This window comes from Rhinoraja longicauda, chromosome 6 (genome assembly GCF_053455715.1).
Source record: "Rhinoraja longicauda isolate Sanriku21f chromosome 6, sRhiLon1.1, whole genome shotgun sequence".
Taxonomy (NCBI): Eukaryota; Metazoa; Chordata; class Chondrichthyes; order Rajiformes; family Arhynchobatidae; genus Rhinoraja; species Rhinoraja longicauda.
Window position 1 is genome coordinate 37,832,779 of NC_135958.1, and position 144,179 is coordinate 37,976,957.

The 144,179-nt window shown below is 43.5% G+C and overlaps 1 protein-coding gene across 1 annotated transcript; it reads left to right on the plus strand.

Annotated features, from left to right (window-relative positions):
* Window positions 1-4,325: 4,325 nt before the first annotated feature.
* On the plus strand, window positions 4,326-101,806 carry LOC144594714 (polycystin-1-like protein 2). The gene is made up of 32 exons (XM_078401556.1): window positions 4,326-4,371; window positions 13,986-14,372; window positions 16,221-16,328; window positions 19,794-19,834; window positions 24,915-25,037; window positions 32,950-33,081; window positions 34,680-34,850; window positions 39,529-39,656; window positions 39,974-40,094; window positions 43,047-43,175; window positions 43,424-43,652; window positions 46,211-46,404; window positions 49,511-49,741; window positions 51,373-51,474; window positions 54,169-54,347; window positions 54,534-54,680; window positions 63,276-63,475; window positions 67,730-67,926; window positions 69,880-70,060; window positions 73,966-74,293; window positions 75,168-75,387; window positions 77,395-77,491; window positions 79,217-79,360; window positions 82,378-82,563; window positions 83,543-83,861; window positions 85,373-85,506; window positions 85,742-85,869; window positions 88,431-88,591; window positions 91,983-92,193; window positions 93,228-93,329; window positions 95,259-95,390; window positions 101,572-101,806. The coding sequence occupies exons 1-32, from the start codon at window positions 4,326-4,328 to the stop codon at window positions 101,749-101,751; spliced, it is 5,388 nt and encodes a 1,795-aa protein (XP_078257682.1). The 3' UTR covers window positions 101,752-101,806.
* Window positions 101,807-144,179: the final 42,373 nt, after the last annotated feature.

Sequence of the window (144,179 nt, forward strand, 5' to 3'; positions counted from 1 at the left end):
CTTCTTAAGGGGTTGGGGCTGCACTTATCGAGACAGGTAGGGAGTGTCCTATCGCACTCCTGGCCTACTTTGTGGATTTTAGCAAGCTCTTGTGGTTTCAGAAGGTTAGACTCTCATACAAGATATTTATCTACCTGACTGGCACTTGGAGCCATAATGTTTATGTAGCTGGTCCAGTTGAATTTCTGGATAATGGTGGTCCCTGCAATGCCAGTGGTCGAAGACTTGGTGATGGAAATGCCAGTGAGTACCAAGGGTATGTGGTGAGATGTTTCTTGTTGGAAAACCTAATTGCCTGGCACCTTTATGATATAACTGTACTGGAAGAGCTTGGCTGGAGTTTCAGTTTGTTCCAGTGTACAGATCTTCGGTGTTGTAGCTAGAATGTTGCCCGGATTCATGGCCTTAGCTGTATCTACTGATCTCAATTGTGCCTTGATGTGCTGTAAATTGAATTGGTCGGAGATTGGCATCTATAAAGGCAGTCATCTTATGAGAAAGCCAAGATGGAACATCTATTGACAATTTTTGCTGAAGTAATGATATTGTGATGGTCATAGTGCAGAATTATTAAAAAAGATAGTGGGAACAGTGGGGGTTTCTGGGAAACGAGGCAGAGTGCGGAGTGGGGAGGGAATGCCCTTTCAACTATTAGGAAATCTCAGATGAGAAAGTAAATGAAGGATATAGGCGTGATAATTATGTTTATAGGAGAGTTTTTATGATTAATTAATGTTATATATATTTTAGCATTTTTGTTTAGCACATTAATCAATATTTCTTCTTGGATTATGCATACACAGTTCTTCTCTTCAATTACTTCCTATTCTTTTCTTACACAAGGCTGATCAGATGCTTTGCAGGATTTGGGAAAGTGCATGGGAGGGGAAATAAAAGCATGCAAATTGGCATTTTCTGGGAATAATATCCTGCCCAATCAACCAAGCCTAATTGTTAGACATTGAATAATGATTATGGAGGCTAGTTCATATCCTGGACTTCCTGCTGGAGCGACCGCAGGCAGTGAGAATGGGCCCGCACCTGTCCGCCACTATCACCCTGAGTACCGGCACACCACAGGGCTGTGTTCTGAGCCCCATGCTCTACTCCCTCTTCACACACGACTGTGTTCCTGCATTCGACACCAACACCATTGTCAAGTTTGCAGACGACACAACGGTGATCGGGCTTATCACCAGCGGTGATGAAACAAAATACAGAGCGGAGGTGCAGAACCTGGCGGACTGGTGCTCTGATAACAACCTGTCCCTAAATACCACCAAGACCAAGGAGCTGATCATCAACTTCCGTAGGTCACATAACGGGGAATACGCCCCGATCTCTATCAACGGGGACAGTGTGGAGAGAGTGTCCAGCTTCAAGTTTCTGGGCACTCACATTTCGGAGGACCTATCATGGTCCACTAACACTGCTGCGCTGGTCAAGAAGGCACAGCAACGACTGTTCTACACAAGAACACTGAAAAAGTCTGGTCTACCCCAACAGCTGCTGACAACATTCTACCGCTGCACCATAGAGAGCATCCTAACGCATGGCATCCCTGTGTGGTACCTCAGCTGCACAGAGGCAGAGAGGAAAGCTCTTCAGCGGGTAGTCCATAGAGCTCAGAGGACCATCGGAACACAGCTACCAGCCTTGGAGGGCATCTACAACACACGATGCCTCAGAAAAGCCACCAGCATCCACAAAGACTCTTCACACCCCTGCAACAGTCTGTTCGAACTCCTTCCATCGGGCAGACGATACAAGGCCTTCTATGCCCGCACCTCCAGACTCAGGAACAGCTTCATCCCCAGGGCCATAGCTGCTATGAACCGGTCCTGCTGAGCCGGATGGTCACATCGCACAGATCTACTTGCACTTTATTCTGTCTTAAAACTGTTACAATTTGTTTCGTTGGGTTGCTGTTGTTTAAATTAACTAAATTATTGCATCGTCTGGGAGGCGCATTCCCAGTCTCGTTGTACCCCTGTACAATGACAATAAAGATATATTGTATTGTATTGTATTGTATTGTATATTTAACAAGCTTTTCCAGCTGGAATAAGTAGTGAAGCAATATTCTTGCTTGTGCCATTGTCTTACTGCAATCTTGATCTTGCTTTTAGATCATTTTGAAATCATAGATAGTATAATCAATTAAATGTTTTTCACTATTGCAAACTGGAATTAGTTTAGCCTTTTCAACCATAGAACAAAAATCTGTTATTGCTAAATTGTAATCAATTATCTTTCATTTGGTTAATTCTTCATTACTGATGTTATACATCAACAACTATCTATATACCAAAACTCTTGTTTGTTTATTTGTTTGTTCTTGAACTACAGCCAAAGTGGTACACGATAGCACAACAATTTTAGGCCCACCTTACTCACCGCCGTCCCTTTGGTGCTAATGGAAGAAGTTTCATTGAAATTGGTGTTATATTTTTTAAGTTATTCACGTTTTAAAGTTTAAATCTGTCTCCAAGGGAGGGAGGGGGGTTGAGGGAGATGGAGAGGGGGGGGGGGGGAGGGGGGAGGGGGGAGGGGGGAGGGGAGGGTGGAGGAGGAAGGGAGGGGGAAGGAGAGGGTGCTGCACCAATGCAGGAGAGTTTTGGGCCCAAGTTTTGGGCCCAATTGAATGTTAAGATAACTTTAAGATATCAGATGACACGTTCCAAATTTTTGGGAAGGAAATTGACGATAAATTCAATGTTTGGTCATGAGCCAAGAGATGCAAATAGGAGATAACGGCTGGGAAATCATGCTAACTATGACTGAATTTAAAACATAAACTTTTCCATTGATACTGGAAAACTGAAACAACAACTAATTGCTGGAATTATCTCTCAGGTCAGGTAACATTTTGTAAATGTTTATACAGCACTATGAATTAATTTCTCATCCCAGAGCACCATCACCTGTTGTTGTCTCATGGAACAATGCCCAATTATTGTGTAAGGGCCGACGCATTCAAAAACTAAATGGGCAGCTTTCCAATTAAACCACAACTAAAATTATGTAGCCTTTGTCGCCGGATAGGATGTGCAAATGTATATTGTTTGGTTGAATAACGTAGATTTGATGAGGTGAAATGACTATATTAGTACATAATTAAGCTCTCACCCAGTAAGAAGCAGTTCTATAAAATTCTATAAATTTGGTTTTTTGTAATCAAACAGGCTGGACAAAATGCATTTTGGCCATTTCAGTGCAGTATATTCTCTGCTCGGGATAGCAAGGGGAAAAATAGCTTTGTCAACCGAAGACATGGAAAAATAGCTTTGTCAACCGAAGACATGGAAAAATAGCTTTGTAAACTGACAACATATAACCCAAAGAGCAGATGGTTCTCTATCAAAATGTATAAATTACTTGCTTGTAAATGGAGGAATTATGGTAATTGATTGGATTAAATTTTAAATCTAGTAGTTGTCGTAGCATGCCAACCAATTTTTAAATTACATCTTCCCAGTGCTTTTGATTTTACAATCATTCCAGATATTAATATGCTTCTTACTGTCTGCACTAAACGTACGTTTTACTCACTGAAGTAATGCCTCCTTGTTGTTTGATTGTATTTAAAGATTATTGGATGAAAATGGTGACTGCTTCTCTTTCCACATAAGTAGTCAAACATTAGCATTGTTTAAAGCAGTTTTTGATTTTATCTCTTTGCACATATTAGTTTGGGACTGATGGGGCAACTGGTAGAATAAGTGTAAATGACCATTAATGCAGCTGTAAATATGGTGAAAAGAAGGGACCGATAATATCTCTCTAGTAAGTGTCTAAATTCAAGCATTTTGGGTGAAATGAAGAAAATATTACAAACCAGATATAATTTGCATTGACTTGTGATTCTCTCACATATTTTGAATCACCAGAGCAGCTCATCTCAATGCACTGGATTTAAATATCAGAAACCTGATCTCAGATAATATAATGAGGGCATTATTTATGATATTCAGGAAGTGCCAATTCCTGTTTGCTAAAGAGGTGGAGACACACACCTTGTATATAACTAAATGGTGTGAGCTCACTTCAGATGCTCTGATTTTGCAGAGGTTTTAGAGATGGAATTCCAAATTGTTTTGGTCATTGCTTTTAGTGTTTATTATCAGGTTGATGCTGACCCCTGCCTCCAACATCAGATCCAATTTCAAAGTTCATGCTATGAATCTGTGCAAATGCAGCTGAACTTCTCGAGTGCACAGGGATGGTGCAGAGGGACTGGTGGGCATCTTGCTTTCATTAAAAGTGAAGGGGTTCACCAATTTCTGAAAAGCCACACTACAGATATCAACAACAGGTGGATTGGCATGGCTTATGCTACATACGACTTAATCCCTGAATCAGACACGAAAGGTAAGACATGGAACCATATAGAAAGTTTGAACCATATAGGTAATGTTGCTGCCATTGGTCATGTATGGCAAATGTTTTAGTTCCTTGTAAATTGCCGTTTTTACATGTTGATTTATTTGCGGTGAAATAAATTAAACTAACTAAAGTAACTATGTGTGCTACGCTAACAAAGCTTGACCCGAAACATCACCCATTCCCTCTCTCCTAGATGCTGCCTGACCTGCTGAGTTTCTCCAGCATTTTGTGACACCTACGCTAACAATGCTTGTCCATTTACGAGGCTTCTGTTGAGGAAAAGTCAGAGGAGAAGTAGGGTTTGCATTGATTTTCTCAGCTTGTTGCTCTCTTGGGGCCTTTGTGAACTTCACGACAATGTGGGCACCTGGGCCTCTGGTCCAACCCTGTCTGCTGCTCTTCTGATGGTGCCTGCACCAACATGGTCCTCTTACCTATTGACTATGGGCTCCTCATCTTGTCCATCCTGCAGGTCCACCTCACTGCTGTGCAATGTTGTGCAAAGTGCCACACACCACCATCGTATAGAGAGAGTTATGGTGGATTCCAGATGTGGTGCATCTTTACCATTGCACAGATACTTTTGGTCGTCACATGGATTTCATTGTAGTACGCTTGAAAGTCATCAGTTGTGGTCCTCGTAGTTGTTGTCAGCAGTGTTTTAAAGGATCCACTGGTTCTGAGCAATCATTTGATAAGCGTGGAGACACAGGAAACTGCAGGTGCTGGATACTTGAGCAAAAAAAGCAAACTGCTGGAGGAACTCAATGGATTAGGCAGCATCCAAAGAAGGTTCCTGACCGGAAACATTGTCTGTCCACTCTTCCACGGCTACTGTCTGACCCGGCTGAGTTCCTCCAGCACTTTTGTTTTGCATTTGGTAAATGTGTGTTTAGAGGCACAAGCAGAATAAAGCAATTGGACTCCTGGAGGATGGCTGCTGTGCTGGAGTTGTCCTGGAATCTTGGGCACGTAAATATGAAGATATTTAGATTTAGATTTAGATTTAGAGATACAGCGCGGAAACAGGCCCTTCGGCCCACCGAGTCCACGCCGCCCAGCGATCCCCGCACACCCACTAGGGACAATTTAAAAAAAACATTTACCCAGTCAATTAACCTACATACCTGCACGTCTTTGGAGTGTGGGAGGAAACCGAAGATCTCGGAGAAAACCCACGCAGGTCACGGGGAGAACGTACAAACTCCGTACGGACGGCACCCGTAGCCAGGATCGAACCTGAGTCTCCGGCGCTGCATTCGCTGTAAGGCAGCAACTCTACCGCTGCGCCACCGTGCCGCCGTACATATTCTTGTACTTGTACTTGAGTTGCACATTTATGAAGTGGAAGCTTTTGTGCTTGGCAAAGACAGAGTGAGCTGAGGAAACCTCAATTGCCATACGCTACTGTTAATTGACCAAAGATAGACGCAAAGTGCTGGAGTAACTCAGCGGGATAGGCAACATCTCTGGAGAGAAGGAATGGGTGCACATTCAGTCATCTGCCGCTTGGATTTGTTAGTAACAGCCTGCAGGAACTTGCTGAAGCATGGAAGGCCCCATGGCAGAAGGTTGAGTGTAATGATGTCCTTTGCAAACTCGGATCAAGGGTACATTAGGTCTGCTGAAAATTGAAATCAAAACTAAAACTCACACAACATTTGGTAAAAACCTCATTGAATTAGAATCAACTTTATTTAGAATCTATAGTTAATTGCTAATCTATAATTATTTGGTAACAGTGAGATGAATTAATTTAACAGAATTTGCCGTTCAACATACATTAATTATCAAGTCATGAAAGTGTTAGACATATATTGTTGCAATAAACTATTGTCAAAAATGAAATATCCAACTAGAATTATTTCATAGTTCTTTTACCAACATTCAGACACTTACATCAGCATCTGTCTCTTTCTTTTATATCTTGCATATATTATCTATATTGAATCTTAATGTACAAAAATGATGGAGGATAAGTTGAATCTTTTCGGAGATCTGTTTATTTTCTTCATGCCAACAAACATAATCATCACCAACATCAACCAAAATGGTGCCTGGCAAAAGAATGAAACAATGACACGTTTCCAGAAACCCCATGACCCCGGCTGGCATAGAGAACAACTAATGACGATGTACATTTAATTAGGAAAAAAACTGCAGATGCTGGTTTAAATCGAAGGTAGACACAAAATGCTAGAGTAACTCAGCAGGTCAGGCAGCACCTCGGGGGAGAAGGAATGGGTGACGTTTCGGGCCGAGACCCTTCTTCAGACTCGAAAGGTCACCCATTCCTTCTCTCCCGAGATGCTGCCTGAGCCGCTGAGTTACTCCAACATTTTGTTTCTACTTTTCATGTACATTTAATTATTCATGTGACTGCATAAGCTATATTGATCAGTACAACGCTTGTACAGTTTGTAACCATTTAAAAAAATTATTTCTGTTTTCAGCTCTTTCTTGGTTGGATGGATCTGCATTAAATTACAGTAACTGGGAATTTGCTCAGCCATCCACTTCTCCAGCAGATTGTACCTACGTTCACATTCAAGCTGGCTATTTAAAGTGGGCCATGATTAACTGCAACAACCTGCTTTCCTTCATTTGTGAATTTGGTATGATAGGTTTTTATTATTCCAGACTAATGGAAAATAAATTGGGGAGGGAAACTCAGCGACAGAATTATATCTGTTCAACAAGTGCCTTACAAAAGACTCTTGTGTCAGGTTTCTTCATTAAGTCCTGATGTGATTGGAATTCAAGCAGCGCCTGATTCATTTTGTGTAAAGGAAGCCATAGATTTGTATAGTACTTTTTACAATCTCATGAATCTCATACGGCAGTAGTGTACGTTTGAAATTTAGTCCCTGCTGTGATGTAGGAAAGGCAACGGTCAGTTTGCACCTAGTAAGATGAGCAAATGAGACAGGCCGGATAATCTGTGGTGAATCTGGGGTGTCAAAATCTGCAATCTTTACAAAAAAAGACAATAGGCCAGTGTGAGAAATAGTGGTAGCCACGTCACTATTATTTGAGATTAAATTTACCAAATATGCTTGAGGAACGAAAGAGTGAGCCTAACTGCATGCAGCTGGTTCTGGATAAACTGTACCTGATCAAAGAACATTTGGTCTTGATAATAAATCTGCCACAACAGTGCACTCCACTCCTAAACCACAAGCTTGCTAAAGTTAGAACTCAAAAATAGATGAGTAATAAAATTTGCAGATAAGATTTATCACGTTATCGACTCATTTTACAATACAATACAATACAATATATCTTTATTGTCATTGTACGAGATTGGGAATGCGCCTCCCATACGATGCAATAAATTAATTAGCTAGTCAGTATTAATTTAAACAACCCAATGAAACAAATTAGAACAGTTTTAAAACAGAATAAAGTGCAAGTAGATCTGTGCCGGTTCACTGTGCGATGTGACCATCCGGCTCAGCAGGACCGGTTCATAGCAGCTATGGCCCTGGGGATGAAGCTGTTCCTGAGTCTGGAGGTGCGGGCGTAGAAGGCCTTATATCGTCTGCCCGATGGTAGAAGTTCAAACAGACTGTTGCAGGGGTGTGAAGAGTCTTTGTGGATGCTGGTGGCTTTTCTGAGGCATCGTGTGTTGTAGATGCCCTCCAAGGCTGGTAGCTGTGTTCCGATGGTCCTCTGAGCTCTATGGACTACCCGCTGAAGAGCTTTCCTCTCTGCCTCCGTGCAGCTGAGATACCACACAGGGATGCCATGTGTTAGGATGTTCTCTATGGTGCAGCGGTAGAAGGTCGTCAGCAGCTGATGGGGTAGACCAGACTTTTTCAGTGTTCTTAGGTAGAACAGTCGTTGCTGTGCCTTCTTGACCAGCGCAGCAGTGTTATTGGACCATGTTAGGTCCTCCGAAATGTGAGTGCCCAGAAACTTGAAGCTGGACACTCTCTCCACACTGTCCCCGTTGATAAAGATTATTATTCATCATTATTAAAACAAGATTAATCATTATTAAAATTGCTATGGTGCAAACATATTTGAAGCAAATGGTGATGTTAGGGCCACATGAAAAGTACAGGACAGTGGTTTTAGTTTCGCAAAGAGCCACCAGGGATGTAATTATCTTAAATAGCAATCTTCTGTGCTTAAATATGCTGACTAGATTCCAGTTCAATACCTCTCCTTTACAAAATGTAACATAAATCCGTCATTGTAACAGCTTTATGTCATTTAAGTATCTTCACAACTATAAAGCCAACGTATAAGGTGTTATTGTTGTGCCTGTTGGATCTAGTGACTATCAACCATGGTAATTGGCACAAATTACTTTAGTGCAAATATGACAACTTTGGCTTTGGTGATTCATGTTTAATAGCGATGTGATACTTTGTCAAGACTTACAGATGTCACCTGCCAATAGCTATTCGGTCTTCCACATAATTATCCCTCTGGAATGGCAACTTAATCCATACTTGGGAAAATTCTCGTGCACATTTTCCACAGGAGATGGCAAAATGTATTACGTTGATCGCCAAGACCAGTGAGTAACTCTTTAAAATTTGCTTATCTTTATTTTCAATGGAATGATAATTGTGAATGGAGTATTGTAGAAACAAATAAATGAGATAACTTAGAATGAAATATGCAGCTGGTATTTATTAATAGATGGACTAAGAGACTATCTTTTTCTTCATAATTTTTATATTTCATTTCCCACATGGCAACTCCAATCTCGTGGGATTTGATGGAAAAACAATGTGCAAAGTCTAAAGGGGAAGAGCATGGAAAGACAAAGCAACAGCAGCAAGGGGAGAGTGTTACAATTTGAGAGGCAGAGATGAGAGGGAGGAATAAAGAGAAGTGAGAACATTATGAAGGGAAGAGAGAGATGTTAACAAGTGTGAGAATAACAAATGAAGATTGAAAAGAAGAGAATGTGTGAAATTTGTATTATCCCGACTGTGATTATCTTTTAAAAATTTTGACAAAACCACCTATAATGATTGAAAACGGACAAATAAAACTGGTGTATTTACTGATGCATAAAATTAATCTCCCGAGCAGTAAATATACATGAGGTGATAAAGCTGTAATAACACACGCTTATTAAGCTGTTCACACAAACGTGCCTTTATATGCTTATCCTTGCAATGAACTGAATGACTAAGTAAATGTGATATTGATCTTGATCTCATTTATTTTCTCTTTTGTTCCTTCTTGTGTTTTATTAAGGCCATTCACAGCTGCACATTTATATAAAGCCGCAGGTGTTTATACCATCTCCATTGAATGTCAGACCAGCAAAGGCCATTGGGCTGTTGCCAGGAGCGACATTGTACTTGAGCCAATTAATCAAATGGATGGTTTGCAGTGTTTCAGCCCCAGACAATTGGACACAACTCTTAACTGCGCTGTTCGTTATGGAGACACATTGTGGATTCAGACAAAAAATAACACTGGTATAGTTTATTTATGCTTAATGTCTGTATTACAAATGTAAACGATTCAATCTCTTAGATAGGAACTCTTTGGTTTAAGATTTTACATTAGGATTTTAATTAGTAGCAAAATAACTCTAGAAAGTCGAAAACAATATTTTATGGTTATATCATCATCATCATGGACCACAATTTAAAATGTGTTTTGAAATATAAAAAGTGAAAAAAACTTCAGATTACTTTTAAACAAACTTCTTATATTTAGAAAATAAAATCTAAAATGGTGGAAATCCTCAGCAGGAGAAACTGCTAAAAATACAGAAGTGATGTTTCAGGTTTATGATCTTTCATACAGAGATAGGAAAAGTAAGAAACCGACAAAATTGCAGAGAAGGAGGAGGGTGGAGGGAAGAAAGGGATTGTCTGAGATCGGGAAAATTCCAAGAGGGACTGAGTAACAAGTGGCGAATGGTGCTGGCTGAGAGAGGAGGGTGTGTATTGTTGATCACCACATTAACTGGAAGCAGAAGGAGCTGAGTGAAGGAGATAATGAGCGAGGAAGAGGCAAAAAATGCTGGAATTGTGAGATAGAAAAACTGCCAATGCTGGAAGGTGAAAATAAAAATAGGAAATATACAATGGGTCGTGCAACAAATGTGGAGGAGAGAAGCAGTGTTAACATAACAGGTTTATGACTCAACGTGATATAGGATGGAAAAGGTAATTATTGCCAATTGTTGAATTCAGTGCTAGGTCTGGAACTCTGTACTGTACCAAGTTGGTAGATGATGTCCTGCTATTCTAGGAGGCCAATGATGAAGAGGTAAAAGTGAGGTGGATGTGACAAGCAATTGGAAGATCAGTTTCGCCCTTGCAGACTAAATAAATGACTCTTTAGGAGGATCACCCAATCTACATTTGGTTACCCAGTGTGGAGGAGACCACATCGTGAGCACCAAGTGCAGTGCACTAAATGGGAAGGGATGCAAATATATCACTGTTTCTCCTGAAAGGGCCAAGTGGATCTCTGGATGGTCGGAAGGTAAAAGGACATGCTACAATTCCTGCAGTTGCATGAGAACCACTAGAAATGCAATTGCAAGAGAGGTAGAGTTGCTGCTTTACAGCGAATGCAGCGCCGGAGACTCAGGTTCGATCCTGACTACGGGTGCTGCACTGTAAGGAGTTTGTACGTTCTCCCCGTGACCTGCGTGGGTTTTCTCCGAGATCTTCGGTTTCCTCCCACACTCCAAAGACGTACAGGTATGTAGGTTAATGGTCTGGGTAAATGTAAAAATTGTTCCTAGTGGGTGTAGGATAGTGTTAATGTTACGGGGATCGCTGGGCGGCACGGACTTGGTGGGCCGAAAAGGCCTGTTTCCGGCTGTATATATATGATGATATGATTAACCCTTCACATGAAACTGCACATTATGCATCTTTTACCTCTTCTTCCAGAGTATCCAAATGTTTAGATATGTAATCCTCAGCAGAAATGTTGTAATGCACTAAGGTCAATGTCTGTGTCGTTTGGAAATAGACCAAAATGAGATGATTTTTTTAGAAATATATATCATATACATCACATACATCATATACATTATTTAAAAAAAAATCACATTTAGATGATAGTAAGTAATATTTAGACCCGGTTATTTATCAGTTTGTCATTTTGCCTCGTCCAGATTCTTTGAGAGTTTGCGAAAAATAAGAACTTTTGTGGTAAAGTTTTATATTTTTGTGAGAAAATCTGTTGAAATATTGTGGAAAGATATTCTGTCAACTCGAATCATGATGCAGAATACAAAAGTCGTTGGAATTTCTTTCTGTTAAAGTACACATCAAAGTGTCAGCTTGCTAACGACAGAAGTATCTTTACATGTCAGCATTGCAACTATTCTCTTTAAAATTTTATATATAGATGTTTCTTCACAATTTCTCCTCGTATATCTCCATTTGTTTTGGTGCTGAATACATGCCAACACTGTCCTGTAAATAGTTTGATAATATGTATTGCCAACTAATTGTTTATTGAGATGGATCATGTTGCTTTTCAATAAGTAATTAAAGATCAAAGTCATAGTCTTTACGCGAGAGTCATGATAGCTGCCATTCACACCTTGTGTTTAATTGGGCCATTGTTATAAAGCAAGAACAAGGGAAACTGCTGCTCACAAAACATCAAAAGCAAAGTGAAATAAAAACATAAAATGCAGGAAATGCTCTGCAGATCATGTGGCATCTTAGGAGAGAGAATAGAGTTAATATTGTCTTTGTGTTGTTTCATCTGAAATCATGTAAATACTGCACACGTCCATACAATGATTGAATGATACTTTATTGTCATATGTACCTAGGTCCAGTGAAAAGCTTTGTTTTCCATACGACCCAGTAAAATCATACAGCAGACGTCACCAAGGCAGTACACAAGTGTAAGAAAATAACTGCAGATGCTGGGACAAACTGAAGGTATTTATTCACAAAATGCTGGAGTAACTCAGCAGGTCAGGCAGCATCTCAGGAGAGAAGGAATGGGTGACGTTTCGACCTGAAACGTCACCCATTCCTTCTCTCCTGAGATGCTGCCTGACCTGCTGAGTTACTCCAGCATTTTGTGAATAAATACCTTCGAAGGCAGTACACAAGAGTCGCCACATTTCTGGCGCCAACAAAGTTACAAAAGTTCACCGAACAGTCCTATCTTCTGCGTGCCGCTGCACGTAGCAACAGGCGGTCCTCCGCCCCACCCACCATTCCCCCTTGGTCTCTACATCCCTCCCCACCCACTGGGACCCCCTCTATTCTCAGCACCTCCCCGCTGGGTCCCCATTCATTCTCGGCGGCCCCCCACCGGGTCCACTAGATGAACATATTTGCTAAAGTAGATATTCCACATATATGTTATGAAACTTTATGCCTATTGGTTTCCTTCATGCATCGTGCACATTTTTCTGAATTTCTTCTGTAGTATGTGAGCTACATGCTGGTTTCAAATAAAATGACTGCAATATAGGCAGTGATTATTATGTAAGTGAGGATTTGTATCCACTGGGAATCCAACCTTTAGGGCCTTGCAGCGTGAACACATTTCCCAAAGGCGTTCTTCACATCCAGCCTCTGTCTGATCTTGATGTTGATCTTGATCGTAGTTTGATCTTTTTAGTTTCTCCACGCATAAAACATATTTCAAATGTAATTTAAAACGGATTGTGCTGGAATTCTTGCAAAACAAAATTACCACAAAATATCACAAACTGAAGTTTTAGTGAATAACTAGACCAAGTGGACCCGTTGGGCCTAAACCTCTCTTGCATTGGTGCAACACCCTCTCTTCCCCCTTACTCTCTCCCCCCTCCCCCCTCCCCTCCCCCCTCCTCTCTCTCTCTCCCTCCCTCCCTCCCTCCCTCCCTCCCTCCCTCCCTCCCTCCCTCCCTCCCTCCCTCCCTCCCTCCCTCCCTCCCTCCCTCCCTCCCTCCCTCCCTCCCTCCCTCCCTCCCTCCCTCCCTCCCTCCCTCCCTCCCCTTCCCCACCCCTTCCCCTCCCCCCACCATCCCCCCCAACCCCCTTATCCTCCCTCCTCCCCCTCCCTCCCCCCCTCCCCCCTCCCTCCCTAGGAGATAGATTTAAACTTTAAAATGTGAATAACTTTAAAAATATAACACCGATTTCAATGAAACGTCTTCCATTAGCACCAACGGGACGACGGTGAGTAAGGTGGGCCTAAAATTGTCACGCTATCGTGAACCGTTTTGGCTGTAGTTCAGGAACAAACAAACAAACGAGAGTTTTAGTAAATAGATAGATATAAAATGACTAAAGGCTGTTTAATACAGAAGATTCACTAAGAGAAAATTGATTATTTTTGAGTTTCTAATAGTTTAGTTTGAACTGTTCCATACACTTTTGTGCATGACCTACATCACATAAACATTAAAAAAGATAAATTTTATTAGCTGCATCTGATTATAAGGTCATAAGTGATAGGAGCAGAATTCGGCCATTCGGCCCATCAAGTCTACTCCACCATTCAATCATGGCTGATCTATCTCTCCCTCCAAACCCCATTCTCCTGCCTTCTCCCCATAACCCCTGACACCCGTACTAATCAAAGCTATGTATTGGTTTTTTAAGTACTGTGTATATAAATTAAATGAAGATATTTTTCTCTTGCAGGTTTTGACATGATCTACACTGCATCAGTTGGAAATATTGTTCTTCAGGCATCCACTCTACTACCAGGAGTTATCCCTATTGACCAATCTTCTCAGCTGCTTATTGGACCAGGCCGGCATAATGTGACTGTAACCGCAACAAATAGTTCTGTGGAGATATCTCAGAATTTGACAATTTACCTTCTTGTGGAGATCAGTGGCTTGGAAGCAACGTTAGAGCCACCAGTCTTGAAACCTGGCGATAATGTGACCATACAGGTGTCTGTATCTGAGGGTGCACCAATAAACTTACAGTTTGATTTTATTAATTCTTATAATATTTCAACATATACAGTGGAGAGTTCAACCGGGATACTTCCAGTTTATAAATTTCCAATCAACCAGGAAGGTAAAATTTTCCACTGTCATTGTATTTCTCCAGATATCTGCTAAGTACCACTTCAGAGTAAATGAATTACATTAACTTACAGAGAACTTACCCGCGTTTTAGTTACCCGTCCATCGAATTATATTAATGTAAATGATAATGTCCAGTCAGAATCGCGATTGTTAACCATTTTGACTCCCCCTCCCATTCCTGTACCGACCTTTCTGTGCTTAACTTCCACCATTGCTAGAATGAGCACGCACGCAAACTCGTATTCCATTTGGGTAGCTTATAACCCAATGGCATGAATATTGAATTCTCCAGTTTCGAGTCACCACCCCACCACCTCTCTCTTCCTCCTGCCTCCCCCATCCCAACAGTACACATTTCTCCCATCCCCCAGTCACTCTGCTCCTTTACCCCCCATTTGTACACTCATCTCCAATCGCCAAGTCCCACATTTCCTTTTATCCAGTACTCTTGTCCCTAGTGCCTTTCCACCCACACCCCACCCTCCAGCTTTACATTTCACTCCTCGTCAATCCTTATCTTACATATTTCCCATTCACCTTTAGCCTTTGTCACCTAGTCTACCCATGCCAATCAACCCCCCCCCCACCTGTATCCACCTATCACTTGCCAGGCTCTCTCTCACCCTTGCCTCCCTTTTCTAACTTTCTCCCACCTACTTCAATCAGTCTGAAGGAAGGTTCCTCCCAAAACAACATCAATTCATTTCCTTCCACAGATGCTGCCTGACCCTTTGAGTTCTTAGAGCTCTCTGTTTTTTCTCATGATTCCAGCAACTGCAGTGCCTTGCATCTCCAAAATTATGCCAGAACACTTCTAATTAAAGACAAGAGAAAACCCCCACCCATCCGTTTGCTACCTCTGGAGCTAACTATCCCAATAAATTGTCAGCTGGACTCCCTTGTTCAAACCTTCAAAACCTGAGTATATCCATTACTTTGCTGTCTGTTAAGTCCCTTGCACATATTGTGCCTGCCTTGCTATCTGATCTATTTTAGTTTCTCGAAAAGCAATGTTTTTGTTTTACAATGCTCACTGTGTTCAAAGCTAATCATGGCCTTGAACCTTTCCATCTCTGTAATGTCCTTCAGCCCTGAAGTCTCAGAGATGTCCACAGTTGTCCATTTCTGGCTTTTTGAACATCCTTGATTACAATTGGTCCTTTATCAGCAGCCATGCCATAGCTGTCCATAATTCTGTCCGTTTCCCTTCCTGCTTTCTTCTTTTAAGCCCCTGACCAAAGATTTTTTCATCTGTGCGAAAATGGTCCTTCATGTTTGCTATCAAATTTTGTTTAAGTGAGTTGGGATGTTTTATAATTTAGTTGAAGTTGCGGCATCCAAACAAGTTATTGCTCTTCCCTTCTCCTAAATGTGATGCTAATTGAACTCTGGCTTTGTTTCCAACGGAAGAAAAAACTGAGCATCAGAAGAACGCAAATTGTATTTTGACTCCACAGATGCTGTTTGACATACTGAGTTCTTCCAGTGTTCTGTTTTGTTTTGTTCCAGATTCTAGCATCTGCAATCTCTTTTGTATTTTTTGTATCCAGTGTGTCTGCTTCAACAATGAATCATTCGTTAATGTAGCCCGCGTTCTGGCTCACGCAATGGTACAAAATGGGATGGACTTAAGAAAAAGCGATGAGGCTCCCCCATCCCAACATACCTTGGTCCAACTCGTTCCCAATACCATCTCTTGATATTCACCATCAATAATGAGAGTCAAAGTGATTAATATGGAATTAAATGAAATAACATCATTTAATGTTGAAGACAGAGTGAAATGCACTGATTTTCTTATGTTGCCATTTCAGTATTTTCCTTCTGCTGATTACAGGCACATTTCTTGTGACAGTCACTGCTTCAAACTTCATATCTGTTGACCAACATGTTGCTGGACATGTCATTGTCACAAATAATCTTTCCAAAAGGAGCATTGGAAAAGGTAAGGACAGCGATGGCTTCCTGATCAGTATTAACGTTTAAGATCTCATTTTTCAGCTTTGATGGTTTAGCAAGTGGTTACACTGCATATGCTGGTTTACACTGAAGATAGAGTCATAGAGTGATAGAGTGTGGAAACAGGTCCTTTGGTCCAAAGTGCCCACACCGGCCACCGTGTCCCTGCTACACTAGTCCCACCTGCCTGCGCTTGGTTCATATTCCTCCAAACCTGTCCTGTCCATGTACCTGTCCAACTGTTTCTTAAATGTTGGGATAGTCCCAGCCACAGCTACCTCCTCTGGCAGCTTGTTCCATACACCCACCACCCTTTGTGTGAAAACGTTACCCCTCAGGTTCCAATTAAATCTTTTCCCCTTCACCTTGAACCTATGTCCTCTGGTCCTCGATTCCCCTTCTCTGGGCAAGAGATTCTGTGCATCTACCTGATCTATTCCTCTCATGATTTTATAAGATCACCCCTCATCATCCTGCACTCCAAGGAATAGAGACCCAGCCTACTCAACCTCTCCCTATAGCTCACACCCTCTAGTCCTGGCAACATCCTCGGAAATCTTCTCTGAACCCTTTCAAACTTGACAATTTATTTCCTATAACATGGTGCCCAGAACTGAACACAATACTCTAAATGCGGTCTCACCAATGTCTTATACAACTGCAACATGACCTCCCAACTTCTATACTCAATACTCTGACTGAAGAAGGCCAACGTGCCAAAAGCCTTTTTGACCACCTTATCTACCTGCGACTCGACCTTCAAGGAACCATGCACCTGCACTCCTAGATCCCTCTGCTCTACAACATTCACCAGAGGCCTAACATTCACTGTGTAGGTCCTGACCTTGTTAGACATCCCAAAATGCAACACCTCACATTTCTCTGTATTAAATTCCATCAACCATTCCTCAGCCCACCTGGCCAATCGATCCAGATCCTGCTGCAATCTTTCACAACCATCTTCACTATCTGCAAAACCACTAACTTTTGTATCATCAGCAAACTTGCTAATCTTGCTCTGTATGTTCTCATCCAAATCATTGATGTAGATGACAAACAGTAACGGGCCCAGCACCGAACCCTGAGGCACACCACTAGTCACAGGCCTCCAGCCTGAGGAGCAACCTTCCACCATCACCCTCTGCTTCCTTCCATGAAGCCAATTTGCTATCCATTCAGCTATCTCTCCTTGGATCCCATGCGATCTAACCTTCCAGAGCGGCATACCATGCGGAACCTTATCGAATGCCTTATTGAAATCCATGTACACAACATCTACAATTCTGCCCTCGTTGACCTTTTTGGTCACGTCTTCAAAAAACTCAATCAAATTTCTGAGACATGACCTCCCACTTCAATACCATGCTGACTATCCCTAATCAGCCCTTGCCCATCCAAATGCCTATCTAACCTATCTCTCAGAATACTCTCTAGTAACTTTTCAACTTCAGATGTTAAGCTCACTGGCCTTTAGTTCCCAGCATTTTCCTTGCATCTCTTCTTGGATAGAGGCACAACATTTGCCACGCTCCAGGACGACTCGTAAATTTCAACCAGGGCTCCTGCAATTCCCTCTCTAGTTTCCCACAATGTCCTCGGATATATCTGATCAAGCACTGGAGATTTGTCTACCTTCTTGCACAATAGTACCTTCAGTACTTCTTCGATGGTAGATCAAAGATAGACATAAAATGCTGGAGTCACTCAGTGGGCTAGGCGGCATCTCTGGAGAGAAGGAATGGGTGACATTTCGCTTTGAGACCCTTATTCAGAAGAAGAGTCACAACCCGAAACATCACCCATCCCTTCTCTCCAGAGATGCTGCCTGTCCCACTGAGTTACTCCAGCATGTTGTGTTTATTTTCGGGAACACTGCATGCAACCTTGGGCAAAATCCATTTCCCCACCCGCCAGCCTGACTTGACCCAATCTAGACGTGTAGATGGCTGGGCGCACTAACCCCACCGAGACACATCGAGCCGTAACTGAGAGTTGCTGGGGTTAGAGCCCCAGAGGCTAATCCTTCAGGGCCTTTCATACGGCTGAGGAGAACATTATCTGTTGAAGCAGTCTAGCGTTTGTAACTGCCTTTAAATGTTATTCAGAAAATTCAACCTGTGATGATGACCCTAAATAATTATAACATAAAAATAAGTATGAGCATTTTGAAAAGAATTATTGAGCGCACAAGGAAATTATTGAGCGCACAAGAAAATAATAAAAAAATAATAAAAAAAGGTAAAATAAAGTACAAAAAGTACAAAAAGTTAAAAAAAACCCACACTTACCTGTTCCCATCCAATCTGCACAGCCACAAATCCCCTTTCAAACCTGCCAGTCTGTGCATGTGTAAGACTTACATGGGCACATCTGCCCACTGTCAATGCCCTGTGGAACCTTCAGTCACTGCAGTGTGTTTCAGTTTGTTTAATGCTCACAGACACTCATGGATTAGGACTGCTTCAAAATAGGATTGATTCCCAGCGTGAGATCATCTTCAAGGAACAATAAGTAAAACAAGAGACAAAGGGAATTGCAGATGCTGGAATCTTGAGCAAAACACAAAGTGCTGGAATAACTTAGTGGGTTAGGCAGCATCTGTGGAGGAAATGGACAGGTGGTTTTGGGTCGGAACCGTTCTTCAGACAGTTTCTTCTTCTGAAGAAGGGTCCCGATCCGAAATGCCTCAGTGACCACAGCTATCCTTTCACCTCTCCATTTCCTCCACAGAGGCTGCCTGACCCACTAGGCTACTCCAGCACTCTGTGTTTTGAATAAGTAACACAAATTTCTGATTAAGAATCATCAACCTGAAATAATAACTCTGCTTCTTTCTCCCTGATTGCTGCCAGACTTGATGAAAGTTGCCAGCATTTTCATCTCAAATTATAGGTTCTCGTTTGTTGTAGTTTACTTCCACTATTACAAAGTAAATATAATTGTTTCAAATAAAAGCTGAAAAAATAATGTGTGCAATCCCTCTAATTGCAAATGTGCAGAGACACAGTATATTGATATTTTAAGTGTGTATCTTCCTTAGATTAAAAATCCCATATGTTCACCTGTGTTGACTCTATACTGATTGACTTGCAATGCACTTCCTTGGTTTACACACAGTTAATTCATAGAGCCATTTCGACTTCATATTTTTTGAACAGTAAATATTTGTGCCTTCACAGTAGGGATTGTCAGGTTTTATCAATGCGATTATTAATATTTGTGGACATTCGGAACTATAACTGGTACTACATTCACATGAATCACATGAAGTCAAGCAAACGACAGGAATCCGAGCATCTTTTCACAAACAGAATCAGAAGTTCAAAGGTAGTGCAGATTGCTCAAAATACAGATCTGATGTGCATTTCAACAGTACCTTAATATATTACATTATTAAAATATGAAGGTTTTGAAATGGATGTTTAATTAAAGGGATTTACATCTTTTACAGATTCACAAAGAAGTGCCAGAAGGAAAAGATCTTTGCCAGAAGTAAGTGATTATTGTTGATCACATATTTAGTTTCACAAACAAACGCTTTGGTTTGTGGTTACTTGACTTAATCATTGTTGACATTCCATAGCTAATTACACATCTGTACAAACATGAGTCCATTGGAGTATTTGTAATACTTTAGAGATTGGCCATGACAAGTCATTGTGTTGGCTGTGTTCCATTTTCCATGAGAGTCTTTGAACTATTGCCACGGAGCAATGAAAGTTCACACAGGGTTCCAGGAGAGCCAACCCTCTGAGTTTATTTGGCCTTTTTCCTCAAAGGTTGAGAGCCGGTGCTGAGAATTACTGCCATTGACAGGCACGAGCATTAATGGTGGATTGGGACTGACAGCAACTTGTTTACCAGCAATACACCAGGTTGCTCTTTGGTTTGGGCTCTCAGAATAAAAGGTTTCCTCGGTCTTGCGGTGGTTCCTGATGCAGCATTACTGTTCCTGCCATTCCAATAGCACCCAAGAGGTTCATTATTGGTGTCAAGGGGAAGCACCATAATTTGGCCACATTAAACAAGATGTTTAGCTATTAAGAGTGAGGTTGTGCCTACTGATGTTGAATTTGTGAAGGTCTGAAAACTGTCTTCAGCTGATTAACTCTCTGTGTCGGGGCAAGATCTCCTCGTGCAGGGGTAAATGGAGGGCTGACGAGTCTCGTGTTGGATATTCTGAATAAAAGAGGCAGCAGGGTGTCGGACTGCAACTTGAGGTTGCATGAATTCTTGCTGGGCCCTTCCAAATGAGGTTGTTTCCTGCATGGTCAGCAAACTGGGCGAGACATGATTCCATTTAGCTGCTAATGCCACGATCCGTGGTCTTTCAGGGCAGGGATTATTATTGCGGTGGTCTTGTGTTGAAGCTAAGAGAAGAGCGGTGGCTACACTTCCTTTCCCCGTGATGATGAACTCTTCGTCTCCCACCTTCATTTTTGGCTTGCAGCTTCGGAGGAGTTCTGATCCCACGCAGGGATCCCTATCCCTTGCCTTCAGCATTCCCAAACCATGCCGACCTTTCCCTGCATCCGCCTCCCCTCTCTAGATCTTTCCAATGTGAATTACCAGCGTGACATAACCTCTGCTTTCCTCTCTACATGTCAGCATTATTCACTCAGGACCAATACCAGCTTCGTCATTTCACGTAATAATCCCTTTGATGAAAGGCCTTGATTCTGGAATGTTAAATGTTTCACTTTCCACACTTCCGAGCATTTTCTGTTCTTACTTATGATACCCATCAACTGCAGTGTTTTGAGTTTGTATTACTGACTCTTCTCCATTAAGTCTCTCCACAAGTAACCAGTAATAATTTACCCTCAGTAACTGTAGAGAATTCTACAATATCTATATATATTTTTGCGACCTTTGTCCATTTTCCTACTGCAGCCTCTCAGCTTCCATTATAAGACTTTTCACAAGGCAATACCACACAAAAGGGGTCTTTAAAAATGGACAGATGGACATGAAATAGTAACTACATCTTCAAGATAGAATCCAGGACTTCACCCGAGAGGGGTTAGAATGTGAATATTACTACTTTGGGGAGAAGGAGTGGGTGATGTTTCAGGTCGAGACCCTTCAATTTGAAGAAGGGTCTCGACCCGAAACATCACCCATTCCTTCTCTCCAGAGATGCTGCCCGTCCCGCTGAGTTACTCCAGCTTTTTGTGTCTCTCTTCGGTTTAAACCAGCATCTGCAGTTCCTTCCTACACATTACTACTTTGGGGAATAGTTGAGATGACTAAGTAGGTCCATAAGCGAGAAAGGAATAGAAGGAGAGACACAAAATGCTGGAGTAACTCAGCGGGCAAGCAACATTTCTGGAGAGAAGGAATGGGTGACGTTTGGGGTCGAGACCCTTCTTCAGACTGAGAGTCGGGGGAAAGAGAGACCAGAGGTATGTTGAAAGGGTGGGGGAGCGACAGAGAGAGAGAGAGAGGGAAAGCAGGGATTACCTGAAGTTAGAGAAATCAATATTCATACTGCTGGGTTGTAAGCTGCCCAAGGATATATTTTCACGTGTGGCATAATCATCAGCATTAACTGGTTGAGCTGGAAGTCCCGTTTCTTTGATGTAGTTTTTCTCTAATTTTATAGTCATAGAGAGATCATCACTGAAATGGGTCCTTCAACCCACTGAGTCCAGTTGGACATCAAGCACCAGGGATCCTATTCGAACCCATTTGATTCTCTCCACATTCCCGTCATCTTCCTCCTGGACTCAGCTACCCACTAAAGGGGAATTTACAATAGTCAATGAACTAACAATCTGTATGTTTTTTGGAACATGTGGGGAAATCTGGAGCAAACCCATGCAGTCACAGAGAAAACGTGTAAATTTTGACCAGACAGCACCGAAGATCAGGATTGCTGAGCTGTGAGGCAGCAGCTCCACAAGCTGCAACACCTTGCCATCCTTATGTGACGTGCATTAACATGCAGCATAATCTGCAAGGGTATTTTTTATATATGAAATGAGGTCACAGTAAGAACTGCTACATGAACAAATGCAGATGTCTGTGTATATTTGTGCACTGGACGTCTGGAATCCTGTCTCATCTCTGATCATGGAGAAGTCCCACTCTGATATCTTTTCTGGTAAATGCTCCATGCCCTCACTACTGCAGGCTTCTCAACATCTTCTTCTTCCTTCCACACTTACTCCAAGATGCTTTGGGTCACAGGACATCATTCTTGCTATTGAGGGAGTGCAGCGTAGGTTCACTAGGTTAATTCCCGGAATGGCGGGTCTGTCGTATTTTGAAAGACTGGAGCGACTAGGCTTGTATACACTGGAATTTAGAAGGATGAGAGGGGATCTTATTGAAACATATAAGATTATTAAGGGATTGGACACGTTAGAGGCAGAAAATGTTCCCAATGTTGGGGGGGGGGGGGGGGTCCAGAACCAGGGGCCATTGTTTAAGAATAAGGCATAGGCCATTTAGAACGGAGATGAGGAAAAACTTTTTCAGTCAGAGTTGTAAATCTGAGGAATTCTTTGCCTCAGAAGGCAGTGGAGGCCAATTCTCTGAATGCTTTCAAGAGAGAGCTAGATAGAGCTCTTAAGGATAGCGGAGCCAGGAGGAATGGGGAGAAGGCAGGAACGGGGTACTGATTGAGAATGATCAGCCATGATCACATTGAATGGTGGTGCTGGCTCGAAGGGCCGAATGGCCTCCTCCTGCACTTATTGTCTATTAGTGCTTCAAAAAGAAAGTATTTATGATGCTCCATTGTGGGCGGCTGCCAGGTGACGCTGCAATGCCTCCTGGGCAAGTGAAGGAATGTTAGTCGGGTTAGGCGGTATCTATGACAAGGTGTGGAGGCATACAGCAGCATCTGGCTTAGGCAGTATCAATGACATCCATTGCCAACTCAATTCACTCTCGATCTGCAAAATCAAAATGTCACCCGTTCCTGCTCTCCAGCGAAGCTGCCTGTCCCGCTGAGCTACTCCAGCATTTTGTGTCTATCTTCGGTGTAAACCAGCATCTGCCGTTCCTTCCCACACAATTCACACACCTCTCGGACCCTGCAAGACCTGCTAGGCAAGGTGTGCCCATTTACTTTTGACTGACTCTCCTGGAATGTTTAACAGGCCAGCTCTTGTTGATGACTTTAACAGCACCTTTAGTCTATCAACCGCAAGATATGGTGTTTGCAGTTAAGCTGCTACATTATTTGTTGACAGAGATTAGTTCCTGCTTTATATTTCCTGCTGAAATTTGCCTCCAACACAGAGGGTATCCTCAGGAAATGCCAGCAGCGGCAGTATCTCCTGAGGAAGCTCAACTCCTTTGGGGTCAGCAAGGACATCCTCATAACGTTTTACTACTATTTCATGGGGAGCGTCATCACGTTCTCCTTCACCTGCCGGTTCCACTCCATCAGCCTTCAGAACTGAAACCGCCTGCAGAGCACAGCCAAAGTCTGTTCCAAAATTATTGGACTCCCTGTCAGAGCCCTCTCCACCCTACGCGACCAGCAGATGCTAAGGTCAGCTGGCAGGATTTTACAGGACCCCTCACACGTCCTGTTCTCTGCGTTTGAGTGGCTCCCCTTTGGTGTCAATTGGTCTTTCTTTTTGTTACTTTTAATGTTTTATTGTTTTATGCTTTATTCTTAATTGTTTACTGTATGTTCGTGTTGTTACTTGCGAGCGGAGCACCAAGGCACATTCCTTGTATGTGTATAGACTTGGCCAATAATCTTATTCATTCATTCATTCATTCATTCATTCCTTCATTCATTCATTCATTCATTCATTCATTCATTCATTCATTCATTCATTCATTCAACCTTCAAAGTTGGCTTCAAAGTGTTAACAGAGGCAATCCTCACGTTGCAACTGTTTGAGTGACAGAAATTTGCCCTTACGAAATTCACAAATCACAATCCCAAAAAATGGAGGCATGGAGCAACATTTGTTGTCAAGTACTTTATGTAAGAAAAGGTAATGAAACAAACCCAAAATGTTATTTTTCAACGTGTGCATCTCGATGCGTGCACAGATGATGTGGCTTTGTATTATGGAAAGTCAAGATACAAACCATTTTCTAGAAAAGCATACCTCCTCCCCCCTATAACATGGGATCACCTGTAATGGGGAAAACAGAGAAACTCCATGCAAAATGCCTGTAGAAAAGAGGAACAGCAGAGGAATGTGCATGGAATGGATGGGTGGAGGTGGAGGGTGAAATCAGAATCGATTCACTTTTGCGAGGATTTGCTTTGCTGCAACTGCAGTAGGGTGCAAAATGCTTAATTTCGGCAGATATTGGTGGAGGCTATTCTCCACAATACCCTCTGTATTGAGAGTAAAACAGATAGCATTAATAAACCTGAAAGAACTATCTGTCTGTTAATGATGGCTATTTGCCCCATTATTCTTTTCTCAAATGCGGTAAGTTCAGGATATATACTAACAAACTTACAGAATAGCTATTGAACACACTGCATTGCTTCAAAATGCAAATTGCTCTTATAAAATATTATTTTTCTTTAAGCTTGCACTAATGTTAAACTATGATTACAAGACTACTGCCGTTATTTATTTTACAGAATTTACAAATTTGCAGTGCAAGATGCCCAATACCAGAATCAGATCCAACAGAAAGATTATTGAAAGATCTTCCAAACACTGAGGATTTTTTTACCGACGTTCCCGCCAATGAACTCACACAGGTACAGGTGGCAGAATTAGATCATTTGTTGCTGTTATCGGGACAGCAAGACATAGAAACATAGAAACATAGAAAATAGGTGCAGGAGTAGGCCATTCGGCCCTTTGAGCCTGCACCGCCATTCAATATGATCATGGCTGATCATCCAGCTCAGTAACCTGTACCTGCCTTCTCTCCATACCCTCTGATCCCTTTAGCCACAAGGGCCACATCTAACTCCCTCTTAAATATAGCCAATGAACTGGCCTCAACTACCTTCTGTGGCAGAGAATTCCACAGACTCACCACTCTCTGTGTGAAGAAATGTTTTCTCATCTCGGTCCTAAAAGACTTCCCCCTTATCCTTAAGCTGTGACCCCTGGTTCTGGACTCCCCCAACATCGGGAACAATCTTCCCGCATCTAGCCTCTCCAACCCCTTAAGAATTTTATATGTTTCTATAAGATCCTCCCTCAGTCTTCTAAATTCCAGCGAGTACAAGCCTAGGCTATCCAGTCTTTCTTCATATGAAAGTCCCGCCATCCCAGGGATCAATCTGGTGAACCTTCTCTGTACTCCCTCTAAGGCAAGAATGTCTTTCCGCAGATTAGGAGACTAAAACTGCACACAATACTCCAGGTGCGGTCTCACCAATGCCCTGTACAACTGCAGCAGAACCTCCCTGCTCCTAAACTCAAATCCTCTTGCTATGAATGCCAACATACCATTCGCTTTCTTCATTGCCTGCTGCACCTGCACGCTTGCTTTCAATGACTGGTGCACCATGACACCCAGGTCACGTTGCATCTCCCCCTCTCCTAATCGGTCACCATTCAGGTAATACTCTGCTTTCCTGTTCTTGCCGCCAAAGTGGATAACCTCACATTTTCGTGTCATCCGCAAACTTAGAGATGTTGCATTCAATTCCCTCGTCCAAATCATTAATATACACTGTAAATAACTGGGGTCCCAGCACTGAGCCTTGCGGTACCCCACTAGTCACTACCTGCCATTCCGAAAAGGACCCGTTTATTCCTACTCTTTGCTTCCTGTCCGCCAACCAATTTTCTATCCCAATATAGGTGGAGACAGGAAGATAGAGGGAGATCTGGGAAGGGGGAGGGGAAGAGAGGGACAGAGGAACTATCTAAGGTGGGAGAAGTCGATGTTCATACCACTGGGCTGCAAGCTGCCCAGGCGAAATATGAGGTGCTGTTCCTCCAATCTCCGGTGGGCCTCATTATGGCACTTTTGGAGGCCCATGACAGAAAGGTCAGACTGGGAATGGGAGGGGAAGTTGAAGTGCTCGGCCACCGGGAGACCAGTTTGGCCAACGCGGACCGAGCGCAGGTTTTGAGCGAAGCGATCGCCGAGTCTGCGCTTGGTTTCGCCAATGTAAATAAGTTGACATCTGGAGCAGCAGATGCAATAGATGAGGTTGGAGGAGGTGCAGGTGAACCTCTGTCTCACCTGGAAAGACTGTTTGGGTCCTTGGATGGAGTTGAGGGGGGAGGTAAAGGGACAGGTGTTGCATCTCGTGCGGTTGCAGGGGAAAGTGCCCGGGGATGGGGTGGTTTGGGTGGGAAGGGACGAGTGGACCAGGGAGTTACGGAGGGAACAGTCTCTGCGGAGACCCCTCCCCTCTCTGCATTCCGGCGATTGCTTCTCCCACTTTAGATAGTTCCTCTGTCCCTCTCTTCCCCTCCCCCTTCCCAGATCTCCCTCTATCTTCCTGTCTCCACCTATATCCTTCCTTTGTCCCGCCCCCCTGACATCAGTCTGAAGAAGGGTCTCGACCCGAAACGTCACCCATTCCTTCTCTCCTGAGATGCTGCCTGACCTGCTGAGTTACTCCAGCATTTTGTGAAAGAATGGTTGGTGAGTCGCTGCACAGCAACTAATTAGTGCCCCCTGCTGGAAGTGAGGAATCTATTCCAATAATTCTGGCCTCAGAATTTCCATTTCCCCTTGTTCTCTGAAGTCACCTTATCTTCAACAGTCTCAGCTCCAACCTCCATCATTCCTCTGTGAATTCCTCATCTTTTACATCTTCATTTCAAATCCTTCTTAAAGTTCCTCTAGGATCAAGCTTTTCGCCATCTTCCTTAAAATCATTTATTTGTTTGTTAATGTCTTTTTCCCCAATATACCACTCTGATATGCCCTGGGTATCTCTCTACACAAAGGGTGCTCTATAAATCAAAGTCCTTTTGGTCCTGTGGCCTAAATCAGCTGGATCAAAGTTGTCTGCAGTTTAATATGTGGCTATGTTTGAATTATATGGTTCTATAAGATCCCCCCTCAGTCTTCTAAATTCCAGCGAGTACAAGCCTAGTCTATCCAGTCTTTCTTCATATGAAAGTCCCGCCATCCCAGGGATCAATCTGGTGAACCTTCTCTGTACTCCCTCTAAGGCAAGAATGTCTTTCCTCAGATTAGGAGACTAAAACTGCACACAATACTCCAGGTGCGGTCTCACCAGTGCCCTGTACAACTGCAGCAGAACCTCCCTGCTCCTAAACTCAAATCCTCTTGCTATGAATGCCAACATGCCATTCGCTTTCTTCACTGCCTGCTGCACCTGCACACTTGCTTTCAATGACTGGTGCACCATGACACCCAGGTCACGTTGCATCTCCCCTTCTCCTAATCGGTCACCATTCAGGTAATACTCTGCTTTCCTGTTCTTGCCGCCAAAGTGGATAACCTCACATTTATCCACATTATATTGCATCTGCCATGCATTTGCCCACTCGCCTAATCTATCCAAGTCACTCTGCAGCCTCCTAGCATCCTCCTCGCAGCTAACACTGCCACCCAGCTTCGTGTCATCCGCAAACTTAGAGATGTTGCATTCAATTCCCTCGTCCAAATCATTAATATACACTGTAAATAACTGGGGTCCCAGCACTGAGCCTTGCCCCCACTAGTCACTACCTGCCATTCCGAAAAGGACCCGTTTATTCCTACTCTTTGCTTCCTGTCCGCCAACCAATTTTCAATCCACCTCAACACTGAACCCTCAATACCGTGTGCTTTAAGTTTGTACACCAATCTCCTATGTGGGACCTTGTCGAAGGCCTTCTGAAAGTCCAGATACAACACATCGACTGGTTCTCCCTTATCCACTCTACTAGTTACATCCTCGAAAAATTCTATAAGATTCGTCAGACATGATTTGCCTTTTGTAAATCCATGCTGACTTTATCCGATGATTTCACCACTCTCCAAATGTGATGCTATCACATCTTTAATAACTGACTAGCATTTTCCCCACTACCGATGTTAGGCTAACTGGTCTATAATTCCCCATTTTCTCTCTCCCTCCCTTTTTAAAAAGTGGGGTTACATTAGCTACCCTCCAGTCCTCAGGAATTACTCCGGAATCTAAAGAGTTTTGAAAAATTATCACTAATGCATCCACTATTTTAAAGGCTACTTCCTTAAGCACTCTGGGATGCAGCCTATCTGGCCCTGGGGATTTATCTGCCTTTAATCCATTTAATTTACCTAACACCACTTCCTGACTAACCTGGATTTCCCTCAGTTCCTCCATCTCATTAGACCCCCGGTCCCCCGCTATTTCTGGCAGACTGTTTATGTCTTCCTTAGTGAAGACAGAACCAAAGTATTTGTTCAATTGGTCTGCCATCTCCTTGTTCCCTATGATCAATTCACCTGTTTCCGACTGCAAGGGACCTACATTTGTCTTAACTAATCTTTTTCTCTTCACATATCTATAAAAGCTTTTGCAGTCAGTTTTTATGTTCCTTGCCAGTTTTCCCTCATAATCTATTTTCCCTTTCCTAATTAAGCCCTTTGTCCTCCTCTGCTGGACTCTGAATTTCTCCCAGTCCTCTGGTATGCTACTTTTTCTGGCTAATCTGTATGCTTCATCTTTTGTTTTAATACTATCCTTGATTTCCCTTGTTAGCCACGGATGCACTACCTTTCCTGGTTTGCTCTTTTGCCAAACTGGGATGAACACTTGCTGTGGTTCATCCATGCGACCTTTAAATGCCTTCCATTGCATGTCCACCGTCAACCCTTTCAGCATCAATTGCCAGTCTATCTTGGTCAATTCACGCCTCATACCCTCAAAGTTACCTTTCTTCAAGTTCAGAACACGTTTCTGTATTGACTTTGTCACTCTCCATCCTAATGAAGAACTCTACCATATTATGATCACTCTTGCCCAAGGGGCCTCGCACAACCAGACTGCTAACTAACAATTCCTCATTACTCAATACCCAGTCTAGAATGGCCTGCTCTCTCGTTGGTTCCTCGACATGTTGGTTTAGGAAACCATCTCGCAAACATTCCAAGAAATCCTCTTCCTCAGCACCCCTGCCAGTTTGGTTCACCCAATCTATATGTAGATTGAAGTCACCCATTATAACTGCTGCACCTTTGGTGCATGCATTTCTAATTTCCTGCTTGATGCCATCCCCAACCTCACTACTGCTGTTAGGTGGCCTGTACACATTTCCCACTAGCGTTTTCTGTCCCTTAGTGTTTCGTAGCTCTATCCATATCGATTCCACATCCTCCAAGCTAATGTCCTTCCTTTCCACTGCTTTAATCTCCTCTCTAACCAGTAACGCTACCCCACCTCCTTTTCCTTCCTGTCTATCCCGCCTGAATATAGAATATCCCTGGATGTTGAGCTCCCAGCCTTGGTCACCCTGGAGCCATGTCTCCGTAATCCCAACTATATCATAATCATTAATAACTATCTCCACATTTAATTCATCCACCTCATTCCGAATACTCCTTGCATTGAGACACAAAGCCTTCAGGCTTGTTTTTATAACACTCTTGCCCCTTATATAATTATGTTGCAAAGTGGTCCTTTTTGATCTTTGCCCTGGATCTGTCTGCCTGCCACTTTTACTTTTCACCTTGTTACCTATTGTTTCTACCCTCACTTTATACCCCTCTGTCTCTCTGCTCTTGTTCCCATCCCCCTGCCATATTAGTTTAAATCCTCCCCGACAGCACTAGCAAACACTCCCCCTAGGACATTGGTTCCATTCCAGCCCAGGTGCAGACCGTCCTGTTTGTACTGGTCCCACCTCTCCCAGAACTGGTTCCAATGTCCTAGAAATTTGAATCCCTCCCCCTTGCACCATTTTTCAAGCCACGTATTCATCTGTAATATCCTCCTATTCCTACTCTGACTAGCACGTGGCACTGGTAGTAATCCAGAGATTATTACCTTTGAGGTCCTACTTTTAAGTTTATTTCCTAGCTCCCTAAATTCATCTTGTAGGACCTCATCCCGTTTTGTACCTATATCGTTGGTGCCAATGTGCACCACGACAACTGGCTGTTCACCCTCCCCCTCCAGAATGTTCTGCAGCCGCTCTGAGACATCCCTGACCCTTGCACCAGGGAGGCAACATACCATCCTGGAGTCTCGTTTGCAGCCGCAGAAACGCCTATCTATTCCCCGTACAATTTAATCCCCTATCACTATAGCCCTTCCACTCTTTTTCCTTCCCTCCTTTGCCGCAGAGCCACCCACGGTGCCATGAACTTGGCTGCTGCTGCCTTCCCCTTATGAGCCATCTCCCCCAACAGTATCCAAAATGGCATATCTGTTTAGGAGGGAGATGACCGCAGGGGACTCCTGCACTACCTGCCTACTGCTACGCTGGCTAGTGGCCACCCGTTTCCTTTCTGTCCGCTTATCTTTTACCTGTGGTGTGGCCAACTCACTATACGTGCTATCCACGACCTTCTCAGCATCGTGGATGCTCCAGAATGAGTCCAACCATAGCTCCAACCGTTCAATGCGGTCTGCCAGGAGCTGCAGCTGGACACACTTCCTGCACATGTAGTCATCAGGGACACCAACAATATCCCTGATCTCCCACATGTTGCAGGATGAGCATTCCACGGGGCCGATCTCACCTGACATGTCTTACCCCCAAATTAAATCAAATCCCTCTTAATCCTTTAAACTGTACCTTTACTAAAAAGCACTGAACCCTTAACTCACTGAACCCTGAACTCACTGTACCCTTAATTCACTGAACCCTTAACTCACTGTACCCTTAACTCACCGAACCCTTAACTCACTGAACCCTTAACTCACTGAACCCTTAACTCACTGAACCCTTAACTCACTGGACCCTTAACTCACTGAACCCTTAACTCACTGAACCCTTAACTCACTGAATCCTTAACTCACCGAACCCTTAACTCACCGAACCCTTAACTCACTGTACCCTTAACTCACTGTACCCTTAACTCACTGTACCCTTAACTCACTGAACCCTTAACTCACTGAACCCTTAACTCACTGAACCCTTAACTCACTGAACCCTTAACTCACTGAATCCTTAACTCACCGAACCCTTAACTAAAAGTACGAACAAAAAGCAGAAATACAACCCCGGGGTTTCGACCAATCAGCTGCTTCCTCTAGTCCGCTTCCACCAATCAGCGGCTTCCTCCAGACCACTTCTTTTGAAGTGTGAGGGACCGTTTTTAAGCCGCTCCAACCACTCCTGGGCCTCTGTGAAAACAAAGCCCCGCGCTCGGTTTTTAAACCTACCACCCGGACGCTGCTCCAACCGCTCCTGGGCCTCTGTGAAAACAAAGCCCCGCGCTCGGTTTTTAAACCTACCGCCCGGACGCTGCTCCAACCGCTCCTGGGCCTCTGGGTGAACAAAGCCCCGCGCTCGGTTTTTCACAATGGCAAAAAGAATGAGTGGCAAAAACAATGAGAAATATCTAGACCATTGATGCAGAGAGAAACATCATTAACATTATTCTATAGCATCAATGTATTTAATTGGACTGCGTTTATGACATTTCTGTGTGTGGTGAGCAAGGAGTAACAGAGAAATGGGGTCAGAGAGAGTGAGAAGTAATGGAACCCCCCTACATACTCAAACATCCTGTATGTTAGTGTAAGAAGAGAGTGATCTTTGCTATTATATCTGCAAAATACAATTATACATAATGTGCAGTTTACAAATGATCAAGTTCATAAATTTAGTTTAATATATTCCCATATTACAATATAACACCACAATGTTTGATGTTCTCTTCCTGGCGTCATTTCAAGGAATTTAAATGTCTAGCCACCTTCCCATTTATAGTAAGCCTGCAGACTTGTAACTGATAAAGTACATTTGGACAGATAAACATTCCTCAGACTAAGAAAAACCTCTTAATGCTGTTGCCACAGAAAATGTTTTGATCCTGATATAATCCATCCACGTACGCCTGATAATGAAATCTAATTTTAATGTCCTCCAATTTATAAATGCTTACTGGCAGTTTGCACAAAAAGCTTTGATGAAATATAAAGCCAGCTTTTATTTGTAATCATGTGAATATCAATTTCACTATTCCAAACAAAACAAATGTCAGTCAAAGAAAAATCACAATTATTCCAAAAGATTACTTCATGCAAGGTAATTAATCTTGAAAGTAATATAACACTATGTCATTGGTTAAAATATTGGAAAATCCATTAAATATATTTTGGTATATCTGGAAGAAAATGATTGTAACTATTTCAGCATATATCCAATTATTTAAATACATTTGCAGTATCTTTTAAATATAGATGATATTTATTTTGATGTGAATATTTTGTTTTTCATATGAGAATTATTATCCCATGCTTGAGTAACCCTGATTCATCGAGATATTTCACACTGCATATAAAAACAAGCAAGACCCATAAAAGGTCCAAATGGAAAATTATATTTTATTTTTGTCAAAGTAACAAAAGGGTCTGTTTAATATATGTTTGGAGAGGGTGAAAGTTTTCACCATTGAGACTAGGGTTATCTCTATTACTTCCATCATATCTGCTCTATCGTAAACACTTCTCACCTAAGCTTTCATTAGCTTTGTGCATGTAACAGAATTTTCATCTTCTCAAATGTCTTTCCCTGTTTTATTTTTATAAGGCCATTGAGAATGTCCTACAGAACTTTTCTTCGATAGCAATGAATGCGTCCACCTCAAAGGGAATAACAAAAGCAAATACATATCTTAATTTTATTACTTCTCAACCAGACAAAATGACAGTGACATCGCAGGTAATATGAGTTTGTTTTGCTACTAACTCGAATTTTATCACTGTTTTATAAATGAGGAGTAACATTCTCTTGTGGCTGCAAGTCACATATTTCTTGTAACATTCTCACAGGCTAACTTTTTCTGATTGTTTTTCTCCCTGATCTGGACATTCCTGCGAGACCAGCATTTATTGTTCATTCCTGAATGTCCTTGTATTAACTGGCTTGGCCATGTCTGAAACACCACATTGCTGTGGGCCTGGGGTCATTTGCAGGATAGACAAGGTCCTTCCCTGAAGGATCAGGGAGGTTCTTTTGTGTAGGAAGGAATTGCACATGCTGGTTTACATTTAAGATGGACACCAAATGCTGGAGTAACTCAGCGGGACAGGCAGCACCCTGGAAAAAAGGAATGGGTGACATTTCTGGTGTGATCTTTTTCAGGTTATTAGTTCGAGGTCACAATACTAAGTATTTTTAAAAAATCCTAATTACTTGAACAACTGAATTGAAATTCTCCAGCTGCTGTGGTGGAACTCAAATTCCTTAGTCTAAGCCTCTTGTTGCTAGGCAGCGTAAGCCTCTGAAATACTGGTTTTAGCTTCTTTAGACAGTTGGGTTACTGAAAGAGAAATAGTTTTGCCACTAAGTTTCAGATCCTGCTTAGCGACAAGCTTCCTTTCTTAATTAGAAGTGTTTTTTATATTTGAAACGAGTATAAAAAGCATAATGCCTGATGTATGTTCATGTATAGAAGGTATCACAAAATGCTGGAGTAACTCAGCGGATCAGGCAGCATCTAGGAGAGAGGGAATGGGTGACGTTTCGGGTCGAGACCCTTCTTCAGACTGGTGGTCTGCTTCATGCTGAAGAAGGGTCTCAACCCGAAACGTCACCCATTCCCTTTCTCCTAGATGCTGCCTGACCTGCTGAGTTAGTCCAGCATTTTGTAATACCTCCGATTTGTACCAGTTATCTGCAGTTATTTTCCTACATATGTTCATGTATACAAGTATGATATGCTCCCGATGAGTTAGCTCATGTATTCATGTCGATCCATGGCACTGAAGAGGCTATTGTATCGCTGCTGGCAGAAAATTACTGGTCCACCTACTCTCGATTTGCAAATGTCTGTCTGCTCACTTTTAGGATACAACACAATCACTGCTTGTCTCCCACTACATATTAAACAGTCAGCTCGAGAATCCTGCCATCTTTCAGTAATTTTTCTTTCCCTTTAATCTTTCTACCTCTGTTGCCTCAAATCCCTTATCTCTGCTAAATGGAACTGAATGGAATACTTTGTAACTGTGTCGGCGCCCTATATGTGGTGACTCTTTGCATACCTTTAGTTTAGTTTAGTTTAGTTTAGTGATACAGCACGGAGAAAGGCTCACCTAGTCCGCACCGATCGGCGATCCCCGCTCATTCACACTGTCCTACACACACTAGGGACAACTGTTCAGTTGTTGAGATGCGTTGCAGCGGATGGCAATGTTACGCTATGAGTTCTTTTAAACATGAATTATTATAAGGGTCCTTTAAACAACCATTACGCTTGCCACATGTTGGGACGTGCCCGTAATCTGGTGATTTATCTATTCCATTTTTCCACTCAGGACACAGCCAGTAATTCACTCTTGACCCTGAGTGACACGTTGGACAAACTTCCTGTCCTGAAGCCAAGTGACATCATGTGGAAGTTGGCTGCAGCAAAGTCAGGTCTTTATGGAATTAGCAATCTGATAAATGCGTCAATGACAATAAATGATTTGGATGTGAAAGAAAAGGTAAACATCCTTATAAGCTTAGAATTGAATAGCTCAGAAACATTTGCTGAAAAGACTGCATTGTCCCCTTCCTTCCAGAGGCATCTGTAATGTTTTGGAACTTTGAACAAGTTTCGTATAAAACTTCATCTTCAAGAGAGCATGCACATGCTGTATTTATCCTATTCTTTTTGACTAAAGACACAGAAGTGCTGGAGTAACTCAACAGATCAGGCAGCATCTCTGGAGAACACTGATAGGTGTTCATGTTATCCTATCCATGTTCTCCAGAGATGCTGCCTGACCTGCTGAGTTACTCCAGCACGGTGTGTCTCTTTTTGTAAACTAGCATCTGCTGTTCCTTGTTTCGGTACTAATCATAATCATAATCATAATAGTACTTTATTAGCCAAGTATGTTTTGCAACATACGAGGAATTTGACTGTTTAATAAGTTGCCAACTAGTGGGAAAGATATTGAGGGAAAGCATCAAAATTACATGTGTGCAGAGCTCATGGAACGGTGATAATGTGGGACTTCAGCTGTGAATATGGGCTATCGTAGCTAAAACATGAGGGGAAAAAGTCTCCCCGGCTAAGTCCTTTCCCACTCCACTGAAAAACAAAACATCTTTAGTTTAGAGATACAGCGCGGAAACAGGCACTTCGGCCCATCGAGTCCGCACCGACCAGCGATCCCCGCACACTAACACTATCCTACACACACTAGGGACAATTTTTACACTTACACCAAGCCAATTAACCTACAAACCTGTACGTCTTTGGAGTGTGGGAGGAAGCCGAAGATCTCGGAGAAAACCCACGCGGTCACGGGGAGAACGTACAAACTCCGTACAGACAGCACCCGTAGTTGGGATGGAACCCAGATGTCTGGCGCTGTAAGGCAGCAACTCTACCGCTGTGCCACCGTGACGCCCTTTGAAGATTGTTTTTCCACCATTTAAATTCCATGCCATTAATCAATAATAACTACATAGACATATAATTATGTGTAGGAAGAAACTGCAGATGCTGGTTCAAAGTGAAGATCAACACAAAATGCTGGAGTAACTCGGGGACAGGCAGCATCTCTGGAGAAAAGGAATGGGTGACCTTTCGGGTCGAGACCCTTCTTTAGACTGATGTCAGGGGAGAGGGAGCTACATAGATAAGGAAGTGTCTCAGAGTACATTTTATCTCTGTTTTGCTTTGTTGTTACCTTCTCCCAGCTAACAATGATCTATTCTACATTTTCTTAGGCCTCCGTCCCCTTTGTCCTGGTTTCACACCTTACACTTCCTTATCTATGTATCACCCCCTCCCCTGACATCAGTCCGAAGAAGGGTCTCGACCCGAAACGTCACCCATTCCTTCTCTCCGGAGATGCTGCCTGACCCGCCGAGTTACTCTAGCATTTTGTGTCTATCGTAAATAGTTAAATTAATTCATTATGTTTTAAGAATGCCACATGTGGCAACTAAAATTCTCACAGCCTGCTAAGCAACCCCATTTGTGGAATTTGGCAGCATAGGCGTGGCAGTGGTGTATAGCTGCCTTTACCGGAAGAGTAAAAGCGTGGGCAGAAATAGTGTGAGACACCAGGTTGCCTCAGGGCATCTGACCTTTAATTTTGTGCAACTTACCAATTTTGTGCAGCACCCAAAATCCATCCAATTTACTAGATTTTTGCAGATGTAATAAAGAAAAGTAGGATTGTTATCGTTTTTATATTTGCAATAATGTCTTTGATATTTGTTTTTCATGGGTTTCTTGATTTTGATATTTTTAAAATATTTTTGTCAATGATTTTTGAATTGATTAATTCCTCATTTCATGTCTAATACGTTAAAGGAGAGCTCGTAGCTAAATGCAAAGCGCTCTTCTGAGGTGGCAATCCAGAAGTCGAGTCAATGCATGTTAATAAGGTCAAGAGAAGATCTAATGATAGGGAGACAGGCGTGTGGTAAGGCTGCATAGTGATGAGTGGGATTGTACTTTCCAGAACTGTATGATACTATACGGTAGAACTTTATTTATCCGAGGAGGGAAATTGAACTGCCAACAGTCATAAAACACAAGATACATGAAACAAGAAATTAAAGAGATGAGTGGAAAGGATTGGGGATGTGCAAAGATTGGGGGTGGGGTGGGGGGATAGGGGAGTCAGTCTACCCCACGACAGAAGGGGGAGGAGTTGTACAATTTGATAGCCACAGGGAAGAAGGATCTCCTGTGGCGTTCTCTACTGCATCTTGGTGGGACCAGTCTGTTGCTGAAGTTGCTCCTCAGGATGACCGGTGTGTCATGGAGGGGGTTAGTGCTTGGCAATAACAACATAGCATACACCAAGAGAATATTAAGGACATTCTTTGAAGGGAGCATTTGCAGTGCCGATCCATTTGGTCAACTTCCAGCAAGATTGGGAACGTCACTGGGCGGCCAGAAAGTAAAAACAAATATAGCATCATGACGGCAGCAAAATACCAGGGCGGGAGGAATCCACCCTGCACAGTGAAGACATGCACACGTCAAAGAATTACACCAGGGTGAGGTGTCCCGAGGTGAAGGAGAGCCCAGGGGAAGTAATTAGAGTTAAGAGTACACTGTGGATAATTATTTAGCATTTCCAGAACAATGGGACTGTTGGCAGCCTTTGGCAACAGGCAATTCACACAAGGAATGTGAAATTGTGAGGGTTGGGCGGATGTTTGTATTCAGAAGGAGCTGGAAATCCTTGCATTCCATAACAATACAGCAAGCAATTATGAAGACAAATGGTACGTTACTACAACCTCCATTTGGCTCTGAACCACATAGATTATTTATTGCACTATTATCATTTGTTTTTTATGTGTATATATGTATGCGTGTGTGTATATACCCCCCCCCCCCCACACACACACACATATATATATATTATATATATATGTGTGTGTTCAATGGGCGTGTGTATCTTAGGCCCCCTCGGTCATGGCTGACCATGGGTGATGCATCCTAGTTGGCTGCTTGCTCCACACCTCGGCTAGAGCAGTGTCGCCTGTGGCTGAAGAGACCAATGCGGGAGTGACAGTCTCTGTCACAAGGGTCACATTTGTGTGCGGTCTCTGGCCTGTTGAAGTTGCTGCCCTCCTTCCTGCGTGCCCGCTTGTCTGCCGCTGCGTTCATCAGTTTCTCTTCCCCCGTTTTGAGATGTTGGTTCAGGGTACCTCTCCACCTCATGCGGTCAGCTGCAAGGCTCTCCCAGGACTCCACATCGATGTCGAGTGCCTTCAAATCTCTCTTGCAGACATCCTTGTAACGTTGCTGGGGGCGGCCGATGGTTCTCCTCCCAGATGTTAGCTCTCCACAGAGGATGTCTTTTGGAATACGGCCATCCTCCATGCGGTGGACATGGCCCAGAAACCGCAGCCTGCGCTGCCTGAGTAGAGTGTACAGACTCGGAAGGCCAGCGCCAGACAGAATCTCGGCGTTGGACACTCTGTCTTGCCAGGATATACCCAGGATACGGCGGATGCTTCTAAGGTGGAAGGTGTTGAGTCTTCTCTCCAGTCTGGATGGGTGTGTGTGTATATATATATATATATATATATATATACATACTCACATACACATCCTCAATGCTTGTGTGTGTTGTATGTGAGTAGTGTATATGTATATATATTTACACACACACACACATATACACATAATGCTTGTGTATGTGAGTATGTATATATATATATATATATATATATACTCACTGATTTTTTTTTTCTCCCATTTATTATATTGTTTACAGTGTACTATGTTTACATATTCTGTTGTGCTGCGGATAGTAAGAATTTCATTGTTCTATCTGGGACCTATGACAATAAAACGCTATTGACTCTTGATGTTGACTCTTGCACTAAAAAGAGATCTTGAGCACAAGAATGAAGAGGTAATACTATTGGAATTTGGTGGGCGCACTCCGGAATATTCTGTGGAGATCTGGCCTCCCCACCTAAGGAAGGCTACGCATACAATTGGGGGAGTGCAACAATATATTTCCCGGTTGTTGCATTTGTTCTCCCAGGAACTATTACGCACACTGGGACTATGCTGTCGTGAATTCAGAAGAATGAGAGATTAAACTGAAATTTGTTCAGGACATGTTGTGGCAGACGCAAGGAAACATTTTCCTTGAGTCTCTAGAACAATGAATAATTTCTCAAAGTAGGAGTTGGCCATTTAGGGCTGATTTGAGGAGATGTTTCTTCATCCAGAGGATGGTGAATACTTGGAATTCCCCACTCAAGAGGGCAGGAGTGTCAGTATCTTGGTTTGTTCAAGACCACCCACAACATTTTTTGGATTAAGGCACTACAAGCTGTATTGTTTAAAACTGAATTAAAGGCAAGAACTGTAAATGTATTTTGGTGAAGAACTGTGGAGTTTGTTACCTTCTGGTCAATATTTAACTTCAAGTTATCACAGATCACACAGAGCAGATTTTAGGAATATGTTTTGTGTAAAATGGTTGCCTTGTTTCCTACACCTCAAATGTATGTCATCGAATGCCATGAACTACATTTAAATAAATGGATGTTCTACTCTATTCCATCAGTTTATGATCTTGACTGAAATCATGGCTTTCCAAAACGAAATAGTTGGCGACAATATACTTTGAAGATTTTTGAGTAAATCTGAATGATAAAGTAAATCGATCATTTTGTATCTAGATGGCAAACGTATCTGAGCTTCTCCTGAAATCCATGGATAAACTACATTCTTCTCTTGAGAGTCTGATGCATGAGGAGGACCCGACACTGGTTTTCCATACAGATTCCTTCAGCATGATCTTAAACAGGTAAAGAACTCAGAGAAAACTATTTCATGTAACTGCAAAAAATATTTTATGAGTGTATGCGTCAGTGATTTAAGAGAATTGAAAGGGACAGATTGATCTTGAGTTTTGAAAAATTGCTGTAAGTGGAGTGGGCCTCCTAACTTTTTTTCTGATTGTATAATTAAACCATATTTGCCACCACGGACGATATCTTACTGAAGAGTGCAATTGCAGTTACAAATCAGATAATAGCCTTTCTTCCAAAAGTATTATTCTTTCATAAGAACACAGATATACTAACACCGAACAAAAGCAATATAGCTTTTTTATGCCTTCAGGTACAACTCAAGTGAATTGAAAACGAGCAATGTTAACACTTCAGAAGAAAACCCGTTTAGTTGCACTTTTCCAGATTCTGCAGACTTCCAGGATATTTCAGATAAATATATTCAAATTAGGGTAAGTATCGCGTTATAGCCTCTGATGCATCAAACGTCTCACTGAGAATTTTCTGTTTTGGTTTTACTTAGACATAATTGTACTAGCACGGTATTTTGATTAGTGAATTTGACTCAATATTACATTGGTGATGATAAACATTGACCACAGGTCAGGCAGCATCTCGGGAGAGAAGGAATGGGCAACGTTTCGGGTCGAGACCCTTCTTCAGACTGAAGAAGGGTCTCGACCCGAAATGTCGCCCATTCCTTCTCTCCCGAGATGCTGCCTGACCTGCTGAGTTACTCCAGCATTTTGTGAATAAATACCTTCGATTTGTACCATCATCTGCAGTTATTTTCTTATAAACATTGACCATATGAGTGTTTCTAATTTTGTCCCTGGATCCTCCCCTCTTAATTAATCATAAATGGCAATGTGCAGCATTCTTATAATGTAATTCAAATGCTACCAGTGTGTGGCACTGTGTGAGACTAGAGATTAAGGGGGCGGAAACTGTAGGCATTCTGACCCCAATAATGCCCTTATCGAAAAACACCATCGGCACGTTTTTAAGGAGGTGTCTGGATAATGATCAGGACTACATAAGCTCCAAACCGAAACCAAAAGCAAACTTGTGGAGCGGTCAGGAGTATTTCTGATCTTCTCCTTTTCGGGTACAAATCCGAGATAAAGTTACTAATAAGGTGGGTAAAAAGACACCGCTTGGCAAACTGAAAAATAACGCCCTCCCAAATCTAGAGATCGTCATCATATGACATTTCTGCTCGTCTTTTAGTTTCAGTAAGTCATCCATCATTGTTCTCTATAATGTTGGCTGATGCTTTTTCTGCATTATATTCTGTATTCTTAATTTATGTTCCCACCGTTCATTTATCATTTTCTTCTCTGATTACCAAACAATCATGTTCAACGCAATTTGCTCCTAAAAAAACAACCGTCCATTAATCAGCATGTAATTTTATGAGTTTGTTTGTTCTCTATGCTTTAATTAATGTCTTGCTCCTGGTGTTAGTAAATGTTACAAACCTGGGCGGTTTCATTTTTGCCTTTGGTTTCTAATCTTTTTTTACATGTTGCAGGTGGCAGTAACCACAACCATATCCCTTTCCACGAATAGAGCATCACAGACTAAATCACAGGGTAATTAAATGTTAATAACCCTGTGAATTAGTCTGCTTATTCTCAAAGAGAGGAGTGAAACAGTAGCAGAGCTGGCTTCTCATGCTCCTGGCTGGTCTGTGGATTTGGCAAGAAGTCCATTGATACAGGATACAGTCCACTGATACAGGATGCTGATTGTATGTGTAAAGGTGCACAACCAGCAGAAGGGACAGTCCTGAGATCATTAGTATTGAATATTTTCTCTTCATTCTGGAATCTAAATTGTATTTTTGTTTAGACATGTGTTTTTTGTTGTTGTGGAAAGCACTTTGGGCTGCATTCAATTGCATGAAAAGTGCTATATAAATGGTTATTATTATTGTAAGTTAAATCCTCACTCTCTTCAATGCTCTGGAATAAGGCAGGTGGTAATTAAGAGAATCAGAGCTGCGTAGTTGTAATTGGGAGTTCAATTTACTCTTTCCTGTTTCATCAGTTCTAATGTGAAAATATTGACTTCCAATTTAAAAGTTTAGCATCCCTGCTGTGAAGTCCTGTACCTTGGGACTTGAACAAGTGTGCGGTAATGCATTTTGGGACATCAAATGCACGAGGGAAGTTTACAGTAAATGGCAGAACTCTTTGGAGCATTGATGTACAGAGGGACAATGGGGTGCAAGTCCTTAGCACCCTGAAAGTAGCTGTAAGGATAGATAGGGTGGTAAAGAAGGCACATGGCTTGCTTGCTTTCATTGGTTGGGACTTTAAGTATAAAAGTTATGAAGTCATGTTGCATCTGTACAAAAATTTGGTTGGGCCATATTTGGAGCATTGTCTGCATTTCTGGTCACCACACTATAGGAAGGATGTGCAGTTTACCAGGATGTTGCCTGGATTGTAGTATATTAGCTATAAGGAGAGCTTGGACAAACTTGGATTGTTTCCTCTGGATCTTCAGAGGCTGAGGAGTGACTTGATACAAGTATCTTACAGTATGAGAGGCATAGATTAGGTAGGTAGTCAGAATTGTATCCCAAAATAGCAGAGAGCATTGGGTTAAGATGAGAGGGGGACAGTTAAAAGGATAAATGCAGAGCAAAACGTTTGCACAGAGAGTGGTGAGATGGAATGCACTGCCAGGTGAGATGGAATGCACTGCCAGGTGAGATGGAATGCACTGCCAGGTGAGATGGAAGTAGCAGATATACAAGCAATTTTTAAAAAGCATCTGGCCAGACTCATGAACAGGTAGGGAATAGAGGAATACTCAGCAGCAACCAGAGCCTCGGCGGTGATGGAGCTTCGGCGACAACGGAAGCCTCGGCAGCAGCGGGAGCCTTGGTGGCAATGGGAACTTTGGTGGCGGTGGGGCCCCATAATTGACCCACGATCAGCGATTGATGAGCGTGAGGGAGGGAGGGAAAGACAATGGGGACCCGGTGTGAGGGACGGTGGGAGAACAAAGGGGGGCCCGGTGTGGGGGAGGGGGAGGGGCACTCTAGTTTTAGAATCCAGTGGATAAGCCTGCTTTGTTTGTTTGTTTGTTCGTTCGTTCCGGTTAAGGCGCTGTGCACATGTCAGCCAGCCAACAGTCACTTGTCTTTTTATTTTTGATTTCACTTTTAATTCCAGGTTTTCGTGTACCTTGTTGTGTGCTCTTATTGTTGGCAGAACAATTTCTCTCCAGGGATGAATATTGTTCTATCATATCATATCGTTTCTATGATTTGTCTTAGCTCAATCTGTTTATAGCTCACATATAAAGATAGTAATTATGTTGGTGAAATAATATACGAACAAGGAATTTCTTTCTTTGGTTTTCATCCCTTTTTTACCTGCATCTTTTAGATGGTGAATTATAGAGAGAATCCTCTAATCTGGCTTGAGCAGAGTAATGTCAGTGGACCAATGACCAATATATCTTTGTCTTCAAATGGAACTGAAGTAAAGGTTGAGAATTTGTCAGAAACCTTTGAGGTAAATATGCCATATCTCTCAGTTCTGCCTCCCCTGACTCTCAATCTGAAGAAGGGTCTCGACCTAACACGTCACCTATTCTTTTTCTCCAGAGACGCTGTCTGACTCCAGCTTTTTGTGTCTATCTTAATCAATAAGGAAGATGTGTTTGGGCAAACTGTCTCCCCTTGCTTGCATGTGAAAAAAATCTTCACTATTTTGAGATTAATTGCTTCAAATTTAATGCCAATTTTCCTTTTTCTCCTCAGATTATACTTCCCAGACCTAATGCAACGGAATCTTTCTCAGATACTTCGACCACATTTACAAACCCGATCTATCAAGGGTTCCATGTAACAGATACTGAATCAGCTTTAGTTATCTCTGTAGTGACTGAGCCAGTTATTTCAGTGCAACTATATCTTGGGTATGAATACAATCCCAATGAGACCCTATACGAGTTTGAAATGAGCTTCATTCCAGGAAATGACAGTGAAGGTAACGTGATGCTATTTTACTTTGTTACTCTGAAAACCGAATATGAATATCGCCAGGTTGTGACTGAGGGTTTCATTGGTAATTGAGACTAAGTACAGTATTTATGTCTAGCAAATGTAAGTAAATAAATAACTGAACCATGAATGGGGAAGATGAGGAGAGAAAACATAATAGAGGGGGGTGGAGGGAAGGGGGGGAGGAATAGGGGAACAAGGGAAGAGGCAGGGGCTGGAATAGGAATAGAAGAAAGCCAAAGTCACACAAAGAAACGGTAGGTGCAAGAAACAGGAATGTTGAGAGGGATATCATGGTCTTATGAAAATTGAGAACTGGGATTGGGGTTAGAGAAATGGAGGGAGGAGATGATGAAGAGGCCTTGAGGAGGTGGATGTGGATAAAGAGATGGTAAGGCAGAAGGACGGAGGGTCTGTGTAGGATAACTACTGAGGGGTAAGCTGTTGTCAAGGTGTGTATTCAATCACTGTTGATTAGAGGACAGCCTCCCTGTTGCTTTCTTTCTGTGAGGTTACAGAGGCCCTGCAGCAATCTATGTGCTCAGTCTGGGGAGGAATGGCATCTGCCTGGGGTGATATCCCTGCCTTTAATACAATCTGACATGGACCTGCCATCTGCGGTTGTCTTGATTCTGCTCATGGGAAGTGAATCGGAGAAGTTGATCGTGACTGGAGGCAATCGGGATGGGCCTTGGAGACTGACTTGTTGTCACAGAAAGGACTGATATTCATTCATGGTGATAGAATAGGGCTGAAGCAACAGGCAAGGTTGTGGATCTGCACGTGGGCTGACGGCAAGGCGGGGTGTGGAATATTAATTAACACATCGGAAATAGGAGGCAGCTTGTTCTCAGCACGATATATAAATTACATGGTTGATAATCCCCCAATAATCAGTGAACGTTTGTCACTTCATCCTGTGATTCACAATAAAACCTCCGTATCATTCCCATTCCCCCACTGACCGTCCTGTCCTGGGCCTCCTCCATTGTCAGAGTGAGGCCAAACGCAAATTGGAGGAACAGCACCTCATATTTTGTTTGGGCAGTTTACAACTCAGTGGTATGAATATTGAGTTCTCCAACTTCAAGTAACCCTTGCATCCCCTCTCTCTCCATCCCTCCCCCACCCAGGTCGTACTAGCATCAAAACCTTGTTGAGTCTCATTGTCTGTACTCGTTCTCACCTAACAAACAGCTAACAATGGCCCGTTTCCTTTATCATCGTTACTTTTTTGCAAATCTTTCATTCATTTGTTCTATATCTCTCTGTATATGTATATCTCACGTTTCCAGTTCCCCTGACTCTCAGTCTGAAGGAGGGTGTTGACCCGAAACGTCACCGATTCCTTTTCTTCAGAGATGCTGTCTGATCCGCCGAATTACTCCAGCTTTTTGTGTCTTTCTTCGGTTTAAACCAGCATCTGCAGTTCCTTCCTGCACACTCCGTACAGCTTCCACAGGCAGGTCAGAAAACATTACCACTCCTCAATGTTTGAGATGTTCATTATAAAGGCAAAACAACCCAAAATCAAGTTCTGAAAGGGACGAGGAACTCTGGCTGAAATGTATCAAGTATAAGAATGGAATGCAATTGCAAACGTTTGAACAAAAGCAGAGACATTATTAACTTTTTATTTCAAATATCATGTATATACTCACAGAGATTCAACATAAACTGTCACAAACCGACTGAAACATTTTTTTTGTAAAGAATGAACAGAAAGTTTGAGATTGCTCTCCTCACAAACATAGAAAATGTTAACAGGAGATTTAGCAGAGACCGTCAAAATCATGGGTGATTTTATTCCCGTTGAGAGGCTGAAAATGTTTATGTTGGTGGGGCTTTTGATAATCAAAGAAGTTAGATTTAAGATTATTGGGGAAAAAAATCAACAGGAAGATGAAATCGTCACTTTAAGAACAATTTTTTTTTGCCTTTCTTACATCTCAAGCATTGAGATATGACATTGGGATCATTTTATAAATAGTGAGTCGTGATAATCTTGAATAGATTGCCTCGAAGTGTAGTGCAAACGGATTAAATTGTAACGGCCAAAACAAATGGGATGAATGCAGTTTTACACAGAAGGGGGACTGGGTTTCTGGTCAGTTCAGTCTAGTTTATTGTCACATGTCCTGAGGTACAGTGAAAAGCTTTTGTTGTGTGCTAACCAGCCAGCGGAAAGACAATACATGATTACAAGGATGGTTTAATTGGGAAAGCTCTGTGAAAGCGTTAGAACAGGTACAAAGGCTGCTGCCAGTGGGGTTCTAAAGGGCCCAGTACCCAGTCCTTTTGAAATATCTATAAATGATTTATATTGAAGAGTATGGGGCATACTAAAGGAGTTGCAGATGATGTCAAAGTAGGTTCATTGATTTTCAGGGAGGATCTGTTTCTAAATTGTAAGATTCTATGAAACCTTCAGTTGAATTATATGTAAATTTCTCTGCTGGCCCTCTTCTCAATTGAGTTTGTATATTGTAATTTTACCAATTAACAAGAAGTGGAGTATTGTCACTTTATTTTATCTCTTTCCAGCCAACATCTACAGTTGGGTCATTCATCCTGAAATGTTAATGGACAGGAATGGAACTTATTACCTGACAGCCAAGCCTCTCCTGAAGGCAAATGAGTCTGAGGTCAACGCTACAACTTTTACCATAACCACCTTCAATGTCAAGTGCTTGTATTGGGATGAAGTGCAGCATTTTTGGTCGTCGCAAGGATGTAAGGTGAGATGAGTGGCAGATGGCTAACCAGTGGGAGCTTTTTAAAAGAGAGCTAGTAAGAGTAGGCCAACATGTTCCAGGAGGTGAAAGGAAAAGGCAGTGAGATTAAGGAACCTTGGATGACAAAGGATATTGGGAAAAAGAGAAAACGTATGGCAGATCTCGAAAACTGAGATCAAGGAACAATCCCTGTTCCAGGCGTACACTGGCCTTATCCAGGAACTCTATCCCCGCTAAACATTCTACATTTCCCTTGAGCCTCGTCCACTTTGATCTCTCGTTTTCACACCTTACCCTTCCATATCTCTGGGTCTCAGACTCCCCAGACTCTCCGTCTGGAGAAGGGTCTCGATCCGAAATGTTACCCATTCCTTCTCTCCAGAGATGCTGCCTGTCCCGCTGAATTTCTCCAGCATTTTGTGTCCATCTTCGATGTAAACTAGCATCGGCAGTACCTTCCCACACATGAGTACGAAGAAGTTTCTTGAAGAATATTGCGTGTGTAGGAGAGAACTTAAAGAAATTAGGAGAATAAAATGGGGCCACAAAATACTCTGGGCAAGTAAACGAAGGAGAAACACAAGATATTCTGTAAATATATCAGGAGCAGGACATTAGTCAGGGAAAGAGCAGTCACCACAGGGAACAATAATGTAAATTATATATATAGCATTATGAAAGGCATTGATAGGGTAGACAGTCAGAACTTTTTTCCCTGGGTGAAAATTTCCAATTCTAGAGGCCATGACTATAAGGCGAGAGGGGAAAAGTTTAATGGAGATGAGCGGGGCAAGTTTTTTCGCAGAGAGTGGTGGGGGCTGGGAAAGCATTGCCTGGGGCAAAACATTCCTACATCAAAAATCTTCTAACCCCCCCTCTAACTCCAGGTCCCTCAGGTCGGCCGACTTGGGGCTACTCACTATCCCGCGGTCTAGGCTTAAGCTCAGGGGTGACCGCGCTTTTGCGGTTGCAGCTCCTAGACTGTGGAACAGCATCCCTCTCCCCATCAGTACTGCCCCCTCCATCGACTCCTTTAAGTCCAGGCTCAAAACCTATTTCTACTCCCTAGCGTTTGAGGCTCATTGAGGAGGCGCTGTGAACTGTTTGCGTGCTACTGTATGTTTCTTTTTTTTTTCCTTAGTACCTAATCAGATGTACAGCACTTTGGTCAACGTGGGTTGTTTTTAAATGTGCTATACAAATAAAATTGACTTGACTTGACTTGACTTGGGGTGGCGGCAGAGGCAGATACCATAGTGGGGGTTAACAGACTTTCAGATAGGCACACGGAAGTGCAGAGAATAGAGGGATATGGATCATGTACAGGCAGAGGGGATTAGTTCAACTCGGCATCATGTTCGGCACAATTGTTGTGTGCTGAAGGGCTGTACTGCTCCACGTGTAAGCGTGGAGCCAGGTAATGTGGGTGAGGTCCCACAAATGAATGCTTTCCATCTGCGTTCACCAAGGAAAAGGATGTGAAAGATAGTGCGCTCAGGGAGGGATACGTGAATAATCTGGAACTGGTCAGTATTAAGGAGGAGGATTTGTTGGACGTTACAGGACACATAAGGGTTGATCAGACCAAAGGGCCGGATACGAGAAGGCGGCCGTGGGAAGTAAGGGAGGTGATAACCGGAACCATGACCGAGATTTTTGCACCTTCGTTTGCCTCAGGCGGGATACCAAAAGATTGGAGGATAGCTAATGTTGTTCCATTATTTTCGAAGAGTGTCAGGAATAAGCCACTTAACAACAGGCCAATGTTTCTGACATTGATGATAAGGAAACTATTGGACTAAATCCTAAGGGGAAGGATTTATGTATTTTGGAGAGGTCGGGGCTGGTCAGGGCAGGCCAGTGTGGCTTTGTGCAGGGGAAGTTCTACCATAGTTGGTAGTTTTTGGGGAGTTGGAATGCTAGCTCAGAAGATCGATGTCTGGTAACCGGGCTTCATTCCCCACATGGACTTTAGTGCAGCATTTGAAAAGCTCTTGCATGGGGTCGCAAGTTCTATTGAAAGCGACTCAGGCTGGGTAATTATAGTTCTTCAGAAAATGACCCACAATGCTGGACTAACTCAACAGGTCAGGCAGCATCTCTGGAGAACATGGATAAGTGACGTTTCGGTTGGGACTGTCCTTCAGAGTTGGAAACGCCACCATGTTCTCCAGAGATGCTGCGTGACCCGGTTAGTTACTCCAGCACTTTGTGTCTTTGTTTGTAAACCAGCATCGGCAGTTCCTCGTGTTTTCACTTATGCTTCTTTACCTTGCGATTTACTCACGTTTCCTTTGGACTCTCTCTGGCGTCCTTCCTGTAGTTTGCTGACCAGAACTGTAAATGTGCTCTAACTAATTTTTAAACCATTGTTTCATGTTCCTTTTTGCTTGCAAATGTGTGCCTTCCTCACCCCCTTTTCTACCCTCACAGATTTGTGGAGATGCCTTGAAAATCCTTTGTTCCCTACAACTTCTCAATATATTCCTATTACCATGTATTCCTTAGCTTGATTGCCTTCCTTAATTACATTACTTCACACTTTACTGGATGGGATGACATTTGCCACTTCTCTGATGAGCTAACTGGTCAAATTATGTTTTCTAGCAGCCTAGAACTCCCTTCCTCACGATGAACTATACTGCCAATTTAATATCATCCACAAACTTCCTAATTAGAGTCAATCAAGTCCAAACCATTTATACATTCTATGGAAAGCCTTCTCCTAGTTCACCTTTTATGGGTACCCATCATAATTCGCCCATTTACGGATGTTGGCATTCCATCACCAACTGGGCCATTCTCATTTACCGTTCACCATTCATCGCATTTCCAAGCCTACTTTAAAGCCATTCCCTTCAGCTCACTCCTCTCCCTTAGAACTGTGCTCTAATGGGGATCTGTTTATGAGATAGTCCTCATTAATGGGTTAGGACTGAGTGAGACATTATTCACCATCGGACCAATGACAGAAAATTCAGAATGGTGTATTTCACGTAGTTGTTGAATTTGCCACTCGGGGTTTGTTTGAGAAATTTCTACTGCTCTTCGTCTTTCATATTGAACATAGAATAAATGGTTCACATTCGAATTGATTTCATCCCTGCAGGTGGGCCCAAGGACAAACCCAGAAAGGATCCAGTGCCTTTGCAATCACTTCAGTTTATTTGCTACCTCTTTCATTGTTTTGCCCAATACAGTGGATATCACAGAAACAGTAGAATTGTTTTCCAAGGTCAAAAACAACTCTGTGGTGGTCTCATTACTGGCTGCAGTAGTTGGATTGTACATCCTCCTGGTCATATGGGCTCGGGCAAAGGACAGACAGGATTTAGTGAAGGTAAGGAAATTGTCCAGAAGGTGTTGTAACTCCAACACCCTGTATGTTATTTACAACTGAGCTGAAGTGAAAAATTACAATTGCAAAACATCTTCATGAACTTGTACCGACATTTTTCAAAATACATTGAATTCAAATAATATGAGAAAGCTGAAGGACTTAAATGGAAGAGATGTCATATTGTTGAAAAAATGCAAATGTTAAATTTCATATTAAGTTGGCATTGCAGAATAGTTTGATGTTAACAGGAATTAAACATCATATTACAAACATAGACATAGAAACCTAGAAAATGGGTGCGGGAGGAGGCCATTTGGCCCTGCGAGCCAGCACCGCCATTCATTGTGATCAAGGCTAATCATCTACAATCAGTAATACAAGCCTGCCTTCTCCTCATAACCCTTGATTCCACTAGCCCCTAGCGCTCTCTCTAATTCTCTTTTAAATTCATCCAGTGAATTGGCCTCTACGGCCTAATCTGACTCCAACTATATTGATCTGAACGTGAATATTTACAAATCAGAACAATTTTGTACAAGAACGTAACATTGAACAGAATCTTGGATAGAAGACCTGTGCTTCATTTGGTGGTTACATTCTAGTGTCCTGTTCAGTTCCCCCAAGGCATGCAAGAACTATGATTATATGGGATGGATTCTACCTTGCGTTGAACATTTGGAAATTCTTATTGACTTGTTACCTTGAACTTGCCTTGTTCATGCCTATTGTTCCTTTCAATCACCTGATGGATCTTGTTCTTGGTTCACCTGGTGCAGGATCCAAGAGCAGATTCATCAAAACATAAGTGCTGGGGAAATTCAGCAATGATCCTCCCTGCAGACTATATGAGGAATCCTGTCGTGGAAGGGATCAGCCATGATCACAATGAATGGTGGAGCTGGCTCAAAGGCCCGAATGGCCTCCTCCTGCACCTATTTTCTATGTTTCTTTGTTTTTAATGAAACTAGGCATTTCCCAACAGAACTCAGTCATTAGGACTTCTGCATTTGAACAGCAGATAAGAAACTATCAGACACTAGTTAAGGTGAAAACATGGAAAAGTCCAAATCTCTGATGTGCCAACACTTATTTGATATCAAGGCTGAGGTAAAAAAATAATCTTTGAAGATTTGTAAACCACCACTAATTTTTATAAATCTTCAATGGTGATGCTAATGTCTAAAAGTGCGACATTTCTCTTTCTACTAACTAAACTTCTGAAAAATGTATTACTTAATTCTTTATGAGCCGGAGTTCATTTCAATGTGCCTTTCCAGTACTGCACACCAGAATTGAGCTGAGTGTCACTGAAACTTCTGAGCTTCCAGAAGTTCCCACATTTCCTTCATTTCCCTTTTAGTGATGTTTTGCACATTCATTTTCTCAGGGAGACGTGTACGGGCAAGGTATTACAATTTTAATGAATATGGGTCATCGATGAACTCGTATCTTAATTATAGTGATAAGAAATGGTCCTGAACAATAATCCTGCAGAATTAATGCTCCTGCAGAATCTTAAAATAAATTGCTGCATAAAAAGGTATAATTTTATCTCTGTGAATCTACACCTCAACGTTGAAGTTCGGAAACATTCAATAGCCTTTCCTTCATTTTTTGTTTCTTCCATAAAGGTGAAAAAAACTCTTCTTGCAGATAATGACCCATTTGCCAAATACTTTTACTTGGTGAAAGTCTTCACTGGGCATCGAAGAGGAGCAGGAACTACATCTAAGGTTGGGAAAAATATTTCAAATGGTGTGAAAATAAAACTAAATTGAAATGTTAAAATAGCATTGTTCCAAAAAAACTACAAATATAGAAAGGATAAAGTCATTAAGAGTTGCAGGTAAGAACAGGAGAATAATATATTTTTCATAAATTACAATTATTAGTGTGATCAGATGAAGTTTTTAATTACTGTCCGGATATTGTTATGGGAAATAAGATTACACTTATTGACCATCTTCACCTGCCCCAGAAAGTGATTGTAGCCTTACTATTGAATTACTCATATCATATCATATCATATATATACAGCGCGGAAACAGGCCTTTTCGGCCCACCAAGTCCGCGCCGCCCAGCGATTCCCGCACATTAACACTATTAACACTATCCTACACCCACTAGGGACAATTTTTACATTTACCCAGCCAATTTACCTACATACCTGTACGTCTTTGGAGTGTGGGAGGAAACCGAAGAGCTTGGAGAAAACCCACGCAGGTCACGGGGAGAACGTACAAACTCCTTACAGTGCAGCACCCGTAGTCAGGATCGAACCTGAGTCTCCGGCGCTGCATTCGCTGTAAAGCAGCAACTCTACCGCTGCGCTACCGTGCCACCCTGCTGTTCATTCATCAAATTCTTTGATTCTGACCAAGTGACAATAAGATACCAGCAATGCATAACCTTGATGGAATAACCTTTAAAGGGGATTGTGTTCCATAATATTGCTGATCTTGACAATTGTGTCTTAGAAATGCTATTAGAAAGTTTGTTGAGTCACTCCAGTGCATTTTGTATTTATTGAAAGGTGGGGAATCTACTGTGTTAATAACAGTATTAAGACTAAATTGGATCTTTTGCCCTGGTTTGGGTCCAGCTTCTCCAGTGTTCACTTTTTTGTGTGTTTCACTTGCACATCTTACTCCTGGCCCGAGCAGACTGACTTCTCTTCCCCACACTCTTTGGCTCCACACTTGATGTAGGTAACTTGGAGAGACTGGAAGAAATGTAAGGGCCCTCCACACAAATGTTAAGATGCACCTCAACTCAAGCCATTCTGATTTGGTGCGTTGGGAAGTGCGTTTGCAAAACAGATGCTGAAAAAAATCTGTCAAGCCACAGGCATTAGTCTGAGAGGGAGGGAAAATTAGAGAATGGTAAGATCCAACGATGTTGACTTTGATAACATTTAGTGGGAAAACTTTACAGATTGAAATGTAGTTGATGGGAATATGACTTAAACAAGGTCACAGATGGATGTGTGCAATAACATTCAGTAGTGCTTGAAGAAGATTAGAGATATCGGGGAAAAACCCCCAAGATTAAGTGAAGTTTAACATCCAGTGGCCTCAAAGATAGGAGTTTCACCATCAACATAGGCAGTTATTCCTCTGCTCCAGCTAGCCTCTCCTGCGGAGTTCCACAAGGCTCCATCCTAGGCCCCATTCTCTTCTCTCTATACATGCTCCCCCTTGGCCAAATTATTCAAAGGCACGGCATTTCTTTCCACTGCTATGCCGATGACACTCAGCTTTACCTCCCCCTGAAACCCAACAACCAATCAAATTTAAACAGCCTCTTACACTGCCTTGAGGACATAAAATGTTGGATGGCACAGAACTTCCTCCAATTAAACGAGAGCAAGTCTGAGGTCATCCTATTCGGCCCCCCCGACTCCATCAAATCGATAACAGGCAGTCTTGGAAGCCTATCCTGCCTAGTCAAACCGCATGTCAAAAACCTCGACGTGATATTTGACTCTGCATTAAAATTTGACAAGCAAGTCAACGCTGTGGTAAAAGCCAGCTTCTTCCAACTTCGAACCATAGCTAAAATCAAACCATTCCTCCAATTCGACGACACTGAAAAAATCATTCACGCTTTCATTTCCTCCCGCCTAGACTACTGCAACTCCCTATACACTGGAATCAGTCAATCTTCCCTGTCCCGCCTGCAACTGGTCCAAAATGCCGCAGCGAGACTCCTGACGGGTACCCGTAAAAGGGACCACATCACGCCGATTCTGGCCTCTCTCCACTGGCTCCCTGTTCGGTACAGAATCAACTTCAAGCTCCTCCTATTCACATATAAAGCCCTAAATGGACATTCCCCTCCCCCACATCAAAAATCTTCTAACCCACCTCTCTAACTCCAGGTCCCTCAGGTCGGCCGACTTGGGGCTACTCACTATCCCGCGGTCTAGGCTCAAGCTCAGGGGTGACTGCGCTTTTGCGGTTGCAGCTCCTAGACTGTGGAACAGCATCCCTCTCCCCATCAGAACTGCCCCCTCCATCGACTCCTTTAAGTCCATGCTCAAAACCTATTTCTACTCCCTAGCGTTTGAGGCTCATTGAGGAGACGCTGTGAACTGTTTTGTATGTGCTGTTATGTTTGCGTGCTACTGTATGTTTCATTTTTTTCCTTCGTACCTAATCAGATGTACAGCACTTTGGTCAACGTGGGTTGTTTTTAAATGTGCTTTACAAATATAATTGACTTGGCTTGACTTGACTTAATTGCCCAGATTACATAATTGTTCTTCTGACAACATTGCTACATTAATTGTTTGCATGGCCTTGTCACCAAATTCAAACAATCCTATCTGAATATCATCTGAACTTTAAGACCCACATGTAAAGTCAGCCTTTGCTGAGTCAACAGATGGGGATTGAGTAGTAATAAATATTTTTATACTTTCACAGGTAGTAATAACACTGTATGGTTCAGCCGGCATCAGTGACTCCCATCATTTATTTGACCCAAAGAAACCAGTATTTCAGCAAAGTTCAGAAGACGAATTCGTTCTTGCTACCCCCTTCCCACTGGGAGACCTCTCCAGCATCAGACTGTGGCATAACAATTCAGGATCCAGCCCATCCTGGTAAGTCCCATTCATTGAAACTTGCTTTAGTGCTTTCACTATCCCGAAGAGCACACGTTTCACATATGATCAATGCCTATTGACAGCATTTAATCTGACAAAGCATAACTTGCAAAATAACTCTAGAATGTAGAATAAACTCTAAGTCTCCAGAATGTGCTGCTTTTAACATCTCTGTAATTACAGGTACATTAATCATGTCATTGTACAAGATCCAGAAACAGGGCAGCAATGGCTCTTCTTCTGCAATTGCTGGTTGGCGGCTGACTTTGGAGAGTTTGTTCTTGACAAAGTTTTCCCTATTGCTTCCGAGGCAGAAATGAAAGACTTCCGGTAAACTTCTCTATGAATAATTGGGCTCATTTTATTCTTTATTCCGTTTATTTTGTTTACTCTGTTGTAACAGTGGCAATATATGAGAGTTTGAGACTGTTGCCCAGTAATAATGAATGTGATTCACCTCATACTTGTGAGCAAATAACATTTGATTTCAACTAGAGTAGTTTTGACAGGTTATTTTTCATTAATGAAGTGCATGAAATCTCAGCATGAAATGTTAAATATTTAGCTGTTAAATTTAAATCAACCAATATTCTGATGCCTATTCCCCATCCTGAACTAAATCCTGTTTACCCTCCATCCCAATCATCATTGGTCTACAATGATACTTCCAATTTTGAAATTTCATGTTGAATTCCTGCAGGATTTAGACTTTTGCTCTCTTCATAAATTCCTCCAGCCCTTTAAATTCCATAATCTCTCCTGAGGAAATTTGACAAGAGTGTAGAAGTTGATATCTCCCTGTGTTCAAGACAACATTTTGCTTTTCCTGGTTAAATCGCAAGTCCGGACCAGAAACTATTCATGACTTCCCATTCCCAAATACTGATAAACTGTTTTCCACATGGGATGCACCAATAACAAAGCCACTTCTCGTCTTGCTTAGGATGATTGCTGGAAAAATTAGGTCGAATGTTTGTCACAAGCGAACCAGCTCTCTTAGTAGCACCTGTTCAGCACTGCACGATGTAAAAGGGCCTTGGAGCTCAGATCCTAACTGAGTGTGGAAATTCCACACAGCCCGGTTCTAAGTTGATCACTTACTACCTTTACAAGAGGTACACCATCTCTTCTCACCCCAGCATCCCACCAAATTCCCCAGCTCTCTAACAAGATGGCAGCTTCGTTCCCTCATCCTTATGAGCCAGGCTGCACCCCGTTTACAAATCAAAGGCCCCGCCGTCTGATCACCTGGCAACCTTCCCACATCCACACAATGCAGAGGTGGTTGCTTTATCTAAACCCCCCCACACCACACACAGCTACCAGTTACCCTACATGAGCTCCACAATCACCAATTACAAAGCCTCACCCACCACCACTTAAACCCTCCAACTTCACCCACGATTAGCAATGACATGGCCCACCACCATCGATCAATGGTAGTGGGCCCTTCTGACCAACAACGACATTCCTCCCCAATGACCCTCAGAATCAGATCCTGTCTTACATGATATCCTTTGCATCAGGGCACGTAAGGAAGAGCAATTCCTTGTGTCAGGCTGATTCAGTAGTGTCAGGCTCAATGGTACTACATTTCCTCACAAACTCATCAGGAAAGCTGGCTCCGTCCTGGGCGTGGAGTTGGATTCATGGGAGGTGGTCTTGGAGGGGAGGATGCTCCTCAAACTGCAGAGCATCTTGGACCATACAGCTCACCCCCTCCATGACACACTGGTCAACCTGAGGAGCACCTTCAGCAACAGACTGGTTCCACCAAGATGCAGCACAGAACGCCACAGGAGATCCTTCTTCCCTGTGGCTATGAAACTGTACAACTCCTCCCCCTTCTGTCGTGGGGTAGACTGACTCCCCTCCCCAATCTTTGCACATCCCCAATCAATTCCACTCATCACTTTAATTTCATATATCATGTATCTTGTGTTTTATGACTGTTGGCAGATCAATTTTCCTCCTGGGATAAACAAAGTTATATTGTATCGTGTCGTAAGAAACCAATGACCAAGAATGGTTGGTATAAGACAATAACTGCAGATACTGGTACAAATGGAAGGTATTTATTCACAAAATGCTGGAGTAACTTAGCAGGTCAGGCAGCATCTCAGGAGAGAAGGAATGGGTAACGTTTTGGGTCAAGACCCTTCTTCAGACTGATATCAGGGGGGTGGGACAAAGGAAGGATATAGGTGGAGACAGGAAGATAGAGGGAGATCTGGGAAGGGGGAGGGGAAGAGAGGGACAGAGGAACTATCTAAAGTTGGAGAAGTCAATGTTCATACCACTGGGCTGCAAGCTGCCCAGGCGAAATATGAGGAGCTGTTCCTCCAATTTCCGGTGGGCCTCACTATGGCACTGGAGGAGGCCCATGACAGAAAGGTCAGACTGGGAATGGGAGGGGAAGTTGAAGTGCTCGGCCACCGGGAGACCAGTTTGGCCAACGCGGACCGAACGCAGGTGTTGAGCGAAGCGATCGCCGAGCCTGCGCTTGGTTTCGCCGATGTAAATATGTTGACATCTGGAGTAGCGGATGCAATAGATGAGGTTGGAGGAGGTGCAGGTGAACCTCTGTCTCACCTGGAAAGACTGTTTGGGTCTTTGGATGGAGTTGAGGGGGGAGGTAAAGGGACAGGTGTTGCATCTCTTGCGGTTGCAGGGGAAAGTTCCCGGGGATGGGGTGGTTTGGGTAGGAAGGGACGAGTGGACCAGGGAGTTACGGAGGGAACGGTCTCTGCGGAGACCCCTCCCCTCTCTGCGTTCCGGCGATTGCTTCTCCCACTTTAGATAGTTCCTCTGTCCCTCTCTTCCCCTCCCCCTTCCCAGATCTCCCTCTATCTTCCTGTCTCCACCTATATCCTTCCTTTGTCCCGCCCCCCTGACATCAGTCTGAAGAAGGGTCTCGACCCGAAACGTCACCCATTCCTTCTCTCCTGAGATGCTGCCTGACCTGCTGAGTTACTCCAGCATTTTGTGAAAGAATGGTTGGTGAGTCGCTGCACAGCAACTAATTAGTGCCCCCTGCTGGAAGTGAGGAATCTATTCCAATAATTCTGGCCTCAGAATTTCCATTTCCCCTTGTTCTCTGAAGTCACCTTATCTTCAACAGTCTCAGCTCCAACCTCCATCATTCCTCTGTGAATCCCTCATCTTTTACATCTTCATTTCAAATCCTTCTTAAAGTTCCTCTAGGATCAAGCTTTTAATATTTTTTTGTTACTGTCTTTTTCCCCAATATACCACTCTGATATGCCCTGGGTATCTCTCTACACAAAGGGTGCTCTATAAATCAAGGTCCTAAATCAGCTGGATCAAAGTTGTCTGCAGTTTAATGTGTGGCTATGTTTGAATTACTTCAAGTTCACTAGATATGGAACTATACTGAGTCTCATTTACTGCATTATCCTAAGCGTGCTTAGAAAGGCGTCCAGATTTCAGGTTCTCATTCCAACGTGGTTTTATCAAATATGTTTTCTATTCCTCAAAATCCTATCAATACCTTCTTAAAAGGACACTTCAGTTCAGAAGCACTGACAAAGTCATTTTACCGAGCCATCTCATTTAAAATCTGTGGAATTCTCTGCCTCAGAAGGCAGTGGAGGCCAATTCTCTGTATGCTTTCAAGATAGAGCTAGATAAAGCTCTTAAAGGTAGCAGAGTCAGGGGGTATGGGGAGAAGGCATTGAATGGCGGTGCTGGCTCGAAGGGCTGAATGGCCTACTCCTGCACCTATTGTCTATTGTCTAAAATGCTATGTAGTTTCAGACAGAAGAGAACTTTCCATTAATGTGATTAAACTGTCACAGAAAGGTGTGCCAAAGTAATGTAATGTGAGAGTACCAAAAATGTGCTTGTTGGAAGTACAGAGCAGAGTAATAGAAAAGAGTGGTTAACGCTCTGAGTTGCTAAACTTGCCTGATGAAATAGTAAACCATTTGGGAAGAAAGCCTCGCATCAGTAAGGCCTTTCATCATCTCTGGATGTCTGAAGGTGCTGTGCATTAGATTCATCTTTGTTCGAATGTGAGATTATTTAGAATGATAAATTATACCCTGATGGTTAAGTACTTCCAACCTTTTATGGAATATTTGCTCCCTATCATGTTTCTATTAATTTAGACGAGTCAATCCACAATAATAATCATAATGGTATGGCGAGTCCGGAAACTTGTTGGTTGTAGAAGAAGTTTATTGCAGCAGCAATATTCGAATACAAAGTTAAACAACAAGGTAAAGGACAACCATCAAAAACTCACTGTCTTCTTCGAAGACTTCTCCGAACTGAACATTTCGGGCGCCAAAAGCGCACATGACAACGCTGGCCAATCAGCGATGTCGCTCTCTGGACCAATCCCTACCGTCGCGCTCACACGTGACCTCGCTGGCCAATCTGAGGGTTCGACGACCCGGACCATTCTCTATGGTCGCTACATGACCCCCCCAGAACCCGAGGTACGGAACCTAGCAGGGAGCCGGATTTCGCGACCATAACGAGTAAGGAGAGGGGCAGCCTGAACCACAGGAGCAGGGGATTCCGGACTTGGAGGAACTGCCAGAACGGGGGGTCCTGGACTGAGCGGAACAGACGGAGGCCGGCCTCTCCTAGGGGTTTGGCCGACCAGGACTGGTTGATCCGGATCCAAGTGTGCAGGTTTGAGCCGGGACACCGAGACGAGCTCACTCCTGCCGCACATGTCTAAGGTGAAGGTAGCCGTTCCCTTACGCAAAACCCGGAACGGCCCTTGATAGACCCTCTGCAACGGGGCACGATGGGAATCTTTTCGCAGAAACACAAACTCACAGTCCTTCAGGGAAGGCGGTTCATGTACCATGGGACACCCATGACGTGAAGTCGGAACTGGAGCCAGGGAACCCACCCGTGCCCGGAGAGATGCTAAGACTGATGGGACTGGAGGCAGCTGGTCTGAGGGGTCCGGAAACAAATCCCCGGGTACTCGAAGTGTCAAGCCATATACTAGCTCCGCGGACGACGCACCGAGATCTTGCTTAGGAGCAGTCCGGATGCCCAGAAGAACCCAGGGGAGTTGGTCTACCCAGTCCGGGCCTTCAAGCCTTGCACTGAGGGACGCCTTAAGTTGACGGTGGGACCTTTCTACAAGTCCATTTGCCTGGGGGTGGTATGCAGTAGTGGGTTGTAACTTGGAACCGTACAGTTCTGTGAGCGCGGCCCAGAGGGACGAAGTGAACTGCAGCCCCCTGTCAGTGGTAATAACTGCCGGGACCCCGAAACGAGCTACCCAATGGAGGGCCAAAGTCCTGGCACAAGAGGCTGCCGAGATATCAGACAATGGAAAAGCCTCTGGCCACCGGTTGAACCGATCCACCACCGTGAGGAGGTGGGTGTAGCCCCGGGAGGAAGGCAAAGGCCCGACTAAATCCACGTGGATGTGGAAAAAACGAACTGCTGGGACCTCGAACTCCTGTACGGGGGGCTGGACATGGCGCTGGACTTTAGCGGTCTGACAGGGAACGCAGGAACGTGCCCAACCCGCTACCTGTTTCCGTAGGCCATGCCAGACAAACCGAGCTGCTACTAAAGCAGAGTTGGAGCGGATGGACGGGTGCGCCAGCCCGTGAATGGCATCAAAAACCCGGCGCTGAAGGGAGGGCGGTACTACCGGCCTGGGACGGGGAAGGGAAACATCACACCAGACCTTTGTGCCTTCCGACCCGCAGGCTACCTGAGCCAACTTCAATCCCGAAGTGGTGGACTGGTATGCCGAGGCGGTATCCGCTAGAAGCTGTGCCTCCGCAAGCTCCTGGGGATCCACCTCGCAGTCCACCGCCGAAATAGGGGAAAAAGCAGGTCTAGACAGGGCGTCAGCAACGGCATTAAGCTTACCCGCGACATGACGGACATCGGTGGTAAATTCGGAGATAGCAGTCAGGTGCCGCTGCTGGCGGGCCGACCATGGGTCAGACAATTTGAAAAATGCAAATGTTAATGGTTTGTGGTCCGTAAAGGCCACAAATGGGCGGCACTCAAGGAAATACCTGAAATGACGAACAGCTAAATAGAGGGCCAGAAGCTCTCGGTCAAATGCGCTATACTTCAGCTCAGCCGAATTTAGTTGCCGGCTGAAAAACGCCAAGGGCTGCCAACGGCCACCGACCTGCTGCTCCAAGACCCCGCCCACCGCCACATCAGAGACGTCAACCGTCAGGGCCGTGGGGGCGGAGGGGCTCGGGTGGACCAACATGGTGGCGTCTGCCAAGGCTGCCTTAGCTGCTGTAAAAGCCGACTCTGCGGCCGGGGACCATATCAACTCTACCGGTTTTCCCGCAAGGCACTGGAAGAGCGGGCGCATGACCCGCGCAGCTGCCGGAACGAACCTATGGTAGAAGTTAACCATACCTACGAACTCCTGTAGTCCTTTTACTGTGGTGGGCCTGGGAAATGCCCGGATAGCCTCCACCTTCTCGGGCAAAGGGGAGGCGCCGGCAGGGGTAATTCTGTGCCCTAATAAATCAAGAGAAGGGAGGCCGAATTGACACTTGGAGGGTTGGATAATGAGCCCGTGGTCTTGGAGCCGCTGGAACACAGTCCGCAAGTGGACCTGGTGTTCCTGCACTGAGGGGCTGGCGACCAGGATGTCGTCTAAATAAATAAACAAAAAGGGTAAACCCCGACCCACACGGTCCATCAGTCGTTGGAAAGCCTGTGCCGCGTTCTTTAAACCGAAAGGCATACGCAACCATTCGAACAACCCGAACGGAGTAATCGTGGCAGTTTTCTGTATGTCCTCCGGCCGCACCGGAATCTGGTGGTATCCTCGCACCAAATCGATTTTGGAGAACACCACCACTCCTTCCAGCCCAGACGAAAAGTCCTGTAGGTGCGGTATGGGGTAGCGATCAGCCGTGGTGACAGCATTGAGACGCCGATAATCGCCACATGGTCTCCACCCCCCAGATGCCTTGGAGACCATATGCAACGGCGAGGCCCACGGGCTGTCGGACTGACGGACAATGCCCATTTCCTCCATCTTCCTAAATTCCGCCCGTGCCACCACCAGTTTGTCTGGTGGTAGTCTCCTGGCCCGAGCGAAAACGGGAGGGCCCTCGGTGCGGATGTGATGGACCACGCCGTGCTTGGCCGAAGGCGTGTCAAAACGTTGGATGAGCAGCTCTGGAAACTCCGCCAGGATCTCAGCATACGAGTCAGGGGCCGCGACGACGGCCTGGACAGTAGGGCTGGGCGGGGAGGCGATTGTCGGAGCGACGGGCTCCTCGCCGGCGGAGGGTCGGAGGTCGTTACCGCGGACATCAGGGACCAGTGAAAAAGCCCAGAGAAAATCTGCGCCTAGGATCGCTTGTCTGACGTCTGCTATGATGAATGGCCATTCGTACGTGCGGAGGCCTAACACAAGGGACATCTTCCGTATACCGAAAGTGCGAATGGGGCTGCCATTAACCGCGATGAGGGTGGGACCTGTCTTACCCGTTCTGGTTTCGAGGTCGGTCGGCGGCACTATACTGACGATGGCTCCCGTGTCCACCAAAAATTCTGTGTCCGTGAATCGATCGTGGACGTAGAGGCGTCGGTTCTGGCCAATCGCAACTGCCCCTATGTACGATCGGCCGAGGAATTTCCCGCGAAGGTACAAGGTGAGCGGCAGTTGCGGGATTCTCTACCCCATCATAGGTGATAATAGCACCAGCCGCGCTTGTGCGGATCTTTTTGGCGGGCTTTCGGAGAACTGGCGGGAGACGCGGCGCCATCTTGATGTCGCTGTGGCGTGGCCACCGATGTCGAGACCTTGTTGATCGAACCGCTTGCCTTCGATTTAGCCGCTATGAGCGCGTCCGCTTTCTCTGCAAATGCTTCGGGGTCCTTAAAAGAACAATCTGTGAGCAGCAGTCGGACATCCTCGGGAAGCTTCTCTCGGAATGCCTGTTCGAACATGAGGCAATCCGTATGCTCACCGGCTAGCATCATCATCTCGGCCATGAGAACGGACGGCCGTCGATCTCCGAGGTCCGGTAGGTGCAGAAGTTTTTCAGCGCAATCATGCCTATTAAACCCGAAGGTTCGCAGTAACAATTTCTTCATTGCCTCGTACTTGCTTTCCGCAGGCGGATTAACGATGAACCGCATCACGCGTGTGGTCGTCTCCGGTGATAGAGCGCTGACGAGATAGTAATACTTCGTCGAGTCGGCCGATATGTTCTTTATATGAAATTGGGCTTCGGTGTGGACAAACCAAGATTGTGGTGAATGTGTCCAAAACAACGGAAGGTGAACGCTTACCGCGCTTAACTCCGGTGTGCCAGGCGCGGCATTCAACAACGAGGCGTCGTGTTCCTGCATAGTCGGTGATCGTCCAGATCACGTCGGGGTCACCAATATGGCGAGTCCGGAAACTTGTTGGTTGTAGAAGAAGTTTATTGCAGCAGCAATATTCGAATACAAAGTTAAACAACAAGGTAAAGGACAACCATCAAAAACTCACTGTCTTCTTCGAAGACTTCTCCGAACTGAACATTTCGGGCGCCAAAAGCGCACATGACAACGCTGGCCAATCAGCGATGTCGCTTTCTGGACCAATCCCTACGGTCGCGCTCACACGTGACCTTGCTGGCCAATCTGAGGGTTCGACGACCCGGACCATTCTCTATGGTCGCTACAATGGCAACTTTATAATGGAATCTAGAAATGAATTTGAATTGTGGTTTAATATTCAATTCACGATGTTTCCATTTTTTGTTTTCCACGGGAGAATGTTATTAACTGCAAACTTGTGGCCCATAAATCACCTGCTGACATTATGCCATGATTCACATGTTCTTTGCTCCATTATTAACGTGCATCAATTGCTTGTTCAATATTTATTCAGGACGGATGTTCTCAAAGAATTGATTAATCACGTTGATTGAATTTGACATGTTGCAGCAACTTGTTCTTCATGAAGACAGCTGAAAGCTTCACGGATCAACATATCTGGTTTTCTGTGATTGCTCGTCCCCCAAGGAGTTCCTTCACCAGAGTCCAGCGAGTTTCCTGCTGCCTCTCCCTCCTGCTCTGCACGATGCTGACCAACATCATGTTCTGGAACACAGCTGCCAATGGAGATGGCCAGAACGAGGAACTAGGTACATGTTAATGATACAAAATGAAAATTTAAAAAAAAAGGAAAATGCACAATAGACTGACCAAAGGTTAACCTATCCTAGTCTTTCATATATTTATCAACTATATATACACGATATAATGTATATATACACGCACACTGAACTTTTTATTCTCGTATTGTTATATTGTTGACAGTGTACTGTGTTTACATATTCTGTTGTGCTGCTGCAAGTAAGGATGTCATTGTTCGATCTGGGACGTATGACAATAAAACCCTCTTGACTTTTGACTCTCAAACTAACTTCACATTTCCAGTTGGCTCTGGTTTAGATTTAGATTTAGAGATGCAGTGCGGAAACAGGCCCTTCGGCCCACCAAGTCCGCGCCGCCCAGCGATCCCCGCACATTAACACTATCCTACACACACACTAGGGACAATGTTTACATTTACCCAGTCAATTACTCTGCAAATGGAAAGGCAGAAGGGAAAATCGGAAGTGTCGGTATTACAGTATAGCAAAGGGGATTACAGAGGCATGAGGCGGGAGCTGGCCAAAATTGATTGGAAGGAGGCCCTAGCAGGGAAGACGGTAGAACAGCAATGGCAGGTATTCCTGGGAATAATGCAGAGGTTGCAGGATCAATTTATTCCAAAGAGGTGGAAAGACTCTAAGGGGAGTAAGAGACACCTGTGGCTGACAAAGGAAGTCAGGGACAGCATAAAAATTAAGGAGAGGAAGTATAACATAGCAAAGAAGAGTGGGAAGACAGAGGATTGGGACTCTTTTAAAGAGCAACAAAAGTTAACTAAAAAGGCAATACGAGGAGAAAAGATGAGGTACGAGGGTAAACTAGCCAATAATATAAAGGAGGATAGCAAAAGTTTTTTTAGGTACGTGAAGAGGAAAAAAATAGTCAAGGCAAATGTGGGTCCCTTGAAGACAGAAGCAGGGCAATTTATTATGGGGAACAAAGAAATGGCAGACGAGTTAAACCGTTACTTTGGATCTGTCTTCACTGAGGAAGATACACACAATCTCCCAAATGTTCTAGGGGCTGGAGAACCTAGGGTGATGGAGGAACTGAAGGAAATCCACATTAGGCAGGAAATGGTTTTGGGTAGACTGATGGGACTGAAGGCTGATAAATCCCCAGGGCCTGATGGTCTGCATCCCAGAGTACTTAAGGAGGTGGCTCTAGAAATAGTGGAAGCATTGGAGATCATTTTTCAATGTTCTATAGATTCAGGATCAGTTCCTGTGGATTGGAGAATAGCAAATGTTATCCCACTTTTTAAGAAAGGAGGGAGAGAGAAAACGGGTAATTATAGACCAGTTAGTCTGACATCAGTGGTGGGGAAAATGCTGGAGTCAATTATAAAAGACGAAATTGCTGAGCATTTGGATAGCAGTAACGGGATCGTTCCGAGTCAGCATGGATTTACGAAGGGGAAATCATGCTTGACAAATCTACTGGAATTTTTTGAGGATGTAACTAGGAAAATTGACAAGGGAGAGTCAGTGGATGTGGTGTACCTCGACTTTCAGAAAGCCTTCGACAAGGTCCCACATAGGAGATTAGTGGGCAAAATTAGGGCACATGGTATTGGGGGTAGGGTACTGACATGGATAGAAAATTGGTTAACAGACAGAAAGCAAAGAGTGGGGATAAATGGGTCCCTTTCGGAATGGCAGGCAGTGACCAGTGGGGTACCGCAAGGTTCGGTGCTGGGACCCCAGCTATTTACGATATACATTAATGACTTAGACGAAGGGATTAAAAGTACCATTAGCAAATTTGCAGATGATACTAAGTTGGGGGGTAGTGTGAATTGTGAGGAAGATGCAATAAGGCTGCAGGGTGACCTGGACAGGTTGTGTGAGTGGGCGGATACATGGCAGATGCAGTTTAATGTAGATAAGTGTGAGGTTATTCACTTTGGAAGTAAGAATAGAAAGGCAGATTATTATCTGAATGGTGTCAAGTTAGGAGGAGGGGGAGTTCAACGAGATCTGGGTGTCCTAGTGCATCAGTCAATGAAAGGAAGCATGCAGGTTCAGCAGGCAGTGAAGAAAGCCAATGGAATGTTGGCCTTCGTAACAAGAGGAGTTGAGTATAGGAGCAAAGAGGTCCTTCTACAGTTGTACCGGGCCCTGGTGAGACCGCACCTGGAGTACTGTGTGCAGTTTTGGTCTCCAAATTTGAGGAAGGATATTCTTGCTATGGAGGGCGTGCAGCGTAGGTTCACTAGATTAATTCCCGGAATGGCGGGACTGTCGTATGTTGAAAGGCTGGAGCGATTGGGCTTGTATACACTGGAATTTAGAAGGATGAGGGGGGATCTTATTGAAACATATAAGATAATTAGGGGATTGGACACATTAGAGGCAGATAACATGTTCCCAATGTTGGGGGAGTCCAGAACAAGGGGCCACAGTTTGAGAATAAGGGGTAGGCCATTTAGAACGGAGATGAGGAAGAACTTTTTCAGTCAGAGGGTGGTGAAGGTGTGGAATTCTCTGCCTCAGAAGGCAGTGGAGGCCAGTTCGTTGGATGCTTTCAAGAGAGAGCTGGATAGAGCTCTTAAGGATAGCGGAGTGAGGGGGTATGGGGAGAAGGCAGGAACGGGGTACTGATTGATAGTGATCAGCCATGATCGCATTGAATGGCGGTGCTGGCTCGAAGGGCTGAATGGCCTACTCCTGCACCTATTGTCTATTGTCTATTGTCTATTGTCTATTGTCTATTAACCTACATACCTGTACGTCTTTGGAGTGTGGGAGGAAACCGAAGATCTGGGAGAAAACCCACGCAGGTCACGGGGAGAACGTACAAATTTCGTACAGACGGTGCCCGTAGTCAGGATCGAACCTGAGTCTCCGGCGCTGCATTCGCTATAAGGCAGCAACTCTACTGCTGCGCCACTGTGCCACCACGTTTCTTTTAACTTGCTTTCTTTGGGAGGTGATTGCCCTCCTTGAGGTAAAAGTCCTTCTCTCCTGGTCGCACATGGAAGTCAGCATCGTCTTGGCAGGTTGTGGAAGACATGAAATTGAAATTATCCTGTTTATTCCTATTGTCCACACGAATGTTTTTATCAGCAGGGTTCATTTAGCAATGAGCTGTTTTGCCCACTTATGAATCAAGAGGATACTTCTTTACACATAACATCTCGGCCACCGGACTGCTGAGATTAGTATCTCATCAGTGACTAAGAATTAAATCCCGGTTCTTTAGACCTGTTGATGTAAGGAGTAGTGTTTTCTCTTCATTTAGTAGTATTCCATATTGGTGTGCAAGAGACAGAAGTGTGCACGGGCTTTTGAACTTTGTTGCCTTTGGAGGGGTGCAGACACACATGCTGGGTATTAACAGACATGTGCACACAAATCCATAATCTCACCATGCTATTTGGGTAGTTGGAAGATTCCCTTACCATCCACCATTCCCCCAACCCCCCCCCCCCCCACCTGCACCCCACCACTGATCCACCACTGATCACTGATTTACACATTTCACTGTAAACACCCACTGGAATACTTGCTAAAGACTGATAAGTATATTGCTTCTTTAATCCCACCACCTGACTTGGTGAAAATGGTCCCATCTCTGGGTTAAACTTACATTCCACGTCCACCTGTACTCTGCCATCAAAGATAACTTGTGGAAAGGATTTAAATGTATGAATGCACACAATTATTTGTTTTTACTACTATCACAATTTGTTATTTGTTGGAATCAAATGCAGCATTGAAAGTCAACACAACCTATTTGGTTAAAATATGGGAAATTAAACTAAAATCCTTTTTTTTTTTAATGAACAGGTATGCAATGACAATTGCCATTAGTAACTTAATGGGATTTTAAAAGTTGGGCCCATTGATTGCATTGAGTTGATTTGTGTCTAATGCCTCCTTTACAAGTTCATTACAAACACAAAATGGGGACATGCTGTCATAAATAAATTATTTAATTAGTGTGGGTTTTATTCTTCAAGGAATAAAGAGGAGACTAGCCTGTCGCTGACATGTTGTTTGTAGGAAGGAACTGCAGATGTGGGTTTAAACCAGAGATAGACCACAAAATACTGGAGTAACTCAACAGGTCAGACAGCATCTCTGGAGATGGCATTTCAGATCTGAAGGGTATCGACCCGAAAGGTCACCTATTCCTTTTCTCCAGAGATGCTGCCTGACCCGCTGAGTTACTCCAGCGTTCTGTGTCTATCTTTGCTGACATGTTGTTTATCAGGTTGTATGTTTTATTTCTTGCAGATGGCAGTACTATCACCTGGCGGGAGCTAATTATCGGAATCGAAAGTGCCTTCATTATTTTTCCTGTGAATCTTGCAATTGTACAAATTTTTCGCAACGTCCGTCACAAACCAATTAAGATGAAGAAAATGTTGAAAAAGTCAGGCGGTATCTGTGACCCATCAGGGCGTCAACGGACACCTGAGGATTTAATGATAGTGAGATCCTCTTCTTACGTTTGACGGCATGCCTTACGACTAATCTCATATCTTTGTATCAGGGTCTTAAAGTTCAGATGATTGATCTCATATTGGTGTTAACAGTGCATTATAAATCTACACATGCCCAGAAACAATATTCAGTTTCTAAATTGCAGCAAAAGTTATTTTCCCTTATTACAATTAATTACTCAATTAAGGACTCTGGCCTTACAGCGCCAGAGAGCCGGGTTCGATCCTGACTACGGTGCTTGTCTGTACGGAGTTTGTACGTTCTCCCCGTGACCTGCGTGGGTTTTCTCCCAGATCTTCGGTTTCCTCCCACACTCCAAAGACGTACAGGTTTGTAGCTTAATTGGCTTGGTATAAATGTAAAAAACTTGTCCCTAGTGTGTGTAGGGTAGTGTCAATGTGCGGGGATCGCTGGGCGGTGCGGACTCGGTGGGCCGAAGGGCCTGTTTCCACTCTGTTTCTCTAAACTAAACTAAACTAAACTAAACTAAACTAAACTAAATAATAAATTTATATCTGCTTTTCAGATATTACACATTGTTTGCATGAAGTTGACAAATGTGAGACCCTTCTATCCATCTCCAGTACAAATTTATTACAAAGGTCGGAATACTTTTGATCAAAAATAATTGGTTTCATTCTTGCCTCATCTCTTTTCTGTATTCATAGCAACGTGTCAATATTTTCTGCTAGCGTGTCATGACAGGAAATTTAATTCTATGAAAGAACATCTTTAATATCCTAAAGAAAACAGTGTCACCACAGCAATCAGAAATTCCAATAATCAAAAGTAGAGAACAATTACAAAATTACAAAACCTGATGACTTGAGAGCAAACATAAAAACTATTACTGACAGTATATGTATTGTAAACACAAAGGAGATTTTTGGCAACAAGTGTATTGACATTTCATGATGTATTGACATTTCTTTGCTTGTCTCGCACTGTAAACTCTGAGTGAAATGACTTTGATGGGCGCTTACAATGCCAACCTTGCCAAAGTACAGTGCAGGTTAGTAACAAGGAAGTGGAAGAGAGAGCATTGAGATAAAAAAAGAAAGAGCAGAGTGCGGCAAAGAATTAAGGTAGAAGAGAACATACAATTAGAGAAGTAAGAGACAGGCGATTAAAACTATTTGAACTGGTTTTGATTTCTAGGAAATAGATTTGGGCCAAATAGAGTTGGAGGGAACATGCTGAATTTTAGGAATATCCTCTTTATCTTTCAGGGAATGAAAAGATCCTCGCAACTTATTAGCCATGTCTCAGCACCATCCAGCTGCCACTTGTCAGACAGTATATATCTCACACAGTCATTTATTACTCTTTCACCTCTTACACTTTGGTGTTCCTCCTGCATAACTCATTAGCATGAACACATGTCTGTCCTTGACAAACATATGTGATCTAATCAGTGAGAGCGAAGTGAGTTTACAGATTATATGGTGTACATAATTGGCCTATAAAATTCAAAAGCAGACTGTGCTGGTGGGAGGAAGGCACCTCTAAGACTGAGGCCAGGTAAATGTTATGCCCGGAGATAGATACAAAATGCTGGAGTAACTCAACGGGACAGGCAACATCTCTGGAGAGAAGGAATGGGTGACATTTCAGCTCGAGTCCCTTCTTCAGACTGAGAGTCAGGGGAGAAGGAAACTACAGATATGGAAAGGTAAGGTGTGAAAATGATAGATCAAAGCAGATGTTGATCAAGGAAATGTAGAATGGTTCGTTGTTGGCTGAGGGGCATTGTGCCCAATCTGTAGTGCTCAATATTGCCATTAGATTTGAAATGCAAAATATTATTCCCTTCCCAACAATAACATTGCCCACCAAGAACCATATATTTATACATCAGTGTTAACACACCGTAAAATTATTAAAAAAATAATCTGTGAGCTATATCTCGAGGGAGTTACTTTTATTTTCTGAATCTTTAGGACATCAAAAGGATTGCGAGTTGTTTGCCAGGAAAACTGAAAGATGCCATGCCCTCACTGGAAGAAGATATTAGAAACACTGATGACATGAATAAATTGTTGGTTTTAATAGCAGACATTATTCAGCACTATAATGAAATTGAAGATTCCGAGACTCAGGGGACTACTGTTCCAGATACGGGTGAGTATATCTGCCTATCTTTTGCAATCTTCACAAGGCCACTTTAGACAGCAATAATGAAGCACTTACTCACACAGCAGCTAGTGCTGACCTGGAACACCCTTGGCCAAAAATGCTATAAGGCATGGACAACGGAAACTTCAAAACCTCTGCACGTTAGGTGTGAGTATTAAATATGCAGACCCAAGAGTGCTGAGGGAGGCAAGATCCACTTGACCGTGATTGAATTGACCAGCAGGACAGGCTGAAGGGACTTAAAAGCCTCCTCGTATTCCGGTTTCCAAATCAAAACTTCCACTTTGCCTTGTGGGGTTAGGAAGAACATGGAATTCTTCTGCAAGCCCTTTAATAAATTTTTAATCTTCATGCGCTGCCTGGCAGTGCAGCAGTTTCTGCTGCTGTCTCACAGTTTCAGGGCCTCAGGTTCAATCCCCATCCCCAATGCTGCATGGCTGTGTGGCTTTTTGCTGCATGGATGTGTGGCTTTTTTGCTGCATGGTTGCGTGGGTTTTTGTCGTTTGCTCCAGCTTCCTCACACAACTCGAAGAAAGTCTGGTAGATTTATTGTCCGCTGCAGAGTTTGCTGGTAAGTAACAAAAGTGGCCTGTGAGAGGGAATAAGTTGTGGGGCTGGAAGGAAAATAACGAGAAGCGGAGGAAGGAAGTATTGGTGCCATTTCGAACTGATTGTGTTCTGATGATGAGGAAGTCGAGGATCCAGTTGCAGTTGGATGTGGAGAGACCCTGTTTCCATGAACTTGGTAACGTGCTTGGAGGGGATCTTGGAGTTAAATGCTGAGCTGTAGTCTATGAACAACTGTGTCGGATAAACACAAAAAGCTGGAGTAACTCAGGGGGACAGGCAGCATCTCTGGAGAGAAGGAATGGATGATGTTTCGGATCGAGACCCTTCTTCAGACTGAAAGTAGAGGGGTGGGACCATTCTTTAGACTCTGAAGAAGAGTCGTAACACGAAACGTTACCCATTCCTTCTCTCCAGATATGCGGCCTGTCCCGCAGAGTTACTCCAGCTTTTTGTGTCTGTCTATCAACAACTGCCTGTGTATGTGCTTTTATGTGTAGGAAGGAACTGCAGATGCTGGTTTGTACCGAAGATAGACACAAAGTGCTGGAGTAACTGAGTGGGTTAGGCAGCACTCTGGAGGAAGAGGATGGGTGACATTTGGCTGGAGACGAGGCAATAACGGAGGACAACAAGGATGCAAACAGTGGAACTAACAGGATGACAAGGGTGGGGTGGGGGGAAGAGAGGGGATGCAGGGGTTACTTGAAGTTAGAGAGGTCAATGTTCGTACCGCTGGAGTGTAAGCTGCCCAAGCGAAATATGAGGTGCTGTTCCTCCAATTTGCTTGTGGCCTCACTCTGTCAGTGGAGGAGGCCCAGGACAGAAAGGTCAGTATTGGGAATGGGAGCTGAAGTGCTTGGCAACTGGGAGATTACGCAGGCTAAGGCGAACTGAGTGTAAGTGTTCAACCAAACTATCGCCCAGTCTGTGCTTGGGTCTCACTGGTATATAGGAGCCCACACCGAGATAACAGAAACAGGAAATGAGGTTGGAGGAGGTGCAAGTGAACCTCTGCCTCACCTGAAAGGAATGTCAGGGTCCCTGGATGGAGTCAAGGGGGGAGGGGTATAGGGACAGGTGTTGCATCTCCTGCGGTTCCAGAGGAAGGTACCTGGGGAGGGGGTGGTTTGCTTGGGAAGGGATGAGTGAACCATGGAGTTGCGGAGGGAACGTTACCTCCGGAAAGCAAAAAGGGGTGGAGATGTTGGAGGTGGCAAAAATGTCGGAGGATGATGTGTTGTATGCGAGGGCTGAAGGTGAAAGCTGAGGACTAGGGGGACTCCAACCCTGTTGTGACTGGGGGGAGGAGGAGTAAGAGTGGCACTATGGGATACAGAGGGGACACGTGTGAGGGCCTCATCTGTGATGGAGGAGTGGAACCCCTCCATGAGGACATTTCGGATCGCATCAGCTGTTAGAAATTTTCCAACAAATGACTATTACAAAAACTGAGGTACAACTGAATGAACTTTATTGAGAGAGAGAGAGAGAGTCATACAGAGTCATACAGAGCACAGGAGTCTGTACGAGCCCCCCCCCCCCCCCCCGTGCTAATGCTGCAACACACCTCTTTTATACATTAATTGAAAACCAAAAAGCGTCGAGACAGTGGCAACTGATAAGTCCCTCGGGGTAAAAGGAATCAACAGATAGCTGACTGAGACCTGTTAATTACTTGTGCCCTAGGCAGTTTCAGTAAGCGATCTTTCAAAACAACTTCTGGTCGCGCCAGTAATTATCTTATAGGTACAGACACAGACAGAATACACAAGGTAACAAATACATAAATTTTCCATCATCAACCGCCGCATTTAACATCCTCTTGAGCTGGGTCAGCACGATCCTGGAGCTATCAACTTAATGATGGACAGCAACCCTCTGCCCTTGAAGAACAGCATTTTGCAATGGAAGCACCAGCAGAGCTGTGAGACCACACTGAGGCACAAACTATGCTTCCTCCACTGCCTCAATGAGAGCAGTGACCTACTCCATCTGCCAAGGTACTGTGGGGGCAGCAGCATCACTTGGCTCTGCCGCTTCTCCATCTCTAGACTGGGAAGGAAGGACAGGGTGGACTGAGGAGGACTGGAGATGAACTCCCCTATGTTTCCTAAGTTGTTGTCAGCCAGGTTGAACAATTCACCAGGGAAAAAGCAGGAACGGGGGTACTGATTTTGGAGGATCGGCCATGATCGTATTGAATGGTGGTGCTGGCTCGAAGGGCAGAATGGCCTACTCCTGCACCAATTTTCCATGTTTCTTTGTTCTTACAAAGTGGTTTTCCTGTGAATTTCACTCGCTCTATTCCTCACCAGAGGGTGCAATGCGGCAGAACTGACTTACAGCTCTTCCCTGCAGAGCTGGCACGATCTTCACCAACCCCATGAACTGACGTACAGCTCTACCCTGCAGAGCTGGCATGATCTTCACCAACCCCATGAACTGACGTACAGCTCTACCCTGCAGAGCTGGCACGATCTTCACCAACCCCATGAACTGACGTACAGCTCTACCCTGCAGAGCTGGCATGATCTTCACCAACCCCATGGCCTTGATGTTAATTTATATGTTTGCACAAGTGCAACCTTATAATTAAGTTCCACAGCAGGATCGGTGTGATTATTTGTGGGCTGTGTCCATATTGTTGGTCTTGAGATTTGAAGAGTATGGGTGCTGTAGCCGTATCTATTTCGAGGCTACATTTGTAAGCTACATATCCACCACAATGATATGAAAATCGTCCTCCCTCCAACATAGTTCTCTTGCATCCATTTCATCAGAGAACAATAATATAACTAGATGCTGGTTTACACCGAAGATGGACACAAAATTCTGGAGTAACTCAACAGAACAGGCAGCATCTCTGGATAGTTACTCCAGCATTTTGTGTCCATCTAACAATAATAACTGAATTTCCAACTGCGATGTAACTTAGCGTTGAGATGCCCCTTAAGATCCTTGCCCTGATGTTAATTGATGCATGGTTAGAATGTGGTGTTGAAAAACAAAACAATATCTCGCTTAGGGAAAAGAGGTTTTGTGAGTGATGATTTTAATAATAATGAAATATGATGTCCAGCTTACACCAGAATGATCGGACGTGTTAACCCAAACACCTGGAGTATAGAATTCTATTTGGGAGGAATCTAATTCCTACCACTCCTCTCCAGAGCTAGCATCTAATGTGCTGTAACCCATTCTCAATAATCAGAAATTTTGAAAGTATATGGAAATATTTTCATTCTGGGTGAAAGCCAGATAAACTGAAGGACTGTGTAAGACACATATCCCTAAAGTAATGGAAATGGTTGTGTTTTCAGAAAATGATTCTTCCGCTGACTCTTGCCCTGATCGCCAAAATGTGGATGGAGATTCAATGGCCCGTAACCCTGAAGAAAATGAAGACACTGACAGCAATTCTGAGAAGCAGAAGGACCAGATTATGCAGCACTTCTATCACTATGTGAATCTTTTGCTTCAATTTGTGGAGACTGAGCTGCAACTGATGGGTGTGAAGAAATTTCCGAACCCGTACACTCAGATTCACGCCACGGATCAAGTGCAGAAGTTGATTCACTTTATCAAAGCTGCAGTGAAGGCTGAAGATGGTGATAACAGTGATGAAGATGACAACAGCAGTACTCAGGGGTAGAGTTCACCTTTTCAAGTACTTAATGTTTCATGTTCATAGTTCAAAGCAATTTTTAAAGGTGACAACGAGTTGGTTCAGTAATTCTGAATAATTGGTTTGTGAGTAACGGAAATTGTGGGACATCGTGGTGGCACAGCTGGTGGAGCTGCTGCCTCACGGCACCCAGCTTCGATCCTGACCTCAGGCGCTGTCTTTGTGGAGTTTGCACGTTCTCCGTGTGACAGCGTGGGTTTGCTCTGGGTGCTCCAATTTCCTCCCACATCCCCAAAACATGGTTTGTTGGCCGCTGGTAAATTGCCCCTAATGTGTTCGGGGTGGATGAGAAAATAGATTAATATGGAATAACTGTGAACGGGTGATGGATGTTTGGTGTGGACATGGTGGGAGAAGGGCCTGTTTGCAAGCGGAGTCTCTAAACTAAAATTGTGGGCGGCACAGTGGTGCAGCACTGCCTTACAGCACAAGAGACCCAGGTTCGATCCTTACTACAGGTGCTGTCTGTATCGAGTTTGAACATTTTCCCTGTGACCGTGTGGGTTTTCTCTGGGTGCACCAGTTTTCCTCCACATTCCAAAGACGTGCAAGTTTGTAGGTTAATTGGCTTCTGTAAATTGTCCCGAGTGTGTCGGATTGTAGTGTATGGGGGATTGTTGGTCAGGGTGGGCTTGGCTGTCCAAAAGGCCCGTTTCTACGCTGTATCTCGAAAGTAAACGAAACTATACTCTTGTGTCCACGTTCAACATTTAAAGTTAACCTAATTTTCAGAACCCTTGAGTCAAATATTTACATTTATAAACTGTGCTTTGTAATTTCTATTCCTTGTCTTGGCTGTTGATTCCATTCATGAGTAGTTTGTATACTATTGAACAGGGAAGCCGTGCCTGGAAGTGAAAGGAAAGGCTCTCATTTGGAAGGACTGCCTTGGTGGTTCGTTTACATTGGCTGGCTCCTGGTGTTTGTGACAAGTGGTGTCTCTGCATTTTTTACCATGCTCTACAGTTTTGATTATGGCAAAGAACAGTCCATTCGATGGCTTGTGTCCATGATCATCAGCTTCCTCGAGAGTATTTTGATCATACAACCAGTAAAGGTAAAGAATTAACCGATGAAGGAAACTAATCTGTCAATGTAATGAATGTTGAACACAGCCAGAATCGTAGTGCTTTTGGAGCCAGGCGAACCACTAGCTAATATTGCCAAGTTCAGCGAGGCTAGCTAGAATTACAATAAACTCCCTATGCAGAGAGGAACTGCAGATGCTGGTTTACACCGAGGATAGGCACAAAATGCTGGAGTAACTCAGCGGGACAGGCAGCATCTCTGGAGAGAAGGAATGGATGAGGCTTTGGGTCGAGACTCTTCTCCAGACTGAGAGTCAGGGGAGAGGGAGACAAAAAGATTTGGAAGAGTAAGTTGTGAAAACGACAGTCACAGAGGGGGATCGGCGAGAGAGGGCGTTGCAGGATTCTCATCAGAGAGAGGAGGAGAACTTCTTCAAAGTAGGCCAACCCTGAAGAGATTTCATATTGGAGCAGTCAAAATATGTAGGAAGGAACTACAGATGCTAGTTTAAACCGAATATAGACACAAAATTCTGGAGTAACTCAGCAGAGACGGGCAGCATCTCTGGTGAGAAGGTGATGTTTTGGGTCAAGACCCTTCTAGACAAGGAATGTCATGAGTCCATTTCTCTTTGTCTCCCTCTCTCCTGACTCTCAGTCTGAAGAAGCATCTTGATTCGAAAAGTCACCCATTCCTTCTCTCCAGAAATGCTGCCTGTCCCACTGAGTTACTCCAGCATTTTGTGTCTATCTTCCATATGCAGAGAGCTTGATGATTGGTGGGAGGCAGACTACCGATGATATGTTGATATTAAAGGACGGAAGCTCCTCCTTAATGTTAGAATTTTTGGTTGCCAAAATTCTGCGAAGCCTGATTTGAATGTAACTTTGAGAAGATGAGCAGATTTCGTGCTAATGATGGGGAAAGCCAAAAGATGATCCTCCCTGGAACCTTTCCCGCCACACCAAAAAATCCACAGAGATATGGAAGCAGTATAATGTATACATGTCAAATCAAGTGGAGTTTATTGTTCTACGCACAGGTAGGGTTGCCAACTTCCACTCTCCCAAATACGGGACAAGGTGACGTCACCGCCCCGCGCCCCACATGACCTCACCCACCCGGGCCAGGCGGCCGCCATTGGTGGAGCGGGAGCTCGTGGCCGCTAGCTTGGTGAGGTCATGTGGGGCGCGGGGCGGTGATGTCACCCTTTGTCCCTTATTTGGGAGTGAGGAAGTTGGCAACCCTACTAATATGGGACAAGGGCGGTCCTGTACGGGACAAACTAATTTAGCCTAAAATACAGGAAGTCCCGGCTAATACGGGACAGTTGGCACCCTAGGGCACAGGTGCAGTGAGGTTCAAGTACAATGAAAATCTTGGGCAGTGCACTGGTAATTAGAATTGAAGAGTGTTTATAAAAGTACTGCCATGTTTGGTCAAGCTTTGGGCTCTTTTTCTTGTATTAAAGTGCCCTTCGAGTGCTGCAGTAACATACTGTACATAGTGTCCTGACATATTTGTGGTGTCATTCATGCAAACAAACGAGTATACGTAACAGGAGCAGGAGTAGGCCATTCAGCCCATCAAGCCTGCTCTGTCACTAATAAGATCAATTATTCTGGTAAATGCTATGATTCTATAAACTGGTTATGCTTTCTGCAGTGGTTTCAATTTGCAAAGACCTACAGGGAATGGTGACAATGTTACTGAATAGCTTTTCATTTACTTTAGGTGGCAAGTGCTGATTGATGGAGATAATTGATGGAGATAAGTCAGCCTTCACTGTAGAGGTCCTCTCTGCACTTGCTCCAACAGTGCAGAACAGCCAGAGGTGACACTGATAATCAGCAGTGTAGTTAGCACTGGCTATATTCTTTGATAAATACAATAAGCAGACATAAAGCAATGAGAATGCGGGCTCTGTTTTAGTGAACAGATGCAGGTTTGTTGTGCTTCATAGTCTGTGCATTGTTCAGGATAATCACGTTGAGGCCTGTTGTAACTAACCAGCGTTAATGGTCTCTTCTTTAAGGTTTTGCTTGTGGCTGTTTTTGTTGCCCTCATTATCAAAAAAATTGAAAGAAATGACACTGAGCAAAATTTCAATAAACATCTTCTATCTTCCGAAGGTAAGTCTTAGTACTGTAAAGAATATGACATGAAACAAAGGGATGGTTCTGGTATTTATTTGTATTAAATTATAATAATAATATAATTAACACAATGAAACTGCTGATAACTCGGCGGGTCAGGCAGCATCTCTAGAGGAAAGGAATAGGTGACGTTTCGGATCGAGAACCCGAAACGTCACCTATTCCTCTTCTCCGGAGATGCTGACTGACCCGCTGAGTTACTCCAGCTTTTTGTGTCTATCTTCGTTTTAAACCAGCATCTGCAGTTCCTTCCTACACAATGAAACTGGTTGTATGTTTAGCATGACCAATCAACTTGGTCGGCCAACAAGCCACAGCGGGAGATGTCCAAAGGGAGCCGCTGGTTTGGTTGAGTCAGTCTATTTCATTGGCCAAGCCACCTCTTGGGAGCGGCCATGTTGGGAGTGAACCTGTCTGGACAGGAAGTGCTGTGTGGAGGGCAAGTGCAAGGTTTTGGCTCAAGAGGCTTTGGTGAGAAGGCTGAAAGAGTAGAGGTTGACAGGAGATCAAGGTACCGTCAACTGTGTCGTGTGTGTGTTTGTTGTGTTTCTCCCCCTTGGTTTTAGTGCAGCCTAGTGAGGGCAGGTGGAAAGGTACAATGTTCCTCCTGCAAAATGCGGGAAGTCAGGGAAACTGTTGCTGTCCCTGCTGACTACACCTGTGGAAATTGTGTCCACAAGATGCTCCTGAGCAGAGTTGGCAGGCTCTGGGCATCCTGGATCTGCAGGGAATGGAGGGATATGGATTATGTGCAGGCAGACAACGGTTGGTAGAAACAGGGAACAGCAGTGGCTAGTTTACAAAAAAAGACAAAGGGTTCAGAAAAGATTTACGAGGATGTTGCCAGGACTAGAGGGTGTGAGCTATAGGGAGAGGTTGAGTAGGCTGGGTCTCTATTCCTTGGAGCGCAGGAGGATGAGGGGTGATATTATAGAGGTGTCCAAAATCATGAGAGGCATAGATCAGATAGATGTGCTGAATCTCTTGCCCAGAGTAGGGGATTCGAGGACCATAGGTTCAAGGTGAAGAGGAAAAGATTTAATAGGAATCCAGGGGGGTAACATTTTTCATCTCAAGGATGGTGGGTGTATGGAACAAGCTGCCAGAGGAGGTAGTTGAGGCTGGGACTATCCCATCGTTTAAGAAACAGTTAGACAGGTACATGGATAGGACAGGTTTGGAGGGATATGGACTGAGCGCAGGCAGCTGGGACTAGTGTAGCTGGAACATGTTGGCCGGTGTGAGCAAGTTGGACCGAAGGACCTGTTTCCACACTGTATCACCCCACGTATGACTCTATGGCAGAAGATGTGAGACAACGGATTGAAGAGTTGCGAATTGTGAAGCTAGAGGATGAAATGTAGGTGGAAGGGTAGGGGGAGAGGAGAAATAGGTATGAGTCCAAGCGGAGCACGGGGAGGGGGGGCGGGAGGGGGATGGGGACAAGGGGGTTGGGGCAAGAAGAGAGAGGGGGAAGGTTGGTCTTGGCATGATGTTTGGCCAGGCACTGGGCTGAATGGCCTGTCCCCGTTCTGTACCATTCTATGTTCTATGCCATGTACACATTCCTAGCGCACAAAAGATGTAAGAATAAACTGAAATGAATATCATATTTATGTCAATTCCCGTATCTATGTCTCAGTATGAAATATGTATCATTGGCAACTTTGAAGCCTGTTTACATGTGAAATGTTTTATTAGATGATACACATGACACGTTGACTCCCAGTCCCAACAGAAGTGATAGTACTATTTACCAACCACCATCATTGAAAAATGTGGAGGAACTGAAAGCACTGCACATGAAAGAAAAGAAATTGTATTGCTTGTTGAAAAACATAATTGGTATGTATATTTATTTTTATATATTGCTGTCTAAAAACAGAGTGTTGTTCTATACACACAATGCTCTAATCAGTGGCAGGATGAAAGTAAACTGGTACAGGCCAATAGTGGTAAGAAATTGATGTTATTTTCATCTCTGATTATTGGTCTATTTAAACCTGTTCCACAAACCTGTCCCACATTGCAACATATATCATTTTCAACATATCCTTACATCTCTGAAGGTACCACAGAAGAAGCCATTTGTGGACATATAAGATAAGATGAAAGAATGGGATGACTGGGCTTGTATTCACTGGAATTTAGAAGGATGAGAGGGGATCTTATGGAAACATAAAATTCTTAAGGGATTGGACCGGCTAGATACAGGAAAAATGTTCCTGATGTTGGGGGATTCCAGAACCAGGAGTCACAGTTTAAGAATAAGGGGCAGGCCATTTAGGACTGAGATGAGGAAAAACTTTTTCACCCAGAGAGTTGTGAATCTGTGGAATTCTCTGCCACAGAAGGCAGTGGAGGCCAAATCACGGGTTATTTTCTAGAGAGAGTTAGATTTAGCTCTTAGGGCTAAAGGAATCAAGGGATATGGGGAAAAAGCCGGAACAGGATACTGGTTTTGGATGATCAGCCATGATCATATTGAATGGCGGTGCTGGCTCAAAGGGCTGAATGGCCTACTCCTTCTGTATTCAATGTTTCCATGTTTCTAATTTATTCCTCATTGTTCAAGGCATAGAATGTAAGAGCAAGGCATTTATTTTGGAACTGTATAAAACTAATTAGACCACAGCCAACATACTATGTATATTTCAGAAAAGCACATCACATGAAGGGTGTCAGAGCACTGTAGAGTTCACGAACATTTCAGCACCTGGGAATTTTTATAATGAGGAGAGATTGGTTAGACTGGAGGAAGGCAGACAGATTAAAGATTTAATTGAGGTGTGTAAAATTATGAGCTGTTTAGACTAATTAACCTTACCATTGAGGTCAGTGACTAAGGGACATAGATCAGAAAATTGGTAGAAAGATCCAAGGGGAGTTCTTTGAGAAGTTCAATTACGTCAACATATTCAATGAAAAAAGACAGACATGAACTGGAAATTGTAGGCCAATAGTGACATTAATAATTTAGTAGCCAATAAGATGAAAGATTTTCCATTTCATATTGTACATTCAATGACATGTGGTGTTCCAAATCCATTTACCAATTTAGACCTTTAAAGTATAGTTAACATTGCAAAACAAAAAAAGACATCAATTTGTACAACAACCAAATGATTTTTTTGTTTATTGATAGATAAATATTGGCCTGGACAATGTCCTTCAAACAATATAATATTTTGGAAAACATACCAATTTTCAGAATGAATGATGAATACTTTATTTGATATTAGTCGCAGATAAAATGTCCTGGCCATGGGATGATCTTGGTGCTTTTTCTTTGCAATGTTCTCTGATGTTTCACATCCAACTGAGTGGAAAGGACATTAGTTTAAGATTAATCGGAAAGACAGCACCTTCTAAAATCCAAATTTCCATTACCACTGAATTGAGGTTGCCACCATTGTACGTATCCACAAATGTAATGATTTAAAAAATATATAATACGTGTGTCAGCCCCTTAGGTGTTCTACTTCCTGATTAAGCTAGAGTGTATGTTTGATACCTGGAGCAATCAGGGAGTACATAGGAGTAGATGAATATTGAAAGGTAGGTGATGAATATACAAAATGGCTTACAGTAAAAGAAAGAAGGAAAAAATGAGGATGTAGGAAAGAGGCATCTATGATATTGTGAAAAACATGTGAGGAGAGCAAAGATGGTCAGATAGAAACATTTGACAGAGAGAGAGAGCAAGGGGGGAGGGGAGCAGGAGAGAGAGAGAGAGGGAAGCAACTTCAACCTACAGAGCCTGATGCATACAATGTTAACAGCAGCTTGTAGCTCCTGAAACTCAGCATCAGCTATTTTTCAAATTTAGTGAGAACAAAGTTTTCCTTTAGAGACTGGTTGTAGAAAAAAATCAGGAAAAAAGTAAAAGTATAATTGTATTTTTTAAATTTTATAAATTCTGAAATGTATTATTCTTATAAATTAGAACTGTGTAAATTGTATGAAAATAGTTCTTATTCATAAAGTACTATAGTAGCTAATTCTTAATGATATATATATAGTGCAGAAAGGCTTTGCACATCGCACTTCAAAAACTTTATGATGCTGTGACCCAACTTTTGCTACTTCCACCAGCTGTTTTGCCATTGTTTCACTCTTTGTTATGAAGATCCAATGAGTAAAATAGATTTAGTGAGTTATACAGAGTGAGGGCCCAGCGCAAATTGGAGGAACAGCATCTCATATTTCGCTTGGGCAGCTTGCAGCCCAGCGGTATGAACATTGACTTCTCTAACTTCAGATAGTTCCTCTGTTTCTCTCTTTCCCCTCCCCCTTCCCAGTTCTCCCACTGTCTTCCTGTCTCCAACTACATCCTATCTTTGTCCCGCCCCCTCCCCTGACATCAGTCTGAAGAAGGGTCTTGACCCGAAACGTCACCCATTCCTTCTCTCCCGAGATGCTGCCTGACCCGCTGAGTTACTCCAGCATTTTGTGTCTATCTGAGATACAGCTGATACCTGAGTAAAAAAAAAACAACACAAGCGACCCTTGCTTGTGGGAGGAAAAGTTGTATTCCTAGAAAACTGACCATATCGTGATTTTCTGTAATGGGAAGTCGTGTCATCTGCACCAATATCAGGAAACGTGAGAGGAAAAACATTTTTACTTTCGATTGCATAAATTCCATGAGTTCAAATTTTATTCTGGGATGATTTATAAATTTTGTAAGGGCAAGTTCCCATGACCTTAAAAGCTGTAACATGAAGTCGGGCTGCCTTGCTTTATTTTGGTACTTTAGCGTGCAAGCCACAGATACATGTGGCTTATTTATCGTTGTGGCCAATGTGGCAAAAATAGGGCAGAGGTAAAACTATTTCTTATGCATTTCTTCTTTATTTTAGCACATGTGCTATTTCTGGTATCATTGTCGATTATTGCCTATGGAGAACGAAGTCCTCATTCGTTTTATTTAAACAAAGCTCTCAATGATAGTTTTACCAAGAAGTTCAATGGTTCAGTAACTGTCAATGACTTTTACGATTGGTCTGAAGAAATCTTATTACCGAATCTATATGGAGCTTATGAAGGTAAGTGTTAAAATAATATTTCACGTGTGATAAAGAAAAGAATTGTTACCTTAGATAGACACAAAAAGCTGGAGTAACTCAGCTGTAGTGACTCTCAGACTGAAGAAGGGTCTTAACCCAAAACGTCACCTATTCCTTTTCTCCAGAGTCGCTGTCTGACCCGTTGTATTACTCCAGCTCTTTGTGTCTATCTTCGGTTTCTGCAGTTTCTCCCTACAGAACTTTTACCTTGGTCCTTTGATTTCCAAAGATGGTTTGTGAACGAGATTCTGTATTGCCTTCTACAAGGACTTTATTTATTTCTATGTTGAGTAATGCGCAAATATTTTTGGGGGAGTGTATGGGTTCTAGAAACTTTGAAAATGTTCTCTGGTATTTCTTCATGATACTTAAAAAGTTACTTTAATATGTACCCTGCAAATCCCAAAATGGCAATGGATGCATCTGAAAAATGTTCAGTCCAGTCACAGACTATCAGGTGGCAATCTATATACTAAACCTCTTGTTTGTTTGTTTGTTCCTGAACTACAGCCAAAATGGTACATGATAGTGCGAACATTTTGGGCCCACCTTACTCACCGTCGTTCCTTTGGGAGGGGGAGGGAGGGGGGTGGAGGGAGGGAGGGGGGTGGAGGGAGGGAGGGGGTGGAGGGAGGGAGGATGATAAGGGGGTTTGAGGGGGATGGAGTAGGGGGGAGGGGAAAGGGGGAGGGGAGGGAGAGGGAGGGGGGAGGGAGGGGGAGGGGAGTGGAGGAGGGAGGGGGAGGAGAGGGGGTAGGGAGGAGGGGAGTAGGGGGGAGGGGGGGTTGGAGGAGGGTTGGAGGGGGGGTTGGAGGGGGGGGAGGGGGGTTGATGGGGGGGGAGGGGAGGAGAAGTTGTTGCACCAATGCAGGAGAGGTTTGGCCTAAAGGGTCCACTTGGTCTAGTTGTAAATAAATGTTGTGACTGACCTGAAAATGACTGTGTACTTTTGAACCAGGATTTATAACAGATGGGAATTCAAAGCTGATCGGTAGTCCTCGCCTACGTCAGCTGAGAGTGAAACCAGCTCCTTGTCCTAAGCCAACTCGATTGCTGGATAGTATTAAGGAATGCCGCGCTCCCTACTCCTACAGCGATGAATACATGTTGGACTTTGGAAACCTTAGTGTGTATACTGACCCCTCAGGCCTCGGCTCCTCCTGGCGATATCAGAGTGAAGTGCGGTTGAATGGATATCCTGTCTGGGGAAAGCTGGCAGTTTATCGAGGAGGTGGCTATGTAGCTGAGCTGGGAACAGAATTCAAAACTGCATCCAGGTAATTAAAAATAGTAAGGATAATAATGGGATTTTGTCTTTAAGACCTCAGTGATGGAAATTATGTCATATCTGTAAACATCAGGTAATCATTTGCTTACCTTATTGTCATCAAAGATTGGGGGATTTTCAAATTCTAGTTGATAGCAGTCCAAAAAATTATTTTTTCAACAAAAAAACCAACTGCTGGAGAATCTCAGTTGGTCAGGCAACATCTGTGGACTGATGACTGATGAAGTGTCTCCACCTGAAATGTCAACTATCCATGTTCTTCAGAGATGCTGCCTGACCTGCTGGGTTACTCCAGCACTTTGTGTCCTTTTGTGTATTAACCAACATCTGCAAACATCATTGTTTCTACAAAACCTTTCTGTTTTTGGTTGCTAAACTGAAACCATTTCATGACCTCTTTCTCTGTCTCAAGTTTTATAGTTTTAGTTACTATTCCTTTGTGAGGTAAGATTTTCAGTAAAGGTCTTTAAACATTCATTTATTCATTTATAATCCTTCCACCTTGAATATGCTCATTTCGGATGGAATCTGCTGCATTTAAATATCTTCACCACATAATTAGTCATGAAGAAGACTAGACAAGTTGCCCTAAGGCGTGCAGCGTAGGTCTTGCTATTGAGGGCGTGCAGCGTAGGTTCACTAAGTTAATTCCCGGAATGGCGGGACTGTCAAATGTTGAAAGACTGGAGCGACTAGGCTTGTATACACTGGAATTTAGAAGGATGAGAGGGGATCTTATTTATTTATTTATTTATTTTATTTTCATATTTCAGATACAGCGCGGAAACAGGCCTTTTCGGCCCACCAATTCCGCACCGCCCAGCGATCCCCGCACATTAACACTATCCTACACACACTTATCAAAACGTATAAGATTATTAAGGGGTTGGACACGTTAGAGGCAGGAAACATGTTCCCAATGTTGGGGGAGTCCAGAACAAGGGGCCACAGTTTAAGAATAAGGGGTAGGCCATTTAGAACTGAGATGAGGAAAAATTCAGTCAGAGAGTTGAGGAAAAATTCAGTCAGAGAGTTGTGAATCTGTGGAATTCTCTGCCTCAGAAGGCAGTGGAGGCCAATTCTCTGAATGCATTCAAGAGAGAGCTTGATAGAGCTCTTAAGGATAGCGGAGTAAGGGGGTATGGGGAGAAGGCAGGAACGGGGTACTGATTGAGAATGATCAGCCATGATCACATTGAATGGCGGTGCTGGCTCGAAGGGCCGAATGGCCTCCTCCTGCACCTATTGTCTATTGTCTATTGTAAGACTGTTCATTTATGGATAATGTTAGAACCAGAACTGATTCTGTTGGTACACACCTTGCAGAAAGCATCTCCACAGCTACAGCAGCCATCTTCTTAAAAGAACCACAGGCGTCATTTGTATCAGGAACTTTGTATTTTGATGTATATTTGCAGACTTTTCCATTAGAGTGTTTGTTTCCTCCTCTTATCTAAAAATCAAGATGAAATCTAGTGTTTTACTTTCTTTTTCCTGCAGAGTTATTGCGTATCTGAAAGACAATGGCTGGGTTGATATGTACACCAGAGCCATCTTTATAGAGTTTACGGTCTACAATGCCAATGTAAATCTGTTTTGCGTAGTCACGCTGATGCTGGAGATGAAAGCTATTGGTAAGGGACAAATATATTTTGCTTTGATGCAGTTGTTAAGATGACACCAGAGGGAGAACTGAGCATATCAAGTGGTGGGAGAATATAAAGCTGTGCATGTAATTAAAACTACTGCACATGAGAGTAGACAACAGCACAGCCTGGTGTCTGTACTGCGATCTCAATGTGAACTACTGTATATGGTCATGTTTTGTTCTGTGGTAAATCCTCAGCAGTTGTAAACGTCTCTCCTCAGGTGTCTTTTTTGGCAATATGGAGAAGGAGATCATCCGGTTGTACCACTACGTTGACAGAAATTATCCTTCCGTTATAGGGGCACAAATTGTCTTTATGCTTGTGGTTATTTATTATATGGTCATGCAGGTAGGTGGAATGATTAGCAAAACATTTTAAAATTGAATTGAGATAATCTTCTGGAAATTACACACTGTAATATTATTGTCTAAATGCGCCAAGCATTAATATTGAAAAATTATACAAACCTATGATACGTTTCTATATTAACAGAGAGGGTAACTTCCAGCTCTTAATGTTAGTTTCCATTATACCATAACGTTTGCATGGTGGGTCCTGAGACCTTTCAAGTTGAGCGACCAGCTGGAAGCATTGGTCCTTGTCAGCCTGGGGTCAGAGAGGGGAAAGGGCAGATGAATTACTGGCAGAGTCCAAAGTGCAATGATCTGCAAATTACTCCAACGTTTGCACAACCCTGATCATTTTCAATCATTCAAAAAACTTTTGAAAACAAGGAATTAATGGTTTCAAAGGTTTTGGGTTCTATTCAATGAATTTTATGTGTTGTTTAATGGCAATTACTGGGACTCCGTGGACTTTGAGTGACCGGGCAAACCATTTTCTAGATGCCTGGCAGTGTGGGACAGGCTGGTTCCTGGGCTGTTGCTGCCACTAACTCAGTCCTGTATTGAATTAAAAGAACTGCTGTGAACAATGTGTCTGAGCCTTGACAGAAACATAGAAACATAGAAAATAGGTGCAGGAGGAGGCCATTTGGCCCTTTGCGGAGCGGGGGCATGTGGCTGCTGGCTGGGTGAGGTCACGTGGGGCGTGGGGCGGTGACGTCACCTTGTCCCGTATTTGGGAGTGAGGAAGTTGGCAACCCTAGTGCTATGACTTGAAAATTGTCGCTTCTTATGTTTACAACATGAGAAGTATTTTTTGCCAAGTGCCAATGTGGTGAAGGGGAGACTACTTTACTTTAAAACTGCACATCACAGCAGGTAAATCCCTGAGCTTCCCTGTAAGAAACTAAAATAAATGAACATTGCACTCGGATCATAATTCCTTTAACCCATATCTAAAATTAATTACAGGCTATCCTGGATAACAAATGGGTTCCATTTTTACAAAAGTCAATTTTGTCCATGTCAGAAAATATACAAACTATATCCCTCCAAAATGAATTACATTATAAGCACACGCAATGGATAAAAAAGAACAATGACTAGAAGTGGAGAGGGGAAACTAGTCCTGTTGTTGATAGGAACAAAGATATGAACATACATTCGACGTTTGAATGTAATGATGTTACGGGAGCTCCCTTGTATGTACAGTGCATTTACCGCTCTCTAGTTAGAGAGGAGTTGAGTATAGGAGCAAAGAGGTCCTTCTGCAGTTGTACAGGGCCCTAGTGAGACCGCACCTACTGTGTGCAGTTTTGGTCTCCAAATTTGAGGAAGGATATTCTTGCTATTGAGGGCGTGCAGCATAGGTTTACTAGGTTAATTCCCGGAATGGCGGGACTGTCATATGTTGAAAGACTGGAGCGACTAGGTTTGTATACACTGGAATTTAGAAGGATGAGAGGGGATCTTATCGAAACGTATAAAATTATTAAGGGGTTGGACACGTTAGAGGCAGGAAACATGTTCCCAATGTTGGGGGAGTCCAGAACCAGAGGCCACAGTTTAAGAATAAGGGGTAGGCCATTTAGAACAGAGATGAGGAAAAACTTTTTTAGTCAGAGAGTTGTGAATCTGTGGAATTCTCTGCCTCAGAGGGCAGTGGAGGCCAATTCTCTGAAGACATTCAAGAGAGAGCTAGATAGAGCTCTTAAGGATAGCAGAGTCAGGGGGTATGGGGAGAAGGCAGGAACGGGGTACTGATTGAGAATGATCAGCCATGATGACATTGAATGGCGGTGCTGACTCGAAGGGCCGAATGGCCTTCTCCTGCACCTATTGTCTATTAACGAGGCAAATTAGTACCTGGACAATTTCTGCAGAGCTTTGCAACCTTGTGCACCTGTCCAGTTTAGTAAAATGTTTCATTGATCAACCGAACAAACAGAAGGTTTATCACATTGACAAACAAAGGCACTGGAATGAGATTAATTCTGATCAATTAAACTCAGATCAATTATAACTGATGAAGGCAACTGAAGTGTGTAGCGTTAGAAGATAGACACAAAATGTTTGAGTAACTTAGTGGGACAGGCTGCATCTCTGGAGGGAAGGAATGGGTGATGTGTTGGGTCGTGAGCCTTGTTGAGACTCTTCAATTTTGACCCGTAGCATCACCCATTCCTTCTCTCCAGCGATGCTGCCTGTTACTCCTGCATTTTGTGTCTATCTTCGGTGTAAACAGGCATTTGCAGTTCTTTCCTACACATTGTGTATACAGGTGCTCCTTGACTTTACAATGGGGTTACGTCCCGATAAACCCATCGTAAATCAAAAATATCGTAAGTCAAAAACACATATTGCTAGCCCGGGAAAAGATCAAAATTCAAAATTGGAAGTACTGTTTCTACTGAATGTGTATCGCTTTTGCACCATCGTAAAGTCGAAATATCGTAAGTCGAAGCATCGTAAGTCGAGGAGCATCTGTAGTTAGAAATGGAGTATACTAAAACAAAGATAAAATACAACGTTGCCTTTAACCTCACATCTTATCTCCGTTCTCAGGGAAAACAGCTGAAACAAAAAAGGCTGAAGTATTTCTGGAACAAATGGAACCTGATTGACGTGGCCATTATACTGTGCAGCTGGAGTGCATTTGGACTATATATAAAACGAGCAGTGATTGGAGCTAGAGTTATTGGGGACTACCTCCAGAATCGGGACAGGTGACTGGGTTATTTATCAAGTTCCTGTAAATACTGGAGCATACTTCCCGTGTTGTCGAAGTTGAAAGCCTTGTAGTGTGATTGTTGGCCATGAAAGTTTTGAATTTGAGTCCTGAATCTAATCTAGCATTACCTTCTGTTTGGTGATGTGACTATTGGTGCCATTTAATTTTAAAATTGCTGTTGGCAGCGATAATGCCTTTTACACATTGTCTCTCATGGAAGTTAGGTGAGAATAAGCACTTGGTCAAGAACAAAATACCTGATTATATTTATTTTAAAAAAGAGAAATCTCATTCCTGATTGACGAAGGATAGAACACCTATTACCTTGCTCCTCTGAGAACAAATGGTTGTAAAATAATCCTTGAAGTAATATTTTCTCCTGCATCAAGGCTCTCATGTTATTCAACACTGAAATGTGTATGGCAGTTGCAAAACAGTGACTTCCAATTCAACCCAATTGATAAAAATGTTTGATCGTCATGTGGAGAATGAGATTTGCAGATAATAAATGTTTAATCATCCACATTAACTTCCAGCTGCTTCTGGTTTTACATTTATTTGTTAGTCAGGTGTCTGAATAACTTCTGTTTTAAATATCAACCCACTTTATTGAGCCAGTTAAAACACTTTGTCAAAATCATGAGAGAAACTCTGTACAATTAATTTGATATACCATGCCCCAACATCGGGAACAATTTTCTTGCATTTAGCCTGTCCAATACCTTAAGAACTTTTTATGTTTCTATAAGATCCCCTCTCACCCTTCTAAATTCCAGTGAATACAAGCCCAGTCGACCCATTCTTTCATCATATGTCAGTCCCGCCATCCCGGTAATTAACCTGCTGCACTCCCTCAATAGCAATAATGTCCTTCCTCAAATTAGGAAGGTGCGGTCTCACCAGGGCCCTGTACAACTGCAGTAGGACCTCCTTGCTTCTAAATTCAAATCCTCTCGCAGTGAAGTCCAACATGCTATTAGCTTTCTTCACTGCCTGCTGTGCCTGCAGTGACTGATGTACAAGCACACCCAGGTCTTGTTGCACCTCCCCTTTTCCTAATCTGACACCATTCAGATGATAATCTGCCTTCCTGTTCTTGCCACCAGTGGATAACCTCACATTTATCCACATTATACTGCAACTGTCATGCATCAGCCCACTCACCCGACCTATCCAAGTCACCCTGCAGCCTCATAGCATCCTCATCGCAGCTTACACTGCCACCCATGCGCAAACTTGGAGATGTTGAGGAGGATTTCCTGGAATGTATATGGGATGGTTTTTTAAACCAATATGTACGGGTGCTGTCTGTACGGAGTTTGTACGTTCTCCCCATGACCGCTTTGGTTTTCTCCGAGATCTTTGGTTTCATCCTACACTCCAACGACTTGCAGGTTTGTAGGTTAATTGGCTTGGTATAAGTGTAAATTGTCCCTAGTGCGTGTAGGGTAGAGCTAGTGTGTGGGGATCGCTGGTCAGCGTGGACCCGTTGGGCCGAAGGGCCTGTTTCTGCACTGTATCTCTAAACTAAACTCTGCCAACTTTAATTTATAAACTGCAGGTGTTTCATCATGGTGATATCTCTTAATACAGTAAACCTTTAACTTTCACAGGGAATACATTCCAGGAATGGCAGTGAATCTTAAGACCACAAATACCATTTAATCCCCACCAGCTCAGGAGCTGATTTTGTGGCAGGGTTTCCAGAGCTGAATGAGTTTTTCAGTCAATATTAGACCAAGTGGACCCATTGGGCTGAAACCTCTCCTGCATTAGTGCAGCACCCTCTCCTGCCCCCTCTCCTCTCCCCTCCCCCCTCTCCATCCCTCCACCTGCCTTCCTCCCTCCCCTCCCCTCCTCCCTCCCCTCCTCCCTCCCCCTCCCCTTCCCCTCCCCCCACTCCATCCCCCTCAACCCCCCCCTTATCCTCCCTCCTCCCCCGTCCCCCTCCCTCCCTAGGAGATAGATTTAAACTTTAAAATGTGAATAACTTAAAAAATATAACACCGATTTCAATGAAACTTCTTCCATTTGCACCAAAGGGACGACGGTGAGTAAGGTGGACCAAAACTGTCGCGCTATCATGTACCGTTTTGGCTTTAGTTCAGGAACAATCAAACAAACAAACAAGAGTTTTAGTATATAGATGAGATTTCTCCTGGATCTTCACAAAGTGATCATTTGATCGGCACGTGTTGAGGCCACAGCCCCAGTGGCAGAGTAACTGGGCATGGTGCTTTCTGCAATATCTCTCAAAAATGTCAGGCTTTTTTTTTGGGAAAGGAAACATCTCCCCTGGAATCTTTATCAATCAAATTCAATGCATTGTGTTTAACTATGGTCTGTACCTGGGCAGCCTACAACCCAGTTGTCCGATCGTTGAATTTTCACATTTTCGGTAACCCTCTCCCCACACCCCTCATTCCAACCCTCCTCCTGTCCTTCCACATTGTCCCTTTCCCCATACCACCATCCTGCCCCAATCTCTCCCTCTCCTCTTTATACTGGCGGTCTCCGCTTTCCACTCTCAGAATTTCAACTGGAAACGTGGAGCCATCCTTTCCACCCACTGATGCTGCTTGACCTGCTGAGTTCCTCCAGCAGTTCGTTGTTGCTCCAGATTCCAGCGTCTGCAGGCTCATCAGCTCATTAGCTGGAGAATGGATTTACTCATTAGCAGTGAAAAAAAAGTATAGAGCTAAATAGCATGGGAAGTAGCTCTTTGGTCCAACCCATCTACTCTAAACAAGTTGCTTGACCAAACTAGTTCCACTTGCCTGCACCTTCATCTTTGTCCTTACAAACTTTTCCCATCCATGTCCTAAAAGTGTCCACCCTCACTGCCTCCTCTAGCAGCTCATATTCTCATAATCCTACCCAACTCACTGTCTCTGCAGACAGACACAGAATGCTGGAGTAACTCAGCAGGACAGGCAGCATCTCTGGAGAGAAGGAATGGGTGTCCCGCTGAGTTACTCCAGTATTTTGTGTCTTTCTTTGATGTAAACCAGCATCTGCAGTTCCTTCCTATCACTTTCTCTGCAGCTCGTTCCACTTAGCCACCACGCTCTTTGAGGAAATAGCTGCCCCTTTAAGTACCTTTGAAATCATTCCTCTCACCTTAAACCTATTCCCTTTAGCTTTAGACTCCCTACCTATTCTCACCCCTCATGGTTTTATACACTTCCATAGGCTATGAAATGGTGGTTTAAAAATGTCCTAAAACTGTAACATGGGTTACAAAACCTTTGGATGCAGGTGTACCAATTTGATCATGAATTCACATAACTGCAAAAAGATAAAGGTTTACTGTTGATTTAATGATAAAACATTTGTCTTCATAATCATTATATCGGTAAACTGATGGTGTACGTGGTTACTTCCAGGTTCATCAACTTCTATGAGACTGCAATTACTGACGCTGCCCTTGGCTACGTGATTGCTTTCCTGGTCTTACTCGCGACCGTCAAATTCTGGAGTCTGCTGCATTTGAATCCTAAGATGCACTTAATTACTTCTTCCCTGGAGAGAGCCTGGGGTAATCTTCTGGGACTTCTGCTCATCATGCTGGTGTTGCTCGTGAGCTACTCTTCCATAGTAAGCAAACTGGTATCTCCACCGTTCTCCCTTGCCTCCATGCCCTTGCCTCCACCCCCCGGCCCCGCCCCCGGGCCCCGCCCCCTGGCCTCCATCCCCCTGGCCCCCATCCCCTTGTCTCCATGCCCTGTCTCCATGCCCTGTCTCCATGCCCTGTCTCCACCCGCTGTCTCCACCCCCTGTCTCCACCCCCTGTCTCCACCCCCTGTCTCCACCCCCTTGCCCCATCCCCTTGCCTCCATGCCCTTGCCTCCACCCCCCGGCCCCGCCCCCGGGCCCCGCCCCCTGGCCTCCATCCCCCTGGCCCCCATCCCCTTGTCTCCATGCCCTGTCTCCATGCCCTGTCTCCATGCCCTGTCTCCACCCGCTGTCTCCACCCCCTGTCTCCACCCCCTGTCTCCACCCCCTGTCTCCACCCCCTTGCCCCATCCCCTTGCCTCCATGCCCTTGCCTCCACCCCCTGGCCCCGCCCCCGGGCCCCGCCCCCTGGCCTCCATCCCCCTGGCCTCCATCCCCTTGCCCCCATCCCCTTGTCTCCATCCACTGCCTCCATGCCCTGCCTCCATGCCCTGTCTCCACCCGCTGTCTCCACCCCCTGTCTCCACCCCCTGTCTCCACCCCCTGTCTCCAACCCCTCCTGCCATCCTACATCCCTTTGAGATATCTTAATATTTTATTTGCATCACCATCTGTGCCATAAACACAGAGACCTAAAGCCTGGAAAGTCCTCCCTATGTCTCTCTCAAGTTGCTCTTCAAATTATTTCTTTGTTTAAGCTTCTGATCACATGTGAAACTTTGCTTGGTTGCACTCCTGTGCAGTATAAATGGGGGATGCTTTTGCTGCCTAAAGGAGCCATATACATTCAAGTTGTTAATACTGTAGAAAAATATTTTATTACAATTACCCTTACCAAAAAAAGTTATCAGAACATACGAGTGAATTCACAACTCAAATGGTCTATCTGTCCCTTCTTTGTTATGTCACTAACATTATTACAGAATAAAACCAAGGCTGTTCCTTCTCTTCCTCAGTGTAACCTAGTCCTGGGTTTGAACCTGTCCGCCTACAGAACCTTCACGAGTGCAGTTGTAACAATGGTTCGTCTACAGCTCGGAGTCTTCAACTATGATGAGGTGAAACAGTTGCCATATCACTAAAGCAATTGAAAATCACTCTAATCCTGTGGATGTGTTCGAAATGTGATTTAATTACTGTTTGTAAATGTTTAACTAGGGATAATTTTGGCACAGCATAAAATGTACACTAGGTCCGGCATGGTGGCATGGCAGTAGAGCTACTGTCTTACAGCGCCAGAGACCCGGGTTCCATCTGTACGGAGTTTGTACGTTCTCCCCGTGACCTGTGTGGGTTTTCTCCGAGATCTTCGGTTTCCTCCCACGCTCCAAAGATGTACATGTTTGTAGGTTAATTGGCTTGATATGGATGTAAAATTGTCCCTAGTGTGTGTAGGGTAGGGTAGGTGTGTGGGGATCGCTGGTCAGTGTGGACTCGGTGGGTCAAAGGACCTGTTTCTGTGCTGTATCTTTAAACTAAACCAAAGTAAACTAGATGTCCCACCTGTCTTTAAGCTTATCCAGTAATCCTACTTCCTAACTCGAAAACCTATTTTAATTTGTCTTCCACCTTAATACTATTCATTAGATTTATAGTATTCATATAAATGTTTACATCTTTCTGAAGAAAAAAGCTCTGGGTAGTGAAAAGGTTGTTAAGGCGTAGAAAAGAGGTTAGTCTTCAGTTGGTGAATTAGTTATTACTCCGGTGTGGGACGAATAAAGGAATATATTATTAAATCTGTTATTACGAAGTGTAGAGAGCAAAAACAACAATGAATCACCTGTATTCATACAGCACACTTAACACAGTAAAACACATTTGTATTATCGCTACAATTGATGCTGAATCACAACTGAAGAAGTGCTAGATTTAACTAAGCGGACTAGGGAAGTTTTGGTGAAACTCCACTCTTCAAGTTGTTGGCAGGTGGTGCCATAGTGACAATTGGAAAAGGTGCTCCAGAAGCAGGAATTGAAAGAGCACAGATATCTCGGGCAGTAGGGATGAAGGATGTTATAAAGGCCATAGCCTTTGTCAATCAGGATAGACTCTGTTAGTTTTCAATGAACGTCAGTGGTTTCAAAAACTCGTCTCCATTTGTCCAGCCGTGGGTCATAGCCATCTCCTCGGAATGCCAGCCTTGCTGCTGGTGCCCACATTCTGTGAATAAATAAAGAAAGGATTCCGCACATATATGTGTGCATGCTGTTGAAGGACAGGCAACACAGATCCTGATGCAGAGTTTTTGACAGCAGGTTTAGTTTAGTTTAATTTAGAGATGCAGCGCGGAAACGGGCCCTTCAGCCCACCAGGTCCACGCCGACCAGCGATCCCCACTTTTATTAACACTACCCATTAGGGACAATTTTTACATTTGCCCAGCCAATTAACCTACAAACCTGTACGTCTTTTGAGTGTGGGAGGAAACCGAAGATCTCGGAGAAAACCCACGCAGGTCATGGGGAGAACGTACAAACTCCGTACAGGCAGCACCCGTAGTCGGGATCGAACCCGGGCCTCCGGCGCTGCATTCGCTGTAAGGCAGCAACTCTACCGCTGTGCCACTGTGCCGCCCGTGCCGGTGAAATGGGTCAGACTGTCCAGCACCCGGCATCTGTTGAAACCCTGAGCTGATGGGCACCAAGAGGGGGTGTCTGACCACTGGGCTGGATCCACTGGTCTGGATCCACTGGTCTGGATCCACTGGTCTGGCCACTGGTCTGGATCCACTGGTCTGAATCCACTGGTCTGGATCCACTGGGCTGGATCCATGGTGGCAACTTCATGGGTTTCCCCCATTCTGCCAGCATCACCTTGTCAGTGGAGTTTCTCCCAAACCAATTCTGAGGAATTCAGCCCTTAAATTATAGTATGTAATACAACATTTAATCATCCCTACATACCATAAGTGTTGGGGCCTGAATACTGTGAGATTTGATGCTAATTTCTGAACTATGCATGACATTCTGTTTGATTTTGTTCAGGTGCTGAGAACTAATCCAGTCTTGGGTGCATTCATCATCAGTACCTGTGTGATCTTCATGACATTCATCCTCATAAACGTCTTTATTTCTGCCCTACTCGTGTCCTTCAGTGAGGAGCGACATAATCCTATGGTGTGTACCTAAAGTGGGGGGACTCCTTGTTGCTTTTGCCAACTGCTGTTGTAGCTTTACAGTCTGAAATGATCATATAGTAAACATACGTTACACACATGCGCGCACACACACTCACAGAAGGGTGATAGACAATAGGTGCAGGAGGAGGTCATTCGGCCCTTCAAGACAGCACCGCCATTCAATGTGATCATGGCTGATTATTCTCAATCAGTACCCCGTTCCTGCCTTCTCCCCATATCCCCTGACTCCGCTATCCTTAAGAGCTCTATCCAGCTCTCTCTTGAATGCATTCAGAGAATTGGCCTCCATTGCCTTCTGAGGCAGAGAATTCCACAGATTCACATCTCTCTGACTGAAAAGGTTTTTCCTCATCTCAGTTCTAAATGGCCTACCCCTTATTCTTAAACTGTGGCCCCTTGTTCTGGACTCCCCCAACATTGGGAACATGTTTCCTGCCTCTAACGTGTCCAACCCCTTAATAATCTTATATGTTTTGATAAGATCTCCTCTCATCCTTCTAAATTCCCGTGTATACAAGCCTAGTCGCTCCAGTCTTTCAACATATGATATTCCCACCATTCCGGGAATTAACCTAGTAAACCTTCGCTGCACGCTCTCAACAGCAACAATATCCTTCCTCAAATTTGGAGACCAAAACTGCACACAGTACTCCAGGTGCGGTCTCCCTAGGGCCCTGTACAACTGCAGAAGGACCTCTTTGCTCCTATACTCAACTCCTCTTGTTATGAAGGCCAACATTCCATTGGCTTTCTTCACTGCCTGCTGTACCTGCATGCTTCCTTTCAGTGACTGATGCACTAGGACACCCAGATCTCGTTGTACGTCCCCTGTTCCTAACTTGACACCATTCAGATAATACTCTGCCTTCCTATTCTTACCACCAAAGTGGATAACCTCACACTTATCCACATTAAACTGCATCTGCCATGCATCCGCCCACTCACACAACCTGTCCATGTCACCCTGCAACCTCATAGCATCTTCCTCACAGTTCACACTACCACCCAGCTTTGTATCATCTGCAAATTTGCTAATGGTACTTTTAATCCCTTCGTCCAAGTCATTAATGTATATTGTAAATAGCTGCGGTCCCAGCACCGAGCCTTGCGGTACCCCACTAGTTACTGCCTGCCATTCTGAAAGGGACCCATTTATCCCCACTCTTTGCTTTCTGCCTGTCAACCAAATTTCTATCCATGTCAGTACCCTACCTCAAATACTATGTGCTCTAATTTTGCCCACTAATCTCCTATGTGGAACCTTGTCAAAGGCTTTCTGAAAGTCAAGGTACACCACATCCACCGGCTCTCCCCTGTCAATTTTCCTGGTTACATCCTCAAAGAATTCCAGAAGATTAGTCAAGCATGATTTCCCCTTCGTAAACCCATGCTGACTCGGAACAATCCTGTTACTGCTATCCAAATGCTCCGCAATTTCGTCTTTTAGAATTGACTCCAGCATCTTCCCCACCACTGATGTCAGACTAACTGGTCTATAATTTCCCGTTTTCTCTCTCCCTTCTTTCTTAAAAAGTGGGACAACATTAGCTACCCTCCAATCCACAGGAACTGATCCTGAATCTATAGAACATTGGAAAATGATCACCAATGCGTCCACAATTTCTAGTGCCACCTCCTTAAGTACTCTGGGATGCAGACCATCAGGCCCTGGGGATTTATCAGCCTTCAGTCCCATCAGTCTACCCAACACCATTTCCTGCCTAATGTGGATTTCCTTCAGTTCCTCCGTCACCCTAGGATCTCTGCCCACTAGAACATCTGGGAGATTGCTTGTATCTTCCTTAGTAAAGACAGATCCGAAGTACCGATTCAACTCCTCTGCCATTTCCTTGTTTCCCATAATAAATTCCCCCGCTTCTGTCTTCAAGGGACCCACATTTGCCTTGACTATTTTTTCCTCTTTACCTAAAAAAGCTTTTACTATCCTCCTTTATATTATTGGCTAGTTTACCCTCGTACCTCATCTTTTCTCCCCGTATTGCCTTCTTAGTCATCTTTAAAAGAGTCCCAATCCTCTGGCTTCCTACTCTTCTTTGCTTTGTTGTACTTCTGCTCTTTTATTTTTATGCTGTCCTTGACTTCCCTTGTCAGCCACATGTGTCTCTTACTCCCCTTGGAATCTTTCCACCTCTTTGGGATAAATTGATCCTGCAACTTCTGCATTATTCCCAGGAATACCTGCCATTGCTGTTCCACCGTCTTCCCTGCGAGGGCCTCCTTCCAGTCAATTCTGGCCAGCTCCTGCCTCATGCCTCTGTAATCCCCTTTGCTATATGAGGGAGTGATCTTTCTCTCCCTCACCCAATTACCATTCCGAAACAAAACTCGGGACCAAGTTACAAACACAAATTTATACATATTGATTCCCCAGCTGCATCTCATTTCTTCAGAAGATTTTATCCTTGGTTCCCTTATAAAAATAACATAGAAATAATCTTTTGCTCAAACTTACTCCACAAAGATACTACAGAAGATTATGATGCTACTATTCAAAGGTGTGATTTTTAATGCATTTGCCGTCTGATTTCATGATATTTGGTGCCGCACATTTGTTTCTTTAACTGTCTTGTGTCTGTTTTACTTCAGTTTTGCGGTTTATTCTGAAAATACTTACCTTAATTATATATGATGGCTTAATTTAAATTTCCCATACACAATGGTGAGAAACGTAATGTTTTTATACGTTCCAATAACACTGCCTGATAACTGTGGTAGCCAAATTAAAGGATCGGTAAATGCAACAGCAAACGCACCTTGAATGTGGTGTCTACATCAGCCAGTAAACCATGACCCAGGGCGATTCATTTGTTAGAGATGTGTGGACGCATCTATTTGGGTGACTTTTACAAATGACAGCCGTTTGTGGCTTGGGACACTGCAGGTATATGGTTTAAAATGAACAGCTTTTCCAGTTACCAAGTGGCAGGTTCCTTTGAGTGTGGAGAATGGAAGTTCTGTGGAGATGGTTGTGAGAAAATGATGGGGTGGGATACTGGGGGGATGGTTGCCCCATCTTCCTCAATCCCGAGATCCAGGTGAAAATCGAACACTGAACCACAGATGATGTCAGATTACAGGAGGAGACTCACTGTGATGGATGTTTCTTGCTTATTTTTATTGCTTATTTTTATTGGTCTTATTGTTGGACTGTGGGTAATCTTTCATTTCACTGCACATTTATGTGTATGTGACAAATAAATTGACTATTGGCCTATATTTGCTGCGTTATCTCAAAGCTGATGGACGTCGATGTGAGAATAAACTAAGGCCTGTGGCCTTTGGTGTTTCATCATTCCCCTTATTTTGGCTTCATTCTGGGCAATTGTACAGCTATCCTGTGTGCACAGTTATTGATGCTTTAATAATACAACATGGTACGATAGAACTTTATTCATCCCAGAAGGGAAATTGATCTGCCAACAGTCATACAAACACAGTGATGAGTGGAAAGGATTGGGGATGTGCAAGGACTTTTGGAGGCAGTGTTCAGTCTACCCCACGACAGAAGGGGGAGGAGTTGTACTGTTTGATAGCCACAGGGAAGAAGGACCTCCAGTGGTGTTCTGTGGTGGAACCAGTCTGTTGCTGAAGGTGCTCCTCAGGTTGACCAGTGTGGGGTGAGCTATATTGTCCAAGATGCTCTGCAGTTTGAGGAGCATCCTCCCCTCTAAGACCACCTCCCATGAATCCAACTCCCCCCCCTCCCCCCCTCCAGGACGGAGCCAGCCCTCCTGATGAGTTTGTTGATCCTATTGGCATTTGCGGCCTTCGCCCTGCTGTCCCAGCACACGCAGCGAAGAAGATGGCACTGGCTACCACCGATTGGTAGAACATGGTGGCAGTCTAGCTGGATATTCACTTCACCATTACCTCACCTCCCTTTCTCATTCTACTGCTTGTTTCTCCACCAGCCCCCCCCCCCCCCCCCCCCAAAATCCTGCTTCAATCCAGTTATTCAACTGGATCTTGTGTCTGCTGGGAATGCAGTGTCAGGAGATAGGAACTGAACCTGTAACATACAGATTAATCTGCCACCCCAAGCTGTCATCATTAACACAGCTGCGTCTTGGATCAGCTCAATCCTGATCTTACTGCTAGTATTAAAACCGGATCTTTAGACTGTAGTCTCTACTTTAGACTTCAGAGATACAGCGTGGAAACAGGCCCTTTGGCCCACCGAGTCTGCACCTACCAGCAATAGTACACTAGCACTATCCTACACACTAGGGACAATTTACAATTTTATTTACCGAAGCCAATTAACCTACAAACTGTCTTTGTACATCTTTGGAGTGTGGGAAGAAACCAGAGCACCCGGAGAAAACCCACGCGGTCATGGGGAGAACGTACAAACTCCGTGCAGACAGCACCCCGTAGTCAGGATCGAACCTGGGTCTCCGGCGCTGTAAGGCAGCAACTCTACTACTGGCAGGGAGTTGTAAAATTACAATATGTTAACTGGAGGAGCCACTTTTCCACTGCCTAATTGCAGAGCAAATTGTAGTATCTAACCTCCTGATGATAACTCCTGGAATAGCTGGTCCGTTCTAAGTGGACAGATTGAGTAGAATAGTCCTGCATGCCTGGAAAATCTCATTCAAATACAAACATATTTTTGGAGACCTTGAAAGAAGGGCGGCACGGTGGCGCAGCGGTAGAGTTCAATCCCGAACTCAGGTTCGATCCTGACTACGGGCGCCGTCTGTACGGAATTTGTACGTTCTCCCCGTGACTCCGTGGGTTTTCTCCGAGATCTTCGGTTTCCTCCCACACTCCAAAGACGTACAGGTTTGTAGGTTAATTGACTGGGTAAATGTAAAAATTGTCCCTAGTGGGTGTAGGATAGTGTTAATATGCGGGGATCGCTGGGCGGCGCGGACTCGGTGGGCCGATGGTCCTGTTTCCACGCTGTATCTCTAAATCTAAATCTAAATCAGTTGTTGTTTCCTTCGTCTGGAACCTTCATCGTTCAGATTAAGATCTGGGAAAGCACAGGCTGAGATGTTTAGCAATTTTCTCATCATTGCAAATCCATGGAATTCTCCACCAAGGGAACAGCACGGTGGCGCAGCGGTAGAGTTGCTGCCTTACAGTGCTTGCAGCACCAGAGACCCGGGTTCCATCCCGACTACGGGTTCTGTCTGTACGGAGTTTGTACGTCCTCCCCGTGACCTGCGTGGGTTTTCTCCAAGATCTTCGGTTTCCTCCCACACTCCAAAGACGTACAGGTTTGTAGGTCAATTGGCTTTGGTTTGTACACTTGGTGTAAAGTGTAAATTGTCCCTAGTGTGCGTCGGCTTGTGTTAATGTGCGGGGACCGCTGGTCGATGCGGACTCGGTGGGCCGAAGGGACTGTTTCTCTGAGCTAAATTAAACTAAACTGAAAAACTGTGTTTAGTCAAGACGAGATCGATAAATTGCTGGAAACTAAGGGAATAGAGGAAATTGGGGATCGGGTGAGGATGCAGAAAGTGTGCAGGGCCTCATTAAACAGCAAGGCACACTTAACGAGGAAAGTAGAATACTGAACATTTTATGCATCACCTAACCTTGAGCATTACAGTGGAGTTGGCTTTAGATAGACTTTCAATAACTACAGGCCAGGACTGGTGACCCAGTGATTTCTGAAATACATATATTTTGTCCCTTTTCATTTTATTTACCTGGATTTATTTTCTTTAACTTAATCTGCTGCAGCTTTACTGTGGGCAAGGGGTGGGAGCTGCTTTAAGTCCTCATCGTCCACCCTGCAGCAAAGCGTCAACTACGGTACTCTGAAGCACCAATTGCCATACGTAGTTGACATACGAAAGAAGAAGACTGTGGGAAATGGAAAAATTCTCATTTTCTTTAAGTAAATCTCCCTCTGGGTGAAGCACGTTGCCTATCGATGAATTCTATTTCCACGATGCTGTTAGCTGAAAATATTGTAAAGTTTATGTGTATTGGGAATTTTTTTAATAAACTCCAGGTAAAAGCAAAGTCACAGGAAGTGAAAGATGAGATGTCGGAAGTACAGCCTTTATATTGGCTAATTCTACAGTCATTACTGGGAAATGTAAACGCAGGTGGACAGTGTTATAAGAATCGAATACCTGGAACGTTTCTGATATCTGATTGATCCATTTACTTTTCAGCCTTCGGGAAATGAAGAAATAGTTGACTTATTTTTGACAAGATTATGTGGCATCATTGGAGTTGAAAGGAAGAAGAAAAGTACGCCTCGGTCAAATGCTGAAGTAATGGAATCTTTGCTCCAAGGGGAAAAGGCAAATCAGCAAAAGGAACCAAATGGAGAAAACCAGAAACCCTATTGAAGGGTTGCATAGTTCTGCAAGGCAGAGAGACAATGAGATATAAGAGTTAAGGAAGAGTGCAGATTATTTCACAACAAAAATGGAGTGCTTTTTTGAATAATGTCTTCATTATCTTTTTTTTTTTGGCCTTCCATCACAGTGAGGAATGTGGAGGAGTCACTGTGGGGGATGTTTATGTTAAAATGTATTTTGTGTGTTCTGTTACTTTTTATTGGTATGACTGTATGGCTAATCAGATTCCTCGTATGTTGCAAAACATACTTGGCTAATAAGGTATGATTATGATTAGTGTTTTAGGTAATTATTAGACATCTCAGAATTTATATAAAGTTGATAAATTGCTAGGAAATATTCAATTTAGAAACATGGAAGCAGGGAAGAAGAAACAAGAAAAAATTGGATGCTGAAGGAACTCAGCAGGTCAAGTAGGCAAATGAGACAAAAGGTGTGCGGTTGCTAAACACTTTAACTCCCCCTCCTATTCCCACACTGACCTTCTTGTCCTGGGCCACCTCCACTGTCAGAGTGAGGCCCAATGCAAATTGGAGGAACAGCTGCTCATATTTTGCCTTGGCAGCTTAGGGCGGCACGGTAGCGCAGCGGTAGAGTTGCTGCTTTACAGCGAATGCAGCGCCGGAGACTCAGGTTCGATCCTGACTACGGGTGCTGCACTGTAAGGAGTTTGTACGTTCTCCCCGTGACCTGCGTGGTTTTACTCCGAGATCTTCGGTTTCCTCCCACACTCCAAAGACGTACAGGTATGTAGGTTAATTGGCTGGGTAAATGTAAAAATTGTCCCTAATGGGTGTAGGATAGTGTTAATGTACGGGGATCACTGGGCGGCACGGACTTGGAGGGCCGAAAAGGCCTGTTTCCGGCTGTATGTATATGATATGATATGATATGATATGATATGATATGATAATCCAGCAGTATGAATTCTAATTTCTCTAACTTCAAGAAACCTTTGCATCCCCTCTCTCTCCATCCCTCCTCCACCCTAGTTCTCCGACTATTCTCACTGTCCTTCTGATTAATTTTACTGATTGTATGCCTCCTTGTCACCTTCTCCTCAGCTAACAAAGAACCATTCTGCATTTCCATGTCATCATCTGCTTTGATCTGTCGTTTTCACACCTTACCCTCCCATACTTCTCCGCTGACTCTCAATCTGAAGAAGGGTCTCAACCCAAAACATCACCCGTTCCTTCTCTCCAGGGATGCTGCCTGTCCCACTGAGTTACTCCAGCATTTTGTGCCTACCTTCTGTGTGTCAATGTTGCAGGTTGAGATCGCCTGACCTGCTTTCTTCTAGTGTCCTGCCTTGTCCCAGATTCCAGCAACTGCAGTGTCTTTTGGCTCCATTTAAGCCTGTGTCTGAGCTTATTCTGCCACTCTAGAGTCTGGCTCTACAATTAAGACAGTGGGAATATGTTTTCTACACTCAGTCGAGCTCTTTCCAACTTGACCATCACTCACAACTTCTAGTATTCCAACTTCTTTGTGGTAGAAATCCATTTTTGAATACATTTTGTCTGTGAGGTAACTTTTTTAATGCACCTGAGCACCTCATCGTTTTGGATTCTAATTTATCACCATTAAAAACACATTACAATTTTAATATTGAAGAAGGGTCTCGACCCGAAACGTCACCCATTCCTTCTCTCCAGAGATGCTGCCTGTCCCGCTGAGTTACTCCAGCATTTTGTGACTTTCTTCGGTTTAAACCAGCATCTGCAGTTCCTTCCTACACATATTTGATCCTATCTGAGAGGTATATTTTGTATTTAGATTTGCTTCAGATCAAACTCCCCTTCAAACATCATGATAGATCCTGCCAGAGATAGCTCAATGAAATACAAATATAAGATTAGAAAGATAAAGTAAGATTCTTCTGTAAGAATTTGAAAGGGCACACTGTTTTCCATTTCTATTGAAGTGCATCCATTTTGATTTTTGTAACCACCTGTAATGTATTATTTAATAACTTTGGTTAACAAAAATCTCAGATGTAAAGTTAACAATTGACATTGTATCAGTTACCATTGAAGACAGTTTCAACTTTTTACAACTTTTTGCATGTGGAAATGCTTTTCAACTTTAATGTTGAAGGGACTGATTGCAATTGTTTCCCACCCCACCCTTTTGCTTCAAGACTCCTCAACCAGTAAAAGTAGATTATCTTTATCTATCTTTTCCATGTCTTTAGATCCCTCTTCATAAGTTAACCCCCAGGCTCTTTCTTTCAATCTGGTAAAGTTATGCTGATTTCCCTCGTAAGTCAATAATCTTTCCCAACATGTATTGATCAGAATGTGCCTATTATGTAGGAAGGAACTGCAGATGCTGGTTTACGCTGAAGATAGACATGACATGCTGGATTAACTTCAGCATCTCTGGAGAGAAGGAACGGTACACTATCTGCACCATTTATAGCAGACATGGTTTTAAAAAAATTGAAACCGAAAGTCTAAAATTGCGGCAGGACTAAATTAATACATAGAGTTAATGATCTATATTCTAAAGCCTAAATATCATTCAAATGAGTAACAACATGATGGTTTCTTCATGGGTGCTATTTAGGACCATTTTGAGGACTGTAATCTAAGGTTTTAGGAAACTTGCTCAATTATGTTATAATATCAACGAGAAGGAAAATTTCAGTCACAACTAATGCAAATAACAAAAATGAAAACAATTAGAAGGAGACAAAATAATACATCTGTTGCTAAATCATGACAAGCTTTGTGTTTGGTATTTATATTCATTTGCTTTGCTTTTTTTAAAGTTTGTTTTGAATGCAGTGTTACTTTTGTCACTTGCACTGTACTTAATGTAGACTCCGGCACAATTTAATCTTAAATAAATTCAGGCTTTACAATCTTCATGCAATTGTAAAGATTTTGCTTGGACATGAAGACAGTGCATGTGATCTGTCTTCCTCGGTTAATATGAATTTCAGTGGTTAGACGGTGGAATCCTGTTGCATTGTCGACAGGATTATCTTGAGGATGAATAAAAAAATATTATTTAAACAAAAAACTTGTCTCTAGTTTCCAGCAATTACTTCAGCTCAACCAATATAATTGCTAAGAAAATATATAGAGAGAGTATTTTTACTCAGGGTTTGATTTAAAATTCCAAAAGTTAAACAGTGCAAATGCTGAAAATTAGAACATATTACAAAAATTAGAAATATGCAGCAGTTCAGGCAGCACCTTTAGAAAGAGATTTGTTTTGATTTAACATAAATACAAACTAGAGATCATATTAATCTTAATCATTTTACCGAGGACAAAATTCAGTTGGCAGTGATCTGGATGAATGGTTTTGTAATTATCTTTTGTGCATGACAGTATTTTATATATAGTGATTTTCAGTCGGGCTGATGCAAGTTATAAGCACAGTGTAGCAAAGTGACAAACGTTCATGGATGTTTAGTATCTGTATAATACGTGACAGATTAAGCCACAAGTGTGGTGCAGAGTAGTCCCATCCCACGCAACACTGATGTTTGTTAGAGTTTTGTTCAGTAGCTGCCCATCTGCTTCTCCTGAAAATATATCGCATTTCCTTCATCTGAAACTCGTCATTTGCAAAACCATGAATAAATCAAATAGATAATACCATAGGCAGAGCATCTTTTGAAAGAAAATTGGGTCAATTCAGAAGAAGATTATAGAATCACAGAGAGAGAAATTAGATTTGGAATAGTCAACAAAAGCGACAGCAGCGATGTGGTCCTAGAGTTATACAGCATGAAAACAGGCCCTTTGGCCCATTTCAGCTATACCAACCAACCAACCAACGTGCCCCACACCCTCCATACCATTCCTATCCATGTATCTGTCCAAATGTCTTTTAAATGCTGTAATTGTACCCACCTTATCCATGTTATAGATTGTGGAGGCATTGATAGTGATCTTCCAATAATCACTAGAGTCAGAAGTGATTCCAGAGGACTGGAAAATTACAAACGCTACTCCGCTGTTCAAGAAGGGAGTGAAGCAAAAGAAGGGAAACTAAAGGCCAGTTAGTCTGACTTCGGTGGTTGGTAAGATGTTAGAGTCCATTGTAAAGGATGAGGTTTCTGAGTACTTAGAAGAGCAGGATAAAATAGGCCAAAGTCAGTGTGGTTTTGTGAAAGGGAGATCTTGCCAGACAAATCTGTTGCAATTCTTTGAGGAAATAAATAGGATATGAGCAGGGTAGACAAAGGAGAGTCAGTGGATGTTGAATTGCAGTAGGCCTTTGATAAGGTGCCGCACATGAGGCTGCTAAAAAAGATGAGAGCCCATGGTATTAGAGGGAAGATACTAGCAAGGATATCAGGTTGTCTAGCTGGCAGAAGGCAAAGAGTGGCACTAAAGGGAGCTTTATCTGACTAGCTGCCAGTGACTAGTGATGTTCCGCAAGGGTCGTTGCTGGGGCCGCGACTCTTCACGTTGTATATCAATGATTTGAATGAGGGAATTGAAGGCTCTGTTGGCAAGTTTGTGGATGACATGAATATAGGTGGCGGGGCAGGTAGTGTAGAGAAGGCAGGGACTCTGCAGAAGGACTTGGATAGGTTGGGAGAGTGGGGAAAGAAGTGGCAGATGGAATACAGCATAGCAAAGTGTGCAGTCATGCATTTTGGGAATAGGAATAAAGGTAAATGTTCTAAATGGGGAGAAGATTCAAAAATCGGACGTGCAAAGGGACTTGAGAGTGCTGGTGTAGGATTCCCAAAAGGTCAATTTGCAAGTTGAATCGGTAGTAAGGAAGGCAAATGCAATGTTCGCATTTATTTCAAGAGGACTAGGATATAAAAACAGGGATGTAATGCTGAGGCTTTATAAGGCACTGATCAGACTGCAGTTGGGGTATTGGGAGCAGTTTTGGGTCCCATATTTGAGGAGGGATGTGTTGGCGTTGGAGAGGGTCCAGAGGAGTTTTACGAGAATTATCTCGAGGGTGACTACATTAACCAATGATGACCGTTTGATGGAACAGGGCCTGTACTCGCTGGAGTTTAGAAGGATGAGGAAGGACCTCATCAAAACTTACTGAATAGAGAAAAGCCTGGATAGAGTGAATGTGGAGAGGATGTTTCCACTAATGGGAGAGTCTAGGACCAGAGGGCACAAACTCTGAATAAAAGGATGTATTTTTAGAAAGGAAATGAGAAGGAATTTATTTCGTCAAATGGTGGTGAATCTGTGGAATTCATTGCCATAGATGGCTGTGGAGGCCGTCATTGAGTATTTTTAAGGTGGAGATTGATAGATTCCTGATTTTAAGAATGTCAAAGGTTATGGAGAGAAGGTAGGAGAATGGCGTTTTTAAGGAAAGATAGATCAGCCATGATTGAATGGCGGAGTAGACTCAATGGGTCGAATGGCCTAATTCTGCTTCTACAACTTATGAACTTATGTGTTCAGTTACATCTAGTCTTAATGCATTGTACATCAATGTTCTAAACTAAATACTTTTGCATTAGCGTTTGTTTCTTACCTAGATTGGTGTTCATTCTTCAGCTTTGTAATCTTAGAGAATGAGTAAATAATAAAATGGTGCTCAGTTGTTATTGCTTTAATGAAACCCAACAAATGTATTCACTTAGGGTCTAATAAATTTTCATTTGAATTAATTAAAAATTGTTGTAAGCATTAGCGACGCAGTGGTGCTGGTTTCTGACGGGCAAGGTGACAGACGCACCACACATCTCTGACCTCCATACCGCTGGCAAGCTCCTCTTGTCTCTAGATATGCGTCTTCCATCAACGTCTTCAGCATCGTCTTGTCTGGTCATCCCGGGTTCCGTCTTCCATGGGTGGGTTCCCACAGCACAACCTTGTTTGCTGGTGTTTCTGGACGGCGGTGGCAATGACCAGTGAGCCTCATCCTTCTCCACCTGATCTTCTCGGTCAGAGGAGGAATCTCCCCATAGAGCTGGGAGTTGGTGATGTGGTCCCTCCAACTGACATTTTGAACTTTTCTGAGCATTCGGGTGTAGATACCATCAGGAAACGTGGACAGTGCTCGAGTGAGAGTCCATGCCTCACAACTGTAGTACAATAATATTGTCTCTACAGTTGCATGGAAGAATCTCAGTTTGAGACCCTTAGACATCCGAGACGTCCAGATTTTCCCCATGTTATTGAGGGCTTTCCATCCGAGCGCTTTCATGCGAGCGCTTTCCGGATCTAATAAAGGAGGCCAACATTTACCCAACCCAAGGCAAAAAGCGTGAGCGGTACAACAACATATACTTATTGTTTGAAAACAATTTATTTGCAGTAATGTTTAAGAATCTTCAGTACATTTACTTTGGACAAATTTCAGCAAAGGCTTACTGTTACACCATTAAGAGGTATTCATTTTACCTCAAAATTCAGACGCGTCAAAGAAAAATGTGAATTTTGAGATGAAATTTTGTTAGTCGCAATAAAGTACTGGCTCTTAATAACAATCTTAATGCCTCACATAATCCCAAGTGCAAGACATCACTAGGCTCCTTAAAGCAAACACTTGCAAAGCTGACACATCCTGAGGCAAGATCAGAGGGACTGAAGAATCACAGGCTAAGATGAGTCAAAGTTGTGGCACTGTCCTAGCAAGGTAACTGCAGCATCCCAGTTATTTGGGAATATGCCTCAGTCATGACATGTATGAAAAACTAAAAATAATAGTTGTTTAATATTCATTTCAAAGGGAGTCTATTTTGAGGTGGCCCTCTACACGACAGAGGACAGCAAATCTCCCTGAACTGCTTATTTCTTTCACTCCTGTGGTGATAGCTCAATGTTTTTCCCTTCGGTAAATCGACAAATGTCAGGGGAAAACATCCACGTTGCAATAATTATCCAGCCGGTAAACAGAGTGGAAATAAAGACCAGTGAAACTATGTCCCTAATCTTGCCACTTGACAAATAGACCTTGATGGGCAGTTGAAATGAAAGCCATTGATCACAGGCAGGGCGTCTTTCAGGGAAATAAGGAAATAACCCAAGTACCATTGTGAATGGCAAAGGATTAGTCCTGAATTATTAGTCTCCCTTCAACAACGAGAATCTTGGGGCATAACACAAGCTTGATGATCGCTCTGGGCAGCAAGTAGTTTCCTCGAATTCAACCTAAGCAAGCACCAATGGAACGGCATCTAAAATATAAACTTTTCTGATTTGGCCACACAGCAGCTGCACTCCATTGTCAAGATTTTTCTTTAATAATCTTATCGGGGATCTTATCGAAACGTATAAGATTATTAAGGGGTTGGACATGTTAGAGGCAGGAAACATGTTCCCAATGTTGGGGGAGTCCAGAACCAGGGGCCACAGTTTAAGAATAAGGGGTAGCCCATTTAGAACTGAGATGAGGAAAAACTTTTTCAGTCAGAGAGTTGTGAATCTGTGGAATTCTCTGCCTCAGAAGGCAGTGGAGGCCAATTCTCTGAATGCATTCAAGAGAGAGCTAGGTAGAGCTCTTAAGGATAGCGGAGTCAGGGGGTATGGGGAGAAGGCAGGAACGGAGTACTGATTGAGAATGATCAGCCATGATCACATTGAATGGCGGTGCTGGCTCGAGGGGCCGAATGGCCTCCTCCTGCACCTATTGTCTATTGTCTATTTGTCCTTATTTTTATTGGTCTGGTTTCTATTTCACAAAAGGGTACCAATGCCTTGTGCAGAGTTACAGGTAGAACAAAAATGTCATTAAAATCTTCCACCATGAATATGCGATGGATTTTTAATAGCTTGCAGTGGTTACCTGCTGCTGGTGGGAACATTGTCTTTGATCGGACAGGGTTTAACATTGAGGACTGAGAATGGATGAATATTCTGGATTTTTCTTTGAAATCTTGGGAAGCAAGAAGCATTTATCTGGACACTCTTTCAAGAGATTAGTAGAGCCATGAACATTAAGATAGCGCACAAGCTGCACAATGAATGGGTTTGGTAATCCAAACGTTGTTTTGTGTGTCTATAACTCTGTAGCCCGCTTTCCTTCATTAGGTGACTTTCCTCTGCTGTGGGTTCCAAACAGCCCATTGAGTTTCTCCAACAGTAGATCCATTACTTCCTCATCTTCAGATGGCTGGACAGCAAAAAATCACAATTTAAATAATGGTTAGATCTTAAAACATACAACCTAAATGAATACTACTGATGAATATAAACGATACTTATTTCTAGTACATTTAAAAAAATTTTACAATTAAGTGTAGTTTTAATTATTTAAAAAATATTATAGTTTCATGTTCCATCATCTTTAATTGTAAAGAATAATAGGCTCATCCAATAAAATTAATAGGCTTAAGATGTTTGTTAGTTTCCTTTCTGCTGACATGTGAATTTAGCCTCTGACTAAATCCAGTGGTTTTGTTGGCTGGGGGAAAAGAAAACTTTCCATCTGAAGCATCACGGACAAATGGACTATTCCAAGCAGTTGCATTTTTTGTTCAGTGCATGGGACATGTGCATTGCTGGCTAGGAGTGTGGTTATTTCCCATGCCTCCCTGTCCTTGGACTATGCTCCGAAACCCGTCACCAAACCAGATTTGACTGTAACATTAGACTGAAGGATATGATGGCTCTTGCTGTTGTGATGTTCTACTGCTAATGATGATGGTGCACAGCATTTCACGGATACCTAGTTTTGATCTGTTGTAAATCTTTCAGCCAGGCCATTTCCACTGAGGTAATGAGACTTAAGCACTGTATCCCTGTTGCTTTGCTGCCCTCAGCTCTTCTGCCAAATGATGTTCAAAATGATGAGATTTCCAGTTGCCGGCTCAATCATCCTGACTTCTCTACTCCGGACACTCTAATCTCACCCCCTCGGAACGCACAGGCCTCCACTCACACAGTTAACAATCCCAACATTACTATTAAACCTGCTGATAAGGGAGGTGCTGTTGTAAGTCTGGCAGGCTGACCTCTACTGTGCTGAGCCAGTACTGCACCAGCTCTTGGACACCTCACACCTACCATTTTAACCTAACTAACCATTTTAACTCCTATTCCAATTCCCACGCTGACCTTGATGGCCTGGGCCTCCTCCATTGCCTGAGTAAGACCACATGTAAACTGGAGGAACAGCACTTCATATTTTGTTTGGGTAGCTTACAACCCAACAGTATGAAAATTTAATTCTCCAATTTTAGGTAACCTCTAACTAACCCCTCCACCCCTTTCTCCCCCACTCCGACCTCCCCCTCCCCCCCCCATCCACCTCCCCTCCTTCTGTCCCACCTGGACACCCATCTATTTCTCCCCTCAACTCCCCCCCCCCATCCCCCATGCCACCTATCCATGTTCCACAGATGCTGCTTGACCCTTTGAGCTAGTCCAGCACTTTGTGCGTTTTGAGAAGAGTCCATGTTAAGGATCCTCAGAGCACTCTCTCTTACTGAATACCACTACACTGTCCCAACCTAATCCGTGCTGATGCTGCAATGAGACATACCAGCAGTAATTGATATGCTTGGGAGACTGAATGACCCATTGAGCATATTGGTTTAGGTAACTGCCCAACCAGTCTGTGGGACAACTCACCAACACTGGGAAAGCCAACCAACTTTACTTCTGTCTTGTAGTAATTTGATACAACCGAATGATTTTTTTTGTGCACTGGGTGATGAAGGTAGATTTCCTTGGCGAATCAGATGTATTTTTATGACCATTACTGACAGCAGATATTTTTATTCCTGATTTACTTAATTAACTAAATTTCAATCAGCCCCCTGTCAAGATGGGCTGTGAGCTCATATCTCTGGATGGTATCCAGGCCTCAGGATTTCCAATAACAGAATCACAATGCTCCCATACCTGGTAAGAAATAACAAACAGATTCTCATCACTGTGTGGGAAGGAACTGCAGATGCTGGTTTAAACCGAAGATAGACACAAAAAGCTGGAGTAACTCAGCGGGACAGACAGCATCTCTGGAGAGAAGGAATGGGTGATGTTTCGGGTCTGAAGAAGGGTCTCGACTCAAAACGTCACCCATTCCTTCTCTCCAGAAATGCTGCCTGTCCCACTGAGTTACTCCAGCTTTTTGTGTAGATCTTCATCACTACCTTGTTAGTTTTTTTGCTAATAAACTTGGAGAGATTGAAAGCCTGTGACATTTCATGAGCACTCTAGTGTTAAATCTGGCGGCAATTGCTTCAAATGAAGGAACAAACCAGATTGTGTTGGTTCCAAGAGTGATGACTAATTAGATTTAGCTGTGCCTCCATTTTCCCAGGTAACGTCGCCAGGTAAGCACGGATGGGGAGGAGTTCCCCATTCCATAATATAGAGAGGCAGAAGGGCACAATACCAATGCCTATGATGACAGGCCGGGTTGGTTGTCACTGTCGAGGAGTGTTGGTGGCGGGAGCGGTCTGGAGGCCAGCAAGATTCCAATTCTTAGTGGAGTCCAGGTAGGGGAGGAAGCGTTTGTTAAGGCCGTGGATCCGGCGTTGGATAAAGTACAGTTGGGGTCCTTGTCGCTGTTCAGGAGTGTCAATGGAGGGAGAGGTCTGGAGGCCAGCACTGTCGCTGTCGAGGAGTGTCGAGGAGTCTGAAGAAAGGTCTTGACCCGAAACGTCACCCATTCCTTCTCTCATGAGATGCTGCCTGACCCGCTGATTTACTCCAGCATTTTGTGATATCTGCGAGCTTATGATGATGATGAATTGTGCGAGTGGAATGATGAGAATCCATGCCCGGCCTGTGGCCCGCCCAGTGGAAAAAGTATTTTATAATTTAATGACCCTTTTTAAAGGGTCCCATCCACACCCATGATTAGTTCCACCTTCCAATGAATTTTGTGGCTTTCCTCCTCTATTGCATGTTCAAAATCTGACTGTACTCATGGATAAATTCTCATGATTTATTTTAATTATGTGATGTTGAGCCAGATGAGACAGACCCTGATAGTTTTATTAGTAATGATGGTTAGTGTTATCAAAGGCTTTGAAGTAATCTGCAGTTTCCACCAATCACATCTCAATTATCTACAGTCAATTAATTCGGTAGAGACCCTGGATTTTAGCCAGAAGTTTTCTGACCACTTCAACGACTCTCAGAGGTATTGGCATTGATGGTATCAATGGCTGACGTCCCTCTCTTCATTAATAAACAATCAAAAAAAGATATCAATCCAATTATTATACATGGCTATTGAAGAGGTTACCAGGGAAATTGATAAGGGCAAGGCTGTGGATGTTGTCTATATGGACTTCAGTAAGGCATTTGACAAGGTTCCACATGGAAGGTTGATTAAGAAGGTTAAATCGTTGGGTATTAATAGTGAGGTTGCAAGATGGATTCAACAATGGCTGAATGGGAGATACCAGAGGGTAACGGTTGACAATTGTATGTCAGGTTGGAGGCCAGTGTCTAGTGGAGTGCCCCAAGGATCTGTGTTGGGTCCACTGTTGTTTGTCATTTACATTAATGATCTGGATGATGGTGTGGCAAATTGGATTAGTAAATATGCAGATGATACTAAGATAGGTGGAGTAGTTGATAGTGAGGTAGATTTTCAAAGTCTACAGAGAGACTTGGGCCTTTTGGAAGGGTGGGCTGAAAGATGGCAGATGGAGTTTAATGCTGATAAGTGTGAGGTGCTGCATTTTGGTAGGACAAATCAAAATAGGACGTACAGGGTAAATGTTAGGGAATTGAGGAATGCAGTGGAACAGAGGGATCTGGGAATAACTGTGCATTGTTCTTTGAAGGTGGAATCTCATGTGGATAGGGTGGTGAAGAAGGCGTTTGGTATGCTTGCCTTTATAAATCAGAGCATCGAGTATAGAAGTTGGGATGTAATGTTGAAATTGTACAGGGCATTGGTGAGGCCAAATCTGGAGTATGGTGTGCAGTTCTGGTCGCCAAATTATAGGAAGGATGTCGACAAAATGGAGAGGGTACAGAGGAGATTTACTAGAATGTTGCCTGGGTTTCAGCACTTAGGCTACAGAGAGAGGTTGAACAGGTTGGGTCTTTATTCTTTGGAGCGTAGAAGGTTGAGGGGGGACTTGATAGAGGTTTTTTAAATTTTGAGAGGGACGGACAGAGTTGACGTGGGTAGGCTTTTCCCTTTGAGAGTGGGGAAGATTCCAACAAGGGGACATAGCTTCAGAATTGAGGGACAAAGGTTTAGGGGTAACATGAGGGGGAACTTCTTTACTCAGAGGGTTGTGGCTGTATGGAATGGGCTTCCGGAGGAAGTGGTGGAGGCTGGCTCGATTTTATTATTTAAGAGTAAATTGGATAGGTATATGGATGGGAGGGGATTGGAGGGTTATGGTCTGAGTGCAGGTAGATGAGACTAGGTCAGGGAGAATGGTCGGCGTGGACTGGTAGGGCCGGACAGGCCTGTTTCCATGCTGTAGTTGTTATATGTTATATGTTATATGGCTGTTGTAAAAGGTTTGTTTTCTCTCAGGAAACGAATACCTACTGTTGGAGAACGTCGCTCCATTGAGAAGGTCAGCAGAAGCAAGGACAGCATGAGATTTAAAACCAAAAAAGTCATACAGATGGTGGAAGTGGTAACAATGATTGCACCTGCAATGGGATAAAGCTCCATCACCTGGATGTGAAAAACAGCACAAAGAGACAGTTAGAAAAGGATAAATTGCATGCATCTGTAATCTAGTAGCTTACAACTAGGATAACTAACAGGTAACATTCTAATTTCATCAAACTGGGGGGAGATTACTCCTTGCCTGAAAACTACATTTAAAAATGGGAGAAAATAGCTGAGATTTCCATTTATTGGTGGTTGCTAACAAAGCACTCAATTCAAGGACAGTGGTTGTCATAAAATAAGTAATCCCTCTTCTGCACTTTCTGATATTGGAGAGGGTGAAAAATAGTTCAACAGAAAGAGAATGAAGTGTTTGTAAAATTACAACGAGAAATCACGGTCCACCTCTAGTACCATGAGCTGTTTGAACTTGGAGTATCCACTACACTTATCGTTCAGACTCGACCAGGCAAATACTGTGGCACCAACTATTTGCAATTACCAAAATAAACTCTTTTCAGGGATTACTCAAATGTAATGAAAATGCTAACTTATTCGGCCCGGGGAGACTGGAAGTTTTACCAGATTAATGTCCACAGATTGCCAACAGTCCTCTTTAATGTCTCTGAAATGATTAGCTCCAGAACAGAAACAGTGACATTTATGGAACTACTTCAAAATGTCGAGGCACCAAATGAATCTAGCAGAGGAATCTCACCCATACACTGATGGAAACTAGAGAAATGTTGTAGGGCTACAATTCTCTGGCAGCAGCATTAAGCTGCCCACGATGTTTGCTCGCTGTCCAGCTATTTCCACAATGACTTCTGTAGTTTTCGCAGAAGCAACAACCTCATCAAGGCCACCATAGTCTTATTGATAAAGGCCCGTGTAGAACGGGGCCTTCTTGCTGTAAATCCCAGCAAGAATTAGCATATACTCGACTCCAATGTATTCTCTGGGCACCCCTCTACCCACGATGTAAAGTAAACTAGCCAGACACAAAGTGCTGGAGCAACTAACGGGACAGGCAGCATCTCTGAAGGGTGTAGTTTTGGGTCGAGACCCTTCTTCAGACCCTTGTAAAGTGAACAATGTTGCCTCTGGAGGTCTACCCATTGTGGATCTAAAACAGGTACAATAACCAATGGAATGAGTAAGCTATACAGGCAGGATTGTCAGTGATAATACATTGGTGGGAACCTATTTTTAGACACCTGTGAGCCAACAGAAATGAATGCAGATTTCTGATCCTATTTTCAGCCAAGGATATTAAATTTATTTATGCAAGGCGGAACATTTGATGAGAAAAGCTTGTTAAGCCGCATTCACTCCAAAGTACTTTGCAGCATGTTAAACGTTCCCTTACCTCAGCACAATTGGAGTATCCCAGCTGCAGACTGAGCAATGATAACGCTGCCTTGAAGAATGTCGCATACGATGCCAAGTATGGACCCATCATCACATAGGACTGCAGCACATAACATTACAAATTACTTAAATCATCTCTCCTTATTACAGTAAAACTTTCTCAACTGCTTATTTGAACAAATTACGTCAATAAATGTCGGCAAAAAGATGCCCTAGCAGCTGCGGTGTGCCTGCAGTCTGTTTCTTTTGTGCTTTTGTTGTTTTTTGTCTTAATTGTCGTGTTTAGATATGATGTTATGTTTGTGGTTGTGTGTTATGTGGGGGGGAACTGTAAAACTGTAAAATTGTCTCTTCCGAACGGAGACGCGACCTTTGTTTCTGGGTGGTGTCTCCGTTCCCGCTGCGGCCTACCATCGGCCAAACACCTGGAGCTGGTGGCCTCCGGCTGGGACCACCTGGGCTCTGGTTCGCAGAGCCCGCGGACTGGACTCAGGTGCTGGCTGCCTTCGGATGCTGCGGGAGCGGCTGCGACTCATCTCTGGAGGCTACTTCGGCCGCGGGCCACGTGGACGTCGGACGCTCGCGCTCCGGCAGCGGCAGAGGCAGCGTTTTCACCTGCCCCGAATCGCGGGGCTTGGGTCGGCCCGCCGCGGACCTTTCACCGTCCAGCGCGGCCTGGAATAGGCCGCGGGTTTTTCTCCGTCCGGCGGGGGCTTCAATGTCGGGAGCCCCGACCGCCCCGACGTGGCAACTCCAACAGCCTGACCGCGGGAGACATCTGTTTCAGGGCTCAAGGTGGACGTGAAATTACTTCTCAGACCTTTCCAAACTATGGAGGTGGACATATGGTTACAAACGACTACATCAAAACTTGAGGCAAATCCAAATGGGGCAAATGCTGTGTTCAGCAACTACCTCTTAATGTCAAATGACAAAAATAATAATGATTAGATACTGGCATAATTGATAATGTGGGCCTCAGGAGAGACAACGTGAGAGTTTTTGGTTCACCTACAGCTATTTGCAAACAATCCATGTTCCACCGAGGTGCAGATCTAATATCTGAAGCATTACAAGTGTGATACAAAATGAATCCTAACCTAGTGTTACAATCTTTGCTGTTTTTCAATAAGCATAGAACAAAATATAATCAGTTATGAACAATTTCTAAAGAGACTGAAAATGTATAGATTCGGATAATGACAGGAGTCACTATTTTCATTTCATTAATCACTATGTTCTAATCTACATTATCTGGACAGGAAAGGTCACAAAGTGCTGGAATAACTTGGTGGGTCAGGCAGCATCTCTGGGAAACTTAGATAAGTGATGCTTCAGGTCGGGACCATCTACAAACAGAAGAATGTAGATTCTGTCTGAAGAAGGATCCCGGCCCAGAACGTTCTCCCGAGATGCTGCCTGACCCACTGAGTTGCTCCGGCACTTTGTATCTATTAGGTGAACCAGCAACCACAGCTCCATCTGTGTGCCAGGAGGATTCTTACCACACTGGAGTAGGCCACAAGTAGCAGTCCTATAACTAGAAGTAAGCCTTTTAGTTCCTCCCAGGCTCTTTGCATTGCAGATGTGAGTAGATGCAGCTTTGGGTTGAGATGCAACAGGTGCCAGAGCTTCACAGTGTTCAGCACCACCAATATGGAGATGGTGTAATTAAGTGCAGAGTTAATGAAGGCCAACCCATGGAAACTTATATAACTGCAGAAATAATAGATGTGAAAGGTTGATTATTGATGTTGGTAGATCCTTTAATACAACTTAGACATCTTTTAATTAAATTACAATTAAAACACAAAGTACTTGAGCTACAACTCCAGGAAAAGCGCTCAACTAACAAAACCCAACTAAGAAGCCCAAAGCCAAAGTATTAACCAACTATCTAACTGAATATGCCAACTTATACTAAGGACAAAAAATAACTCCGGATGCAAAAATCAGCTACCGACATCTTTTTAAAAAACTAATTATAGAGATGCAAAGGTACAAAGAAAGATATCCAATATTCACCTGTGAGAAAGGTGTCCAATTTTCAAACATAAATCCAATGAAATTTAAATGGACTAAAATGTAAAAACAAAATCACTTATTGAAAAGGAAAGACACAAAAAGCTGGAGTAATTCAGCGGGTCAGGCAGCATCTCTGGAGAAAGTGGATAGGTGAAGTTTCGGGTCGGGACCCTTTTTCCGACTGGTCGCAGGGGTGGGGTAAAGAGAACTCGAAGAGCACTGAGAGCTGGCGTCTGGCCTCAGCACGGTACAGGTCAGCTTGCCAGACAACAACAGCTCCTCGCCGGTCGGCGGCTTTAATGACAACGTTGGGATTGTTTCTGAGAGAGTGGAGCGCTGCGCGTTCAAAAGTGGTGAGATTGACGTGGGTAAGGGAAGTGGAGTCGTTAAAACAGTTGATGTCGCGCTAGCAGTTGGAAATAAAGAGGTTCCAGGGAGAGCAGAAGGCCGGCAGCGGGAGTCCACAACGAGGAGGCAAGTTGGAGATGGGAGAAGAGGTCATCGCACCTTACCATAGAAAAATGCCTGGGGGTGTCGGCGAGGGGAGAAGACCTTCACATCATTTACAGGCCTGGCATTTGTTGAAGTGAGTGCATAGGGATACGAAGGTAAGGCTTTTGTTTGGCACGGACTGTTCTGTGTAAGTGGGAGGTCAGGGGGGGATGGTGAAAACACAACAGGGGTGAGGGATGCTCGGGCGAGGTACTGTGGGAGGGATGATGGGGGTTTGGGGTGGAGAGGGGCTGTAACAATGGGAGGGGGGAGGGTAGGAGAGGTAACGTGGTTAGGAGGGGGGGGGAAGGGCAGCAGGACCGTGATACCATTATGGAAGGGGTTCCATGTTTGAAGGGGAGACAGTTGAGAAAGTTGTAGAAAACAAACCTGTAGGCCCCTGTACAAATAAATTAAAGCAAATAGATACATAAACACAAAACAAATTGCTCGGGATGAAAATATATTAGAAGAATTAGATATTTATTGTGGAAATACCTTTGAGGACTTTTGAGATAATTGTCTAGAGTAGCTCTTTCCAGTAATAATCGTTTCAGAAACAGTGCAAATCCGCTCCAACTGCACAGGATGATGGAGATTTCCATCAGATTCGCCTTCCTTGAAAAATACTTCCAGTTCTGCTTTTTGAGAAGCTTTCCCTAGGAACAAAAAGGCATAACTAATATTTCCGCACGATTGAAATAGATGTGGGAAATTATGTTTCGGTGGCTTTACATTTGCATTTTACATTTACGTTTAGATTATTGTGAAACAATCTGGATATGAAAATGTTGCCATTGTTGTTTATTGTGGCAATCGCACTTTGTGTTTCCTTTCACAAAGGCTGATGTGTTCAACTTTAATCACCAGTTTTTGGTTGTCTTGCGTTAGATGAGCTCTGTGAACATTTTATTTGGTTACCTGTTGCACCATGTAGTAAATGGTGAAGAGCATGTATGCGATCTTTACAGCAGCAAACAGGACAATGTCTCTGTGGACCAGTTGTATGCTTTCCAGAGAGGTCGAAGTTATAAAGGCCCCTGTACAAATAAATTAAAGCAAATAGATACATAAACACAATCAATAGTCAATAGTCAATAGTCGTTTATTTGTCACATACACATAAATGTGTAGTGAAATGAAACATTACCCGCAGTTGAGCAATAAGACCAATAAGAATAATCAATAAAAATGCAATAACACATACAATCATAAACTAACACCAAACAAAAAGAAACATCCATCACAGTGAGTGAATTGAGTGTTGTCAGCATTTACATTTCTGTTCTACCTTTAACTTGACTAATACCCCAGGGCTCACGTTGTCGACCTCCCCGTGGTGAGCCCTGTCAACTGACCTCACTCAGTCAGGCGAACGACAACAAACAGAGACAGCAGAAGCAGAAGCAAAAGCAGCTTCGTAACTTCTGCTGCCTCAGACGCAAGAAGAAGAAGACTAATACCCTGCCCTAGTGTTGTAAGACCAGTTGCAAGACATGGCAGAGTGAAAATCCAACTCTACATTCAACACCCCAAATATAATAGGTAGGAAACTTAAACAGAACCTATTGTGCAGTAGATTTACACAACCAAAGGTTGATTCTTGCAAATGAGTTTCATAACCGTGGCCAAAGACAGATTTATTTATTCACAATGCCTTTATATATTTTTTTTCTCTCAGCATGTACCTACTAATGCTGTGGTTGGCATTTAATAAAACCTCTTGAGAAGGTGGTGAATTACCACCAGATTAAGTTATTGCTGCCCGTGCAACAAATCCTTTTAGATAAGGAACGATGAGAGGGCAGTGAATGAACTGGGAGGCAGCACCGAGCATAAATTAGAGCACCGGGTTCCATATCATGATGGCCCTCATCCAAGAGTCTTAAAAGCAACATTGAGTGAGATAATAGATGCTGAATATTTTCCTTAACCCGGGAAAATTTCATTAATCTGGAAAATACAAAATGTAACTCTTTGAGGGAGGAAGCAAGAAAGCAAGAAATGTTGAGTACGATAATCGATGCCGAAAATTTTATTTCATTCAGGGAAAGTTCGATTAATCTGGAAAATACCAAATGTATAGGAAGGAACTTTAGAAGGATGAGAGGAGATCTTATCGAAACGTATAAGATTATTAAGGGGTTGGACACGTTAGGCAGGAAACATGTTCCCAATGTTGGGGGAGTCCAGAACAAGGGGCCACAGTTTAAGAATAAGAGGTAGGCCATTTAGAACTGAGATGAGGAAGGCAGGAACGGGGTACTGATTGAGAATGATCAGCCATGATCACATTGAATGGCGGTGCTGGCTCGAAGGGCCGAATGGCCGAATGGCCTCCTCCTATTGCCTATTGTCTATTGTCTATTGAACTGCAGATGCTGGTTTAAACCGAAGATAGACACAAAAAGCTGGAGTAACTCAGCAGGACAGGCAGCATCTCAGGAGAGAAGGAATGGGTGACGTTTCGGGTCGAGACCCTTCTTCAGACTAAATGTAACTCTTTTAGGGAGGTGCCATTAAATACTAAACCACTGGTCAGTTAGCTTGACATCTGTCATTGTGAAAATGTTAGAAGTTATTATTAAAGACATCGCAATAGTTGCGTGCGGTTCTGGTCACATGACAGGAAGGATGTGGAGGCTTTGGAGAGGGTGCAGAAGAGCTTTACCAGAATGCTGTCTGGATTTGAAGACATTAGCCACATGGAGAGGTTGGACTATCTTGGATTGTCTTCTCAGAAACACCAGAGGTTGATAGAAAGATATAAAATTATAAGAGGCACAGACAAGGTAGACAGTCTGAACCTTCTTCCCAGTGTGGAAATGTTAGACTAGAGGGCATAGCTTTAAGGTGAGAGGAGCTAAGTTTAAAGAGATATGTGGGGCAAGTTTTTTTACACAGGGGTTGGTTGGTGCCACGAATGCGCTGGTGGGGATGGTGGTGGGAGCAGAAACAATGGAGGCATTGAAGAGGTTTTTAGATAGGCACATAGATGTGCAGAGAATTGAGGAATATGTATCATGTGTAGGCAGAGGAGATTAGTTTATCTTGGCATCATGTTCAGCACCGAGATTGTGGGCCAAAGGGCCTGTTCTTGTGCTGTACCATTCTCTGTTCCATGTTCTATGTTCTAACGGGGCATTTAGTGTAAACTCAATGCAATGAGGCAAGGTCAACATGGTTTTAATGAAAGGGCAATCGTGTCAGAGCATTTTTCATTGGCATTCTTTGAAGCTGCATAAAGTGGATGCCTTGATGGACTGCACACATATTTGCAGAAAGCCTGTGGCAAGATGTCACAACAAAGGTTATTGCAAAAATAAAAGCTCTTGGTGTAGGACGTATCATTTTGAAGTCGATGAAAATTTGGCTAGCTGACAAGAAATAGTGAGCAGGCACAGATGGGTCCTTTCCTGGTGGAAAAGGCATAAGGAGTGAAGTGCCTGCCTTGGGGATCAGAGCTTGGAACTCAACTTTTCATCATTTATAGGTAATATGGTGTGAGAACATGTGAAATGGTGCAATTTAACATAATAAATAAAAAGCATACAATCTAATTGTTGAGAATTGCAGAACTCTGAGATGCAGTGGGATCTGAGTGTCCTCGTGAAAGATTCGCTCAGTTATTAGGCAAGTACAGCACATAATCACAAAAGCTAACAGAATATTATCATCTGTTGTGAGCGGAATTGAATGCAGAAGTAAGTAGGGTAAACTTTAATCTTGTAGGTCATTGGTGAGAGCACATCTGGAGTTCGGTGGACACTGTTGGCCTCCTTATTTAAGAGAGGATGTAAATGTATTGATAACAATTCAGAGAATATTTACCATATTGGTACCTGGACTGGGCAAATTGCCTTATAAGGAACTGTTAGGCAGGCCTGGTTTGTATCCACTGCAATTAAGAAGAGTGCGAGATGACTTGATTGAAAGAAATAAGATATAATGAGATGGAGCAGGGTGACCATGGAGAGGATGCTTCCTCTTGTGGAAGAATGTAGAACCAGGTTTCATGATTTAAAATTAAAGAGTTGCCCATTTAAAAGCGAGAGAAGTGATGTGAACTTGGAACTCTCTTCCGCAAAGGGTCGTAGAAAGAGATATATTTAAGGGTGAAGTAGATAGATGTCGATAAGCGAGGAGTTAAAAGGTTAGCAGAAGCAAGTGGAAAACATCATCTGACTGAATGGTGGAGCAGGCTTGAGGGTCCAAGTGGTCTACTCCAACTGAAGTCCAACGTTCATTTGCATGTCATTCATTTGTAATCATGAATTTCTGAAGGATGATCGTGCAAGATTTGGCAATGATATGGCCATATCGTTGGTTGCTGAGCAAGGTTTTTGAAAAATGGCTATTGCCCGGCCTTATGGTGTCAATAGTCAATAGTCAATAGTCTTGTTGCATGTAGGTATAGATTGCTTCTGAGGAATTACAAATGAAGCTGAAAACTATGGGGTCATCAGAGAAAATCTTATTTTATTTTCTTATGAAAAAATAGTCATTGATGCAATAGCTGAAAATAATTGGATCTAAGATCCCGTCCCAAGGAATTCCTGTTCGTGTTTTGGTTGTTACACTGAATAGATTCAATCATGAAATTCAGCAAGGGTTCTGCAACATTTTAAATATACATTGATTTAGATTTAGAGATACAGCGTGGAAACAGGCCCTTCGGCCCACTGGGTCCGCGCCGCCCAGCGATCCCCGCACATTAACACTATCCTACACACACTAGGGACAATTTTTACATGGCGGCACGGTAGCGCAGCGGTAGAGTTGCTGCTTTACAGCGAATGCAGCGCCGGAGACTCAGGTTCGATCCAAACTACGGGTGCTGCACTGTAAGGAGTTTGTACATTCTCCCCGTGACCTGCGTGGGTTTTCTCCGAGATCTTCGGTTTCCTCCCACACTCCAAAGACGTACAGGTATGTAGGTTAATTGGCTGGGTAAATGTAAAAATTGTCCCTAGTGGGTGTAGGATAGTGTTAATGTACGGGGATCACTGGGCGGCACGGACTTGGTGGGCCGAAAAGGCCTGTTTCCGGCTGTATATATATGATATGATATGATATGATAATTAACCTACATACGTGTACGTCTTTGGAGTGTGGGAGGAAACCCACGCAGGTCACGGGGAGAACGTACAAACTCTGTACAGACGGCGCCCGTAGTCAGGATCGAACCTGAGTCTCCGGCGCTGCATTCGCTGTAAGGCAACAACTCTACTGCTGCGCCATTATGCCACCCGACATTGGGTTTTAACTGCTCAGGGTTCTTTGTGACTTCTCATTTTATTGTAAGAAATTTCATGACAATGATAAACGCATCAGCATTGAACTGTGAATCGTTAAAGTTCAACTCCAAGATAAAGAGTCTTAATTTACAAAGTTACAGAAGCCTAATCCATCACGCTGATTTTTATATATGGCAGCAAAGCGTTCCAAAGAACAAACTTAATTAAAAATTATTTGACAGTAAACTCTGTTTCGTGCATATGAATGAGTGCGCAGCTACATTCCACATACCAGGTCGTGTGCATTATAACATATGTCCTGTACTGAAAGATGACTGGAACGATTGTGAAAACATGTCACATAAATTATAAGAGAAAATATCATTCAGTATATATCGGCGTCGTTCCTGGCCCGATTCATCACAAAGTCACAAATTTATATATCTACATACTAAAACTCTCGGTTATTTGTTTGTTTGTTTGTTTGTTCCTCAACTACAGCCACAATGGTGCACGATAGAGCGACAATTTTAGGCCCATCTTACTCACCTTCGTTCCTTTGGTGCTAATGGAAGAAGTTTCATTGAAATCGGTGTTATATTTTTAAAGTTATTCACATTTTAAAGTTTAAATCTATCTCCTAGAGAGGGAGGGGGGTGGATGGAGGGGGATGGGAGGAGGAAGGATAAGGGGGGTTGAGGGGGATGGTGTGGGGGGAGGGGAAGGGAGAGGGGTGGGAGAAGGGAGGGGGAGGGAGGGGGGTGGAGAGGGTGCTGCACCAATGCAGGAGAGGTTTGGGCCCAACAGGTCCACTTGGTCTAGTACAACCTAAAAGTAAGAAAAAATCCAATAGGTCTAACCTGGACAGCTTATTATTCCAGCTTTGACTAGATAAAAAGCACCTAATCTAATGTTAGTCCTCACCTATGCCATTGACTACATAGAAAGCAACTAATCTCTGTTAGTCCTTACCTAAGCCATTGGTCTCCAGTGTCTGCATGACCACACAGAAGAGATTCACATTCGCATTAAACACCGTGAACTCGACAAAGATGGCCCTTGTGTAACTGTCTATCCAATTATTTTCAGCCAAGTATTTAACAATCCTGCAGAGTACATCAGAATAAAAAACCGCTGTAAAACCAATGGTCTTTCATCACTTTACAAAAAGACACACAAAGGGGCACGTTGAAGGAAAAGGTATCTGCAGAGGGTCGGATTTACCTGGATGCATTCTCTATTTCTGTGGTTAGATCAACCACGTAACCACTTCCTCTGTACAATGCAAGAGATCTCCAGAATGGATACTCCTGTAGTTTTGATTGGTACTGCCAGATGTAACTGAGATTTGTGGTCTGCGCTGATATGTTATTTGTCCATTGCTCTCCATAGTTTGACATATCCTCCTCATCAAAAGAGTAGGGTACTTCGCATTTTTTAACAATTCCTTTTAACATTTTCAATGCGGGGCAGTCGTGCTTGTTTACTCTCAGTTGTTGAACGCGAGGACTCCCAAGCAGTTTCCAATAACCATCGCTTCGAAGTCCTGGCAACAGAATCATTCACATTAGTTCTTGGATGCACTTTGTCCTTGAGCTCTGAAAGGAATACTCCGCATCCCACACATTATCCTCCGACATTTCCATCACCTCCCAGGGAACCTTACCACTAATCACAACTTCCCATCTCTACCCCTTTCCACCTTCTGCAGGACCCGTTCCCTCTGCCACTCTGGTTCGCTTAGAACGGAGATGAGGAAAAACTTTTTCAGTCAGAGAGTTGTGAATCTGTGGAATTCTCTGCCTCAGAAGGCAGTGGAGGCCAATTCTTTGAATGCATTCAAGAGAGAGCTAGATAGAGCTCTTAAGGATAGCGGACTCAGGGGTTATGGGGAGAAGGCAGGAACGGGGTACTGATTGAGAATGATCAGCCATGATCACATTGAATGGCGGTGCTGGCTCAAAGGGCCGAATGGCCCCCTCCTGCACCTATTGTCTATTGTCTATTGTCATCCCTTCCAACCCACACCACCGTCTCACCAGGTACTTTCCCCGCAGAAGATGCAACACCTGCCCTGATGCCTCCTCCCTCGACTCCATCCAGGGACCCCGACAGTCCTTTCAGATTAGACGGAGGCCCATTGCCTGAGTGATGCCACGTGTAAACTGGAGGGCCAGCACCCCACATTTCACTGGTAGGAAAATAACTGCAGATGCTGATTCAAATTGAAGGTAACACAAAATGCTGGAGTAACTCAGCGGGTCAGGCAGCGTCTCAGGAGAAAAAGAATGTGTGACGTTTCGGGTCGAGACCCAACGTCACCCATTCCTTCTCTCCTGAGATGCTGCCTGCCCCGCTGAGTTACTCCAGCATTTTGTGTCCACATTTCACTTGGGTAGCTGCCAACCCAGCGGAATGAACATTCAATCCTCTAATCAAGTTATTTCATCTCATGCTCCCTTCCTCTCCCCCCCCCCCCTGCCCTCTTTCTCCTCCTGAGTCGTTTTACCAGTTCCACAGTTCTCCACCTTGTATCTCTTGAGATCACACCTTCCCTCACCAACAGTGGATCTACCAGGTAATGCCCTGCCTGAGGTCACTTGTGGCTGGCCTGATTGCTCCTGGTCTTTTCTCATCTCCAGCTCTTCACCTTCCCCCCAATACTGCACCTCCTACTTTCAGTCTGAAGAAGGGTCCCGACCCGAAACATCACCCAATCTTTTCCTCCAGAGATGCTGCCTGACCCACTTAGTTAGGCAGCACTTTGTGTCCATCTATGATAAAACTAAGTGTTATCTAATAAAGACAATCTTTATCTAACTCACAAATCAAGCAGGAAGAAATTCTTACATGTTAATTCTTGAATGAGGTATGGTTTTAATTTCTGATAGGAATATCACTAAACTAAGCATTGTTTAAAAAGACAATCTGTACCGAATTCGCAAATCAGTCATCAGGATAGAGTGAAGCTGCAATTTTACCAGCGACCTTTTTCAGCGAGAATTCACATGGAATATGCTTACCTTCATAACTTCCATATAGTTTGGGCAGTAACAGTTTGTTGGCCCAGACGTAGAAATCATCTGTGCTTCGGATATCATTGAAGGAAGGAGTGAAGGTTTGGTTAACAACGCTGTTGAGGTGGAATGAACTGAGATTTTTCTCTCCATATGCAATAGGAAGCAACAAGGAGAGGAATGCCAAATGAACTGAAAGATAAAAGCACACATCAGAATATGAAGGATGTGTAGGAAAGAACTGCAGATGCTGCTTTAAATTGAAGGCAGACACAAAATGCTGGAGTAACTCAGCGGGTCAGGCAGCATCTCTGGAGAGAAAGAATGGATGACGTTTTGGGTCGAGACCCTTCTTCAGATTGAGTTTGAAGAAGAGTCTTGACACGAAATGTCACCCATTCCTTCTCCCCAGAGATGCTGCCTGACCCACTGAGTTACTCCAGCATTTTGTGTCTACATCAGAATATGAAGATCTCAAAGCTTTCAGTTAGTGTATATATATATATATCTTTATTATGGAAACACTGAAGTGATCTTAAAGCAGAGAAAATGCAAGCCCTCGATTAGTTGATCGGCACATGTTGATATTCGTGAGTAATTATAAAATTCATTCATATACCTAGAATCTCCTGTATCCGGGCATACAATTTCTTCTCTTTTCTTTTCATTTCTTTCATGTGCTCTACAAATTGAACTGCTGGTGGATGGTAGATTTGACTATTTTGTTCGGCTGATAAAACATTCTCATGTGTCCCTGTGAATAAAACAAAATCTTTTTAAGGATGTGAATAAACTAGAGATGGTTCTTCAAGGTGAGATCAAATTAGAAAATAGGTATCTGGGTCACTGGGTTTATATGCTATTAATTTCTATCCTGACCACTCTGGTCTTGAGATGGGATCAGCGGCATTCAACAGAGTGACTTCCTAGAGAAACGGAACAGCTAAAAATACCTTTGCCCATTAACTGGATATCCTCCAAAGAATTGAGGAGGAAATTGATGCAGGTATTTCCAAACACAATGAGCACACCAGACATTTGAACGGGAGGCTGTGGATGAGGTGGTGTGATTCATTTTCATAAAGTTCAACTAGATCATTGCAAAGAAACTGGGTCATGCATCTCCAATCTAGGCAAGCTGTGACCATTCATGTGAAGCATATTTTCAAATATTGCAAGTTCATACTGCATTTGCATCTGCAGACACCTCCAAAATGCTCTGGAGATCATAAGGTCATTAGGTCATAAGTGATAGCAGCAGAATTAGGCCATTCAGCCCATCAAGTCTACTCCCCCATTCAATCATGGCTGATCTATCTCTCCCTCCTAAACTCAATCTCCTGCCTTCTCCCCATAACCTCTGACACCCATTACTCATAGAGGATGCAGAAAAGGTTCACCAGAATGCTGCCTGGACTATTGACTATTGCCTGTGCATCTTTGAGATTGGGCAAAGGAACGTGGAGTGTAAAGTGACGGCTATTGAGGGCGACTTGTGCAGTTGTAGAGAGAGGAAGTGTGTGTGGAATGGTTGTACTGTTTTGTGTGCATTTGTGTATATTTTGTGCACTCGTTGGTCATCGTGATGTCTATGAGTGAGTGTTGCAGCTAAAGGCAGCACATGAGGCAAAGTTCCACCAGTGAGAGCACTCTCCTTGTCAGGTCATGGAGTTGTATCCTGCAATCCTCCAACTCGTGATTCACATGGGACAATTCAGCTGCCTCATCCTCTTCCCTTCAGGCACAGCTGATTTCCTAGCACCTCATCCTTGCCAACTCATCAAGCACATTGATGGGACATACTGTCTATATCTCTCGTTACCCAAGTACCGTCTATATCTCTCGTTCACCTTTCCCCTGACTCAGTCTGAAGAAGGGTCTCGACCCGAAACATCGCCTATTCCTTTACTCCAGAGATGCTGCCTGACCCGCTGAGTTACTCCAGCATTTTGGGTCTACCATCAAAGATATTCATTTTCTTCTACTTATTCATTCATTTCCAACTGAGCCATATTCGATTAGCACTGCGACTAAGAAGTAAGTCATTTTCTGGACACTTAACTTTATTACAATATTTAATTACCTTCTGTTACTGGTGAGTTTGAAATACCAGCAATGTGCAGGGTTTAACTAATTTATTAGGGATTTTCTATGCAAGTTTAAAGCATTACATTTCACATATCTGCAAGAAGGGCTGATACTCATATTGTATCGGCACAAACCCAACAGGGCAGTTTCATAAATCAATAGTAGTGTGACTTCTCCGTGGATTGTCACCTTGTGGTGGTGGAGAAGCTTGTGTGGTCCTGAGATCCTGAGAGCGATGCCGTCTGGGGTCACCTATGGCAGTAAGGTCAAGGGGAAGGTCCCTGACAAAGAGCAATCCAACCAAGACCACAACGGTGGAACAGGCAGAGGATGATGGCTGACTTTAGTGGAGCGTCACAACGGCTGGGAAGGCGGATGAAGGCTGCAGCAGAAAAGGGTCCCTGGTAGTCTTGGACTCCATGCCACTGGATGCTGACCCAGCTCGGTCAAGGGCCATGTGTGTGGTGGCTGTCTGTGCACCAGTCTCCCCACGTTAAACAAAGTCATGCACAGTCATCCTGAGGAGAGGACAGTCATACTCGCTTCGAGGTACCGCCTACGATCATGATGATGATAAGTAGTGTGAAAATCTGAAGATATCTGATGCTGGTTTTGCATCCAACACTTGGAGCAATCAGCTGGACCATATCATGTGATTCAGCCCTACACTTCTCTGCCAAAAGAACCCGCCCTTCAAAATGTTTTTAAGTATAACAGGAACCTTTCTGCTTCTGTCCTCTGCCTGTTATTTTCAAACAGCCCTCCCATCTGGGAATTTCACAAATATTTCCACAAGGGATTTGTATCAGCATCTGCAGTTATTTTCTTATATTATTCCACAAGGGAGGGATTCTTGTGCATCTTTATGTCATTGAAACTATCCAACTCCTTCTGCTCCCCGCACCTTAGTTTGTCTTGTTTGTCAAAGCAAACCTTCAATGTGTCTCAGACAAGTCAACCCATGTGGCTGGCCAGCATCTTGAGTTTCTCTCCCATGGACTCTCATGACACCACGAAGTTCAACTAGTTCTGAGATCCACTTCCTGCCATGCCATCTTTCAACCAAAGATACTAGAGGAACAAGATGGACCACTCCGTTGAAATCGCCTATACTGAAGTGTAGTACGCAAAGGAGCGTAATGTCCGCCATTTTAGTAAGCAAAACCCACCGTTCTCTATGCCTCTCGCAGTATAATCAGTGTTTTGGGGGAACAGTATGTGTGATGATACCATTAAAATGTAGAATATATCTCATCTATCATTTCACAGATTTTTGTTATTTTTCTTTAAAAATCTTTCTGCAAGTTTCTGCCTACTAAAATGGCGTCATGAAGTACTACGGTTTTTAGGGCCGAGTGGTCTATCTTGCTCCACTAGTATCTTTGCTTTCAACCAAACTGCGAACTTGAAAACTTCCATTCTTGGATTCCATGCTAGCTGACATTGCAAAGACATCCTTACTTCTCAGATATTCTCTCCCTTCCCATCATATCTGCCTGTACATTCCCCTCCACAGAAAAAAAACCCCGTCTGTTTTCTTTTGTAAAGTCTTAGTTTGTTTCCATTTAACAACGCTAAACTAGTTGCACATGTCACTTCCCAAATCTCTGCAATTCCCCCTGCAACTGCATGAAATAAGCCCTTCCCAATAACTTCTAATATATACCAAGGTTGATCCACTTCCTTCCTACACCAAGAAGGGACTCTGTACGAGTTTCTTAAGGGGTTGGACAGGCTAGATGCAGGAAGATTGTTCCCGATGTTGGGGAAGTCCAGAACAATGGGTCACAGTTTAAGGATAAGGGGGAAGTCTTTTAGGACCGAGATGAGAACGTTTTTTTTCACACAGAGAGTGGTGAATCTGTGGAATTCTCTGCCACAGAAGATAGTTGAGGCCAGTTCGTTGGCTATATTTAAGAGGGAGTTAGATGTGGCTCTTGTGGCTAAAGGGATCAAGGGGTATGGAGAGAAGGCAGGTACGGGATACTGAGTTGGATGATCAGCCATGACCATATTGAATGGCGGTGCAGGCTCGAAGGGCCGAATGGCCTACACCTGCACCTATTTTCTATGTTTCTATGTTTCTATAATAAGGTAATTCCAGAAGCTGTATACGTACCTGTTGTCAGCTGGAATGTCTGTTCATCATCGTGACGATCTACTTTTTTCACAAAGAAAGCGATAAAGACAGCAGCACAAAAAACCTTCAGGGCAAAAGATTTTGCCGATGGAATGAAAAATATAATTTTGCATTATTAGCCAGAACCTAAATATGTGCAAATACTTAAGTAATTCAGAATTTTAGTTTTTCATGTAGTTAGAAATTTCTTGATACAAAAGCAATTTTCTTTCATACAGGAAGTTAAAATGAGCTGTTATCTGAAACATATATTTTTCTTTGTCTAAACTATCTGGCAACTTCAAATATTTGATTCAGGTGTGGATTTAGCTGGTTCCTTCAATCTGTTCCACTGGCATTCTCACATCTGAAAACTGGCTAACTTATCAGAGCCTTGTAAAACTTATTTTGAATAGCTTGGATCTAACTCTTGAGCTAGATCAAATGGATGTGCAGCGAAGGCATTCGATAAATGACTTCACACAGTGCAATATTCACATACACAGCTGAGATTTTATGTTCATGATAATTAGAACAGGAACACGCCCTTCAGCCCACAATATCTATGCCCAACATGATGCCAAATTGCACTCATCTCCTCTTCCTGCATGTGGTCCAGATCCCTCCATTCCCTGCATATCCATGTGCTTAGCTTTTGTATCTGCTCCACCACCATCCCTGGCAGTGTGTTCAAAGCAAGCACTTCAAGCTCCTCCTATTCACATACAAAGCCCTAAATGGGCTTGCCCCCCCCCCCCCCTATATCAAAAATCTTCTAACCCACCACTCTATCTCCATGTCCCACAGGTCAGCCGACTTGGGGCTACTGACTATCCCGCGGTCTAGGCTTAAGCTCAGGGGTGACCGCGCTTTTGCGGTTGCAGCTCCTAGACTGTGGAACTGCAACCGCATTTGAGGCCCTCTGAGGGGGCGCTGTGAACTGTTTATGTATGTGCTGTTATGTTTGTGTGCCATTGTATGTTCGTTCTTAGTACCTGAACTGATGTACAGCACTTAGGTCAATGTGGGTTGTTTTTAAATGTGCTATACAAATAAAATTGACTTGACTTAACTTGACACTCTCTGTGTAAAAACATTTGCCCTGCACTTCCGCTTTAAACTTTCCTGCTCTGATCTTAAAGCTATACCTTCTAGTCTTTGATATTTCTAGGAGAATGATTCCATCTATTCCTCTCATAATTTTATATACTTTCTATCAGATTGCCCTTCAACCTCCAATGCTCCACAGAAAACAATCCAGGTTTGTCCAATCTCTCCTTATAGCTAAAACCTATAGCTAATCCTTTTCTGTATCCTCTCCGAGACCTCCATATCCTCCTGTAAAGGGGCAACCAGGTCTGCATGCAAATACCACCTAACCAAAGTTTTATAAAGTTTCTCACATTATCAAACCGTTTCTTCCGGCCTCTTACCTTTGCTGGCTGCAGAATAAACACACTTTGAAACAGTGATGTTGCCATGGAGATTAGCCACTTTATTGACTGCACTTTACCATACGTTAGTCCATATAACATGGTGAAGAAGGCAGATGTGGTGCTCGTTACAACCACTAAGGACCAAGCAATGTACACAAACCACCAAGGCAATCCATTAAAGTGCCTTTGTCCAGTCTTGTCCTCCTGAGTGTCAGGGTGAGCTGTTACCCTGTTCAATCCTCCAGTGGCTGCAGTACTTCTGTCACAAAAACAGTTTAATGCAATGAGATTTAATTTTCACCTCCTGAAAGTAATAAAATTATTACAAAAACAAAAATGTCACATGGTGCTGCAATTTTTTTCTTGATTGTACTTCATGAGATCTTGATTCCGGGGTAAACCTTTTCACGAATTTTGGTGATACAGGATCAGCTACAAGGAAACTGAATGCTTTTGGAGCAGACATAAAATCACATGTTCTTCATGTAGAAGGCCGTGACTGTTCCACCAACCCCTCAGACAATGGCTGGATCAGCATCTCCACTCCATTTACATGCCTTAACTCCACGTCCCTTTAAACCATCACCTGACCATGATCAGAAACTTCAGATGCAGTTGCAAAACTAATTTTATAATGGAGATGAAATACGTAAGATGATAAGAGGGCTTTTGACGTGTCGTTATCGGGCATGCCACTAAAAGGACATGGCTTGCATTGTCAGTGGTATTATTTATGTCCCGTCTCTCTCCCATTCCATCTGTACATGTGCTACATGAAATAGTCGATGCATTCAGTGTCGATGCCATCATCAGCACTGATGGATGGTGACTTATCTCTCATGAAAAACTAGTAAAGGCCGCAGCAGGCCTTGCAGAGATCTACTGAATGCAAATGCTACTGATTCTTGCCAGGTTTTATTGCAATGGAACTCAGTCTTTGGGTGGCATTTATTGATCCCAAAACCATGTGCTGGATGATAAATTGTTCCTACGTAGATGGAGAAGGGGTTTTGGAAAACCTACTCAATATTCTTAACAATGAATAGATATTGTGACACCATCAATGAAACAGTAGGTATTTTTGACGGGATTGGATTTCAGCTTCGAGGTGGAATTGGGTGATGGTGAAAGATGTTAAAATTAAGAGGGCGGCACAGTGGTGCAGCAGTAGAACTGCTGCCTAACAGCACCAGAGACCCTGGTTCGATCCTAAGGGGGCTGTCTGTACTGAGTTTGTACGTTCTCCCCGTGACTGTGTGGGCTTTCTCCGGGTGCTCTGGTTTCCTTCCATATTCCAAAAACGTACAGGTTGGTAGGTTATGTGTAGGAGAAAAACTGCAGATGTTGGTTCAGCACAAAATGCTGAAGTAACTCAGCGGGTCAGGCAGCATTATCGGGAGAGAAGGAATTTCCTTCTCTCCCGAGATGCTGCCTGACCCGCTGAGTTACTCCAGGTTTGTGGGTTAATTGGCTTTGGCAGAAAAAATGGTAAATTTTCTGCAGTGTATAGGATAGTGCTAGTGTAGACAATAGACAACAGACAATAGGTGCAGGAGTAGGCCATTCGGCCCTTCGTGCCAGCACCACCATTCAATGTGATCATGGCTGATCATTCTCAATCAGTACCCCGTTCCTGCCTTCTCCCCGTACCCCCTGACTTCGCTATCCTTAAGAGCTCTATCTAGCTCTCTCTTGAATGCATTCAGAGAATTGGCTTCCACTGCCTTCTGAGGCAGAGAATACAGGGTGATCGCCGGGCAGTGCAGACTCGATGGGCCAAAGGGCCTGCTTCCACGCTGTATCTCTGAAGGTGAGCTCCCACTGGGGATTCTGTTGTGAGGTTATGAAACACAAAAGAACGAGTTTCCTCCAGTCTTGTGCAGTAGTCAACTGCTCTAAGACACAGAACAGTGGTCCTTAACAAGCCACCAAGTCACCCATACTTTTATTTTAGCAACAACACAGCATGACTATTTCGGACAATGCATATCATTGGAGATCAACTATTAATGATCAATCACTTTTTAAAGTGATACAGTGGCTCTGTGATATAAAATGTCTGCCGTGCAACTCCTTGGTTCAATTCAGAAATCAAAAATCATCTGTGATTTTATGTCGACTAAATTTAAAGAACAACGTAACATAAACTTCCAATGTCTGAGTGGATTTCTGGACACATGTTACACCCTAAAGCAGCACCCGTCGATCAAAATGCATCATCATCCTTTATTAAATTTAAATGATCTAATTATCGCTTTACTTATAACATCCATTAATCAAATAATTCCCCATTTGACTCATTTGAATCAATTACTTGCATTTCCTATGTTTCTAAAGCACTTTTACACGATTACATTATGAGGAAGCTGTGAAATGTATTATTTTAGGGACTGTCTTGATTGTCAGCACAGTCAAATTTAGAGGGAACAGTTCACGAATGAGAAATTAGCCGCGTACCTTTCACATACTGCACCCTCCCACTGAGGGGAGCTTCTCAGGAAATGGGTCATTTTCCGCACCTGATCAGTGGCGTGTATCTGACTGTACGGATTCTTGAATTTGTTCATACCCATCTTATTCAGATTCTCTTCCATTTGTTCCAACATTGTGCACAGCCGGCCTAGCTGGAGTTTCGGTCTCTGATTCTTCAAACCGGTTGCGGGATTTCCTGAAAGGAGAAAATTGGAATCCATACTTTTCAATAAACTGCTTTTGATCTTGCACTGCCATTGATGCAAGAGATTACGATTATTAAGGGGTTGGACACGTTAGAGGCAGGAAACATGTTCCCAATGTTGGGGGAGTCCAGAACAAGGGGCCACAGTTTAAGAATAAGGGGTAGGCCATTTAGAACGGAGATGAGGAAAAACGTTTTCAGTCAGAGAGTTGTAAATCTGTGGAATTCTCTGCCTCAGAAGGCAGTGGAGGCCAATTCTCTGAATGCATTCAAGAGAGAGCTGGATAGAGCCCTTAAGGATAGCGGTCAGGGGGTATGGGGAGAAGGCAGAAACGGGGTACTGATTGAGAATGATCAGCCATGATCACATTGAATGGCGGTGCTGGCTCGAAGGGCCGAATGGCCTCCTCCTGCACCTATTGTCTATTGTCTAAAATACTGTCTGTTTGGATGTCATTGCATCAGCCGTTAGAGGCTTATTGTGGGAACAAAAATTACTAATGAAGCAAAGCATTCATACTCCAGAATATAGTTTCAACTGGACCTTCCCATCCTGACTGAAAGGGGTCAAGATTCCACTTGTTACTGTGTCATTTCTTGCAGCACATTAATTGTTTGGCATTTCTGTAGCAAAAGCACTGCTCGGTTAAGCGGCAGGCCATTTCAAGAGTGTAAATGCAGTTATCCTCTGGTAGATTGATGGTTTGTAACAGAAGAATATATAATGGCTGGAATTAAAACAGTATATCATAGCAATGTGAGGGAAGTTGGTCAGAAGCTGACAGAGTACATTTAAGTTTTCATCAGAACCGCCTCTGGAACAAACATCAACATCAGCTCAAGTACCATTCATTTTTTTATGTTTACCCGAAATGTGCTGATCTTCTAATGCAACATGTTGGCTGCAATCAAATGCTACAGACTGGTGCATTCCAAGGTGCAGAGGTACACACTGACAGATGCACTGAAGCTTAGTAAATGTAGTCTGTGTACAACAAGATTTTAGATGAGCTTTTCTAATCACTAATGTTTCCATGTGGAATATCAAACAGTCTGTAAAAGAGTAGTGAAATTGAAGTGCTTGTCTTACCCTTTGTCGTATTTTCATTCTGGCTCGTTTTCTGTTGTTCCACACTCATCTGGAGAACATTTGCTAACAGCACTAAAAGCTGGTTGACATCACCAACATTATTGACTTCCTCTTCCAGTGATGGCACACCATCCTTTAGTGTCTTGGAAATCAGTTTGATGATCTGTTTAATATCCTATTAGAATGGTAAGAAAAATATGAGGAAACACAAATAGCATATATAATCAAAAATGTCTTCCCTTTTACAAGGGAGGTGATGTGGTACCCATAAAAGGGACCACATCAATCTGATTCTGGCCTCTCTCCACTGGCTCCCAGTACGGTACAAAATCGATTTCAAGCTCCTCCTATTTGCATATAAAGCCCTAAATGGGCTTGCCCCCCCCCCCCCCCCCCCCCCTCCCCCTGCATATTAAAAATCTTCTAACCCACCACTCTATCTCCAGGTCCCTCAGGTCGGCCGAATTGGGGCTACTCACTATCCCGCGGTCTAGGCTTAAGCTCAGGGGTGCCCGCGCTTTTGCGGTTGCAGCTCCTAGACTGTGGAACAGTATCCCTCTCCCCATCAGAACTGCCCCTCCATTGACTCCTTTAAGTCCAGGCTCAAAACCTACTTCTATTCCCTAGCGTTTGAGGCCCTCTGAGGGGGCGCTGAGAACTGTTTATGTATGTGTTGTCAGGTTTGTGTGCTATTGTATGTTCTTTTTTAGTACCTGCACTGATATACAGCACTTTGGTCAATGTGGGTTGTGTTTAAATGTGCTATACAAATAAAATTGACTTGAATTGACTTGACTACAAGAAAGGACAATTGCCTGGCTGAAGGAAGGACTGGAAAATTGTATAGATTTTAGGCTCGTAATATTCATTATCTGCTGTATGCTCTTTTAAACATAGGTTTTAGAGGAGATTTTTTTACTTTTGTAAAAGATACTTTTTTTTCTCTCCAATGTAGCCGTAGAAATGCTGACCTGCAAGAGAGACTCGGGAGTAAGTGGACTGGCATTTGGGCCTGTGAGCGAGGAGCTTGGCGTGCTTTTGTATTTTAATGCATTTGTCGCACTCGGACGGGGGCGGAGGGATCTGAAAATCTGTACAATCCCCAGGTTGATGGGAAACATAATGACGGCACTCTCGATCCCGATCATGAACTCTCTCATGAAGAGACTGAATTCTCCTGCAGTAAATAATGAAAGGATAACATCAACAGAATAAATAACAACTGCTGACATTGTTTTACCAGCAGGAACACTTATCCAACTGAAAAATATTAACATTTTGGCAATTTACTTTCTATTGAGAAATAAGAAGTTACATACACTGGCTTGTATACACTGGAATTTAGAAGGATGAGAGGCGATCTTATCGAAACGTATAAGATTATTACGGGGTTGGACACGTTAGAGGCAGGAAATATGTTCCCAATGTTGGGGGAGTCCAGAACAAGGATCCACAGTTTAAGAATAAGGGATAGGCCATTCAGAACTGAGATGAGGAAAAACTTTTTCAGTCAGACAGTTGTGAATCTGTGGAATTCTCTGCCTCAGAAGGCAGTGGAGGCCAATTCTCTGAATGCATTCAAGAGAGAGCTAGATAGAGCTAGATAAAGCTAGATAGATAGCGGAGTCAGGGGGTATGGGGAGAAGGCAGGAACGGGGTACTGATTGAGAATGACCAGCCATGATCACATTGAATGGCGGTGCTGGCTCGAAAGGCCGAATGGCCTCCTCCTGCACCTATTGTCTATTATACATAAGTATTAATTATATTTTAGAGCTTTGTCTCTTTACTTTTTTTAATTCAGAAATTAATAAATCATAAGTCATAATGATTGACTTATAAGAAAATAACTGCAGATGCTAGTACAAATCGAAGGTATTTATTCACAAAATGCTGGAGTAACTCAGCAGGTCAGGCAGCATCTCGGGAGAGAAGGAATGGGCGACATTTCGGGAGAGAAGGGTCTCGACCCGAAACATCGCCCATTCCTTCTCTCCCGAGATGCTGCCTGACCTGCTGAGTTACTCCAGCATTTTGTGATTGACTTATGATTGAATCAAATCATAAATGATATGCATATTTATTGTACAAGTATCACTGCTTACCCAGAGTTGTGTACTGCAATGACTCATTGGGTGAGGTGCCCCAGAACATGATGTTGGTCAACATTGAACCAAGAAGGAGTGAAAAGCAGCAGGAAACTCGTTGAACACGGGTGAAGGGGCTTCTTGATGGACGTTCAACGACTGAAAACCAGATATGTTGATCGGTCAGACTTTCAACTATCTTCATGAAGAACAGGTTTCTAGAGTAAATAGAGAAAGGCGTTAACACAGCCTTTAAAGTATAATGCACCATTTCTGCTGCGCACAAGCATGAAAAGTTATCATTTAGAGAATGGGGGAAGGTTTTCTTTGATCGCTCATTTGTTTCATGTGCTGCATTTTCCCCGCCCATAAGCAACCAGTTTACATAAAATCACAATCTTAAGCTTAATTCACAACTGAAGTCCAACTAATGCTCCGCATATAGTCTGAGAAAATAACTGCAGATGCTGGTACAAATTGAAGGTATTTATTCACAAAATGCTGGAGTAACTCAGCAGGTCAGGCAGCATCTCGGGAGGGAAGGAATGGGTCACAAAATGCTGGAGTAACTCAGCAGGTCAGGCAGCATCTCAGGTTTAATCCTAGTGCTTCTGCAACGTCTCAAGACAAACTCCCCAAGACCCTTCTGCCTTGTTAATGGTTTTTACCAGTCAAACCACTTTAAAGGGAATTTTAATTTCAAGCCTACGGGGAAATGTAAAAAACCAAACAAGTTCAGATAAGTAGAAAGAGCAAATAGCATAGAACATTACAGCACAGGAACATGCCCTGTGGCCAACAATCTCTGTGCCGAACTAAGCTAATCTCACCTGCCTGCACATGGTCCATAACTCTTCCATTCTTGCATATTCATGTGCCTTTCTAAAAGCACCGTAAACACTACGATTGTATCTGCCACCCTCACCACACCTAGCAGTGTGTTCCAGGCATCCACTGCCTTCTGTGTAAACCTGCTCTGTACATGTCCTTTAAACTTTGCCCCTCTCGCTTACAGGCATGCCCTTTAGTCTGACAGCTCCACACTGGGTAAAAAGGTTCTGACTGTCTACCCTATCTATGCCTCTCATAGTTTTATATACTTTTATCGGGACTCACCTCAACCTCCATGGTCTTGAGAAAACAATCCAAATGTGCCCAACGTTTCTTGTCGCTAATACCCCATAATCCAGGCAGCATACCGGTAAACCTCTTCTGCACTTTCTCCAAAACCTCTACATCCTGTAATGGGGCGACCAGAACTGCACCCAGTATTCCAAATGCGGCCTTTCCAAAGTCCTATAGACCTGTATCAGGACTTCCTACGTCTTACCAATGCCCCGACCACTGAAGCCAAGCATACAATATGCCTTCTTTACACTCTTATATTGCCTCTTTCAGGGAGCTATGGATTGGGATCCCAAGATCCCACTGCTTGTCAATGCTGTTAAGGATTTCCCCATTAACCTTTTACCTTCCTCTCTCATTCAACCTCCCAAAGTAGTACACCACCTCATATTTGCTTGGACTGAATTCCACCTGCCATTTCTCTGCCCATTTCTGTAGCTACTCTATGTTCCATCATATACTTTGACAGCCTTCCTCTGACTGCAACTCCAGCATCTTGGTGTCATCTGCAAAACTACTCACTAACCTATCTACATTTACATACATGACAAATAACTGAGGTCCCAGCATAGAACCCTACCGAATCCCACTTGTCACTGACCTCCAGCCAGAATGATATCATTCCACCACAACCCTGTGTTTTTTTAATGAGTAAGCCAGATCTGGAAACATGAGACCACGTCACTGTGAATCCTATGCATCTTAAAGAAGAATCACTAATCCAATATCTTTTATTGATTACTGGAAGCGCTTCATTTCCACGTCAGAGGCTGCCTGGAATACTTTGTCCAGTATGTTTTCACCAATGTCGATGGCCAGCCACGAATCGCAGATGAAGTGCCATTGCTGGCCAGCTTTAATATCCATGATCGTCACACGATTCACATACCTGCAGAGTAGGTAAAGCTGAGAGTCATAAACTGGAGAATAAGAACAAAGGAAGAAAACTGAAAATAATGAAATAACACATTTGAATGAATACAGTGGCAGTTCAAACCTATGCAACTCATAGTCCAATGAAATATGGACTCAGTTGCTGCCATTCACTCATACGTCAGACTATCTGAAGGAATTTGCTTCTTTTTATATTAATTTTCAGTATCTGGGTGTGATTGGCAAGAGGTCAGAACTTATTTGACCATTCCTAATTGCGCTTGTGATGGTGGTGGTCTTTCTGGGGACCAGGTTCCAGGATTTAGACCTTGGTGACAATAAAGAACCAATGATATATTTCCAAATCAAGATGGTGCACAACTTGGAGGGATACCTGCAGATGGGGGCGTTCCCATTCAGTGCCATCTTTGATCTTCTTAAAGGCAGAGCTTGCGGGTACGTGATGTGCTATCAGAGTAGACTGGGTAACTAAATTGCAGCGCATTTTGTAGATGATATACAAGGCAGCCTCTGTACATTGGAGATGAAAGGCATGAATGTTCAGGGTGGTTGATGGAATGCTAATCAAGCTAATCTGCTTTCCCCTGGATGATGTTGGGCTTCCTGGTAAATCAAGAATATTCCATCTTTCTCATAATTTGTGATTTGTGGAAAGTGGATATGCTTTGGCATTTCAGGAGGTGAGTTGCTCCTCATAGGACCAGCTCTAGTTGTGGACCTCCTCTAGTTGTGATGCTATTTAAGTAGCTGGTCCAGTTGGATTTCTGATCAATGTTGACCCCCAGGATATCGTTGGTGGGGCATTTGGCACTGGCAGTGTCATTGGATGTCACGGTGAGGGGGTTAGATTCTCTCGAGTTGGAGATGATGACTGCCCTGGCACCTTTGTGACATCAATGTTTCTTTCCACATATCAGCCTGTGTCTGACTGTTGCCCGGGTCTTACTGCAAGCAGGACTACTTTAGTGAGGAAAGGTGAAAGTAATTGCATATGATGAGTGCTTGACAGCACTGGGCCTCTACTCACTGGAGTTCAGAAGGTTGAGGGGGGACCTCATTGAAACTTACAGAATAATGAAAGGCATAGATAGAGTGGATGTGGAAAGGATGTTTCCACTGGTGGGAGAGTCTAGGACCAGAGGACATAGCCTCAGATTAAAATGGTGCTCTTTTAGAAAGGAGGTGAGGAGGAACATCTTTAGTCAGAGGGTGGTTAATCTGTGGAACCTATTTCCACAGAGGGCTGTGGAGGCCAAGTCAGTGGATATTTTTAAGGCAGATTGACAAATTCTTGATTAGAACGGGTGTCAAGGAGGTTATGTGGAGAAGGCAAGAAAATGGGATTAGGAGGCAGAGATCAGCCATGATTGAATGGCAGAGTGGTTTCGGTGGGCCGAATGGCCTAATTCCATTCCTATAACTTGTGAACTTGTGAACTTGTAATTGAACATACCAATCATTTGGTAGGACAAATCAAAATAGGACGTACCGGGTAAATGGTAGGGAATTGAGGAATGCAGTGGAACAGAGGGATCTGGGAATAACTGTGCATTGTTCCCTGAAGGTGGAATCTCATGTGGATAGGGTGGTGAAGAAGGCGTTTGGTATGCTTGCCTTTATAAATCAGAGCATCGAATATAGAAGTTGGGATGTAATGTTGAAATTGTACAGGGCATTGGTGAGGCCGAATCTGGAGTATGGTGTGCAGTTCTGGTCGCCAAATTATAGGCGGCACGGTAGCGCAGCGGTAGAGTTGCTGCTTTACAGCGAATGCAGCGCCGGAGACTCGGGTTCGATCCTGACTACGGGTGCTGCACTGTAAGGAGTTTGTACGTTCTCCCCGTGACCTGCGTGGGTTTTCTCCGAGATCTTCGGTTTCCTCCCACACTCCAAAGACGTACAGGTATGTAGGTTAATTGGCTGGGTAAATGTAAAAAAAAAAAATTGTCCCTAGTGTGTGTAGGATAGTGTTAATGTGCGGGGATCGCTGGGCGGCACGGACTTGGTGGGCCGAAAAGGCCTGTTTCCGGCTGTATATATATGATATGATAGGAAGGATGTCGACAAAATGGAGAGGGTACAGAGGAGATTTACTAGAATGTTGCCTGGGTTTCAGCACTTAAGCTACAGAGAGAGGTTGAACAGGTTGGGTCTTTATTCTTTGGAGCGTAGAAGGTTGAGGGGGGACTTGATAGAGGTTTTTAAAATTTTAAGAGGGAAGGACAGAGTTGACGTGGGTAGGCTTTTCCCTTTGAGAGTGGGGAAGATTCCAACAAGGGGACATAACTTCAGAATTAAGGGACAAAAGTTTAGGGGTAACATGAGGGGTAACTTCTTTACTCAGAGGGTGGTGGCTGTGTGGAATGAGCTTCCGGTGGAAGTGGTGGAGGCAGGCTCGATTTTATTATTTAAGAGTAAATTGGATAGATATATGGATGGGAGGGGATTGGAGGGTTATGGTCTGAGAGCAGGTAGATGAGACCTAGGTCAGAGAAAGTAGTCGGCGTGGACTGGTAGGGCCGAACGGGCCTGTTTCCGTGCTGTAATTGTTATATGGTTATATGGTTAATCATTGGTGAACCCACCATGTCTGGCCATTTCATGTAAGAAAGGTCATTGATAAAAGAGATGACGATGTCACTCCTTTAGAAATATCTGCAGTGGTTCCCTGGGATAGGGATGATTCACGTCTAACAACCACAACCACCTTGCTTTGTCCAAGATATGATTATAACCAGCAGGTTTCCCTTTGATTTCAGTCGCAGATGTTTGCAGACCAAATCCATGACGAGGTTTGGAGCCAAATAACCCCAGTGAAACCCAACCTAGGCACTGGCAAGTACGATATTACTGAGTAAATTCCACTTGATAACACTGACAATAATGGTTTCCATCACTTTGGAGATAACATGGAGCAGAGGTATTAAGTGGTATTTAGCCAGATTGGCATTGTGCTGCCTCTTGATAACAGGGCATACCTGGGTAATTATCCACACTGTTGGGGTAGATCCTTGCATTGCAACTGTAGTAGAACAGTTTGACTGAAGGAGGAGCAAGTTCTGGAGCATATCTGCAGTGCAATGTGTAAGATTTGAGAAGTTTTCCCCCATTCTGAAAGCAACACAAAACCAAAGAGCTGCAGTTTGGACATTTTAAACGGGAGACTGGGGCTGATAGCGGAGAAAGGCTGCGGTTGGTTTTTTTCCAAGGGACCAGCCACAAAAGCAAAAACCTTACAGCCTAGTCTCTAGGTTTCTGCAAAGCCACGGCCAGAACAATGGATGGGTATTGGCCATGCAGAAGCTTGCGAAACCAGGTCGAAGTCCAGACACTGGGGCGCTGACATCAGCATACTCACAATGCCCCAAGCCGACCTACACAGTTAATCTCGTTAAGGGGGCACAATAGCCCATAGAAAACTACCTGGTAGGTGATGGGAAACCAGTTAAACCCATCACCTCGCAACGAAATACCAATTAACACCGTCTGGCCATCCCCGGTATCCCCGAACATAAGCGCAGATCAGAGAGAAAACTCATACATATCTTTTTAAACAAAGAGATTCCAAGATCTGGCGGGAGATAGGACGGGTCAGAATAGTATAACTGGCCACGACTTTTGGGTTTTAAACTCAAGAAGAAATACTGGAAGAAGAAGCTGAAGCTAGAAGAAAACCTGCAAGGAACGCAAGCAGGCAAGAAAACGGATGCAAGAGAGAGGAACAGGCACGCAACTCGAGAAGAAATACTGCAGCACGAACAGCCAGTAACCCCAGTAATAGCCCCATGGTGAGCATGTACCCCAAATCTTGCATATCCTGGACATAGTTTAGTGTAGAGGGGAGGGTGGTTTGAATAAACGTTGGGTGTGTAAAGAAATATGTGTTGGTCAATTTTGCGATGTGTCGTACGTTCCCCATCTTACAGTCGTGTATATGTCTTGTAGAACTGTGTGTTTAAGAATTCAGAGAAAAAGGTATTCGTGTATATGTCTTGTAGAACTGTGCGTTTTATGATTCATAAGTCAAAGGTATTCATGTGATTCAATATGTGTTTTATAGATATGTCGTATAGAAATGTATAAGTATTCATGGACAATAGTCCCAAGCGCTAAATAAAAGCCTTTTCATTTAAACCCTGGTTTTAAAATCTGGTCTGGTGGAATTTTTCTGCACTATAAACGCTCCTGCATCTAAGTCCAGTGTCTAGAACCGTAAGGGGTGAGTGGGTCGAACCACTCACGGGGAACCAGTGTGCGCGGCCT

What these genes read in the sequence shown, in the direction of transcription:
- LOC144594714 (XM_078401556.1), top strand. Translation starts at nt 4,326, where the DNA reads ATGGCTTATGCTACATACGACTTAATCCCTGAATCAGACACGAAAG. An exon ending in ATTTGGATGTGAAAGAAAAG is followed by an intron (nt 34,851 to 39,528) that starts GTAAACATCCTT and finishes TTTTGTATCTAG; the next exon opens with ATGGCAAACGTATCTGAGCT. An exon ending in GCTGGAGATGAAAGCTATTG is followed by an intron (nt 85,507 to 85,741) that starts GTAAGGGACAAA and finishes GTCTCTCCTCAG; the next exon opens with GTGTCTTTTTTGGCAATATG.